Source organism: Sceloporus occidentalis, unplaced genomic scaffold (assembly GCF_023333645.1).
Source record: "Sceloporus occidentalis isolate IW3139 unplaced genomic scaffold, rSceOcc1.0.p SCAF_302, whole genome shotgun sequence".
Lineage (NCBI taxonomy): Eukaryota > Metazoa > Chordata > Lepidosauria > Squamata > Phrynosomatidae > Sceloporus > Sceloporus occidentalis.
The window spans coordinates 289,407-433,585 of record NW_028317282.1 but is presented as its reverse complement, the minus strand read 5'-3'; the positions used below and the strand labels follow the sequence as shown (position 1 = coordinate 433,585).

Here is a 144,179-nt window from a genome sequence, read left to right as displayed (position 1 = left end):
TAACAAATGGAACAAATAGAATCCAATATCCTACAGGTGCCGTTATGAGTTTCTTAGTCTTTTGAGTTCTCTGTTGCCCTCTTGGAGCATTTATTATTTAGACCAGAGAGATCCCAGCTGTGTCTCCCCTTTAGATATCTGCAGCTTTTCAGCTATGATATAATGTCCTCGAGGTGTTATAAGGCCCAACCAGTTTATCAGAAGAATGGATAATGTTTTTGTCCTGTCCGCAGTCCCAGAGACAACCTGCCCTCCTGGAGCCAAATGGTCGACCTGCTCCGGCTGTGGGTCGTATTGCCCTGTGAAGGATATGTCTTGTTTGACCGTGTGCAGAGAGGGCTGCGTGTGCGAAGAACCCGGATTTGTGATACACGAAGGAGCTTGTATCCCGATCAGCAAGTGCCCGAACACTGAGATAAAAGGTACGTTGGTTCTAATAAAGATATAAAATTATATCAGCTCATTGAATCCAATATCCGATGACAGGTGCCACTATGGGTTGTCTAGTCTTGTTGGCTTTCTAATATCCTCTTCGAGAGTCTATTACTTAGACCAGAGAGATTTCCGCACGGAAAATGTCTGCCCTTACACATCTACGTCTTCTGAGTTTATTAAAAAGCCCAACAAGTTTATCAGGAATATAGTAAACATAGGAAGCACTGTCAACGTCAAACCGAGTGCAGCACATATGATGTTTTTGTCCTGTCCGCAGCCCCGGAAACAACCTGCCCTCCTGGAGCCAAATGGTCGACCTGCTCCGGCTGTGGGTCATATTGTCCTGTGAAAGATAAGTTTTGTTTAGCCGTCTGCAAAGAGGGCTGCGCGTGTGAAGAACCCGGATTTGTGATACACGAAGGAGCTTGTATTCCGATCAGCAAGTGCCCGGCCTTTAAGAGGCAAGGTAAGGAGTTTCGATGGAAAGATATGAATTATAACAGTTCATTGAAACAAAAGGAATCCGAATTCCGGTCACAAACACCAATATGACTGCCAGACAAAAACCAAAGTCAACTACAAAGTACTAGTCTGAAAGCGTACCGTGAAACCATGGTGTTATCAGGTGTTGCCCATTCTGAGTCAAGCTAGTTTCATTTATTACTCTCTTTGAGTGTCTCTTACTCAGAACATAGAGGTTTCATTAGTGGAAATGCCTCCTCTTAGACACCTGACATCTACCAGTGATGATATAATGTTCTCAGGGGGATTCTAAAGCCCGACCAGTTTATCAGCAGCACAATAAATATATATAAAGCATTGGAACACCAGAGTGCAGGACATATGATGTTTTTGTCCTGTCTGCAGCCCCGGAAACAACCTGCCCTCCTGGAGCCAAATGGTCGTCCTGCTCTGGCTGTGGGTCCTATTGTCCCGTGAAAGATAAGTTTTGTGCGGCCGTGTGCAGAGAGGGCTGCGTGTGTGAAGAACCCGGATTTGTGATACACGAAGGAGCTTGTATCCCGATCAGCAAGTGCCCGGAAACACAATTAAATGGTATAATGCCTCTTAAACTGATGTTCAGACAATGAGACCTCCGACTCCAGATGTTGCTGGGGGCTCTGGAATGCCTACAAAAGAACATGAGTTTTAAGATATCATATAAAGTTCATATCGATTAAGATTTGATTTAAGAAGACCTACGAATGTCCATTGAATAACACAACAAAGGACACAAGAAATACGACACATAGTGTCCATGCAACTTCTATTTTAGAACCGTATATAGAAATAACATTTAATAACGTAGTTCTTATCATCTAATGTTCTACAATAGCTTTTTCTGACTGTAGGAGATGAGAGCTAAGACTAAAAATTAGAGGTGAATCATTAGCTTCTCAGTAGGGGCCCCAGAGGCTACATTTGCCAAATACCACCAAAAAGAGGTTCCGCGCCTCCACCTCTTCGAGACATCTGCGGAGGGAAACAAATCTTTTGATTTCCTACTAAGTACCAAGAACAAAATACACCCTTTCCCAGCCTCTCTCATAGCAAAGATCTGCCCCGAAACACCATGCCACAATTTCGGAAACACTGACCCCTAGTGGAAACTGTTGTAATTTACAGCTTCCTTTACAGCAACACAAGATATATATTTTGTTGTTTTTTTTTAACTATTTCTTGGTGTTCTGGTTCTTTGTGGCATTACAAGGGTAGTAGAAGAATTATAATTCTGTCGATTACAGTTATAATTTTTGATATTATGTATCCAATGCTCACAGAATCGTCCTGCCCCCCTGGCGCCAGGATGTCCGATTGCGCAGGATGTTGGTCGCGTTGTCCCACGCAGGACATGAACTGTTCCACCGAGTGTGCAAAAGGCTGCGTGTGCAAAGCTAAAGGACAAGTCATCTCCAACGGTGTTTGTATACCGGCCAGCATGTGCCCTGTGGTCCCTGAAAAAGGTACGTGATCTATGAAATCTCACATTTCCAGCGGAGATAACATGGATAATGTAAATTATATTAATTAGTTAATCACATTAAAATAATAATAAATCACAATAACATGGATAATATTAATTATATAAATGGTTATTTTATCTTTATAATTAAATAGCCTTGACCTGTCCTCCCGGAGCACGGCCGTATGATTGTGCAGGCTGCTGGTCGTTCTGTCCCATTAAAGATGCCGTCTGTCCTGTTGTATGCCAGAAAGGCTGCGCGTGCACACAGAAAGGATACGTTATCCATGAAAATGCTTGCATTCCGGCCAACGAGTGCCCAATTATTCCAAAACCAGGTAAATCATATAGAGGAACATTCCAACACACAATACATGCAACAAACATATTCAAGACAAAACATGAAGCAAGGTAATGGACACTCAATTCCTTCTTTATTATTATCAGGCAGTGTTAATCTCAGAAATCTTCATTCATTTCTAGATGTCCAATTTATCATGGATTGTTTTACATCTTACAGGAAAGACGTGTCCCTTCCGCACACAATGGGTGCACTGTTCCAGTTGCCATGATTATTGTCCTGTTGTCGGACGTCAGTGTGACCAAGTCTGTAGAATAGGCTGTGTCTGCAAGAAGAAAGCACATGTCCTGTATAAGGGGCAATGTATACCAAGCAGGATGTGCCCTCAAAGTTTTGAAGATGGTGAGACAAGTTTTCCAAACTACATGCCCTGAGGCAGCTTTATGGCTCGTAGCCTGACACTGAGCACAAATTCAATGGCGATAATAGCCCAAGCTAGTCATTAGTATAAATGCAAATACTGAAAAATGTGTTAAAGTATGATCCGGACATAAGTGTTTAGAGAATGGGTATACCAAAAAGAGGCTACAAGATAACATGACATGTGGAGCTCCACCCTCAGCGTGTTAAAGTCCACAAAGTCCTCAAAAATAAGGATTAGCTCTATCAGAAAACCCCTAGGTAAAAACACACTAACCCACATGCTATGTAATGTCTTCTTCTCCACAGTACCGGCTTGTCCTCAGCATGCCATATGGAGCCCTTGTCCTAGATGTAATTCATACTGTTTCCCCAAAAATGACTGCAAGACTGTCTGCAGAGGAGGCTGTGTCTGCAGGAAGAAAAGATACGTGTTCCATGAAGGCAACTGTATTCGTCCCAATGAGTGTCCTCATGTCTAAGCGATGCATGCATGAGTTCCCAAGTCTTGGACCATGATTTCCAAATGAGATAACATGACTTAACATTTCTGTATAATAAAAGAGTGATGTGAAAATACAGCCATGACACCTCCATTGGTTTGTGCCTAGATGGAAATTTAGCAAGTGTGTGTTCCTTTTTTTCTTATTTGTGATCTTTCATTGAAAAAAATGTGATATGGAAAAAATGATAAAATAGAATTATTAACATTTTTGGAAAATACAGAAAAGGTAGAATTTTGTGAAGACCGGTTGGCGGTTTTATTGTTTATTTATAAAGTAGTAACAAGTTAGAAACATATCACTTGCCGGCGGTGCCCATTCAAAATAAAACAGTTGCTAGAGGGTCTGTACAGAGTACTGCAGTCAACCTTGTAAGTCAATGGAGCCAAGCTCACTAATCACTATGTGATCAGTGAAATGTAAAAATATAATAAATGTAATAAATACAAAATAAATGTAAAAATACAAAAAAACAAATGTGAGAAAATGTAAAAATAAAAAAGACCCCAGTGATATCACAATGCCATCAGAAGGGCAATCATCCAGTTCAAATTTGAAATACCCTAGGGTGTCTAGTTTTTAAAAAGGTAAAGGTAAATTGAATTGGCTGGGTTCAAAGATGTCACAAATAGGGCATAGGCACAAACTGACCAGAATATTTTTTAAAAAAATCAGTCATCTGAAAAAAGGTGAAACAGGCAGAGTGTGAGCAAAAAAAAAAAACTTCCTCTGGCAGCACAGTCGAAGAGACCATTTCCTGAATTCAGTTGAAAGCAAGCATTTTTATCACGACAATAGGGGCGGTTGCACAGCTATTTGGGGTAAGTTTCTAAACTGTATTCTGTGTTATACTATTTTGGGGGAGATTGTTGAGAGCTTGTCTGTCTCTTTATTATCAATCAGGTATTTTTTTAATGATCTCTCTATATGTATAATACACTGATAATGTGATTTCCTTTTTTATTGAGTTAATTTGTAGTGACATATATCACTGAACAGCATACCTGGGAACTGCCCCTGATTTGTCCTAATGTTTTTTGCCCTGATCTCAGGGTGAAGTGGCAGATTCTCAGGGTGACACAGTCAGCAGCTGATTCTTTCCTATTCTACACTTCTGTGCACCGATTGGTGCCTTTGCTGCCAGTATGTTGTAGCTGATATCCCTGCTTGAATGCAGTTGTCTAAATTAAGTATATCTTTAAATAACTACAAGTTAAGGTTTTTATGACGGCCAGTACCAGAGTCACTTAGGTAACACATGTGGCAAGCCGCCGCATAGACGCGTCATGGGCTATTAAAGGGTTAATATTTCAAGAGTCTCAGGATCAGCTCATTTAGAAAGTTCCCATTTATGTTTGTGAGTGGAAAATTTTATTGTGTAACTACCCTTTTTTAACATATTATGATATTTCTAGACAAAATGTTGTTCCAGAACGTTGGTCATGGTGGATTCTGCCAGGTTGTCCATAGGCTCCTTCCATCTCTTCAAACATTTTCTCAGTGCTTTTTTTATAGTTTAGATTAATAAAACATTAATCTTTCATTGTAACAAAAACTTTGAGATTCCACCATTTATCTCAAAAGTATACCCTTAATTTTTTAGGGTCATCAGACACATATTTTGGCCTAGGCCTAGAGGCCACCATTGTTGTCAGTCATGTGATATTTTGAGTGACTTTTCCTGCTCAAACACCACACTGAGCTGATGCTTTATGGCAATGGTTTCATAATTAAAGTTTCATAATTAGAGAGTCCAGTTGGGTGATTAAGACTGAGCCATTCTATTCCTTCCCCCAGGAAGTATGATAAGGAGTCAGGGTGTTTGTCTAGTAGATTGGAGGCCCTGTATGTTGGTGCCCCGTACGATCGCTTCTAGGAGGGGTCGTATTCACCATAATGATAGGCTATATGCCTTTCAATGATGGTGGCCCTCGGGGTTAAAAAAAAAGCTCCTAAGCTCAGCCAGTCTCTGTATACAGACATTCGGTAACGCAAAAAAAAAAAAAATATGCAGGGGCCCCCGTTTGATCGCTCCAAGGAGCATTTCCGACTGCCACCTGATAGAGACATGCTGCCTCTAACAAGATGGTGGCGCCCATTCAAGATAAAAGAGTTCCCAGAGGGTCTCTTCAGACACTCCTGAGAACATTGAACTCCCCCTGTAGGTTGACTACTGTACTGCATTCAACCATGAAGGTCAATGGAGCAATATGCTACTTGTACTTTTCTCCCTATAACGTGCAAAAAGAAAAAGCCAAAAAGAACCTTAAAAACATTAAATGTTTCTAAACTCAGGACAAATAGTGGAATCTATTTAGCAGGTTTTTACTTTAGCTTTTGTTGAGTAAAAGATTTTTCAAAGGAAAAAGTGCTTTATTTAAAATTTTCACCATATTTTATGAAAAAAATTTATAGTAAACTAAATGATACGAAAAAAATAATGGCATCTAAAGAAAGCCCTTCTTGTCCTGAAAAAAACCCCAATATATATAATTTGTGTGGGTTCAGTAAATGAGAAAAAAGAAAATTACAGATAAACACGAGCACCGCAGAATCGTTACAACTATTGTCACAAAGGGTACAAAAAATAAATAACAGCACTGTCCTAAAAAGGTTAAAAAACAATATTTTTGAGAACCACTTCAACTGATACCAGTTCCAGTAGTTTCCGCACAGGAAATTTAGCATGATTTATGCGTAAGGTGTCAAAAAAAAACCCCCACCACAACCAAACCGTGGGCTTTACAATATACATTTCAAATAAAATGTAGGTCAACACAAAGCAACGAAAGGCAGAGTACGTGATAGATTCCGGTCACTAAAATGTAAAAAATTAGTATCTTTTCTCATAATCTAGTATCTAGTCTGCCCATTTTTTTCCTAATCTCCTATCACTCTTTGGTCAGGTCCCACATCTAAACCTCTGACCCTCAAGTTTTAGACCACGACCTCTTGTTCTAACATTGTTCCTCCTTCCAAACAGGCCTCTTGTACTTTGTTAACTCTCAAGCCGGACATATTAAGATCCTTCAACCCTTACTGACGATTTCTGTCCCGCATTTTTGTATCTCTCCTCTGAACTCAACCTTCTGGGGTCTCCAGAACTGTACGCACTACTCTAGGTGAGGCCTAACCAGAGATCTGGAAAGCGGCCGAACCCCCTCATGTTTGTGAAAATTTAGAAGATTGTATTTATTTATTTATTTATTTATTTATAGGATTAAAATATTATAGCATTTGTACTATTTGGGGAATTCCAACTATCTAACCAGCACTTGCTTTTTTTTTATCAGATATTGTATTTTAAGGTATTCCCCTAAAAAAAAAACAAAAAAAAAAACATTTCTATTTTCAGAAGAAACATTTTATTGAGAAAACTTTCCATGATGGCCATTTCCGTATTAGAAGTCATCTTCTTCCTTTTGAATGTTGGTAAGAAATAACCACAAATTATTATTATTATTATTATTATTATTATTATTATTATTACAAAAAGCCTTACTTGATTTTGGAACATTAGAGTCTTTTATTTGAATTAAACAAAGTAAAAAACAATAATTACCTGATTTCCATAATTTAAGGAATCCGCCGCAGGGATGGAACAGTTAGAATGTATTTCCGTGACACTTTAACGTCATTATTATTCATCGTTGTTGTATATACACATATAAAATAACCCTTTGCAGGCCAATACATTTTCACTAAGTGGGCCAAGCAGGTCCAATTGAATTTTTGGGAAACAACCCATACTTTAATTTTTTTTTACAAAACAGTAATAAATACTATTCTAAAACCATATATTATGTTAGCCTTAATATTTTCCCATTGTATGAATTTTTTTTCCATAATCATCTTCATCACTAAAATCACATTCAGAATATAATATATGTTGGCTAATTCTTCCTTGTAATAGCGACATCTAGTGGTCAACTAGTAAATCTGACATAGGACCAGAAAGGGTTAATATACAGTAACTATTTTATCCTCGTTACTTGAACCACTCTTAATCTGGAATTAATTCAATTGCTTTCAAGATTCTTGTTTATTGGGTCTCCATAATTATAGTTACAATGTAATCTACCTTTCAACACAGTGCAACTTCCTTAGTCCATGTTTAACGAGTCCTTGCTTTATGAGCTCGTTTCTATGAATTATGGATGCACATTATTTTTTCTGTGATTAACTCACATCCCGACGATAAGTACAGTAAAGCCTTAACTAGGGTCAAAGGTCCTATCCCATGCTGGTGTCATCATTGGCTTCTGCAAGGAGATGCCCACGGGAGGCTTAAGCATGCCCCTCACCTTGTGTTGCCTGGTGAAGTTGCCCCTCTTTCTCCATTCAAGTTATGATTCTGGCATAAACTAACGACAAGACGCGTAATTACATTTTCTTTTAAGAGTTTTGTTGAGTAACCTTCTATATGATGTCCTCAGCTGGCACGTTTTCCAAATACACAGTCCGTCAAGACCATTTCGTTTCGGGTTTGGTGGGTTCCACCGTCGACTTCCATTGTGATTTGATTTTTGACGAGGAAACCCTCATCCGTCTAAACCCATACTGGAAAAAGAAACAATCCGACGTATACATATATCCTTCTGAAATTTCCAAGGAGAAGGACCGCGTAAAGGAGATCAACAAAAGTGTTCTGACCGACTTTTCCATTTCCTTTTCTAACCTGAAACTCAATGATGCTGAGACCTACTTGTGTTATGTCTCGATGGTGATTGGAGGAAATTCTGAACCTAGAAACATACTTTCCTACGGAAATGGAACGCTGCTGTTTGTGCATGGTAAGTGAGAAAATAATAATAATAATAATAATAATAATAAATAATAATAATAATGCTTATTTTCAGATCAGGTCAGAAAGTGGGGCAGGAGGACAATACCCCTAATAGCTTCTCCAACTTAAAGATTATGTGCCACTGCCTAAAGCCTTTTTGTTTTTAGCATTTACTTGCAATTTCACATATAGTCGTTGACTTTATCAGCCTTTGACCTCCAACTGGGTCTTTTCTCTGATTATGGGAGGGGGGTGCAGAATTGGGAAACATTAGTTGAGTAGGACCAAATCGTCCATTGGGAGTGTATTGTGTTTCATACAGGCCAGATGGCTGGACTTGCCCCCCCCCCGGGTGAATGTTACCAGCCCTTATGTGATTTGTTGTTTTTCTCCCTTTGGCCTCCATTAACCTCCATTAAAATAATTCTAGGACCAATGCAAATGGAATCTAACAATTCTGAAATAATGTGTAAAATTCAAGTACAAACCATAGAAAATGTGAACTTGAATTTGGAGTCGGGAAACCAGCAACTGGTGTTCACAAATGAAAGCTACAGCCACGTGTTAAATCCCGATGGGTCCTACTGGATCATTCAGAATTTCACTGTCCCCTTGGAAAAATGCATCGGAAACACAACCTTCAAATGCTTGCTCCAGCACAATTCTGGATACAATATTACAAATGAGACCATCATGGTCCCCTGCGCAGGTAATTGCATCATTGCAAGTCTTGTGAAATATAGAATTTTACAAAATTGTGCTAATTTTTCTTTTTTATATACTCGGGGCAGGCGATTAAAACTGGAATAAAGGATTAAATTATTCTTTTTTTTGTTGTTTTAATTAAAATGTTATTTTAAAGGAACTTGTAAGACCAACACAATTAGAATTATGCAAATAAAGTTGATTGAAAGGGTCAATTAAATCTAAATAAGAAATTATTTATTATTAATTTTGTAATAAATAATGGCTAAAAAATCTTAAATTATATCGTATTACTTACTCTTGGAAATTGAAAAAAAAAAGTTTAAAAAATAGTCCTAAGTTTTTTAATGTCAGTTTGACTGCATTTATATTTATATATCATATACCCAACCACGAGAGTATAGTAGTGGGCTGCATTCTATAAACATATTGATAATGTATTGTTTATTACATTAATGCAAGCATTCCATTTAGTTCATTAATTAATTTTATGTTTTATCTTTTTTAATAGTATTATTTGTATGCCAGTGATAAGTTGTAACAATGTTATCTTTCCCATTTGTTTATATATTAAATATTTTATAGGTGGTTCCAAAGGATTACCTTCAAAAAGTAAGAATCAACTTCCGGATAATGTCAACCTAATAATCAATAGACCAATACCTCAAAATATGACGGAATGATACTTCGAAACACAATGGAAGGAAATGGTTAAATCTTTAAAAAAATCTCCTGTTTAATCAATCACTTTTCAATTCTTTGCAGGAACATCTAAAATCCGTCATCCAATCCTTCTATATTCTTTACTGTTGGGAACGACCTTCTTTATATTACTTGTGGTGCTCCTTATCTACTGGAAGAGTAGACGTCTGGTGATTACAACCAGGAGACCCAAAATTAATATGGCCAGATATAAATTTCCATAAAACTCAGACCTTCATCGAGACAAAGAAGGAAGAGGAAACTTAGTGCCGGGAAATGGTTAAAATACCAGCATTTGAATTACCCTGGGGTGTCTAGTTCTCAAAAATATATAGTTTTATGTGGGTAAGTTGAATTGGCCAGGTTCAAAGATGTCCCAAATAGGACATGGGCACAGGATCACCAACTGTCAAAGTTCAACATTAAAAATGCGCACCACCCAAAATGACTACCACAAAGTTTGACACAGGCTGGTGGCAGAATTAGTGCATAGAAAGAGTTAAAATATTAGCATTTGAAATACCCTGGTGTGTCTAGTTTTCAAAAATATATGGTTTGAGGTGGGTTTTGAAATTAATACTTTAATTCCCCAATTATTTTAGTAGAGATGTTCTTCATCATGTGTTATTTTTTTAATTCACTTAATTAAGCATAATTTTTTTTAATACATTCAAAATAGATACAAAATTAAAGTTATGTTTTAAGAATTGAACTGGTTTACTTTTCTTTGTTTGTTTACTATTGGAAAAAGGGGAGGAACCAAAAGTTGCCCGTAGGTGACGGGCAGTCGGGCGATGAGCAGCCATCCAGAGTTAGAGCTAAGTCAAGTGCTGAGTATTCATAATAGACAAGCCATCCAGGAAGAGACATGTGTATAACAAGCTGAGGGTTTGGAATGATAGATTTCAGTGCCATTGAAGTCCCTGAAGTCAAAGAGCATGCACACAGGCGGGTTTCCTGGATAGGGCCATTGGGTACTAGACTTGTGCATTCGGCTCCTGTACGAATTCTAATTTTAGCAAAATTTGTCAATTTTATTTATTTCTACGAGTATCTGAAAATGAGGAACAAATCAAACGTAAACGAAGGAGAAAGCTCCTAATTGTTGATTACATTTTGCGTGATTTGTTTTCTCACAATCTCTCTCTCACGCTTTCACACACTCTCTCTCTAAATGTCGCCCTACCTTCAGTGTCTCCGCTTCTTGCTCTTCTCCGCTTCTTCCAAAGGACTATTTTGTCATTTTTGTCAAAAACATCCTAACTTCATCCAAACCGAAAAGGGTAGGAAATAAAGTTTGTTGTCCGAAAACAAATGGACCAAAAAAACAAAACATGAGTCAGAATAGTTTCTGGGGGTTAGAAAACAACAAAAGAGAAAGGTCGTTGAGGATAAAACCCAGGAGTGACCCAGACCACGGAAGCCAAGACAATGCATAACCTAAGAGCGAAGGGCAATGTCCACCATGTCTAATGTGGCTTATGGATCAAGATGGATGAGAAGACAGAAATGCCCATTAGATTTTCATGCATGGAGATCATTTATTTATGTAAAGGAAGATTCTATTGAGAAAGTGGGGCAAAGAACAGATTGCATTGGGTCCAAGAGATTGTTACACGGGTCAAAGGTGGCAAAGTCCACCCCAACATGCCCCATTTGAGACGAGACACCTGCTAACACTATTTGTCCATAAACTGCGTGCACGTTCTGGAACTTACTAAACAAATAACATACTTGGGATACCTAAGAAACCACCACTCCCTTAAATCTAACACCCGTCAAGAGGCTCGACCACTCATTCAGAAGAAACCTTCCACAATCACTTCATTCTGAGATGCGAGAAGGTCTATTCTGTTACCATCGCTCGACGACCAACAGGTAAATTATCAGATACAGTGTAACTTTATTAATTCTATCCTTTTTAACGTACCCTTGCTTGTTGATTCCAAGAAGGCAAAAAAAATATATATTTTCCCGCTCGAAGGGGTAAAAGGGAGGACAGTCTACATACACAAGGTCTCTTTTCTGGCTGATATTATAGGGCTCGATTCTCTAGGAATAGGAACATTTATTGACAAAAAAAAGTAATTAAAACTAGTATAGTGATGGTGATCTGATGTTTTTTCCATTAAGGAAGGTTGATTGTCGATTTTAATTAATTTATTTCAAAGAAAACCAAATAACATTTCTTGATTTTATAAATCCTAACATCTTCTACATGGGGTTTGAATTTCCAACGAAAGGATATAGTGTGAGTTATATATGAATATCTTTGACTCGAAGACTTGAGGTTGACTCTTCATCGATGAGCTGAAATGGTCAACTCGGCCACAAATCCCACAAAGTTAACAAATTTGTCAATTCACCTTATCTAACCCATCGTTTTTCAAACCATTGTGGGGGGGGTTTGTCTTTTTTTTCTGGATCAACAAAGAGGTAAATTACATTCTTTCTGGATTTTGACAGAGCCAACACATTTTCAAAAATAGGTCGATAGTCGGCTTCTAGAAAAAGACATCGAACATTCGACAAGTTAGAAGAAAGAAAATACCAGACCACATAGACCAATAGTTTCTAAATTTAAGCAGTTTGGGGTAAAACCGATCGGTTTCAACAGTCTTAGAGCTAAACCTGTCACAGGTTACATTTTCCATGTTATTTCTCTTAGTTACGGGTTGTTTACCATAGTTACATTTGTCACGTTGTGTGATTCATTCTTTGAATTATTGTTGCGTGTTTTTTTTTCACTTCTGCTTAAACAGGTTCATTTTAGAATTTAGACACCGAACTTGTCAATCATCCCGAGACCCGGTTGTCTTGTTTTCTGGGCATTACGCCAATTTAGAACATTCACGATATTTATGTAGATTAAAGTGTTTGTGAGTTACTGAGTATTTTGCATTTCTTCTATTCTTTAGGTGCTTTTGATGCCCTAAGCGTCCAACATGGATCTCTGCCACTTACTGGTGCTGCTTCAGCTTGGTGAGTCGTCGTTTGCTTGTTATTTTATTAGCAGAGACGATCATTAATTGTGTTAAAGAATAACTTCAAATATTATTAGTATCAGATTAAAAATAAGTTTTAAAAAATATTTATCGGTTTTCTTTTTTACCCCAGTTGTAGTTTTTGCCCCCATAATATAATGTCATCAGGCAGCAGCATAGCAGCCATTTGTATCGCTGACCCCCAATCTACTAAACACCTTGAGTCCTTATCATACTGCCTGTGGGGAACCAATAGAACGGCTCAGTCTTAATCAGCCAGCCAGACACATTGATTAATGAAAGTCTATGGAGGGACGGACTTCATTAGCATTGCCATAAAGCATCAGCTCAGTGTGGTGTTTGAGCGGGGAAATTCACCCAAAATATCACATGACTGACAGCAACGGCGGCTCCAGGTCTGCAGATAAAGGGAGTTTATTGGAACAAAATGAGATAAAACCAGATTTTTATCAACATTGACATTACTGTATACAGCACTAGGGTTATTACTGTATACAGTGCTGGGGGGGTTATATTACTGTATACAGCGCTGGGGGTTATATTACTGTATACAGTGCTGGGGGTTATATTACTGTATACAGCGCTGGGGGGTTATATTACTGTATACAGCACTAGGGTTATTACTGTATACAGTGCTGGGGGGGTTATATTACTGTATACAATGCTGGGGGGGTTATATTACTGTATACAGCGCTGAGGGGTTATATTACTGTATACAGCACTGGGGGTTATATTACTGTATACAGCGCTGGGGTTATATTACTGTATACAGTGCTGGGGGTTATATTACTGTATACAGCACTGGGGGGTTATATTACTGTATACAGTGCTGGGGTTATATTACTGTATACAGTGCTGGGGGTTATATTACTGTATACAGTGCTGGGGGGTTATATTACTGTATACAGTGCTGGGGGTTATATTACTGTATACAGTGCTGGGGGGTTATATTACTGTATACAGCGCTGGGGGTTATATTACTGTATACAGCGCTGGGGGTTATATTACTGTATACAGTGCTGGGGGTTATATTACTGTATACAGCGCTGGGGGGTTATATTACTGTATACAGCACTAGGGTTATTACTGTATACAGTGCTGGGGGGGTTATATTACTGTATACAATGCTGGGGGGGTTATATTACTGTATACAGCGCTGAGGGGTTATATTACTGTATACAGCACTGGGGGTTATATTACTGTATACAGCGCTGGGGTTATATTACTGTATACAGTGCTGGGGGTTATATTACTGTATACAGCACTGGGGGGTTATATTACTGTATACAGTGCTGGGGTTATATTACTGTATACAGTGCTGGGGGTTATATTACTGTATACAGTGCTGGGGGGTTATATTACTGTATACAGTGCTGGGGGTTATATTACTGTATACAGTGCTGGGGGGTTATATTACTGTATACAGCGCTGGGGGTTATATTACTGTATACAGCGCTGGGGGTTATATTACTGTATACAGTGCTGGGGGGGTTATATTACTGTATACAGTGCTGGGGGTTATGAGAAAAAGGAGAATTATTTTCTCATGTAGAAAAAATGACCCGTCCCTCACCAAGACTGAATTTCCTCCTCTGACAGAAGGTCTCGTTTGTCTCTAATAAACAAAATTATTTTAGACAAAGATTCGCTGTCACTAAAGAAACCTGACGGGTTTATAGAGCAAGAAAAACTCAATCTGCTTCTGATCTGATTCATTCTCTAATCTTTTTTACAGTTGCCATAACTACTACCACCTCTCCCCCACCAACTACTACCACCCCTGCCACCACTCCTCTACCAACATCTACTACCACACTCCCAACAACTACCACCATCCCTGCCACCACTGCTCTACCAACTACCACCACCACTTTACCATCAACTACCACTGTCTTTGTCACCACATTCCCAACAACTACCACCATCCCTACCACCACTGCTCTACCAACTACCACCACCACTTTACCATCAACTACCACTGTCTTTGTCACCACACTCCCAACTACCACCATCCCTACCACCATCGCTACCAGCACTCTCCCACCAACTACCGCTGCCCCTACCACGTTCATAACCTCTGAAGAGACTACAACTTCCACTGGATTTAAAGGTATAACTTTTCAAGCAATTTATCTTTACTCGTGCTGAACATATAACACGTCTGGTATTTAGTTACATGCCATGATAATCGGATACAATGTTTCGGAGAGGTCCCTGTGTGATACATGTTATGCATCCCATTCATTATATCACAGATGGGTTTTGAAGTGTCATAAAAACTTGATATCAATAATTTTGGCTGGTGTTTTACTAATATTTGATCAAAAACATTTTTAGATTAAAAAGAAAAAATTTAATAAATTCATCTTAAATGAAGAGTAGTTAAGGCTGGTCTGATAACATCTTGTCCGTTGGTATTTTTATTGTAGTAGTGGTTTATTTTATAATAATTAGCAAGAATTGAAGTCAAAAAGTTATAATTGCAAGAGAAAATGTACTCAACGTCTAAACATTTCACGCTTGGACACCCCAACAAACACTCGTTCGGATTTCTGCAGACCCACCGCTAAAACATTCTACCATGTAAACCTACCTGACTATATTTCATCAACTTTTGAAGCATTAAGAAAAAATACTTACTTTTTGTCTTTTTTGATTAAAAAAAAAAATTGTGTTGAAAATATGAACGTTTGCGGGTTTTAGGTTCCATAAAAATGTTGAGCAAAGAAGAACGAAAGTAATAAAAAGTATTTTATATTTAGATTTTTTTCTATACTTTAAAGTATTTAAGTAACAACAGATATCCCATATAAGGTAAGTAATCAGCAAATATTTTGTGATTTGCTAAGATATCTATGAAATATTTTAAGTTTAGCTTTTCAATAAAAGGAGAATTGATTAAGTAATGAGCAAATATTCACATAAAAGGTAAAACGTACGCAAATATTTCCATATAAGGTAAGACATGAGCGAATATTTCCATATATGGTAAGACATGAGCAAATATTTCCATATAAGGTAAGGCATTAACAAAGATTTCCATAAATGGTAAGACATGAGCAAATATTTCCATATAAGGTAAGACATTAACAAATATTTCCATATAAAGTAAGACATGAGCAAAAATTTCCATATAAGGTAAGACATTAACAAAAATTTCCATATAAGGTAAGACACGATATCAGATTTTGTTCTTTGCACTGCATTTCTTGAATTTTCTTTGTACCGCATTGCCTTTTGATTGAGGTATTGGCAACAAATAGATTTTTTTACTACAATTCTTGGGTAAGTAGATAATTATCTCTTATCATATTCTTGCACCGTCAGAACATTCTACTGTTTGCTTTGTGTCGTGTTTCGGTGTTTTATTTAACTTAGCAAGTTCCATATTTCCTGATACTTGTTGGGTCAACGTCCAAGAATCGACGGGCCCTACTCGAGGGGAGTGCTCTTCTATTCTCTCAATGGCACGGCATCATTTGGACCAAATATGAGTTTTAAAGCTCATTGGATTACTGGTGTGAAGGTCAACTCATTACAAGAAGGGTCTCAAAGGTAAATCTTCGAATGGTTAAAACAGTCCTGGAATAGGACTCAGACCCAAACTCCACCAATATCTTTTGGCACACATAGGAAAGACTTTTAAATGTGTTCTACATCTTAATATTCCTAAAAGTATCACAAATAAGCAATGAAGCCTGTGACAGATCAGCTTCAGGAACTCATAAACCAAAACCGTAACTTGATATTACAGGGAAAAACTTATTATACATTTATGTTACGAATAACGAATCAAAAGACACTTAGTATCCATAATAACTTAACTTTAGGTTCCATAATAAAACATTTTGTTCTGGTGGATGCCTTCCACTAAAGCATCAATTTTAATGTTTCATGTTTGGGTGTTTTGTCTATCAATATCCAGCAGGCGGCGCTAGTGGTTAAGAGGAGAAAGCTGATAGAATTTGTATCTCTTTTATTTGTTTTTCTCATTTTAGTATAGCTTTTAACTAAATAGACTTTATTTACACTGGGATAAGGCGAGCAGACTTAGCTTACTATAACGCTAAATAATAAAAAAAATTACAATAGGGTTTTCCCCACAAATGTGAACAAAATGTAATTTACATAAAAACAACTTGATATTAATAACAAAACTATTTTAAATGAATTAGTTCTAACATCTTTAATGCGAGGGAGAAATGTTAGAATAAGAGGCCAGAAACTAAAACTAGAGGGTCATAGACTTAGAATATAAAGAAGTTTTACTTTACTAAGAAGGTGGTAGGTAAGTAGAACAGCCTCCCAGCAGAAGTGGTAGAGGGTAATACAGTGAGGGTATTAAACATGCATGGGATAGACATACGGCTCCTGAATCCAAAATGAGACCAGCGACTGATTAAGGTTTGAATCATTACAGCAGGAGAAACGGGTGACTCGACCGGGGCCGAATGGAGCCGATCTGCAGGCAGATTCGAGGTTCCTCTGTATTCTTAAGTCTGTGTTTACTGAGGCAGGGGGCAAACTTTTCATTTCTTTTTCACAGAAGTGTGTTTAACTGCACTTAAGATGATCTCGGGTTTCAAGGTTTGTTGGGATTCCGGAAAATTGTCCTAGAAAGCTTCACACACCTGAATTTCGAGTTTGATGACCTCTTGTCATGTTAGTGAAAGGAAGGAGGTCCATGAAATTGGCGAAGGGTAGAAAAGCCTTTGCTGTGTCGACCAGCCACTCTTTCTTGTACTGTCAACTTGAAGCCTACAATACAACCTCCCAGGGACAGAGATTTAATCCACAGCAGGTAAGTCGACCAAAATGGGTCACTCTTTAATGAAAGAAGCAAATTGGGGACTTCCAAATATCCCATTTTATGTATCCATAAATGATGCATTGGGCACCAATATTCTTTTATATAAACAAACGACTGATAAAAAGATAAAAATTTTATGGGAAAAAAAAAAGAAAATGACAATTATTAAAAATCAGTTAAATAACCTATAAAGAAAAGTTTGCCGATTTTACTTAAATTTCCCTTTCTTCGAAATATCGCATCTGCAAAAGTGCCAGATCGACCTGTAAAAATTATTTTATTGAAATTTTAACCTTAAAATTTAATTTTACCGTAAATTTCCCTTTCTTCCAAATATCGCATCTGTAAAAGTGCCAGATCGACCTGTAAAAATTATTTTATTGAAATTTTTAACTTAAAATTCTCTTTCATACGATCAAAGTCCTCAAAAAGGATCTGCAGGATTCGAATGTGTATTGATAAATCATTCTGTGCAGTAGATGTTCTGTAGCGGAATTCTGTATCAATTGTTTTTAATATAATTCTGTAACAAAATCTATTTTATACTTTCTCGCTGGACTACAAGCCGTCAGCTTGCCCATGGCTTCTGTTTCACACTCATAACTCAAGTTACTGAGAAATAGGCAGAAAAATATCATCTATTTTTTTTTTTTGTATTTTTTTATTTTTCTGGGTCGAATTCAATGAAATTGTGTTGCATCCATAAATATTGATAATTTTTCACGTGTTGATTTTTTTTTGTAGAATGAGACGGAAATAATTTAGATTTATATTTTTTTAAAAAATTTGTTTTTTACATTTTATAGGTGAAAATAGAACGGCTGGAAATGTAAAGATGGCCCTACAGATAAAAATGTTTTATCTAAATATTGTCATTTGTGCCTTATTCATCTTCCTTCTTCTTGGTAAGTATTTAAAATATCTTATTTTGGCATTTTTGATATTCAAGTATATTACTTATATCTACATTTTTTTTTAATTGAAGTTCTTGAATTCGAGTTCCTAATTTTTAAAAGAATGTTTCTTTCCTAAAGTAATTGTTTTAATATATTTAAGTTTGTATTTTTGTATTTTTTTGTGTATACTGGAGCTTTTAATTTTTATGCATAGAATTGTTAGAATTTATTTCTACTTAATAAGACACCTTTGCAAGACTTATAATAATTTTAGAAGAGCATTCCCAATTTTACTGAAATTTTTAAATATTACTATAAAAAAAACCTGAAAAATAGGCTAACTAGTCACTTGAGATCATTTGTACATATAATAAATATGTATAAAATATAAATAATTTATAAGTATATTCTTCACATCATGTAAAAAAAAAATAATATATATATATATATATGTTAACCAATAAAAGGGAATAGATGCTGCTTATCTTATTGTAATCTAAGAAAAAATTTTATTCAAATTAATTCAAATATATATATTTTTTGATGTCTTAACGTGAAAAGACTACATGAATAAGTATAAAAGTCATTCTTGTTATGTGTGTGGGTCAGATTTTGATTAATTTGAAAATGCAGGCGGTAACAATTGGATATTGTATGTATTTATTAGTTGTTTTTATTATTTATGGAAAAGATATAATTCCATTTTCTCATACTATAAATAAAATTGCAAAAACCTGATCTCAAATGATATATATTTTTGCCAACAATTCCTCAGAATATTCACTTGGAAATTAGCAACTGAATAATATAAATTTTCCATCTCTTTAACTTTGACTTTTTGGACTTATTTTAATAGATACTTCTGTGAGTTCTATGGACTATACCTCAGTTGCTACAACATACACCCAGGATACACCAGAAAGCACCATGTTTCCAGAATCATCAAATTTGACCCAACCAACAGTCGTGGCGTCAACCGACGAAACAGAAAACATCTCTGAAACAAGTGTGTCGGAGCAAAACAAGACAACTGTTACACAATCCACAACAGACTCAGGCCTCCTGGATACAGCCTCTGCTAGTACTCTGTACAATCCAGAACATGAAGTCACCAATCGAGAGATGACAGATTATTCCAAAATGGAATCCACAAGTGTTTTTTCTGGATCTGTTAATGAAGCTCCAACGTCCATGGATACAGGACAAGATACAATAATGTCAAAGGAAACAGACAGCCCACAGATATATTCTGAACCAACAACCATGTCTGCAGTTGACATATCTGAGATGGTTTCTGAAGCAAGTTCTTCTGCAGGAGAAACATCAGAAGTTCCAGTGGAGCCAAACCGGTCAACCATTCAACAACCCACAACAAGCGCTGGCCTGCTGGAAACAGCATCTTCTGGTACTTCATACAATCCATATTATCAAGTAATTTATAGGGAGACCACATACTATTTAACATCAGCATATCCAGACGCTTCCTCTGTACCTGTTAATGAAGTATCGACAACCGTGGACTTAGACCAAGAAACAACGGCTTCAGTAGGAACATTCACTCCATCTTCTGAACTGATGACAATGTCTGTAACTCATGTACCGGAGATGACCTCTGGAACAAGTGAGTCTGTAGAAGGAAGGACAGAGATTTCAGCAGAACCAAACCATACAACATTTAAAGAACCCACAACAGACCCAGACCAACTGGAAACAGCTTCTACTAGTACTCTGTACAATCCAGAACATGAAGCCACTACTCAAGAGATGACAGATTATGCAACATCAGAATATCAAAACACTTCCTCTGGATTTGTTTATGAAGTATCAACACAAGAAACAACAACAATATTAAAAGATACAGACAGTCCACAGACATATTCCGAACCCACCACCACATCTGTAACTGGCACATCTGAGATGGTTTCTGAAGCAAGTTCTTCTGCAGGAGAAACATCAGACGTTCCAGTGAAGCCAAACCAGTCAACCCTTCAACAACCCACAACAAACGCTGGCCTGCTGGAAACAGCATCTTCTGGTACTTCATACTATCCATATTATCAAGTAACTTATAGGCAGACCACAGACTATTCAACATCAGCATATCCAGACGCTTCCTCTGTACCTGTTAATGAAGTATCGACAACCATGGACTTAGACCAAGAAACAACGGCTTCAGTAAGAACAGTCACTCCATCTTCTGAACTAATGACAATGTCTGTAACTCATGTACCAGAGATGGCCTCTGAAACAAGTGAGTCTGTAGAAGGAAGGACGGAGATTTCAACAGAACCAAACCTTACAACCTTTAATCAACTCACAACAGACGCAGACAAACTGGAAACAGCTTCTACAAGTACTCTGTACAATCCAGATCATGAAACCACTACTCAAGAGATGACAGATTATGCAACATCAGAATATCAAAACACTTCCTCTGGATTTTTTTATGAAGTATCAACACAAGAAACAACAACAATGATAAAAGATACAGACAGTCCACAGACATATTCCGAACCCACCACCACATCTGTAACTGGCACATCTGAGATGGTCTCTGAAGCAAGTTCTTCTGCAGGAGAAACATCAGAAGTTCCAGTGGAACCAAACCAGTCAACCCTTCAACAACCCACAACAAATGCTAGCCTGCTGGAAACAGCATCTTCTGGTACTTCAAACAATCCATATTATCCAGTAACTTATATGGAGACCACAGACTATTCAACATCAGCATATCCAGACGCTTCCTCTGTACCTGTTAATGAAGTGGCGACAACCATGGACCAAGTGACAACAACTACAAGCTCTTCCACAAAAAATCCAAAAGGTATATATTTTTTTTTTAATTCACAAGGTTTGATGTTATTTGCGTACGGAATGATTAGCAGTTATTGTAACATTATTTCTAAAAACAAATTATAATTAAATGTTATACCTTTTACCTTCTTTTCCAGATTTATTGATGCTGACAACTACAGCTATAACTACAACTACAACCACATCAGATTCTGTACCAAGTGCAACTATTGAAACAAATATATTAACAACAACAACAACAACCAAAACCACAATGTCGGTACTTGTCACACAAATATACGAATCAGGTAAATTAACATAAGTTTCTCCTGAGTTGGTTTGGTGGGTAGACTTTTTTATGACAGTTCTACATTAAGATGGATTTAATTAGTATGGGATCATTTTCTGTTCTCAGACCTTCTCTACCCATACGGATTGGCGCTCGATACCCCCAATCCAAGAGGCGATGACAGCTCATCACCAAACATAATACTTTCCACCCAGATACCACTGTTTGGCCAAACATACTCTCTTTTGTATGTAAGTAGAATAGAGCTCTTTTAATTAAGAAAATGTCCCGGATACATCGCATCCACACAGAATATATTGTTAATAAAAGCATAATATGGTGTTTTATGTAATTCTTCGAATATATACAACGTTTCGAACTGCGTATATCTAGGAAAGTTCAGTTCTTGGTTCATCCTACACGCGGTGTCCACTTATGGCTCCATCGCGTCCTACTATCAGAATTTCTGTAGAATTTACAAACGTTACGTCACTTTTTTTCCCTTTTGGCTCTCCCTTGTAAATATATAGAAGAAATAAAACTAGGTGAAAACTCAAACTGAAGTATCTAGAGTTCAGTCGATCTTTAGGAAATTACAATGAAATTAATTTGTTTAGTTTTTTCCTGGAAGAAATATATAATTACTTGTGATTATTGATGGGTTTTTTTTGGCATAGCCAACACAGTATCCTGTTTTTCTTGTTTCACTCGTATTTTACGATTATTGATGTTTCTCTGCCCCAACAGGTGAATAATAATGGTTTGCTGTCGTTCAGCGCACCCATTAACCAATTTACACCCAGCAATATTCCCTTTAATTCTACAAATCCAATCATAGCACCTTTCTGGGCTGACGTGAACGCAGCCATAGCGGGAGAAGTCTACTACCGTCAAACCACAAATGGGAGCCTCTTGGCACGTGCAAATTCTGACGTCAGAACCTACTTCAACAACACAAGCTTTGCAGCTGAATGGCTATTTGTGGCAACGTGGCATGAAGTGGCGTATTATGGATCTGTATCTGGCAGGGTATAACCTCTACTTAATGACATATATGTATAGATATCTCATAAATAGCTGGAGAGCTGCTGTTCACTCACTGTTGCCTTTTCTTCCACAAAAGACAAACACCTTCCAAGTTGTCTTGATCACCGGAGGGTCTGCCACGTATGTTCTGTTCAATTATGGGACCATCAACTGGACAACAGGCACAGCCAGCGGGGGTATAAATGGACTTGGCGGGACACCGGCATTGGTAAGCACACATTTTTGTGGATAATTACCTGAATTTAGAAGATTCGAAACTTCTTTGCAGACTCAAGGGCATTGAGAGACCTTAGGAGCTTCATCAACCTCTCACCATAGACTTGTTTCTCTATTCAACTCCTTGTCTCCTTCTAATTTTTAAATAAACATCCATAAGCACACCGGGAAGCACTTCCCGGCTGACAATAGGGTTTTTAAACATTGTTTACTGAGGGATCCTGGGAAATGGAGGCCATTTTTACATAAAATGACATGGTGGATTCTATAATCAGAAAATCGTAGTTTCAGAACCCAAAGGTGATATCACAAGTCGTAAGATGTATGTCTGCGTTCTATCGACATTTTTCTGTTTCCGCAGGCTGGGATAAACACTGGAACAGGATTCGATTACTATAAAATCCCAGGGTCTCTGACCTCGGCCATCATTAACGTCTCATCGACAAGTAACGTCAACGTCCCCGGGCGGTGGGCTTTTAAAGTGGACAAGACGTATATAGAAACTCCAAAAACGGGTAGGTTTTCTTCTGCCAGTAAGTATCATATTTATATAAATTCTGTAAAAATGGTTCTAGATTGTTTGTTTTAACTGTCATACCTTACAATATGGAAATCTATCACAAAAGGAGGTGTTTATTCTGTAGAAAAGAATTTTGGCTGGTGTTTAAAGTACCATTTTATGGAAATGTTTGCTCTTTGAAGCATCAAATGTAAGTCGGGGGAAAGGACCGAACCAAGAGTTGGTTTTGCTCAAAATATTATTATTACCTTTCACTATTTTTATGTTTAATTGTATTTTTATTTATTGTTATGACATCATAAAGCATTATGGTATCAAGCTGTGCTCATATCTGCTTTAACTCATTATTATTGTCAATATGGAATGTTCAAGAATGCGGTTTCAAAATGCATGAAAAGATATTTTGTGACATCTGTGGTTTTGGGGGGGGGGTTTAACGCGCCCAAAAAAAATTTACATGATGGTAAAAAATTCTCCACAACTTTAGCCTCACTTAAATTCTCCAGCAGCTACAATTAAAAGACGAACAAAAATGTCAATAAAACGGTTATTTACTAAAAGCATTAGTAATTTAACTATAATATCATGACGTGCTTTAAGTGGGCCTATTGCTCATGAGAAGTCTTTTACTCGATGGTGTTTCTGTGTTTTAATGATTGGAATTGGCTGAAATATTATTCAACGTACTCGGTGAGTTTCCTTTCTATTTTTTGAGCATTTGGTTGATTTAAAAAAAAAAAAATAGTTTTATTAAGCGTGTTCCATCACCACCAAAAGCCAACATTGGCGGGACCATTTGGGAAGTGACCGTTTGTAAGACATGGACAATTTCTTCAGTTACGTCCTTATTCTACGATCGCCGCTCCATTAAAATTGTGTCACAAACGTCTCTGGACCATCTCGTACCAGGAAAACAGCGGTGAGTACTTGTTTTACACTTTATATTCTTTTAGTATTTGAGTGGTTTGTGTTACATTGCTCCATTCCAGGATGGGTACCGTTGAGAGTAAACCGTACCCGTGTTAGAACTGTCCTAGATTAGGACAAGGAGTCCAACTCCACCAATATTTTTCAACAGACATAGGAAGGACCTTGCCGTGGTTCTGTTGCTCACAATCTGTGGATATCACTGCAACTGTATCTAAAGTTCATGAATATCTCTCCCCGAAACAAAAGCTCTCAAGAACGCAGCACTTATGTTCACACCAGATTATCTTTAGGTTCCCTTTGGAGTCTCTTGAGATAATCAAAGTACTCGATTGTTTTCGAAGGTAACAATGTATCAAACGAGAAATACTTTTGATAATACGACTCACTGGGCCTCATGATAGATTTTGGTAGAAGGGAAACCAAGGCTGGAATGGAATAGGGATTCAAGTCAATGATCATTATAGTAAATATATAATTTGAAAGAAATGATCTTATCTGTTAATCTTGGGCTTCAAAGTCATGTGCCTGTGAGTATAAAAAAACATAAGTTTGTACCATCGAGGAAGCTTTAGTCGAGTGCGTTGATGCATGCCAGATATGCTCTAAAAATACGCTCTCTGTCTAACTATAGGCATATCATCATTTTTCTAATCACTCTACTAATTAGTAATAAGTATCCCAGGGGTTATAGTTGCAGTGTCACCCACATATTGTGCTAACGCTTCCTACACAGCAGATGAATGTAAGCATATAGTGTAAAGATATGATTGTAGATGACAATTATGGGTTTTATCAGTAGATTTTCTTAATCTAAACTCTACAATATTTCTTTCTTTGGAAGTGGTGCCATCATTCATGGTGTAGAATCCGGGTCTTCTCTGGAAGTGTTTCCATCATTCATGGTGTAGAAGTCAAGTCTTCTCCGGAAGTGGTGCCATCATTCATGATGTAGAATCCGGGTCTTCTCTGGAAGTGGTGCCATCATTCATGGTGTAGAAGTCAGGTCTTCTCCAGAGGTGGTGCCATCATTTGTGGTGTAGATGAACGGGGTCTATCAGACGTCACTTTATTATCATCTACTGGTGGGACCTCTTTCTACAGGCTCTATCACAGGGAGATCCTGTGGTTTTGTAATTTGGGTATCAGGGGGAACATTTAAAGAGCTATATTTGGATATTAGACAGACTATGTTTTTTAGAGGCTACAGGCATGATTATTTTCAAGTTGTTCCTAATTTCTTCATGTTTAAAACTTTGGAGCACGATGCACGTCTTGTCCATGACCACAAGACCTGAAATAAATGTTCACATTATAGTTTTAGCTCCCAGTGGGAGCCCAGCACATCATGCAAAGGGTTAATATGTCTAACGTAAATAAAAACCTTACATGATATGGCTAACTTCCGTTGAGGATTGTAGACCTATTGTTAAGCCTAATGCTCATACACCCTACAGAAAGGGCACCTGGTAGACTTTAATAAAAGGCTGAGACATCTTTGTGCAGCTTATTCTCAGCCATTGAAACAGTCGGAGTCAAGACTTCAGTTCCATTCTCTTTGAATGTAGAAAATTCCACATGAATCCCAGGTAGGATACATCGATGATACATAACAAATGCATATTTGTCAATGTTCTGCAGCCGTATATGAGAAAAGAGCATCAGCATTTACTTGAAACCCAAGCTTTTGATGGATACTGGGCTATGTCGATGAGGGGCATATAATTATTATTTAGGATGTATTAGATACATTGTTGCCAAGGTATGCCATCAAGGTTCCGTGATCTGGAAGGTGTAGAACTCCAATCAATGCTCCTTTAGGGTTAAGCCTACAAACTATACATATAGGAAATATATTTTTACAAAGACAGCAGAGAGTAACATCACTAGTGCTGATTGTAGTGTTTTTATAACATTAAAATGTGTTTTTCTCGCCCGAGGCAGTTATTTCTGAGAAATATGTTATCTGTATGTGTGACCGACTTCATTCCGCTCCCGAACCAAAAATGCTCATACCTGGAATTACTGAATCATCGGAACCTTAAACATTTCCGTAAAGTGATTTTATTTTGATGAAATGTCAGATGAGACAAACAGGTCTTTCCTCCTACCGACCTTCATGTGTGATTTAGATGAATAATTGTGTCTCTCTTACCCTGAATACTCCAAAGAACCTTGTGAATTAGTCGATTTCCTTTTCCTAAGTCTTGTACGTCTTACACTGGCGAGTATTCTGTACAGCGGCTATAAAAAGGTATCTAGATTTCTCATCATGTCTAAAATAGTCACACATTGTGCCTAGACATTGAGCATTAAAGAATTCATGTATTATTGTATCAGCGTAGAGTATCGGAGAGTAAACCTCTGCGAGAGTGGCGTTACAAGGGGCCAAGTTAAACCAGAATACCCGGTATTTGTGCCTCGGAAAAAAACAAGGGCACGTATGGAATGTTACAGTAGATTGTATCGCGAGTGAGGATCATATTCCAAGCCCACTGTCGCCACCTTGTGGCAATGCTTTGTCATAGCATTGATCCAGAACATGACGAAGTACAAGGTCTCAGGGGCTGAGTTGTCCTCAGTAAGTCCAAGATGCTGCATAAACTCACTCAGGCTCAACTTTGCCCGTTCACCTCTTTGGTCGTAGAGGACTCCATTGATGATCTGACCAAAGCCCAGTTTCTTTTAAATGAAGACTCTTCTCAAAACACCTTGAGCATGTCATGAGGTTTTTTTGGGGGGGTTTATTTTTAGATAATTTAGAATCTAAGATCATTTAGATAATAATGATGATTCTGACATGATTTCTTGCATCAGTACGGCCATAATGTTCTACAGTAAAGTATTCAGCGGTAGATATTAACTCCTGCTCTCTCTCGCCTGTTAAATAAATCACTTTATAGGTTTCCAAAGTGAAAAGCTCGATGAGCAGACAGATACTGTTGGTCAAGCATGGACACTGGCTCCGTCTTATTTGTTCTCGTATTGGGTGAGTTTGCAGAACAGAAGTCACCCTAGTGACCTAATGAGACATCTCTGTACTAATGATACTTAGTAACAGAAAATTCCTCTCTTAACTGCCCCGTCCTACTAAATCATGACACGTAATACTCTACCCTACTGACGTATCCCGCCCGGTCAAAGCAAGAAAAACTTCAAGTCTATAACTTTTTTATGGTTCAGATAATTAACCAACACAATGTATAGATTTAATTTAACTTATCATTAGACCCTGGAAGTGAAGTTCTTTACAATGTCTCTTCTTTGCTATATATATGTATAAGATATTGTGTTTCTCAAATTGGCCCACGAAGGTCACCAACCATCAAGGCTCTAGGGATTCGGAATACTCAAAACATTTTTAAAAACATACACTTTTTGTGCCTCAAAATTAGTTTTAACAAACATATTCTTTTCTTTTTCAGTTTGTTCCAGGGTCCAGCATATAGATGCTTCATCAGGTACATTATCCCTGTATATAGGCATCTTTATATACAGTTTCTAAGACGGAATATAGAATAAAGGCACAAATATATGCAATTCCTATATAAATTATTTGCGATTCTTCATTTAGTGGTGCCTTCTGTGGCCTCAGACAAAAATCTGGCCCTGGGTATGGGACATGAGATAGAATTTCAAAGACCATTTTATCCCTCTGCCACTTATCCATCTCATTTGTTTCTAAAACAAGGGACTTTAGGCAAATGCCCAAATCCTCATGAAAATTACAATCCATTTCCTAGAACTTGTTCTACCCCAAATGACACCTTCTCTTTCTATCCTTAGCTCTCCTCTACCCGTATGGGCCGACAACTAATGACCAATTCTTGCCATTTATTGATGATTTCATAGCAACGTTGCAATTAACCGTCAATATTCCTGTTTTTGGACGTGTTTTCTCTACTTTATATGTAAGTACGTGGTTTAGCTCTCATAAAGGTGTCTTTAGTAATCATCATGTTGGAAGAACCATAAGCTCATCTCTACTGGTGGTCCTCCCAAATAGTTTCTTAAGCCACCTCGACTCCAGTTTCAACATGTCTCCCCTCTTAGTACAAAGATCTTTCTTCTCCATGACTTTCATCTCAGACCTGTTCCTCTTCTAGTCCAGCCATCTAAGTCTTTCCTTCCACCTACTCACTCTTCTGTTCGTTGAGAGGTTGATTATCGTTATGCATCAACGGATTAGAGGCCTCATAATGGCCTTACCCAAACATCTTTTAGTAATAGAGAGAGGAAGAGAACAGAGAATCATTTGCATCTGATGCAGCTTCTTGTTTTCCAGATAAACAGCAATGGTCTACTGCAGTTAAATTATGATGCATCACTTCAAAAGCCGAGGAATCTCCCTTTGACCAGCGGTGAGGCCTTCATAGCACCATTTTGGGCTGACATGGACATTTTCAAAGCAGGTGTAATGTACTACCGGCAAGATACGAATGTAGAACTTCTGGAACGGGCAACGTCGGACATCACATCATACTTCTCCAACACAACCTTCTCGGCTCAGTGGGTGCTCGTGGCGACATGGGACAAGGTCGCATCCTATTATTACGACGCTAGCCAGGTATCCTCTCTGAGTGGATTTTAGGGTTGGTTGCAAAAAAAGGCCATTGACTTGACTGGAAGTATGCAGAAATTTACAGAAACACATATAAATGAATTTGTTTAAATGATCTCCTTTTTTTTCTTGAATTTGTCAAACAGAGAACATTTCTTTTTTCCCCCGACAGTGGAACACATTTCAGGTCGTCCTGACCACAGACGGGAATTTCACTTTTGTTCTCTTTAACTACATTGACATAAATTGGCCCCAAAACGCAACGTCTAAAGAGCAGTCGGCCCTGGTAAGTTTGTCAATACTTGGAATAAAGTGAGGTGTATTCGGGGGGAATATGCTACAGGATAAAAAAAGGAAAAGAAATATGAGGCTATTAAAAGGAATCTTCAAGAATGAAGATGCTTAGATACAACAAAAGGACAGATCATTAAGTAATTGATACAATAACCAGGGATTAACTACCAACAAACTCTATTTGTAATAAAATAACAAAGATGATAAGATAATATTTAAGAACAATGATAAATGGAACAAAAAAGAAAGAGAGAAAAGGAAAAACGAGAAGAAGGGAGGAAGGAATTGTAAAGAAAGAGAGAAAGAGAAAAAGAGAGAAAGAGAAAGAAAGAAAGAAAGAACGGAAAAAAATAAAAGCGGAAGGTAGGGAGAAAGAAAGGAAGGAAGCATAAAGAAAGAGAAAAAGAAAGAGAAAGAAAGAAAAAGAAAGAAAAAAAGAAAAGAAAGAAAAAGAAAAGAAAGAAAGAAAGGAAAGAACAGAAGGAATATTGCCTTTTGTCTCTTTAATTAACTTCTCTGATGCTTCACAGGCTGGTTTAAACAGTGGCAGCAGCAGAGGTTTCTACGAATTACTCCAGTCACTGACCTCAGACATCCTGAATTTGCCCCAGACAAGTAATGTTAATGTTCCGGGACGATGGGTCTTCAAGATCGACAAACTGATTCCTGAAGACGTCAGCGGGGTTATTGGTAGGTGAAACGATTATTTATTGCAAACTGCCAATATAAATTAAACGCATTTACCAAAAAAATATTTTTACTTAATACCTGCGCAGGAATATTAACCATTACTTATCTTGCTTCAATGACTGTATAAAAAGTTTTATTTAATAACTGGTGGATGTCTTCACGTGGTTTTGGCTGGTGAATTCAGAGTTCTGAATTAGTTAGAGTTTTATCTAAAGGAAAGATAAAAAGGGAAAACTGTGAGAATTAACGGATCATTGCGTCTGGATGAGAAGGGAATTATTGGAAAATATGTCCAAAATAGGCCTGCTGTTTATACCCAAATCTAAAGTATTTTTACCATTTCATGTTGCTTCTTGGTATCTACAAAGTATGTTTGTCGGTTTGATAACTTGATCAAAATGAAAAAAGAAATCTTCCAAAAACGTCAGTTTAAGTGATTTGTTTGGTAAGTATATATTTTCCAATAAAGTAGGTTTAAGACATTTCCATTTTTTTCGTGGGACAACTGATGTTATAAGATTTCACGTGTATGCAGAATGTGAAGAATTGTTTTTTATTACTATTATTTTTTATTATTTTATTTATTTTTCAACTAAATTGACCTAAAAAATAACTGATATCTATAAATAGTACATACTATGTGTGATATATAAAGTTAAAAAAGTTCTTATTTTTAAAAACTTCTACAAATAACAAGGTTTCTTAAAAAATAGAATCTGTTTCAAGGTAAGTTAATTATTGTGTTTAATTGTTGATCGTCACTGTTACGTTATACTTCCGTGTTTCCCCATTTTCTAAAAAAGTCCTCCTTAGCTCAACATGAATCACCCTTATCCAAGACCATCTAATCGGCCAACGAGAAGAATTGGCCATTTTGATGGAAATTCCTTGGTTTCTTCAGGTCACTCGCCCCAAAGTCTTGTTTGATATTCAGACGAATCTTCTTGACACTTTCTCTGTTTAGCTTTATGACGGTAAGTAGGTCTTCAACTGGTTAGAACGGACCTGAAAGAGGACAGGGAGCCGAGCTCCACCAATATTTTTCAACAGACAAGGGAAGGACCTTGCCGTGGTTCTGTTGCTCACAGTCTGAGGAGGTCTCTGCAGCCAGGAGAAGAGGTCATAGGTGCAAACATAACAAAAGATAAGAGACTTACAATATATATATATGGTATATATATATATAATTCTAGTGAGAAAGACATTAGCGTACAAGCTGGTGTCTAGGTAATGTGGTCAATGTGGGCCAGGATGCAGTTTCATCCCCCGACTGTGCTAACGCTTCCCAAACACAATGAATACAAAAGCCCATAAGACACCAAAAAGCAAAAAAATATAAGAGTTCTTTCTGGAAATACTGGGACACAGGTGTGATTGGGTATTGGATGCTTTTTTAAAGCCTAAATATCCCAAAAATGTGTTATAGTGAAATTGCTAGTGATTGGTCATTGTTGATGCATTGGAATTTTATTTAAGTACATTTCTTTTAAATTGTTTTGAGCATCTTGTCCTCGTCCAGAATACACCGGCTCGATCCGTCGTTCAGATACAGTCTCCGCTTGCCATTGTGTCTTGGATCCAGTTCAGATATTTGCAGACTTTGGTGTAGATTCCTGGTTTATTTGCTTCCCCACACGGGACATTCCCCCAGGAAGTGATGCCATGGAGTTTACCATCGCAGACCAAGGGTCCCCCCGAGTCTCCCTGCATTAAAACAGAATGTGGGGTGAACATTCCTTACGGAAGAGATACAAATTAGCAGCGTTCATCGATGTTCTATCCCCCATCGCCCACCCAATGTTTCCATGCTTCACCCACTTCCTGTCTGTGATGGTGGATTTATGGCTTCTGGCCTCCTACTAGATCATTGAACCCTCATCAACTCTATGGCTCGGACATTCATTTTTCTGCCCTTTCTCTGGGATATGATGTCATACAGACAGCCCACTGGAACCCCTTCAGTTACACCACAGAATTATACTACAACTGCGTTGGGCTCCATAAACCTGGCCTGGCTTCAATCAAGTAAACCACCCAATGCATCGACCATTTAGATGCGTAGAGATGCTATGGCTCTGACCTGGCAGGAATCCTTCCCTCCTTCCATGACCCCGGCACACAACATGTTGTCATTAATCTCATCAGAGGGATACGCTTGCTGGCAGACGGATGTAGAAAAGGTATTGACGTTCACACAATGCAACGCATCAGGAAAGGTTGCTGGGGAAGTGAAAAAACATTGAATGCATTGAGTTTTGAGTAATTCTTATATTTTTCCTAAACAGAAACTTGGTAGCAAAACCAATGTTTTTTCTATTTTATTTATTTAGGGTGCTTTTCCCATTTTCCCTCAAAGGTTTAGAGAAACCTTACGTATCAACCCAGTAGAAATCATTTTAATGGTTGAACCCAGTGATGGACATGTTCATATAGACATGATTTTTTAACCGAACCAAGAAATGGAAACCTGAGTCTATAAACATGTGCTAATAGCGTTAATGTATGCGCAGGAAGTGTCCGATGATGTCATGATGTTACCTGTAGGACTGGTCAAGGTTCCCCAGCCTGACACAAGGCAGCTGGCTCCTTCGGCTACCTCGGGACAGCCAAGCGGGATTGTTTGAACGTATGCGTTGAGGCTAACCGGAGATGCAAGTTTTAATAGCATGATGTCATTAGTGTAGGTATAAGGGTTAAATTCTTTATGAGGACATATCTTTTCAGCATAGTTGAACTGTTCCTTGCCTTCGTAAACCAATAAGTTATGATCCCCGAGTCGGACCTGTAGACTCCTAGATAATAAAAAATAAAAAACTAGAGATAAGAACCAAGATCTGGTTATGTCAGCTCCACCATAGACTTTCATTAGTCATAGAGTCTGCCTGACTGATTAAGACTGAGCCATTCTATTATTCCATAATGTCTGCTACACTATAACATTCCACTGGTTTTTCATGGTGATTTAAACTTTCCACATTTAAACTTTCCCACGGGCAGTATGATAAGGAGTCGGGGGGGTTAGTAGATCGGGGCTCAAATAACAGAGCAAGAATCATACAAATGGCTGATATGCAGCTGCCAGAATTATGGGGTAAAAACTACGACTGGTTTAATAAAGGAAACTGCAAAATATCTCTGGCATAATCTGAGCCCAAAATGATTTATTCCGGGATATTTTGTGTAATTACTCACGGTAGGTTGCAGTGAGCAGCCGTCAGTACCCAGTTTTCATCGATCAGGACCCCACCGCAAACATGTTCATCAAAGTAATAAAGAGCGCTTTGCCAGGGCTGAGAGTTAGGGGCGCATTCCGTGCCCCCAATAATCCGGTTAAGAACCTGACCGCGAACTAGAAAAAAACCCAACATACTATGGATGAACAGAAAGATACACGTCGGAAGTGGGGAGGTAAAACGCGCCTCATCGGCCAATCACGTCTGCTACAATGTAACATTCCATTGGTTTTCGTGAAAATTGCTCCACTTTTAGAATTTAGCCCCCAAAACTGATATTTTTTTGTCTTTATTCCTCAAACATAACTTCAGAAACACTAAGAGAAAAAAAATGACCCTGTATGCGAGCGAGTCTCCCCCTCCGCATTGTTTCAATAACTAATTGTGACCGTATCATTTAGTAATTATAAGCTACCAGCTGTGCATAATTCCATGAAACCAAACCAAATCAGGGATAAAAAAACAACCTGTAATTAACCAAATTAACCAAATGGAAGCCTAAAACATCAGACCGCTGAGGTTTTGTAGGATAAAACCAGAAATTTTACTTATTTTCCATAAAAAAACGTACTCACCCGCAGGTCCTAGCAGAGCTGCTATAACCAGAACATACATTTTGGAAATAAAGCATGCGGGGAAACCTTTCAGCGTCGCTAAGACCTGCTTTTCGGCTCATAATTAAGATAAGAGAGTAAATTATTAACGAAGGAAATACATGATCTCTCCAAAAAAATCCTAAAATTGTACATTTTCTCCATGTCTGGATAATAATGAATTATAACTATTAATCAGGCATGACTGTCTTACCATAACAAACATTTAATATTCTTAATTTCCTTCTTACAAGTATGGAAATCCCAATATTAAAATAAGTTCGATTTCTTAAATATTATAAAATGCCCATTTTGTAAAAGCTGTGAGAATTTTATGTATAAATTTAAAATCCTCGGAATATTCACATTTTCTAGTATTTTATTTTCATTCATTTTTTTTCTAGCTAAGGAAGCAAATTTCTTCCACACTTTCGGCTCAATGTAGACTTTTTTATACGTAGAATGTTCTCTTCAGAATAATTCCAAATAGAATTTTTGGGGGGTTTTAGAAAAACAAAAAACACTTTTGATCTCTTAAAATTTTTACTGTAAACTGTCTCACGTTTTCCTTTCAATTACTTATATTTGAAACGGTTTAATTTAAGATATCATTTTAATAATTAAAATCTCACCCTTGCCAAAAGTGGCAAATTTGTAAAGCTAAATAAATAATAAAATAAAATATTTATTTATTTATTTAAAATACATTTATTTTTTTTAAAAAAAGAGTGTTTGGTCATCAAGGTAAAATGTATCCTCTAAATGGTTAAACGTATTCCAAGATACACGTTCCCTCGGCACCTGCTCATTTCTCAGCTTGTTCGGAGCACACAACTGTGCGATTTTCCACGATACGCGGGAAAAACAGTTGGCAAGAAAGCAAAAGGAAAGAACGTAGAACGTACGAGCGTAGAGAAAGTTTATCAAAAGGGGTACAAATTCTAGTGCGTCTTCCAATAAACAGACGAAAGTTGCAATGCCGAGTTCCTCTTGTTATGTCCTTGATGTAGTAGAGAAAGTCGTAGAGAAAGCCTGCCTTGACCGATCGTCATCAACAAGTACGTTGACTTAGGTTTGTCTGAAGATAAAGACTTAAAGGGGGTTTTAGAATTTGGGCCTCACAATGTTGCGAATCGTGTTGGTTCTACACGCACGACCAACGCATTCCACCTGCCTTTAAGATATTTGTAAACCCTTTACATTGTACTGTTATCTATATGCCCCAAGGATGTTTTGGACATATTGATCCTTTTACTGGACAGAAAACAGCATATTTAAGATAAAAATATGTGTATCTGAAACGAGTCAATATCTGCCATTACTGACCTCACATTCCTTGTCATGGTGTTGAGTAATGTGGGATAAAATGTCTTCGTCCCCAAAGAAAACCCCATCATTTTTATTCAAATATCTTGATATATAATTTGTAACTATATAAAATTATTCTTCGCCATTGGTTTGTGAGTTTGCTACTCTTTCAATGAATGGTTGAACTCTAAAATATCCTTTTTTAGTTTGAAAAGCATGACTTAACTTCACAATTTAATGCCAAAGAATAATATTTCTTGGACAAATAAGATTGGCCAGAAGTTGTTATAGATTAAATTACAGAGGTCTTTCTGCGGGGTTCCTCCACTTTCTAGGTCTTATAAATATATTTCATAGGACATGGTGGGTCTTCTGGTACTTTAATGAATTGAATCAAACGCTCTTGGAGTCAACTTGTCTTCAGATGGACTTACATAAGCCTGCTTAGTCTTGGAGGAGGTTTAGTTGATACCAGGTTTAATATTTATACAATCTACACACTGGTCTAGTTTCCTGAGGAATAAACACCAACGTATTATGATCTGATTTAATTTTAGATGGATACATTGAAGTATTCATGGAATCAAGTCCAAAAACGTGTGGTTGGTTGTGGTTCAGCTGCTCTAAGCGATCATCTTGTACCAATTTAAGACTCTTGTGATGCTTCGAAACCATTTAACAAAAATACAAAACAAACTTTAATTTGCATTAAAAGTAAAATGTAAAAAAATAAACAAGTGTCTTAGGACACAGACCATGAGTTATGGTTGAATATCCTAATGCACACTATGATTTCCCTACCCAGAGGCCAACAAGAGATCACTAGTGGCTCCTTAACGTTATAGTAATTCATTTTAGCTCTTGGTGAATAATTGGTACTTAGACGATGAACAGATTTAAAGTAGAGAGTCACATAGGAGATTATTCTAGATCAGACTGTGGGTTTTATTGGAAGTCACGTTCTGACATTGAGATGGAGTTTCTCTCTCCATGATGTCATTAATCCAGTTGATATAATTGAAGACTTTGGTATATATCCCTGGTTTGTTTGGCTCCCCGCAAGGTCTCTCTCCCCAAGACGTTATTCCTTGAAGCACAGAGTCATAAACTAAGGGTCCTCCAGAGTCACCCTACAGATAACAAGAAACGTGTTAGATGATAAAACACGACGCTGAAGTCAACAGAACCATAAAACTATACAAAAAAAAAAAAACAATAACCTTTTCTTCATTCTCTAATATTGTTTGTTACCCGTAATCAATACACTTTTCAAAGATTCGAAAAGCTTTAACGAGTGAGCAAGCCTAAAGCTACCGTTACCTATGGAAAGGAATTAAGTGGTGGGACCACTGCATAGACAGTGGAAGGTATTAGAATTATGCTGGGTCAATCAAACTCTGGAGTGTATTTCCCAAGATACGAGCTCAAATTTGATATGACCCCTGTGCAATTTAGGGAATTTAAGCTTTTGTTGACTTCAAAGAGGTCTCGTCTCAGCAGAAAGTGGGTTGGAGGGGTTATTGGTCACAGGTCCATTGGAAATTGGACATTTCTCCAGTGCCCCTGGAGTTTATATGGTGGATATTGTGCGATCTCACCTGGCATGAGTCCTTCCCTCCTTCCACGACTCCTGCACAGAGCATATTGTCAGTAATCACATCATTTGGATAGCGTTCTTGGCAGACAGACATGGACACCACTGTGATGTTGACACACTGTAGCACATCTGGGTATCTCTCTGATGGACACAGAAGTACGATGGTTACAACACAATCAGAAACACAACAACAGGCATCATACACTTTCTTATCTATTGTTTAATGATACTTTGATGCATTCAAGCTTCACGTTCATTCATAAAGTACATTTTAGTCATAAAGGACAAGACTTCATTGGTCCTGTTTTTGTATATCCACCAATACTGTATTGGCTACAATGCTGTGATAATTGATATCTCCAAGAAGGTTACTCCAGCCCAACATCTTTGTGACCTTCAGATATGATAATATATTACAGGACAAGTGTCAAATACAATCCTAAAAGGGTGGTTTTAACCCATTGGGTTTAAACTAATTTAGTATGTTTCCAATGCCTGGAGTGGAGATTGAGATCTGAGTAGAAGACTTCTTTCATCATTTGTTCCCTCATGTTGATTAGAATGATAATTCCTAAACTTGGATTGTATTTTGGATGTGCTATGTTTTTGTTGACCGCTACACATGTTATCACCTCCAGATACGCATAATGTACACTCTGTTACCATCAGGGCTAGTGGTGGTCCCCCATCCTGACGTAAGACAGTTTGTTCCTTCTTCTGCCACCTGCCAAGGCAATGGGATAGTTTGTATGTTTTGGTTAAGTGTTGCCGGTGATGCTAGTTTGAGAAGCATGATGTCACTGTCATATGTCACAGTGTTGAAGTCACTGTGGCAAAACTGTTTCTCAGCATATGTGAGCTGCTCAAAGTCTTCAACCATCTTGAGGTTGTGGGCTCCAAGTCGAACTTGGATGTTCCTGTATAGACAATACACATATGAAAGCATACATATACTCAGAACTGCCTACAAGAAGTCACTCCATCAAAAGGGGCACTAGCTATCCGGGGCCACATTTCTAATAGGGTACATTAAGCAGTCAAGTAGACATTTATACATTTGATTACAATGAAAGAGGACATCTCTAACTAATGGGAAAGGTAATCAGGTGACTCATTAAACAAGTCAATGGGAAATATTTGCATATGTTTCTGAGAATGTTACAAAACTTTTATACACAAGAAGCTCACATTCTGGTAAACACTTTCCATCGGTGACATTGCATTAGTCACCGGGAAACAAGTAGGTTTAGAATACAATACCATCATCCCTAGGTATTTTGCAATGCTGTAGTTGGTAAAAAACAGATCTAAACACCTACGACATGTAGCAATGAGCTGCTGTCAGCACCCAGGATTCATGTATCAGGACTCCGCCGCAGATAAACACATCAAAGTAGTATAAGGCCACCTGCCACGGCTGTGAATGGGAGTCACATTCTTCACCTCCGATAATACGATTGACGGTATGAGCCTTAGCTAGAAATAAAACAGACCGGGCTGAGTCAGGAGCTCCATACCAACAACCACACACATTGCTACTTTGTTTCAACATCCATTTCTCTTTAACTCGTTTCTTCTTCATCTTCCATAATGGATCTCCTTTGATAATTCAAAATGGTGGTCTTCAAGGAGAATGGTCTTTTCTACTTAAAAGAAGCACTGACAGAGGGGACATTCTCCAAATCTTAGCACCTCACCTTAATGCCACCTTCCTTCAGATATCATACCTAGAAGACCAACTGCGGACATCCTAACAAATCTACATATATGTGATGGGTAGCTTTGTCTGGAATCTTGGAGTTCCATTAAAAAGCCAAGACTGTTGAAATCAAGAACGTTCCGGGCAATCATTTTGGTACATTGTATCATTTGGAAAACGTATAATTCGTTTATGTTCTAGGTTCGTCTTACCTGCTGGTCCCAGCAGAGCCGCTATGAACAGTAAAAGCATCTTGGAATCGAGGCATGAGAAAATCAACGTACTGTTTCCCTTTTTAATCTGTTTTTTTTTTTTTCGATTACAAAGTAAATGATTAATGATATAAAACAAACACTTTCCTTTCAGCCCGGTCGAGACAGTTGAGGACGTTCAAGTGGAAACGTGTAGTGCATGAACCTGTACAGTGTATTCACCAAAACCATTCTCCAAAATATGTTTTTCAGTTACTTTTACCAGGTTTCTCTGCTTGACCTCCACAAACAAAATCCAAAACGGACCAGCTGCCGGATTGGTTGCTCATTTTTAACTCTTTCTAAGACCCGTTCCGAAAAGAACTGTTGGATTAATTAAATTTGCCAATAATATAATTAGTTCTATGCCGGGTGGAAACACATAAAATAAACATATTTTTACGTACATGGAAGGCTAAATATTAAATATATAAAATGAGTTTCTCCTTTAAGATCAATGGCACCAACCGAGACCCAAAGTTCCCCTCATCTGCCCGTTTCCCAGGTAATTCTTGGCATCATTGGGGCGATTTCCAAGGCCATGGTTGGAATAATTCCTTTAGGAAGCGATTAGAAGGTTTGATTCCTGTAGTTAACCGTTGGATACATTTCCCTACACACATGTTATTACACAGTCTTGTACGCGTGAGGTTTTTGGGCCGTCTGGTTCCATCAGTAATATCTTATCGAAATAAAGAGGGCTGATATGACACCACGTGATGATGTCACACTATAGTGAAGTCATAATGGAAATCGTTGACCATGACTCAATCTCAAGGCGTTCAGTATCTCTGTTTGAGAACATTTCTGAGGTCCTTCACAAGGTTCCTCCTGTCTTGGATCCCGTTTTGGCTAGTGGGGTAAAAGCACCTCCTTTTGCCTGCCACCCATTCATGGAGGATCTGTGCCTTGGGATAGGAATATGGCTCCTGAATCTAAGACAAGACCAACGAATGATGGTCAGGTGACTAGACGGGGGCCGAATGGGGTTTCTATGTTCTTTTTCATCGAGTTAATATATAAATGGGGGATCTTTAAAAATTCAAGGTTGGGGTTCCACTGATAAACCTGACAAATTGTATGATGTCACCCACTTTATTGATGGATCCATCCAGGTTATTGACTCTCTGGGCAGAGAGGTCGGGAGGAATGCATGAGAGAAAAGTTGAAATGTTTAATCCAAACACGAGACGCTCCACAAAGACGCAATATTTGGCGTTAGTGCTTGTGGCCATGAGAAGAGAGCTTTAGAGAAGATACATGTTTACCATCACACCTAAGGGAATTATCCGCTCTCCGCGTCTTATTTACAGAAGAATAAACTATTTGCTAAACCAAGAGCTTTAAAGAACAAACAACAATTAAGACCATTAAAAAAAATAAAGTCCCCTTCCTCTTCCTGCTGAGACTCAGAAAAGGAACGTGTTAGAGTTCAAGCGTCGGGCATCGTTTAATTATTATTATTATTTATTCTTTTATATAGAGCCATCATATTCCGCGGCAATGTTACAAAATTATGAACCAGAATGTTTTCCACCCAAAAAAACATTTTTTCAAAATTACCTTTTATAGGAGGCATAAAGATTTAGATTTTAGAGCTTTTTATGTTTCAAAATATTGATTTATGATTACAAAAAAAACAAATATTAATTATTAAACCACCTGGGGATATATATATATATATATAAAATGCATCAACTTATGTATTGAGATGAAACACTGAGGTTTTCCACGTATATGTAACAAGCCAGACAAGGAATGTTGGTAGCCCACCCAATAATATATGTATACATTACTAAGAGGGTGGTAGATGAGTGCAACAGCCTCCCAGCAGAGGTGGTAGAGGGTAATACAGTGAGGTTATTAAACACGCATGAGATAGACATACGGCTCCTGAATCTAAGACGAGACCAACGACTGATTAAGGTTTCAGTCTTTACAGCAGGAGAAACGGGCGACTAGGTGGGGGCCGATGGGGGCCGATCTGCTGGCCGCTTCTGGGTTTCTGTGTTTAAAAGCTCCTCGAACGCTTTTGGTTATTAACGAACAGATTTATGATGTAGCGTGGCGGTGAAACCGAGAATGGATTAAGAGCTGGGCTCTTGTGTGGTTTTTGGCCGCAGAGACTGTTGGTTTTCGCCGTAAGCTGACGGAATTCTCACCGATTCCAACAGAAACGAATAAATAGAAATGAATTCTGCGATAAGCCCCGGGCCTGGAAAAGAAAACACTCAGAAAAATGGCAGCGATCCAACGCAAACAAGACGATATTCACCATAAAGTAACAGGAGCATGTATCGACATACCTCCCAAGTGTCCCTGCTTAGTTCTGCCAGTCCCTCTTTCCTCCCCCGATGCCCCTCTTTTCCACAAGCTCAGAATGTTTGCTGGGTATGAGGGTATCACGGAGTTCTACAGCCCTAAAAGCCCCAATAATGTGTATAATATAGAACCTGCCTGCAGATCGGCCCTATTCGGCCCCCATCTAGTTGCCCGTTTCACCTGCCGTAAAGACTCAGACCTTAATCAGTCGTTGGCCTCATCTTAGATTCAGGAGCCGTATGTCTATCCCATGCATGTTTAATCCCCTCACTGTATTACCCTCTACCACCTCTGCTGGGAGGCTGTTCCACTAATCTACCCTCTAGTGCTTTTAACTTTTAACGCAACAATGAGACCTCTTGAGGCCCATTGAGTAGAAGGACTGTTCAAATAGGTGTGAAAAGGAAAGCATAACGTGCAAACATACCCTAATGCTACAATAAGTGCTCGTTAAACATACCTCTCCCTCGCACCTAACCACAGAACAGTCAGGGGTGGTTCGGCTAGAATTACCCCTTCACCCTGCCCCGCTTCCCCGTGATATAAACCATGTCCAGAACTCCGTTCCAGAGTCGACGGTTCGTCTCACACAACAAACAGGTAAAAAAAATCTCTAATTTCATCAGCAAATTGTATCAAATGTATTACAAAATAGTGCGTTGTTATTTAATTGTCAAAATGTATCAATTTCCTCTACAATACAGTTTTTATATTCGGGTATTTTTTATATTTATCTGGTTAATTATACAATATTTTACTTGTATTTTTTTTTACCAAATTTGTTTTTCTTATATATATATATTGTGTAACATTTGAAGATAAATATTTAAAATATATCTCCAAAATGTTAATATCAACTATTCGCATAGGGTAAAAAAAATAAAAACATTTTTAAAAAATATTCAATTAAATGGTTTTTTTTTAGCATAACAATTAGAATTAAAAAAAGTATTTGGAGACGTTTGTGCAAATAAGATTAAAGAGACTAAATGTAGCCCCGGTCATGCATCTCTGTATGGATTATTGAGCTTTCTGTATGTTTTTTATAGGTATATTTCTCATCCGGCAGTCGGGTAAAGATGGCGTCTACCAGGAAAAGCTTTCCTCTCCTGGTATTTGGTGAGTATTCGGCACTTCAAGAGAAATACGGATCTTGTCAGCGAAAGGCTTTAACAACCCGTCTCTCTCTCTCTCCCCCCCTCTCTCTCTCTCTCCCCCTCTCTCTCTCTCCCTTTCTCTATTCCGCTCTCTCTCTACAGTTCTGATCTCATCTCTCGGCCAAGGATTTTGCCAATCAAGTAAGGGATACCGCGGTTTGGAATTAAAAAGAGAGGATTGTAACCTTTCTAAACGAAATACGAGAACCTTCACGTCCAGGAACTACCACCACAATTTATTTTCTTTTTTTTGTTTGTTCTTTTTGTTTTGAGAAAACTTTCTGGAAAATCAGAATTTTGAGATTAATGGAAATTTAGATTTGTGAAGTTGTATGTCAGAAATCAACTGATAGCCAATGCTGTTTCCTTTTGTTCCCATTTTAGACATTGTTATTGGATAGATAAATAGATAGATAGATAGATAGATAGATAGATAGATAATAGATAGATAATAGATAGATAGATAGATAGATAGATAGATAGATAGATAGATAATAGAATAATAGTCTTTTTTTCTAGATAAAGACATAGAAAACTGTTCATCTCAATTGTCTCCACTTTTTAGAAACTCTGCTTTATCCATATGGACCGTCTCAAGGCGACAAAACTACTCCGGTGGAAGACGACGGGACTTCCGGTGAAGTTTCCATTTCGGAAGAATTTAAATTCTTCAGTAACGCATACAGATCACTTTACGTAAGCGAAATATATTGCATATTTTTAGCCCTTATGCATTTTGACAGGAAATTGATCTCAGGTAGAATCACTAGACTCTAAATTCTGATGGAAATCGAGTGGTTCTGCCCTAAAATGGTTTGTGGACCTCCAGCATGGGTCAGATCTTGGTGGACCACAAGAAGACTTGGCGCCCAATGGTTCTGGGATTGTAACTATATTACTGAACCATATTGTAACATATAACTTGTCTATATGGTCCAAAGTCATCAAAATTTAACATGAATGGTGATGATCAGATTTGTATCGGTGATTTGTTATTTTTAGGTTAATAACAATGGGGTGATTTCCTTCAAAACCGCCGTCTCCCAATACACCCCCGATGCTTTCCCGCTGACTGAAGGAGAAACGTTTGTCACCCCATTCTGGGGAGACGTGGACAATGATCTCGCCGGAATGGTTTACTACAGGGAGAGCAAAGACGCCGATCTGTTGAATACGATCACCAAGGACATGGAGAAGCACTTACCAGACCTGCATTATGCCGCCACCTGGGCGTTCGTAGCCACATGGGAAAAGGTTGCTTATTACGGAGCAGCATCTAAAAAGGTTCGTCTTTTATGGGGGAAAAACCAGCTACTTGCTTTAGAAGTTTCCCCCTGTTCATCAAAAGGTTGGTCACGTTCCGTCCCAACCTTGGGGTTCTTACTGATTCCTCACAACTGAATCTACTATTTCAAATATTTTCTAACCTAACGTAGACCAACACATTCCAAGCCGTGCTGACGACCGACGGGTACAGGTACTTTGCGATCTTGAATTACGAGAACATCCAGTGGACGACGGGAACCGCAAGCGGTGGAGATCCTGAAACTGGATTGGGAGGAACACCAGCACAGGTATTTTAGTTTTGAATCCATGAAGATGTATCCACCAGATTGTCCCCCTGGGACATCTTCTGCCAGATAAGACGCTGGTTGACTCAACATTTTCTATCCTTTTTTTGTAATAAATTAGTTTTTATTAACACAATAATATTATCTTTATGAATCCGACAGGCTGGATTTAACAGCGGAGATGATACTCATTATTTCAATATCCCCGGATCCCGAACTCCCGAAGTTTTGAACATCAAGTCTACTTCTAACGTTAACTATCCAGGACGCTGGATCTTCAGAGTGGACGATTTTGAGGTCCCCGGTGGATGTGTCTTCCAAGGTGAATACAAGTAGGGGGAAGGGTTAAGCTAAATGTTATCTGCGTTGGTGATATTCATTGGTTAGTTTGGTGGTGGTGGCAAAGATCTCCTAATCCTCTCTGCTAGACCACCAATGGTGGAAACCCTCTTGGTTAAAAATGGTATTGATTGGAGAGATGTTTCATAAATTGCTCAGGTAAGGAAGAGGTGGTAATATTTTTGCCTAAGGCAGAAATATTCCTTCTCCTGACCATGAACGTAGGCTGATGGCCTAAATCCTCGGTATGGACCTCCACGCTGCTTTAAAACATATGAAGTCCGTCTGAATCTTGATACATTGTTTCCTCGATCGTTTTTAAATCGTGCTTATTAACCTTCTCACGTGAACACATCTTCCATGCAGCCAATTTTGCCAAGGAAGGAGAAGAGTTTTGGAAGGACTCTACTTGTACCACCAAGTGCAATTGCAATAGCAGTGGCAACGTCGCCTGCGTTGATGAGGCCTGTCCTCAGGGCACCACCTGCGAGCCATCTGGATCGTTCTTCAAATGTCAAGAGAAAGAGCAAGAGAAAGAACAAGAGCAAGAGCAAGATAAAGAACAAGAGAAAGATCAAGAGCAAGAACAAGAGCAAGATAAAGAACAAGAGAAAGAGCAAGAGAAAGAACAAGATCAAGAGGAAATTTGCCTCTAAAATCCTGACATTGCTGAATTATTATGAAATTTAAAGGGATGTTATTCACCTTCCTAGGTATTTCTGCCTGTAACTCAATATGTAATTTGAATAAAATCTGAGAAGGTCAAAGATACATTTTTAGGGTTAATGATGGTGTCCCTTATTAAAGTGAGAAGTCCAGATGCCTTCTTAAGTAGGTTCTCCTAGGGTTTTCAAGTAGTAGCTCTCATTGTGTCACATCCTTGCCTCTCGGCTAAGGCTCCCAAGAATAATTAAGAAAATCCAGGTGGAGGTTCAGGGGCATCATTTGGTGGGGTGAGATATTTTTGCCATTTGCTGAATACACTTACTTTTTCCTGATACAATAATTTACAAGGCAGAAATCCAGGAAGGAATTTAATGTCCCTTTTAATCATCGGACATAGACCCTTTTTAGTAGTCAACCATTTAGTAGTGAAGCTTCTTTAATTCACTCATTAGCGTAGAATTATGTTAAAATATACATTCTTCAAACATTCCATATGCCCCAACCCAAACTTCAACATTCTTCTTAAATGTAAACGTAGATGAAATAAAATATGGATTATCATATTTGGTGCAGAATGTTTTTTTCGTTCCTTTTCCATGAACTGTAGGATCCAAAGGTAATTAATAATAGTCAATAATTAATAATCAAGATATTAAATAGCTGGGGAAACTACCGAGGTTCTCTCCTCCTTCTATTCAATGGCATGAAATATCTAAACTGGATTGCAATGGGAAGGCCTGGAAAATTGATCACCCCCTCTTCTAGTTTCTGAAGACCATGGGACTGAGGTAGCGAGGGACTTCCGTTAGAGTTGAGGGCAATTATTGGTGAAAGATGGAGGAGATAGGTTTAGAATCGGGTGTTGAGCCTTGACATCTCTTTAACAAAGTTCTATGGATGGGATAAGGACCATGGGGACCTAGTTACCCCAGTTTGGGTTAACCAATTTGAATGACTCCATGGTTTGTGTGAAAACAGTACTCTGGAGTAGTGGAATGTAGGGTCCCATACCTGTTGGAGAATAACTCATATCGCTCACAGACATCGAAAGTATATAAAAGGGATTTAAACCCATTTAAACCTCTAGGCCACCACCAGTTCATCCCCCATCCTAACGTTAAAGCCATGCTCAACAATAAAGATGGAAAAACCTTCATCTAGGGATTTGTAAGCAATTGTTTTTATTATATAATTCCTGCCAGCTGCCGTTTAACATCCAGCCTTTACCCGGAACGTGGAATCAGACTTAGTTTTTCTGTAAAGTGGTCAGTCTGTCTTCATCAGGTGGGAATTTCTTTTCCATGGTGACTGACTTTCAAAAACAGCTCCCGAGACTGATCTGACAGGTGAAGTGCCAAGCGGACGGCTGGCAGACCAAAGACACAGGACAGAACTCCTCGGTACACGCAACTTCTCCGTCTGTGTTACAAACACATTTAGTCTCACAGGTATCGTCCTTCCAGAAGGTGTCGTTGTATCGGGCAAAGTTGGCTGGAGATGCGAAAAAAAGTTGAAAATCATATATCGAGACATGGACTTTTTTTTCTAGTCTACTCTTATTTTATCTGTGTAAACAGGTTTTAGCTAAGGAAATAACTGAATTAAAGAACAACAGTGAACATCAACTCGAGTTTGAATGTACCTTCAAAAACACAGCCACCAGGAGCCTTGAATGCATCCACTTGGAAGACCCAACGTCCAGGCACGTTGACGTTGGACGTATGCCCGATGTTAAGGATCTCATCCGTTCTAGAGCCAGGAATATTGAAATAATGAGTCTTGTCCCCACTGTTAAAGCCAGCCTGTGGGGTGTAAAAAAAACACACAATGCATCTTTACTGGAACTGCCACTTCCATGACATTGATCTACAAGGTTGTCCAACAGGCAGTCAATGGGTTTAGAGGGCCAGAAAAAAACCTCTTTGACTCTCAGCCAGCCCTACAACTTTATAGGTTTTAGTATATTAAGGTAAATTAAGGTAAACCTTATGGGAATAAGTAAGTTCTCCATTTTTGCACATCTCCAAAATAGTTTTGGAACTTTTGTAGTTTTTTTTAACATGGTGGTAAAAATATATATATCCTCAAAAGAAATTAGGGTGATCAGATGTCACTTTAATTTAAAGCCCTGTGGCCAATTTTATTTGTAGTCTTGTCCTGTTTTATGTGAATGTCTATAAGTTCACAAAACCACGTTAGATACAAATCCACAGGATCATGATCACTCGTTTCTGAACACCGATTTAGTCGTGAGCCTATAGTGCCAACAAGTGGTAACATTTAGTATTGCAGATTCTTTGTAAAAAAAACAAAAAAACTATCTTTTAAAGTATTTTTAAAGTACTTCTGTTTTGGTAAGCGGGTGGATCTCTATAACAATACTTTACATGTGTTTATAAAAATTATTAATCATTTATATAGCAACATTACAGTGATATATTTTACAAAACTGTACAATGGGCTACACATCATTCACCCTTCATGTATGGAATGGGGGTAATTTATTTGTTTTTTTATTAACAAATGTAAGATTCTAGAGTAGAACACAATAGTCAGACAACATCTACTAATTCCCTTTTACTAATAAAATTAATTGTAATAGATTGATCTTCATCATTGAATCCAATCCAGATATAATTTATCTGAGTTGAGTTTATCAATTAATCTTTCCCGATATATCTGTTTTTTTTATCTCAAGATAGATTAATCTCTGGAATTAAATCAGGAGATAAAAAGGATTCATGTACCTGGGCAGGGGTGCCTCCTAAGCCCGTTACTCGATCACCGCCACTTGCTGCTCCGGTGGTCCATGTAACATCCCCATAATTCAGTATAATAAATGATCTTTTACCATCGGTGGACAGGACAGCCTGAAACGTGTTGGTCTAGAAAATCCAAAACACAACGTTAATATCTCAAATATTACATCAAATACATCGGCAAATGTCTAATGGCAGCCATTTTGATAAATGTGGGCCAATTGGCAAGAAAGATTGGTTTCCATGGTGACTGCTCTGCGTTGAGAACCTCAAACCAGAATGGTCCTTCTTAAATATATCGATGACTCCATGCAGAACGTGACAACATGAAATACATAATATTTTCAGATTATGTAGGTAACGAAATAGACATTGCAGAGAGAGACTTGAACATTAAACAGCATCTTGATATAATATGTTGACTCTCACGCTAGCCACGTGACATCATTTGCCTATTTTTATGAACGTTTTGGCAGGTTTCCGATCTTTTTGCATATCCTGTTTATTTTCCTGGCACAATTAACCATTTAATATCTAAACCATGACATTTTTTAGCTAAAAAGGACCATAGTATTTGTGCTCTGTTAGTTGTTTAGGAACCATTTCTATTTTAAATAAAAAAAATATATAATTGACACAAATTATAAATTAATATAACATATTATATATATTTGTTTAATTTTTTTTTATTAATATTTTTCTGCTGGGTTTTTTTGGTGATTTTTTTTTTTTTTTGCTTTCTTGTATTTTTGCCAAGACTAAATTTGGGAAACAAACAAACCTTTTTGGATAATGAGGAAAAGTAGGCCACCTTGTCCCACGTTGCCACAAAGACCCATTTTGCCTTGAAATGGAGGTTGGGGAAATACTTGTTGATGTCATGAGTTATCCTCTGTAATGTAGGCGGGTCGGTGGTCTCACGATAATACACCTTTCCTCCTAATCGGTTGTCCACATCTGCCCAAAAGGGTGCCACAAAGGGGCTCCCATCTGCTAGCGGGAATCCATCAGGGGTATACTTGGAAACAGAGACTCCAAAAGAAACCACGCCATTATTATTGACCTACAAACGGAAAACAGAGATTTCCCATCGTTATTTACACGTATTATTTTATTTTTATATTTATAATATTCATATATATATTTAAGCAGCTAAATGTAACATTTTTGTAACTAATCACAGCATTAAAAGGTCATTTGTAGGATTCTTAAAAGCTCAAACCTTCCCCAAAATTAATTATTTTAAAAATTTGCGTCATTTATATATTTTTTTTAACTGTAATAATTGTCACATGACACAGGGGCAGATCCTGATTGGTTATTGCCATAGAAGGTGAAAAAACGCCTGAAAAGTTTCTGTTTTGTTATGTAATTAAACCTTCCAAGGAAATAATAAAATTGCAGATCTGTTGAGGTTAATTTATGTAACAATCTAGAAAAAAAAATGCAATTAACCTTCTGCGTAAGAGAAAAGTACCTTCAATAATTCATTCCAAAATAGTTATTCATCTTATTATTATAATTAACCAAATCTCCAGGTTTTAGGCTCTAACAGAAACAATCATGGAAACATGAGGGACACGTACGTAAAGAGATTTGTGCGTCCTTCCAAAAAAAGTGAAGGGTACGGAGATGGGAATTGCACTGGTTGCGCCATCGTCCGCTACTGGAGTTGTTTTATCGCCTACCGATGGCCCATAGGGATAGAGCGTCGATTCTACAGGTGGAAAAAATACAATAAATAGTAAAGTTTACGTAAAGTAAACAGCAGTATGACCTCATAAGTTCATCGTCGACAATGTCTATGGAAAGCTCTCTTTGGGTATTCACAAAAGGTTTTGAAGGACCTACTTGGATCTTCTCCAGGTTGACCTTCCACCAGAACATCTAATGAAGCACCCACTAGTTATGGCACAAACCAAGTGAAATGGTGTATGTCTCCCAAAGTTTGCTCACCTCCATCGGCAGAGATTCCTCCAAGCCACAATGTCACAGCTGTAACGGAACCACGAGTATTTAGTTGACAATTGGATATTTTTTTATGATATGTAGAAAAAAATTAAACTTCAAATTTGGATGAAATCTTAAACCTACCAAAAATAAGTAACGGGAGACTCTTCATATTGACGGAATTATCTGATTATCTTCTAAGGAAAAAATAGAAATTATGAGATTTTGGAATGCTCGGTCTTAATCAACCGAAAGTGTGCCGAGTGCCAGCAGATTGTTCTCTTTAAAGAGGAGACGTCATCGATAGGATGATGATTAGAGCATAAAAAGGTAATTTATATGTTAACATTTTTAAAAACTCTCATCTGTATGTAAGAAATTTTAAATCATATATTACCATTTAAATGAAAAAAATATATACCAATTGCATATCCCAGCATGCACCTGGCATCACTTTCCTAACAGAATATGTTATATATTTTAAAATATTTGTAGATTGAAGTAATGCCGGAATCAGGAGAGCGATGTCTGTATGCAGGATTAAAATCACCTACAAATCACTTACAACATTGTTTATAAAAATATAATTTAATTTATTTTACTTTTTTTTTTTTTACAAATCACTTACTAAATTATTTATTAAAATATAATTAAAAAAATATATATATATTTTTTTTTTTATTTACAGTTGTTAAATATTGTTTAAATTCCACACACTAGAATGCAAATATTTCTCTACGAACAATAAAAAAACAAGAAAAAACAAGAAAAAAAACCAAGAAAAAATGGAATGGTAATTTCTCAGTGAGCAATGGAGTGTTTCTGCATTTAATTTCTAAATAATAAACAGTGAAGGTTCCCTAGATAATAACCATTTAGTTTATGACTATTAGAATGATGTGTTAGCGTGCGTGGCGGCTCTGAAAAATATATTATTAATAATTTGTTATTTTAAAAAAACTAAAACTCACCCGTCTTCTTTTGCTCATAAATCTCCAACCGCTACTGCGAGAACCTCTACTCCGTCTCCACTTAATGAAATTACTCTAAAAGGTTGTCTGCCTCAGAGCTTTATGTCTTCCGGTTAAATTTAGTGAGAAAAAAAAAAGCTCTTTAGGCTGTTATTAGAGTTTGTTTGAGTATATTAATTTTTAAGGCTGTTTATTTTCACATGGTTTCAGAGACGGTGGGGGGGGTTATGTATAAAGAAAAAATATTTACTATGTTAAAAATCTACAGGTTAGAATTTTTTAATAAAGCGTTGAGACAGGTTCGCTGGGGCGAGGCGTCAATCACTTCCATAATTTACTTAATTTACTTAATTGGTGCGGAATGTTGCATCATTCCATTATATGGAGGCCAATAGAATGTCCTGGTTCTTCAAGGACACTTCAGATATGGCGTCTAAAAAAACTATAAAGAATACCTTAACAACTAAAAAAAGCTAGATACATTTGTTTAAGGTTTCCTTTGGGAAGTTGACTTGGAAAATTGTTATCTTGGAGACTCAACGTCTGGAACATATTCTGTTGACAGATAAATTGACCCATTGAATGTCACATTAATTGGCTTTTGTTGTCGCAGTAGACTTGGAAGAGGACAAATCTGGCAGTGGTACATACACAATGGCATATGTTGGCCACCTGGAACCTGAAACGTTTGGCCTGGGCTAAACCTCTGGGTTAGGATTACACAGTGGGGTTGACCAATCAGGTATACATTCACATGGAGTGGTATGGTCCATCACAATAATAAATAGACATTTAATATGCATGAACTGCATTAAGAGAATGAAAGGGTTTTTATTTTATATCTAAAACAGACATGATATAAATCACAAATAAAATCTTTATTTCAAGGAGCAAACAAGAATATTCCTGGGTAAAAAATAAAATCTGTAATAATAATGATAACAGGAATGTATGAAACACACCAGTTATTGCCATCGTAGTCCCTGAATCTAAGACAAGACCAAGAAATGATTAAGGCCTGAGTCCTTTTATCAGGAAAATTGGACAGGTCAAAGGGTTCCGATCTCCCATGTAATTTTATGATTCTATGATTCCTTCGGTGCTAGAGCACTTAGCACAAAAAGGGTAAGAAAGGTTTAAGGGAATTAGGTTGCATTATCCGATGATTCAGGAACTCAAATGACAAGTGATGGACTCGCTGAGTAATCGTTTGATAAACCAGATGTTGGTGGCCTCCAAAACCAGAGGATGTGCAATGGTGGAACTTGGTGGTGAGGCCTTCAAAGACGGTGCCAGAAACAACACACTTTGTATTAGGAAGGGACTACCACTAAAGACAATTTGTGAGTTCGTTCTGGATTATGTGAACTCCAATAGAATTCTATCATTACGCTGAATCCGGTCATCCCAATTCCCATTTAGCCAACTGCGTTATCCCACCAACCAAAATGTTTTTGAAGACAATATCGCACTCAACTTTAATGTGATAACACCATTATTCAAATACAGGGAGTGGGAAATGTGATTTTATTGTAGCTCCCGCCTACTTTACATGTGCACAAGTGATGACATCATGAGCCGCTTCTGCTGAGCAAACAATTTACACATCGGGCCAGAAAGAACCCTCTCAAAAAAGAAACAGTTAAACTCCTCCCCCAAAGGTCCGTACATTTGCTTGCAATTCCCGATGACTCAATGCTATCAACATAACGTCAAGTGAAAGGAGGATGTGAAACTTGGAAACAGTTGGGTCAGTTTCATTAATTAACCTTACCCTATGTGGAAAAACGAGCGACGTATGAGAAAGGACAGACATCTTGAAGGAAAGTACTGTCGACTCGGTTGATGGAAAAGAAATTCAAGACATAAAAAATCAAATAGGAAAACAGGTCAACAGCCATACTTTAAAGTCTTATGGGCCAAGAACGTAAGGTCTAGAACCCTTGTGTTGGGGATCAAGAACGATGTTGATAAACCAAGAAAAGAGTGGTTATCTACTGAGTTGTAGAGCATATTTTGAACCAAATATTTATTTTTCTTGATTGCCAAATGAAATATAAAGAATTTATTGCTGTATGTGTTGAGGAAAGAAGCCTGTTGGGTGTAGTGAGATACATGAGTTGATGATATATGTTTATGGACTAATCCAATAGTTTGTCACTGATGGACTACAGCGTTTTTTAGCACCTAATCCCTCCATTTTTTTATGTCTCAAAAATTCTAGAATTCTTCTAAAGCCCCGTAGTCCAAGTGGAGGTTTAGATACTTTGGCCAAAATGCATCATCAATGACAAACGACGTATTCATTTGCAAAACAGAATTTTAGATTTTTATGCCCAACTATGAAACAAAGACAGAAGTAACCCTGCTGGATCATTTTATCTTCTCGACTTAGACCAACTAGGATAGCAGAAGCTGACAGGCTGAAGGAAAAGAAGGCAAGCAAGCAGTGTGAGTTTGCAGCTCGAGCGATATCGATCTTGTTGGAAAAGCTGTGATCTAACAGTCTTCTTCGTCGATCTGGCACATGAAGTGACGGCCGGCGGGAACACACACAAGTCCTTCGGCGCACGGTAAGGGATCACAGTCCATCTTTCCGTCGTGTCTGCAGGTACACTTGCTTTTGCATTCTTCGTCTTTCCAAACAGATTGCCCAAACTGCATGAAACTGGCTGAAATTGGAAACAACCATGGAATATTAAACTGATAAACTGCTTTATTTTCTTTTAAAGGACAAGGCAGGCCAACCAATCAGACTCCTTTATACAGTATGTTTATCTTTATGTAGCTACTCATTTCCATATAACTTAGCTTCAAAAAAGTTGATTTATCTAGTTCACAAACCCTTATCAACCCTTAACTTATCTGTAATAAGTATGCATGCTGCTACACCCCCACCCCCACCGCCCAGTTGTCTACCCAATAACTTCAAATTCTTCTAAAAATCCTACTATACCGGTTTCTATATGTTTCCCTGGACATCAGTTACCTTCAAACACGCAGCCACCGGGAACTTTAAAATCATCCACCTGGAAAATCCATCGACCTGGTGTCCCCACGTTACTAGAAGATTTGATGTTCACCACGTGATCAGTCCTGGAACTTGGAATACTGAAGTGATGATCAATGCTATTAAATCCAGCCTGTTTAAAGTTAAAACAAATCATGAGTTGAGACTGAGATACTCTACTATAAGATGCTCTATTGACAAGCCCATTCAATATGTAGCTGGAAAATAATCCCGCTGGATATTTTAATTAGTGCCATTTTGCAGTGAATTAACCTGAGCAGGTGTTCCTCCGAGACCTGATTTAGGATCCCCACCACTCGCTGTCCCTGTTGTCCACTGGATGTCACCATAGTTGAATATAACGATAGACCTGTGATTGTCCGTGGTAAGGACAGCTTGAAAAGTGTTGACCTGTTAGATGGGGAAGGAGAAAATGCCTTTATTTATTTTTTTTCTTATATCCCAATAAGGTTCATTAAATGTATAGATCAAGAGAAAAAAAGATAACACAATTTCCAATGATTTTTTTTTTCTTGTCTTGTTTTATAAAAATTTACCACCAACGTAGTTGGTTGATATGAAGAAAAAAAAACTGTTCCCGTGAAGACAACTCATCTGCATGCAGCGCGGTATGTGACATCACAAAGAGGGAGGAGCATACACACCCTATTTATTTCAGTTATTCTATAAAATTGCCTCTAATTCTGTTAGATGAAAGATTCAGTTTGGCTTCGGAGACAACATACCACGTGCTTGTTATGCCTTAAATCTCTCCAAATGGTTCGTATCCTGAATTTAATCAGAATATCCTGTTTGTGAACTGTCATATGCAATGTTTGCTTGTGACACGGGGGCAGGAGTTTGCCAAATTATATGCAGCAGAAAAAGATAAGCTGGTAACGTTGTATCAAGAGTAACTTAAAAGAGGAAAAAACGTGTAAAAAAAGGTCGATATACCTGCAGCAATTCTCATTGGCCACAAGAACCACAAGGCTGGAATACTGCAATTAAGGAGGAATAAATTGTTTTGTCTGGGATATTATTATTATTATTAATATTTTGGGGCTTTAGATTTTTATTTTCAAAACCTAGTAAAATTATTTTGGCATTCATTATGACTCTTAAGCATTTGGAACAGCATGAGAACGAACTATAGGTAGAGGACAATCGACCATCATGTAAAACTGCCTAAAAGTAATTGAGTTTGTTTCATATACATTTAGCCAATTTTGGTCAAATTAAGTATCTAAAAAACTTGTAGCTTTTTTGGGGCAGAATTTCCTCCTGTGCAGAATCTCTTCAAAAATCCATCTAATGGAGGACATTTACTTGTTTTTTTCTTTCTTTCTATAGCCTATGATTGGATACTGCCTAAGCCAATCAGGAAAGCAGACATATTTTTTTCCAATACCTTATCAGATTCTGATCCATAAAAAGCCACTTTATCCCATGTAACAATAAAACTCCACACTGCTTTGAAATGGAGATCTGGGAAATATCTCTTCATATCATCAGTTATTTTATCCAGAGTGAAGTCATCCACTCGTTCGCTGTAGTAAACCCATCCTCCTAATTCGTTGTCCACGTCTGCCCAATATGGGGCAATAATACTTATTCCGGGAATAGGGAAGGCGTCAGGGGTATACTGAGTGACTGGTTCATTAAAGGAAATCCCCCCGTTGTTATTCACCTGGAAACACAAGACAAGATGAAATCACTAACTGACCTCCAAACAGGCAGACATTTTATTTTATTCTTGAAGAATTTATGTAATTTAGCCTCCCTGCGCTCATGACCTCCATTCCCCCCAACTTACATAAAGATATCTGTGGTTTACACCGAAATATTTAAACGTATTCCTGATGTGAATTTTGTCTGTTCCGCCATCATCTTCAACAGTAGTTGTTTGGTCTTTATGAGCAAGGCCGTAGGGATAGAGGATGGATTCTGAGGATACAGAGGAGCGGAGACAAATAAGGATTGGAGCTTGACATATTTCCTGCAATTTAAAATGATGGAAAAGGAGGGATTGATGGCCTTGTAGGAGAGATTTTGCCAGGTTGGAAGATGAGATATTTGATGTCACCGGATGTCTGACCAACCAGAAACTCACAGTTTCCCCAAGTATCTGATTTATAAAATAAGGAATCAATATCATGCCTAGGGGCTTTCTAAATGACCTAATGGTGGCAACTAAGTGAATGAAGTCACCTGTATTGAAGCAGGGACTCAAGCTGTGAGAAAAGTATGTATCTGGATACTCAGATATCATTAAATCAGAAAAAAATATGAAGGTGTCGGTGATCCCAAAAATCTGCCCCTTCGACCCGAGACTAGGGTAAAAAGCCTCAGAATCGGCCCATTAACCTTGAGACTGGGGTAAAATCCTGACAATCGGCCCGTTCACCTCGAGAGCCGGAAATTGGGGTAAAAACCATGAGGTTCAGGATCAAGCTCTGAAACGTCCCAGGTTGGTTTAAGATTTTAGCATCACCAAAACCCATCAAGACGAACCTCCCCTCCCTCCTTCCCCAACATACCGACAACTAATTTCTCAGAAGAAGCTGGAAAAAAAAGGAAAAGAGAAATCAGAAGGTATTTCCTGTGTTAGCAGTTCAAAAAACATCATTAGCCAAGTCAGGTTTTAAATGTTCCTCATCTGTGCCAGTTTAGATCCAAGCGAAATATCTGGGATTTGGTTAAAAACCCTGGGGTTCCAGAACAAGCCCTTAAACCAAAACGTACCAACAACTAAATTCTCAGAAGAAGAGGATGTAGAAGCTGAAAAACAAATGGAAAAGATAAATCAGAGGGTAATTCCTGTGTTAACAGCTCCAGAAAACGTAATTAGCAAAGTCATTTTTTAACTCGGAGTACTTCGTAATGTTCGGTGTGAGTTAACATCAGCGCCTTCCACAAAAGATCTGAAATCGGGTTAAAAAACCCTGAAGAACATCCCAAATTTGTGTAACATTCTAGCATCTAAGCTTATGGTCAATAAATAGCTAATTAAATAAATAAGTCTGATCTAGGATGATCTAGAACATTAGATAAAAATAAAGACAAAATGTAACAGTTCCTCTTTATCGTAAAAGTGAAGGCGTTGGCCATGAATGGAGATCTAGAAAGATTTCCTGTTGTCGACTTTTCTTCCGTAGACGTTTATGACTCAACGACCAAGCTCTCACCTCATTACCAGCAATAACCCATTTACTGGCCTTCACTGCCTAATTCTAACTAGCCAAATCTTTTATTTAAAAAAACATACAAAAGAAACATTTCTTGAGCTTAAATTCATGCGCTCGACTTCCACGTCAGCATGAACCAGAATCAAACATAAGCCTAAGCAACACTGAGTGATGACCCAACAGGAGCTGACGTGGAACCATATGATTTAGGAGTCACCCCTTCCACCGACCGCGCGCAGCATTCATGATATTAACCTCACCTTCATACGAAACCTCACATCGAATTGTTGATGGTAGGGCTGCAACGACAAGAGAAGAAGCCTTGAGTCTTGGACTCCAGACGTGGTCTATCTGGTGGGAAGTCTCATCAGATATTAAAGTTAGAATTTCAAAACTTGTTTTAACTCAATTTGTCTTAACTACATCAATTTAAAGCATTCTATTTCATGATAATGCTTGTTATGACATCTTGGGTTCCGGATCCTATCTGTCCAAGTTTTTTGTGACTATTGGCTTTGTATTCACCTTGAGTCCCACCACTCACCCAGAAGCAAAAGGATAAGTCCGTTCCAGCGTCCCATGTCTGCTAAATCGATTCCACCCCTGGAAATAGAAGATACACATTCCATAAGGTGAACAGATGTCTTTTATTGAGTCATGCTGTCGAAATAAAGCAACAAAGTGGATCCATCGATGAGTTGGGCACCTAGGTAGAGCACTCCATCGTCATTAAGTTGCTCTTTAGCAAATAAATTGAAAAGTGGTCTATCTCGGGATGGGAGGTCAAGGTCACTATTATCTTAGCAAATTATTTCTTAATAATATAGTAAGAATAAAAGTGTTGCTACATTGTATTCTACAGGATATACTGCTGTTAAAAAAGGCATTAAGGGGGACATGTCTTGAACACGTCTTCAGAAACTTGACGGCTTCTGGGTTGCTCTGACTTTTCTATGGTTACAAAGTTTCATCTTGTTTGTAAAGCTATGTCCTTCGATAGATATGAGCGAGACCTTCACTCTTTTTTGTTTTATAGAGGCTGCTATAGCGTGTATCGCTCTGCAATAGGATAATGATTTATGAGCATATTAACTAATGAGAATCCAGATTGAACTCAAGGCCGATGAAGTCCTTGGACTTAAAATAAACTGTGACTTCTAAAGAAGTCTTTTGGAGTCTTCCATCACAAATGGTGCCTTGTTGACAGACTTAAGGATAGAACAAACTTTTTTATTTTCTTAAGGGATAAAAGAGTTTAGAGTTGTTCTGCAGGGTTAATTATCGGCTCTACCCATTTTTTTTTTCTTTTTAATTCTAGGGAAACTATTAGAAGCTTGAAAAAAAAAAAAGCATGAAAAAACTTATAGCCGTAAGACAACCTGAATTCCAATTCCAAAAATTCACTTTAAAATAACGCACATTAATTATTGGAGCGTAAAGTCCATAATATCATAATATATGGATTTTTTTATTTTTTTTTACCAAAACTGTTTCTTATGTAACAGTCCCTTTAACAAATAAGGCAAGATATAAACTTGGCACTTATTATAACAAAAATGGAATTAGATCATAAACTCTAAGGGGTCGCATTTTCTGGAAGTTACATTTTTAACAAAAGAAAATAATCCTAAATTCTGAAAAAACAGAAGATATCCCCCCCCCCCCGCCTGGGATAATAAGAAATATTTTAGAATTAATGGGATTATTCATAGAAAAAGAGATTCTTGCTCCCAATTCCGCTCCTACCTCTTCTGCTTCTCCTCTGTTACAAATTCACTGAAGGGCAGCACCTCTCTCCGTCACACACCTTATAACGGAGGCACAGGGGGAGTTACTGAGCCGCGTCCGTTCGTGATGTGTACGCGGTGATAGGTAAAATCCAGAGGACGAGGCACTGTTTATTTTCCCATTAACCATTTGGCCCCAGCTCTGATGTGGATACATGTATATATACCTGGCCCAATGGAAGAATCCTGTCTCGCAGAGGGTTATGGACGGGGCAGCCTTTGTAACAATGTTACACAGTGAATAATAACCTTTATACGGGGTGTCTAACTGTTTGTTACATTGTCTTAAATAAATAATCCCACTTCGCACTTGGACTATGATGAAAGCTTTTCTTTAAGTTGTATTTCCAAGTCTATAGGTGGTCGGTAATCATGTTTTCATGTCTTATTCTTACATTCTATTTTTTATATGTTCTATTGAAATCAAGAAATTCTATAGAGAAGAGTCTCAAAAGACATATTTTTGTGGTCAGCTAGCTACACAGATGTCTTTTCTTATCATTAAGTCCTCTCCACGTGGACTCCAAACTACTCCATTATCAATGGTCCTTTTCTCCTTGGTTCTTCTTCTCAACGAGACTTTTCCCAGAGCTCATTCGGATTTCTGGAGAATATTTCCAGAGACACGTCCATCTTTCTTCATCCTTCTCAATTTTCAACTAACACACCATCTAATGTCATCTTTTTCCCGACCATCTAGTTGACCCTAAACCCAATGTTCTCCAATGGTTTTTTCATCCAACCCAACTCTATATCCCACCTACACCCCCACCTGATTTTCAGTTTGTTTCTTTTCAAATTGATTTCTGTAACACATTACATGGAAATTATTGTCTTCAAATAAATAATATTTAATTAATTTAATGGTTTTATCAATGTTACTTAAGCTGGTTCTATCCCAGAGTCTTCAGAACACATCTGGAATCTTTTCAGCTCCACTGACGTGTAACACGCTCCATGCCTGGGTTGCACAGAATTTATTTAATATCTTTTTTACCTTTTTTCATTATTTAATGCTTCCTTATGGGATTTTATCTAACACAGGACTTGCCATTGAACCAATAGAATAGGTAATTGGGGCACAAATTAAACACTAACCCCTCTTTTTTATATAAACGTTTCTCTTCTGCTGTTACTTTGTATTTTGTGAACTTTTGAGAACCACCTCCTAAAATCCTGGAGACCATTGTCTGAGAATGACTACTTCGAGCAAAATGTAGCAAAACAATCTCAACGGACTAAACTATATTTGATGTTTATAGATCTTTCAAGATTTTATATTCCAACTTTTCTTTCCTAGCGACAGAACAGCGTCCTTGGCCCAAAGTACATTGTCCACCTTCTGATGGTGGACACATCTCAACCTGAGAAGATCCAAAGAATCTTGTGTTTACTTGCACAAACTTTCCACCGAGTATTATTTTTTTGAGTGCGTCACACGATAATTACGCTCACCTGATCTGGATTATTATTGTAGATACTACCATCCTCTCGTCTTTGTAGTCATCTTTGGCCAAAAAACCCTTCCTGAACTCACACACATAGACCATGGGTGTCTTAACAGAAAAGGAAGGCATTTAGGCTTCTGTTGCGAAGTCCATATTCTTCTTCAACTGAGAGGGTGGTAGATGAGTGGAACAGCCTCCCATCATAAGTCTTAAAGACTAATATAGGCAGGCACATAGTTTGGGTACATGGCTCCTGAATCTACAACGAGACCAACGACTGATTAAGGTCTAAGTCTTTCCAGCATGAAAAACGGGTGACTCGGTTGGCCAAATGGGTCCAATCTGCCGGCAGATTCTATGTTTCTATCTGGATTATTATGTATATATATCTATATATTTCTGCCCTCTCGTTGTGGTTATCACCAATATCTCACCATGTAGACCATGTAAGTCCTATCAGAAAAGGACAGAAGTTGGCCGCTCTACATATGTTGCTAGAAAATACAATGAAGACAAGACGGAGGTTGGAGGGACATCAATGAAATTAGACAGAATAATAGGGTCGGATCCTAAAACTAATCTCAAACAAACCACTGTAGAGTCTTATTTAAAGTATTCTTTTTACTTGATTTTAGTATCAAATCCATGATATGGGGTTTGAGGGACAACGTGACTAGACAAAAAAAATTAACAAGATAAAAGAGAATAACAGCTCCTTTTCTTTTTTGGAGGAGCGAAGCCAGGGACATAGTTCACGAGAATCCATTTAATCTGCTCTGTGTGTACCTAAAGGATTTGCAAAGGTTAAACCAATTACCTGCCTCGATATGACCTACGAGGCCGCTGGTAGATGTCCCGTTGGTTACTTACAATCATCAGGTTTTCACGGCCCTGATAACCGTGCACTCCGGACGTTCCGCGAACCGCGGATCTGTTTGCTTTGTAATCTATCACGGGAGGTTCTAAGGAAAATATTTGCAGAGATTTCTCTCTGGTTTACAGGGAGGCAAATGGACCGGAACCTTAAAACAAGATACTGTTCATTAAACAGAATGTTTACAAATCAAACTTCCAATGCAGCTCTATTCTTTTTGTTAGTTGAGGATCACGTGTCCCAAGTTATATTGAGATGATCTCAGGGGGGTTCTTGGGACTCTAAACCTCAACGTTCTATCATAAATTTAATAACTGCCCATAATTACAGTTTTGTCCATCATCCATCGGGGGGGGGCCTCCTGTGATGATTTAATTACCAATGTAACATTTCAAGGTGAAACAAAACGTACACAATGGAAGGAGTCTGTCTCATTATGTCAGTGTTCCGAAATAGAATACAAGAAATTAGCCAATAGGAGATAATTAGGACATAGATTGAGATCGAGTTTCCAAGCTTCTCTGGAATAGGGTACTTATCCCCAGTCGGTTCCAATGCTGATTCAATGAACATTAATGGCAAGTGTCCCCCTGTGTGCATGTTCATAAAGCCATCCCATTGATTTCAATGGGAGGGCTTTCCTGATGCCCGATTGGCTACCTCAAGTAGCCTCTCGCTGGCAAGAATTGTCGGATCACCTCGGGCAAGTAAGAGAGAGTTAGGGTTACCCACAGAGTACTTTAGTATCTGTTCTTCGTTAGTCGTGATGCAAGGGCATTAATCTGTCCCTCTAAAACACCCATGTTTTGGGGTATCGAGATACCTCTCCATGTTCTTCCGGCCGCGTGCGGCCTTTGGACGTGGACAATATTCTGTTTGCTTTTGTTCCAATCACTTTCTATTCAGTAACAACGCCTGACAGCGCTGCCCGGATCTAAAGCCGAATATGGACCGTGGCACAGGACCCCCCCCCCCACCCCACCCTCAGTTGGCTCGGTCACCCTCGGGTTTAATTCTCTACAGAGCATATCGGATGCTGTAATATGCTTTACGGAGCGTGCCCGAAGATGTCAAAAAGCCAAACTCTGCATCAACACAAAAACATTCCTTCCACGTACCCTACCTGCTCAATAAACCCCATCATGCTTAACCTCTTCCTCACCCAACAAAAATAAAACTTACTTTTTTTTTTTTACTAACATTTGCAAGCCGGCTAGAAAGATATTAAAAAGAAACGCTACTTTTTCCCACTTGCTTTGTGTCTATGATGTGATTGCCCACCGTGAAGCAAAAAAAAAACTTTAAAAAAAATCTGGGTTCTGTTGCCTTTATTAATATGCAAGTTATTTATATTAAAAAATATAAAATGTGCAAAGTTTGCTAACCTAAGATATTTCCTTTGGATATGCAAACGTGGATAATATTCTGCTAGGACTCCAGTTTTAGGGGGAGTTTAACATATTTTTCCCATAATCAAGACCCATGAATTTAATTTTCATGTTACACAATGTAACATTTTCGAATCACCGTCCTGCAAAATCTTACAAGCTAACTAAAAATACAGACGTTGCTAAAAGAGATAATATGTTTATTAACAGAGATCTTACTTGAAAAATAAAACCCGGAATACGATGCGCTTAAAATGTCTCGGCCAATCAGGATAGGCAGACAAAGTTCTATCAAAAATACGGATTAACATTTTTTTTAAATAAATATATGTGAATTTTGTCCGGATTGAAAAGTTCCAACGTTTGCAGAAAAAGAAAAAGGTTGAAATGTTTGATGATCTGGACATTTGATAGAGAAAATTTGCCTTTTCCGGCAAACAATAGTCATTTGCAACACTAACCCCGTCTGCGCTGGATTTCCGATCCATTTCATGTTATGTTAATGGACAAAATCTGCTTTTCTTTAAATAAAAGGAAATTTCTAAGTGTAACTTTACTAACAAAAAAAAATATATAACAATAAGATTAATGCATTCCTAAAAACGTGAGGACAGCTTCCCGTACATGCAGGAGAACCTGGGATCATCTTTGTTGCAATGTTTAAATGTCTATTGTCCCATCAATGCTCATCAGAAATCGTCCGGCTTCAGCTTCCGCGTCTCCCGGTCGCTCAGCGGTTCATCAGCCAGAAGTTTATGGTGAAGCTTATGGTGTTTCCCGATGCCCAGTTTCGGTAACCCGCGGTTCAGACCCTCGAGAAGGACGCACGCCTTGCAGAGCGCCTGGCTAGAGATGTACCCACATCGAGAGCAGGTTCCTTGCACGGGCATTCTCACGTCATCCCTCACCGACAAATTCTCCCCGGAGTGGATGATGTCCATAATGGCGCTGGGTCTCAACGCTTCCAAGTCCTTCAGGAAGGCGCGAGCGTGCCCTCTGTAAGCGTTCGGGGAATAGATACACTCCGTGGAAAAGTAGTCCAGCTTCTTGAAGTAAGCGTACAGCACGATCTCCTTCTCGTAGGCGTATTTCAGCGGCTTGCATCGCGGGATAGCGCCTTCGCTGCCGGTCGTGATAGCCGTGCAGCGCCTCAGCCGCGCTATGTCTCCGCGCAGGAAATTCATCAGCACCGTCTCTGCGATGTCATCGGCGTTATGGCCTGCGAACGCGAACAGATATGACAGTTCAGGAGAACCCATGATGTATAAAATGTTACTGTTAACCCTTTTATTTCATACAGCTGTTTATATATAATCTGTGGTGGGTGGTAACAAGGGGCTATTGAGTTACAGATCCCATGTACTATCATTCAGCCTCTCCTGACTCTCTCTCCTTCAGCCTCTCCTGACCACCGTTTTGCCCTGATACTTATACCCACTACGCAGAAATCCTGTCTTATTGACCTGTACAGATCTTGTTGACTCCCAGCATCATCGCGCCGCGGTCCAGAGCTTGTCTCCTGAACACCCCGCAGAAGGTGCAGTTGTTCTTCAGGCCAACCTGCTTCACGATCTGATCCATGGTCCAGCCGTAAAGCTCCTGGTAGGAGACGATCTTTAAGGGCAGCTCGTACTGCTGCTGGTTCCTCTTCACCGTCTCCAAGGAGTCGTCTCGATAACCCGAGATGCCTTCATCCACAGACACCAGGATGAGGTCGAGCCCGTAGGAGTAACGCTCGTTTAGGACCTTCAAGACATGGGCGAGCACCGTGGAGTCCTTGCCTCCCGAAGCGCCGATGCCAACCTTCTCTCCCGGCTGGAAGAGCCGGGCAGACACGATCGTATGGTGTATCTCCTCCTCAAAGGCGTTGAAGAAGCACTCCTTACACAAAGAGTGGCCCGTCTTGGGTCTCCGCAGGACGGCGCGCTGCTTCTCGCAACTACTACAACTCACAGGCATGGCTACGACCCTGAAATACTACAAAAAGGCAACGAATAAGCATTACGACGAGAGGACGGGTCAAAGAAAAAGCATAATTTCTGACGTTTCCCTTAAAAATACAACTGAAGAATCGTATATTTGAAGCCAAAAAGGAATTAAACGTAATTCCCGGTCCTGTCCGATATACACCACGCAAAACACGCGTAGAAGCGCACGTTGTATGACATTATAGCGTGTACCATGATGTAAGGACCTCTTGAGAACATGTATATAAAATGTGCATAAATGGATCCAAAGAATGTGATATTTTAATGGTTAACATGCTCAGATCTTAAATCTTAATATTAACATTATTTTTCCCAATAAACCCACTCTATTACTAGGTCAATAAACTGGGCCCATGGGATAAATGGGGTGCAGTAAGACAGCAGGGTCTCCTCCGTGCTCTGACTCGTTTTTTGATAGATCTCACGAGTTTGCTTCGCCTCACCTCGCTCTCAGCTGCTTTCTGACTGCTCCATGTGCCTCCCAGACTTACTTCCTGCTTCTAACGCCGCTTAAACTACAGCTCCCGGCATGCACTGTGGGCCGTTCCAGTCAGTCAGGCGCTTGTCTGCCGCGGATGGCATGCTGGGAGATGTAGTTCGTTGCCCTTACTCTGCGTGCCGAGCCTCGCTTTGAGCTGCCTGGCAATGCGGAATGTGAGTGAGGCGATGTGTGGCCGCACTTCCTGTGGTAATAATGGCTCCGTGGTTAGTGACGAAGTTCCTGAGCTTTGTTTTTAAAGGGTTAAGGAGCTGTCACTGACGGGCAATACTCACTAAATGCCAGGCTGCTATAGGTATACCTCCCAGGTGTCCTATTTCGGGTCCACAGTCCCTGTAGTTCATAATTATTCTACATCCCTAAAAACGTCATATATTATTTATTATAAAAATAAGAAAATAATTCATAAATTAAGGCAACCTTCTGGTAAATGCCTCGCCCGGTTCCATAAATAAATCAATGGGTCACAACGTCCCGTAAAAGGTGTTGGTAAAGTGCCCCCCCACCACTCCTCAACCAAAATTGCCCCTCTAGTCATGATTATGTGTTTGCCACCTACCCCAGTCCTTCCTTATATTAAAAGCCCCTTCTCTCGCCTTTAATTAAAAGACTCGTTAGCATTTGTCATCATACCCGCAAACTCTCAGGATTTGCCCCGGAGTCTCAGGTTTTTTACCCCAACCTCAGGGTGAAGGGGCAGATTCTCAGGGCCACGCAGTCCAGAGTCGACTCCTTCCTATCCCCCCACCCCCTGCTGCGATCGTATTTAACACTCCCAAGTGCTCCCAGTGTGTTGTGTTTGGTACCACTGCTTGAAAGCAGGTGACCAAGATAATTATCTTTAAACAAGTCAAGGTTTCCATGACGACCCGTATTAACACATTTTGGCGAGACTCTACGCAGAATCTTCACGATGGGCTATTAAAGGGTTAATATCTAAGAGTCTCAGCCCATTCAGAAGTTCCCAGGTATGGTCCAATCTCCCCCATTAACTCCCTGCATTCCTCTTCCTTGTTTAATTAAGGGGTAGACCTTTGAGCTCTTCTGTTTTCGGGTGAATCCGCTCGTTTTCTATAATTCCCCGACGATATCGCGGCGGCAGCGATGCGTGGATTGCGATGTCCTGCGGTTGCGCGTCGAAACACTAGAGGGCGACCTCGTATAACATCATCGCTCGTGCAAAGAATTTTTCCCCGATTGGGGCATTACGCTAATGAGCTGTTTCACCCCAAAACCTGGAGCTGTCCCGGAGACCTGTCCCACTTATACACTGAAGCAGGAGGTACAGATTTATTCCGGGACCCTTGAAAAGAAGGCAAATTCCATAGCGCTGTTACAAGTGGTGCAAATAAATATCATTGGATGTACATTAGAACCACACCAGAGCGCTCCTTCATGGAGTTAGCTCACAGGTGGTGGGGTAGAGACCAGGGGTGGTTTTGGAGAGGGAGCCTCCGATGGATCTACAGTCGCTGTGACTTCCAGGAGAGCGGGGGTCAGCCGGTGCGGTTATAGAACACACGGCCGGCTATACCGCGGTCCGTTCCGTGGAAACTTTAAACTGCTACCGCGGTTCCCGTGTCGCTTTTTGGACAGAATATTCTAAGGACCCCGAGCTATCCATTGGTATCACCACCACTCCCTCGGGATCACCCCGAAAACAGCGGTTTGGGGGTTATACGGACATTGCGGGGCTTGGTGGCCTGAGTATGGCGCCGGGCTGTCTGGGCAGAGCGGGGATAGGTTACTGTGATTTATGGCCCTTTCATTGTTGAACTGTATATAAGGCCGTGTGTCTCCCCAGTAAACCGTTAGTCTCATCTAATGCTTCAGGGACCCGCTATATCACTCATTGTTCTTTTCAGGACAATTACAGCGCCGTATTTGGCTACCTCTCGACGGGCTACGGTGCTAATCCATCGAGGACACCGAGCCAGATCCTGATCCAGACACACACCCTAACATACCCAAACACACACACACTAACATACCCAAACACACAAACACTAACATACCCAGACACACAAACACTAACATACCCAAACACACAAACACTAACATACCCAGACACAAACACTAACATATCCAAACACACACACACTAACATACCCAAACACACAAACACTAACATACCCAGACATTCACACTAGCATACCCAGACACACACCCTAACATACCCAAACACACAAACACTAACATACCCAGACACACAAACACTAACATACACAAACACTAACATACCCAGGCACACACACTAACACACCCAGACACACGCACTAACATACCCAGACACACACACACTAACATACCCAGACACACACACTAACATACCCAAACACACAAACACTAACATACCCAAACACACAAACACTAACATACCCAGACACACGCACTAACATACCCAGACACACACACACTAACATACCCAGACACACACACTAACATACCCAGACACACGCACTAACATACCCAGACACACGCACTAATGTACCCAGACACACACACTAACATACCCAGACACACACACACTAACATACCCAGACACATAAACACTAAGACACACACACGCACTACTCACTTACCCCCTCAAAGAGGTAAGTCCAGGACGTCTTTATCCCTACGCCCGGAGCATGATGCCGTATTTCCTGTTACTATTCCCCCTCCCCAGATCAGCAGCCACTCAATGTTAAGCATCTGTCTTGGCATCGTTTAAATGCCTAAAAATGTTAAGCTTTTTATTTTATATATTTTTATGTAAACGCAGCCATAAGAACTTCCTAAGGAAATTTACATATGAGGGATTTCATGCGTAAACAAGAATAGTTAAAAACGAGGAAGGGTGTAGCATGTCCCGAAACAAGATGTACCAGAAACAGCCACATTCATTGCAATCTCGAAGTTACACAATTTTCTTGGCTCATGTAATTAATGCGAGGATAGCAATCACCCACATATAGGGACACTCCGGCCATTACATACACCTTCATGCCACGGGGTTTACATTTTACAAAAAGGGGTATCTTAATATGCATCTAAAAAAGCATTCTTCTTTACATTAATCGTGCTGCATGTTGCCTCCGTCGCATTTTTGCCGGGAACACTTATAATGTGATACAAAAGCAGTCACTGATAGGTTGTTACCATAGAAACTGAAAAAAACTCTTCTATATTTTTATAAAATAAAATTTAAGATGGAAGAATAGGAAACAGGTCTTCTAAAGTGGAACAATCACCTCTGAGTAAGGTCATCTTATGGATTCTTATCATTTCAATGCTGGGCGTGTCGGGGATTTAGACTCAAAAATTATTCATCAAATGGTGAGATTGAAGCTGAAACCAAATTTAGTTGCATACAATAGGTTCATTTTGCACAATACCTGATATGCAACTTCATTTGTTTATTTAAACCGTGGAATTTTACGCAGCAGCCTCTGAATAATGCCATATGAACAATGACCTCACAGTCCCCTGGCAAGAGTATTTAAACAATGACATCATCCTGTTTGTCAACTTTCTAATTTTAATTTAAAGGAAACAATGGATTTAAGGTCTATGAGGAAGAAATGCGGAAGGTGAGAGGGAGCGGTAGAGAGTAAGAGGGAGCTGTAGGCAGGATAGAGAGAAGGGCAAACTGGAGAAGGGAAGAGAAGAGTCTTGGGATAAAGGCGGTGAACACATCCCCAAATTCACTAGACAAGTGTTGGGGTCTCTTAATTAATTAAATTAGATATTTACGTAGAACCTGCCGGCAGATCGGCCCCATTCAGCCCCCGTCTAGTCTCCCGTTTCTCCTGCTGTAAAGACTCAAACCTTAATCAGTCGTTGGTCTCGTCTCAGATTCAAGAGCCGTATGTCTATCCCATGCATGTTTAATACCCTCACTGTATTACCCTCTACCACTTCTGCTGGGAAGATGTTCCACTAATCTACCAACCTCTCAGTAAAGTAAAAGGTCTTTACATTACAATTTTCCCAAATAAATGCGCACCTGTAGAAGCAGAAAACACTAACATTAAATACTTTTACTGGCACTTTGGCCCTCATGGATCGGAGCTAATACCCGTATCGTTACCCCACCTAGAACTCTGTGGTGTACTACGTAACCTATGGTGACAACGCAATAATGACCTTTTAGGTCACAAAGCTGTTATTTGCATTGAAAGTATTCAAATTAGACCATTCCAATTTTCACGACAAACTCCACAAGGCCATCTGGTTCCCCTGAAGCTTTGTTCCAAAACCCTGGGCCTGCGCAGCATCTGTTTCCTGTTTTTCAGATTCTCTTTTAAATTTGGTTTCCTTTCCCTCATTTAATAAAAAAAATCCCGGATTTTTGCTCTGATTAAAAAAAAAAAAGAGCCTTCTTCTTAGATATAACCATTAAACCGGCCGACGAACACATCTCCTGCCCGGCAGCTGTGGGGGGGGCAAATGGGGGGGGGGTGTCTGCAGAATGCCCCCATGCTTTGGCAACTGGGGAACACAGACAAAAACTAAAGCTATTATCCCCTTTAATAAATGTTTACCATGAAATATTACGCCTTACGGAATTCGGAAGTCCACGTATATAAAGGCAAACAGGATTGTGATCCCTTTAGCTGTCGGAAAATAAAGATGATCGATGTCAGGTGGAGTAATAGGTAAGGTTTTACCGAATGTCGTGATGCTCGCCCCGTGCCGGATGTGTCAGTGATTCAACCAGGATATGGGTACGACGATGGATCACGGCGCATGTATGTAGGTAGTGTGTATCGTGCATTGTAAACCCAATACCAGTTTAACCCACCAAATACACGGAGACTGAGATTGGATAAAGCAGGCCACAGCACAATTTTATTATAAAACCATAAAACACTGTGTTGGCCCAAAACACCATAAACCAATAAGAATAATATACAATAACCGATAAATAATAAATACAAATATACATAACACATTACCGTAACATATTCAAAACATAACCAACACAGGAACCGAATTAACCCCGTCCTTGCCGGCCTCTCATACTGCACAATCCAGACCACAGGTACTCACCTCCCCCCTCGTCCAAACAAAATTGACAGCTACCTTTCGCTGTCCCACCACCAATGCTAACCACCAGCCGTCCAACAAGCTCGGTGGGCACGTCCAATAAACACCAGAGGTCAGGGGAGGATTGAGCCTTCCATTACACCAGCATCCAAACTCCATCACTTACCAAAACCAGACCGGCAAGGACACACAAACCGCCAGCTGTGACAAAAGAAAGAAAGTCAGTACACAAGAAATAGGGAGGGAGGGTGGGAAGCAGGTAAGACTGTTGGCCGTGTCTGTAAAAAAGGACAGTGACCGGGGTCACCCAGAGGGCACCTTATATCACCTAGGGTCTCCCACCCCTCAATTAACATACCCCAATCAAAACACGGACATGCCCTGAGCATGCACTCACCCACACACATACATGCTCCCTGTCCATTTAGCTACGCTGATTCCCAGGGGCCTTCTCTTGTGGTTAAAGTGTATTCGCTCTAACAAGTCTGGGCTACAATTGGTTAAATAGCTATATTGTTACTGGCTGGTGTCTTTTAAGCTGGGAAACATAAATATTTGATGCTCTAAGCAGACGGCAAACAAGGAAACCGAGATGAAGGAGATAGAATAAATAGTGAGCTTGAATGAACTTCGTGCGAGCTCCGCATACATAGATTTTTAAATGACTGCGCATCGATTCATTTTTATATAAAAAAAATAAATAATGAAATTTATTGTAAAAAATAAAAGTTTCGTTTTCTGAAACAATGTTACAGTTTTGAAGAAATTAGAATTAGTATTTGGTGAAGTTATTGGTAAGTTTTTAATGTCTCTCCTGCCCTGAGCTGACCTTTTTTAATTCTAACACCTAATTACTAAGCTTCCTGGGTTGCAAAAAATAAGCAACAAAAACATAATGATGCAATTTTAAAAAAACGGTGAATGATGTCAGCGTGTGTTAGTATATGGTGTTAGGATGTGTGAGTGTATGCTGTTAGCATGTTTGTGTATGGCAGTGTATGGTGTTAGAGTGTGTGTCAGCGTATTGTGTTAGCATGTGTGTTAATTTCAAAGGTGTATGTTAATGTATCGTGTTAGAGTGTGTGTACGTTAGAGTTTGGTGTTAGCATGTGTGAGTGTAAATATATCTAACCTAGGCTTAGTGGTGCGAGGGAGAGGAGGGAGGCACATGAGTGTGTGTGTGTGTGTAGTGTTAGAACGAGTTTGCATGTTAGGATGTTCATGGTTTTGGTACTGGGGGGTGTAACGGGTTCACCAAGAGAGCTGTAGTAACTCCCAGAGATCACCCACATGTATCCTCCTGTTGTCCCCAGAATCACTTCCAGCACCAGCCAGCATGCGCACCTTGAAACCCTGCTATGTGTACCCAATAAGTAGACACAACTACCTTGAACTGAGTACAGCAGGAATGAACAGTTTATTGATGTAAAACATAGACTCATATATCCACAGAACTTCATTAACATTGATAAATAGGTGCATGTAGACAAACCAGCCTTTAATCCCCTGGCAGCAATCCTATTGATGGGATTAATTAAACAATGGAGTTCCTACCTGTGCTATCTTTGTTTGACAGCCAGGCTGGAGCCATCTCTGACTACCTTGGGGCCTTGTATGACAGCTCATTCTGTCACATATCTCCCCTTTTAAAAAGAAGACAGAACTGGGGCCAGACCCCAACCGGAGAGCACAGCTCCGCCGCTCCTAGAGGTGCACCTGTCCCACTAACCAGTACTGGGGTGCTCTTAGAGACTGGGGAGTTCGGTCCCAGACGAGGACAACAGTCCCACTCGCCAGGGCAGGGAGACAGGGTCCATAAATTGTAGGTAGCAGGCTTGCTTTCAGTCCTCTCCAGGGGCCCCAGTGATGGACAGTCCCGTCACACACTGCATCACAGGGGGCACTGAAGATATACTGCACCCAGGTGCCACGAACACTACGCTCACCCCTGCTCCGATGTGACGTCCGAGGACAGAACGCGGGATGCATTACTATGAGAATCTCAAACTAATTGTTACAATGTTTCCTCGGAAGCCACGTACCTTCACTTTCTGTGGCTTTTCGCGTTCATAATTACCGGTAATTATAAATTCCTTTTTTGTTCCTTTTTTAGGATGGATGCTTTGGTAACCGGGTCCAGCAGACACCTGGTGACTTTAATGCCCTGTGAATAAATCACTTATCGGTTTTAGTTCTAGTTCTTCGAATTGTTATATTTTCTGCGCCACATCTGCCTGGTTCAACAGGTTTCCAAATATCCGTAGAAATACAATCTAAACACAGCTTGTGTATTGCGAGGGAGGACCAGCTCTTTAGAATTCTATTCAGCTCTAGGGCTCTTTAGAAACCTTTGTTTGCTTACCGTCGCCTGCTTTACCCCCCCCCCCCCACACGAGCTGCAGCTTCATTGCAGGGCGTGGGGTGTCATCCCATGATTAATGTCCAAAACAAAGCATTTTAACTGGTCGTCCCATCTGTCCGTGGCTTTGTGACGATACATGCAGCTTGGAGCAGGGCCAGCGATCACAAGTCGGCCCTGGCGCTACAAGTCCAGCGGCCACCTGATGCGGCCGGGCATATCCAAGCAACTGGAGCGGCAGATCGGGCAAGTATGGGGCAGTGATGGCCAGCGGCCCACCAGGCATTTGCCAGATTTACCGTTATTTTAGGTCCGATAGTTAACACATTAAAGGAAATACAAATTTAGGTCTCGTTGGTAGATCTGTTAACCCCCCAAGTGCTGATGCGGTAAGCAGTCTCCCCTCTGTGGCATTTGTTCCCTGATGTCTCATTTGCTACACTGCTATGGCCCCTAACATTAGTTTACTTCTGCCCTTTTAAAATGATATAAATATATAAATGCCTGGTTTTGCAAAATTATCCACAATAATTAAAGACGCTATTTTCGGAAAGCTCCGTCATATTCCGCAGCGCTGTACAATCGAGCGAGGTGCGTCCCAAGGTTCGTGGGGGTCGGACTGGCAGCTGCTGGGGCCAATACACAACCAGTCCCAGGGGGCCCTCCTTGTACATATTCAACACTTAGAAAGTATCTGCCTCTTGAGATTCTTTATCTTAACATAACTTAAGTGTTCAAACATATAGACATTTATTCACTAACGCAGGAGTTTGCATTGTGCATTCATTACAAAGGGCCAACACCAATGAGCTTCTGCTGTAGAAATGGCCAAGCTGGCTCTGTATGCTGTATGGTTAAATATGGGAGATTTCTGGAAAGCCACCTAATTTACTAACCTTATGGCAGTCATTGTCCGGTGTAAAGGCAACTCCCTTATAATGAGGGAAAATATCCTCTATGACTTTGTAATTAACAGTTAGGTGTAATAACTTAATTAGTGCGACACTAATTGCTTTACAAAAGAGCCCTTGTAGTCCAGGAGATTTTTGTATAGTCCATTACTGGGGCAGTCTATTGTCCCAAACTGCCCCAGTAATAAAGAATACAGATTAAACGCATTTTAACATGCATTCTTTAACCTATATGTGAAATAAATAAATACAGTTTCTTTAGGAGAAGCTGCAGCTCAAGAGATGATGTGTACTGTCCTCCCCCCAGGTTCTTTCTTCCCAGCAGCAGGAAAAGTGCTCCCTTTGACATCAATGGGGGCACTTTCTGCATGGAGGATCTTGTTAGTCCCCCCGGAATCCTGGCTGGCAATGCGCTATGCCAACCAGGAGACAGTGTTCAGCCAACCGCGCTTCCTGCGAGCCATGGACCAGGGGGCAGGGAAAAAGGGGTAAATACAGAGGGTATTCCCACAGGAGAGGAAACTGCAATTTAAAGGGAACAATCAGCTATTGCGTCCGTTCCTGGGAACTTTGTAAATGAGCGGACCCTGAGACCCCTGAAAGATTAACCCTTCAATAGCCCATTGAGAAGCTTCAGCAAACATGTTAGCTTAATGGCTCTGATACCGGCCCCCATGGAAACCTTGACTCGAGTAACCTGCATCATACCTGTTAACTCTCTGGGTTTGGCCCGGAGTACTCCAGGAAAAACGAAGGTTCTCCGGGTCATCGTGAGGTACCGACATGCCCGTCCCACGCCGTTTCCCCTTTAAAAGGGGGTGTTTCCCGCGATCTCAGGGTAGGCGCCGGGTAGCCGGAGCTCAAGAGTTCCCAGGTATGACCTGCATTCAAGCAGGGACATCAGCCATGACATACTGGGAGCCAATGCACCCACTGGGAGACTTATATATGATGACAACGGGGGGGTAGAATAGGAAGGAGTCACCTCCAGACTGTGTGACCCATGAGCAATCTGCCCCTTAACCCTGAGACTGGGGCAAAAACCCAGGGACTCAGAAGCAAATCCTGAGCATTAGGATCTATGCATTAAAGTTCATATGATGGCTAGAGTGTTCCTTTAAGTGCAAATCGAGGAGAAAAACAGTGAAAAGGAGAAAAAACTGCAAAACATTTAAACAAAACAAGACATAAGAATTTTGAACAACAAAAAACTAAAGGCGAAGAAGCCCCAATCATCATCAGGAAGTTGAGCGTCTTTTGGTTACTGTAGCCTTCACTCCTTAGGTCACCGGCCCGAGGCTACGATGTCATACTTTCTTTCTAGTCTAAAAGAAATAAATACAATGATATCAAATAAATGCAGTTAGGAGCCGCTGCGAGTGATCTGGCTGTGTTTCCAATTTAAAGGAAATGAGGGGGAAGATAAGAAAACATCAGGTTTATGAGTTCAGATAAATGACTTTATGGTCTGTTGATGTTTAGCTTGCTCGTAAAAAGGGCTCAGTGCATTGGTTTGGGGCGAGGTGTCCCTGCGACTACCGGATTTCAAATCAGAAAACAAAAGTCGAGATTAGAGGAAAGAGGGTACAGAGGAGGTAAGATGGGCACAGAGGGCTCCAAAGAGGGACTGCCCCTCCTAAACAGGGCAGTTGTCAACATACATAATAGAGGAAGCTGATGCTTTTTGTTGGGCCAGCATTTTAAAGGATTAGCGGATGGGACTGCTGAGGTTTTGTCCATCTGTAGAAGAGACTTCTGAGGTCCCGTGATCTCATATGACTACATACAGTTATATATTGACCCAATAAAAGGTCTCTACCGGATAAATAATATCCACGGCCCTCGCGTTCTAAAATAATCGACTATTTAATGGGGTTCCATTGTTACTAATGCCCCCTTGGTACTAATGCCCTGTGAGGGGTTACAGGGGCTGACAGTTCCCAGACATTTTTACAGACCACCCATTTCCCTTTAATTTCGTTGCCACAGCAACCTCTGGATGCTGTCTTAGACTGAGCATGTGCGACGAGGGAGCGCGCTCCTGGCCAATCAGGTGACGAGCGCGAGCCCACCCGAGAGAGAGAGAGAGAGAGAGAGAGAGAGAGAGAGAGAGAGAGACAGACGGTGAGATGTCACGTGCTCAGCTAGGGAGGGCGCGTGCCTGTGCGGTCCGCCCCTGAGCACGTGATCCAGGACCCCCCCCTCATTCCCTCACCCGCTGTCTAATCCGCCCATCAGAGACCACTGACCCTGCTCACGTGACCCCCTCCGTCCAATCCCTCCTCCCCGCTCTGGGACGGCCCGGGAGCTGGGGTGCTGGACAGGTCCGAGGGAACGGAAACACCCTGACATAACGGACCGCACACAATGTAAGTGTATCCAGGGAAGGGGGTGGTGTCAGCTGCCCCCTGTCTGGGTCTGTGGGAGGGTCGGTGCTGCCCCCTGTCTGGGTCTGTGAGGGGGAGTCAGTGTGTTGCCCCCCCTGTTTGGGTCTGTGAGGGGGGAGTCATTGTGTTGCCCCCCTGTTTGGGTCTGTGAGGGGGGAGTCAGTGTGTTGCCCCCCTGCCTGGGTCTGTGAGGGGGGGGTCTGTGTGTTGCCCCCTGTCTGTTTTCCCCAGTTTGGGGGGGGTCTGCTGCGCCCCGTGTTGGTTGGGGGGGGGGTATCTACACACTTTCTGAGAAGGCACATGTTTTAAGGATTTTATGGCAGATCTGAGCCGTCCGACGCGTTTTCCCGTCCCCGCCGTCCTTCAGCCCTGTCTGACATGTCGTTCGGGTGTTTAATCTTCACAATTAAATCCACACATTTTGGGCTGAAATCTACGATTAAGACGATCTAAGAAACTACTAAATAATTACCATGTGAAGGCGAGAACACCCCGGGGGGAATTTTCCATCTCTCATTATTTTGCGTATTTACCGTCCTACGGGTCGGGGTAATTATTAACCCCGTGTTCGGTGCCAAGTCATTATTTGTTTGTGGTTTGACCCTTTTTGTTCCAAGCCTGTCACGTTCCTTCTTCCTCTAATAATCAGTCTGTCGGCTGTCATCTTAAAGGGACAGTCCCCGACGGCCCCGCTAAACGCATGCCTATTAGAGTACCCTTCAACAACAACTAAAGGCGGGGGGGGGCACTTAGCTGAGGTAGAAGCTAAAGCTCTGCAGCTTCAGCTTCCCTGCTTAAAGCAATGGGGAAGGGGGGGGGCTCACTTAAATTTAAAGAGACCGCTCAGCTATTATATACATTAAAGATCATTGGGTGGCCGGAGCGTCTCTTAAGGACATCTCCGCAGTAAAGATGCGCCTGAGTTCTCGCTCTTCGCTTGAGTGAGCGCGTTGTAAACCGTGACCGTTACTTCAGAGAGCCTGTCGGTCATCGAGCCGCAATGTCTCAAAAAACACGCAACACTGAGTTAACGGTTCTGCCTGCTGCCCCGACCGTGAGACTTTTAAGAGGCGTTCGTAAAAATGGAGTGCGGCCAAGAGAAGCCGGAACTTTGCCAACTGCACTTCTTTGATCTAGGAAAACAAAGTGATGGGGGGGGGGCAGTTGTTAAATAACTCAAAAAAAAATATAATATAATAAGACGAGGCGTTATTTCGTTGTTAAAATGTCAGAGAATAGAGAAAATTCTTGATGATCGGACGTGTTTGACTTTCATTCTTCTCAAAATAAAAGAGTGTTTGGCGATCGCTTTTCTTGGCGCCGCGCCCTCCCCGGCGTTATAAGAGGACTTTTTTTCGGAAGAATTCTGAAGAAAAAAGGTGTGAAGAGGGAGAGGAATGCGAAGAAAAGTCAATGAAACGCCTCAAAGTCAAATAGCGAGCGCCGGTGATTGTCACGTTTTGCACGCAGGAGACGCGGTTCTAAACTAGAGCGCCGGCAGCAGCAGCCGTTCCCGGCGCCGCGTCCCCCCGTAGAGTTTCCGTGGCTACGGTTGGACTCCACGCTTTGCATGCAGATACGGCTTCCGGTACATCAGCTCTCCTCGATTGTACTTTACGAACGGCCAACTCAGCGGGGGGTGAAGTCTCTGGGATTCCGACGTTCTAAACAAGCCTCACGGACGCTCCCAGAAAATACTAGGCGAGCGTTCTACCGTAGCGGAGTCTTTAAAGGTCACGAGGACGTTCTCCGCGCGCCACACCGGTTTTACCTAAATACAGGCCGGTAAGGAGCCTGATCCGCGACGGCAGTCAGCAGCGTTGCGTATTTTGTGTCCAGATCGTTCTTTTACGGTAGCATCCGAAGCGCGTGTGCTTATCAAACCTGATGGGATTGGCTGTGATTGACAGTCTGTAGATTGTGACCGGCGTGTCGATTGATTTCCTATCGAGCGCTTGTCGTCTGCCTTCCCCTCGGGGACCCGGCCAGGTTTCCAGTGTAACCGATGAACTCAGAGACACTTCTGGATAACATCTCGATTGGCTGTCCCGATTTCAGTTCGTCTTTCCGAATCTATACGTTGACCCCCCCCCCCCCCCCCGTGACACGATATGCGGATCATGGGCCCACCAACAAGCACGACCCGAATGCCCTAACCGTGCGATCTCGGTTATAACGTCCCTCGACGGACAGGGACGCGAGCTTAAGAAAACAACCTTATTAAAAGCATGGTCCGATCAGGCGGAACCGTCATTTGGTTGCTATGGCGATCACTATGTATCATTACTTGCGATACATCGTATCATCAGCCTATACGTTAATCCGGGAAATCTTTCTGAAATATACGCAGCCGAGTGCCGAGTCTTAACGCCTCTGGATTAAACTGATCCCGGGACTTATTAAACCGCACGTTAGAGCGCGTGCCGGCGCATGCACAAGGCTTCACGTAAAATAATGTAAATGTTTACAGCGTTCAGCGGTGCGCAGAGAAACCCGAGTTTCAGAATAATAAGGAACTTGAATTTTTTATTTATTAGAATATATAATATATACGTAATAAATATATATATATATCACACCCGCGCACGCACACACGCTAACCCCTGCTTTTATCGTCAGTAAGGCACGCCTGTAAGAAAAGGTTTTATTATCGCGTGACCGTTTATTTGCTTATTTATCGCTCTATTGTGCTTCTCGGCTGCGTTATCTCTGTGTCCGGGGTGTTAATGTTTCCCTTGTGTAGCTTTTTTGCACAAATCTAATGCCACCGAAGACGTCGAGGCGCGAGATAAAACGTCTCTTTATACCTTTTTAAGCGGCCGTATCGCCCCAAAGGCTACCGAGCTGCCCGAAAGGTCCTTTACAGCTCGCCCCGCCGCCGTACAAGGGGGAAGCCCGAGCCGAGACAACGTTCGCAAGAAGGACTCCGCGATCAGAAACCAAATCGGTGGACTTCTTAGTGAATCAGCGTATCAAAGTGACGCTTTTTTTGCAGCAGTCAGCGGGTTTTGAGTCTCTGGCCGGGCAGCCGATGCCAAGCTTTGAGGAAAAGTCCCTAATTCTAATATGAGTTTCTCGTACTCCTGCGTGTAATCTCATTACTTGGCTTCAGACGGAGAACATGGTCCCTAAAGGCATGTATGTTGTGTTAGGAAGGCAAACATTTGTTCCTTGGCCCAGATGTTTATTGACTTCTCATTGACATGAACCTCCTTCCTCGTATGACGTCATTCTTCCGCGGTTTGTGGTTCACGGTGATCGGAAGCCTCGCATTTGGTGGAATTAACCTTATCTTCCATTTACCACCACAAATGACGATTAAAAATGTTAAGTTATACGAGCTTCCTGGCCTGTGGGCATCAATAAGAATTTATTACATCAGCTGGTGAGAGGAGACCTCGGACTACCCCACAAAGACCATCCGTGTTAATATATACAGTGTACAGCAGACAATGCTTAGGGTCCGGCTCTGGAAAGGTGCTTTGGCGTTTTGGGTGGTCCTGGCGCAGCTCTTTGGGAAGACTCGGGTGTCTCTTCTTTGCTCCGGTGAAGAAAGCTTTGAGTTATTTGGAGATTCGGATTCCAGCAGCTCTCTTATTTCGCCGGCTCTCGGGAACGGGTATCATTAACAGATCAACAGATTTAACAGAAGGTGGAGGATCTGATAAGAAGGAGCCTTAGAAGGCTTTTGCGTTGGGGTGGGATCGGGTGTATCCGCTCTGCTCCTGAATCCGGCCACCTGGCTTTTAAGTTCGAGGCGCAAGACCCGCAAGAGACAACCCCGGACCTGTATGAACTAAACACTCCTCGGCCGTCATATCCGTATCATGCAAACTCTTTAAATCCATCGCCGGCCGTGCCTCGTACCCCTAATCCGTCCGAGATCTCTGTAATCTCGCTGAAGATGAAAGTTGACTCTGCAGCATCTGTCTCAGGATCTCCAGATGTCCCGCCTGGGGGCCAACCCTATAAAAATAACACGCCGGCTCCTAGACGTGTTCCCGTGTCAGGGTCATCTGGGGTCACGATAGGGCTTTTAAATCGATGGAAATCAGTCGGTTGAGACCTCGGGGATCTTGGCACGAGGGCTCCTGATCTCACCTGCAGCTTCCCCCGGCTTCGAGCTCGATGTGCTGCATTGCAACAGGCTGGGGGATTTTCTTTTGACCCATAAGGAAAAAAAATTAACCCCATCCCCTCCAGCCGATTTTTCTGGTTGGACCTGAGGATGGTCTTGAGACCGTTGATTGCTCCGCTGTCGGGCCGTTCCACCTGCATCCATACAATGCAACGTGTGGCCGAGACAAGAGGACCTGTTTCACAGAAACATAGAGTCTGCCGGCTGTAAAGACCTTAAAGGTAATCAGTCGTTGGCCCCGTCTTAGATTCAGGAGCCGTATGTCTATCCCACGCATGTTTAATACCCTCACTGTATTACCCCCTACCACTTCTGCTGGGAGGCTGTTCCACTTATCTACCGCCCTCCCGGTGCAGGTGTGAAAACCTTTCCCATTTTTCATGTGTGATTAATAATGAATAGTTGTTGATGTGACCTTTCTGATGATATCCGTGTTCCTTACTGTAAACATCCCAGAGACAAAGTGATGTCTTTTCTCCGCGAGGTTATTACATATCGTATAAGTATCTGCCCCCCCCCCCCCCCCCAAAACTAATCCTCACACCTGAGTTGCGTAAGGAGCCGGATTGCGCTGCTTTGGCAACAGAGGTGTAATTAGAACCGGGCAACGATAAGAAAGAAACGGAGCAACCCCTTCTTTTCCAGCAGCCGAGGTTAATAGCGAAGAACCGAAGGTTTTTACGCCACAGAGCGGCCTCCCGCCTGCCGCCGCGTTTCATTAACGCAAATTCACGCGCAGCCTTTTTAAACAAATGCAGCACTTAACACCCCCTCCGCAAGACCCCCCCCCCCCCCCGAACCTCTACTGTCAGCGGCCATCTTCTTAGAAAGGGTTAACATCTTGCATTTAAAGCCGCACGCTGGCTCGCGAGGTATCGGTATACGGCGGTCAGCGCTCGGTAATGACCGGATGAGGAAGGGACCCCATGCTGGCGCAGATAGCGGGCCGCGAATCGCGGCGCCGGATGATGCTTTTTAATGTACATCTCTGACGTCGGGGAGGACTCTCCTCGCAGCGCAAGAGCTGCCGAGTCGTTACCCCCAGGGCCGAAGCGAACGTGCAAGCAAATCCCCCCCCCCATCACTTGTCAACGCCACTCAAGCCTACAAGTCTCTTGTTTAGATGTAAAAGCATCTAGTGCCGGTTATTATGTTCTATGTATTGATCCATCCGATCTGTGTATTTCCTCCCCTGACTCCACGGGGGGGGGGGGGGGGAAGGACTTACCCATGCTTTTAGTAAATATGGGGTGGGGTGAGCGTGTAGGGAGGCGGGGGTTTCTCGCGCATTCCTCTGAAGGTTTAGGTGAGATTTACTGACAGGGAACCTGTTACTCAAACAAAGACTTCCCCGGAGACGGACGAGAGCGCAAGAGCTGCCGCTCCGAGTCACGGGACGAGCCGGTAAGTACCCGGGGACTCTCTACACCGGCCGGACCCTCCATGATTAACCCTTTCATAGCCTGCTGTGAGAACTCTATGCAGCTACTCGCCATTATTGAAAGAAACGCTCGGGTCACCTGCGTTCAAGCAGGGACATCACTGGGAGAAAAAGCACCGATTGGGGAGTCTTTTGAATCTGACTCCTTCCATCCTCCCCCCCCCCCGCTGTGATCATATACAGACTGTGGGACCCCGAGAATCTGCCCCTTCAACCCGAGATTGGGACAAAAAACATAAGAATCCGGGTAAAAATGCAAACGTTCCTTTACGTCGCTTGTGGTTCTGATTGACATGGGAGATAATTAGCTGGAGAACCAGAAAACTACGAACTTTACATTTTTCCTGTTTTTCTTCTTTTTTTTTTTTTGTTCCTTTTTGGAGATTATCTTTTCTTCGGAATAATAGTGAACTTTTCTTGTGGAGATACCCGGGGGGGGGGGGATATTCACTCCACGTAATCCTTCTGTCATTTTACCTTTTCGCTGGTAATTAACGTATTTTAGGAATTTGCAAACAATTACCGTGGATTTCCACTATTTTGATTATTAATGAGATTATTCTTAGTTTGTTTTTATTCACATATTGGAATTTATTTCAAACATGGCTAATTTGCTAGCGTGCTCTGCATCTTTTTATTTGCCCCCCGTTTTCACTACATTAGCCGATCACTTGCACCAAAAATATTTAAAAAAAATATATATATATTTTTTATAATTTATTTTTTTTGGTTAATTATTAATTTCAGACCGAAAATGTTGATAAGTGTTGAAACGCATGAATAGCAGGAATAACCTGTAAATTGTCAGCTCTGCCTAACCTGGTTTGATTGATTGCGAAAGAGGGGAGCGAAGGTCACTTTAATGTCGTTTAAATGGGGGTGGTGGGGGGGGCGATCCGGGGAAAACTTTAGCAAGAAGAGTAAAACTTGACATGAAAGCGTCGTAGGCTTCCCCGCACCTAGAATAGGTAACACGTGGCAGTCAAAGAGTTAATATTTAAATTAAATTTTTTTAAAAAATCAGCCCAACTACTGTTTGTTTATCTTTGGGGTTTTTTGTTTTTTTTTAGAACCATAAAAAAATTTAGTTTTTTTTTTTTTTCTGGATTGTAACTCATTTTGATTCCCCTTCACCTATTATTTATTTATTTATTATTGGGGTTTTTTTTTTAATTATTTTTTATTTATTAAGCGCCAACAAATTCCTCAGCGCCGTACAGTTTAAACGGGGCGGTTAACCCACATAAATATCTGTTAACAAACACAGACCAGTCGGGAGAACCCGGCTTGTGAGCTGCCAGCTAGCCTCACGGCACTTTTACACAAACTTCCCGGCAGGTGGGCTGAAGAGCTTACAATCTAAGGATATGCGTAAAGTGTATATCTTTACACACATATATATATATATTCCCGTTGGAGAGCGTGCGGCGATTGCTATCTTGCATCGTAGCCCTGCGCGGAGTCTGCCGGGCGTGACAGCTGGCATCGGATCAGAGTGATGTCATAAATCCTCACTGAATCTGCTTCTTCTCGTTCAGTTGCAGGCAGAGGACCTGCGGCTCGTAGCCACTTCACCCGCGACTCGAGCTCCTCCCGGGAACAGCCGACAGAGGAGCCCCGGAACCAGTGGGCGAGTACCGCATGTGCCTTACCCAGCGCTGCCTCTCCTCCTCCTCCCAACTCCGGCTCTCGGAATGCGGCAGCCGATGCTAAGGAACCATCGAGAAAGAAGCTAGAATGATGTAAACTTTTTTTTTTTTGACCGATTTTTATTTTAAACCATCTCTAATTTGGTGATTTTTGGCACCTCTCCCCCAAAAAAAAAAAAAAAATGGCCATCGCCAAGGGTCGCTACCTGCTCCTCTTCCTGTGCGTCCAGCTGGTGGTCATGGCGTTGCTGTACCGCGAGGGATACCGAAAGCGCATGGCCTACTTCTTTGGTATTTTTTACAAACCCAACTCGGTGGTGGTTTTTCCTCCCCACAATAACTCGTTTCCCGGAGATGTCTACGCCAACCTGAGTCTGATAGCCAAGCCGGCCGGGCCGGCGGAGGATTTGCCGTACTGCCCGGAGACGTCCCCTTTCATTGGTAAATATGATTTCTTTGCTAATGCCGGAAGCTTCTGTGCTGCCCTGCGCTGTTCTGTCTCCCGTCTTTCTCTGCGTGTCTAAACATGTAACGTACATGTAGGTCACGTCTGATGCGTGTTTCTCCTGCTGTAAAGACTCAAACCTTAATCAGTCGCGTCTTAGATTCAGGAGCCGTATGCCTATCCCATGCATGTTTAATACCCTCCCTGTATTACCCTCTACCACTTCTGCTGGGGAGCTGTTCCACTTATCTACCTCCCTTATAGAAACAGGAGCGACATAGAATCAGTTTTCGCTTGTGTAATACATTAACGCTTCCTGCGTCCTAAACAATTGCATACAGTTCTCCAACCTGGCAACAAATTGCCGTTTAATCTGCCATCCGTCGGAGAAACTACAACCGAGCCTTTGTCTCATTGCGACAGTCCCTGAACCTCGGAAATGTTAAAGGTAAAAGGGAGGTGAAAACATGAGTTGGGAGACGTAGCAAGACCCGCCATTTAGAAGCCCTGGCCCACCATCACCCGACCCACTCCCCGCTCCATATTTATGTAGTTTGGTCTTTTGGTCAATACTTTTAATCCTTTTTTTAATACAATTAAGAGCAGAATATTTTTGGTCATCGATTGCGTAATAAATGTCTTGATACCAAACTTCGCCTCCTAGCAGCGCAGGTGAGTTGGGCTTTACTGAGTGTGAGCGTCGCTTTCTAACCATCAATGAGCCGGGAATCCAAGTCTTCTGCGGGCCGTATACCACAACCCACCCCTGCTGATCAAACCGATATCTACGGCCCACAGAAGACCTGGGGGCCGGCGTGATGGGCTGCTGGTCCCGTAGCTTAGTGGCGCGCGCCTTCAGCATCGGGTGTCATGTAGGTCACGGCGAGCACAGCGAGGTCGTTAAATGCGCGTCCAAATACGAAGCCACAACGGGGGAATTCTGCAGTTAAAAAGGATAATTTCTGGTAACAGTGAGGGTATTAAACATGCATGGGATCGGCAAACGGCTCCCGAATCTAAGACGAGACCGACGACTGATTAAGGTTTGTCAGGGACAGACACGCTGAGTGGGTCGCTGTTTGGAGGTTGACCCGCTTTGTGTTCTGCTTCCTGTAATTCCCCGCAGATCTCCAATCTAATGACGAACCGCCGGCGTCTTGGGCTTTTGTTTCTATGAGCTCGTTGCTAATTCTGATTAATGTTTTAGTTATTATGTTATTTTTGTTCTGTGATCCGATTATGTGATGGAGAGCAGATAATTAGAGCCCACGGGGCCGCCTCTAAACATTACGCTTCACTTCCCGATCAATGCTCCGGAAATATTAAAAAGAAAACGTTTCGCTGGAATAAGCAGAGGAAATTAAATTCAGACAGTGCTTACGTCCAGTCACCCGTCTCTCCCGCTGTAAAGACCTCAGCGTTTAATCAGTCGTTGGTCTCGTCTTAGATTCAGGAGCCGTATGTCTATATCATGCATGTTTAAATCCCCCCACTGTATTACCCCCTACCACTTCTGCTGGGAGGCCATTCCATTTATTTTCTGCAGAAAAATATTGCTAGCTCTTTACAAGTAGAAACATAACAGCTCCTGCCTTATTTCTTAACCTTCAAGCCCAGAAAAGGAGGAGTGAATTACTGAAGTCGCTTGGTGAAAAGAGAAAGGAGGCCTAGCAGCCTCGATCAATGGTCTGACTAGAAAGTTCAGATTCAGGCTGTTGTCTCAGCGTATAGAATGGGGTTCAGGTATAGCGTTATATACATTATATACCCGCCGACCCACCGTCAGTCTGCCGCAGGACACGTAGTCCCCGAAACTGTGGGTTTGTCAGTGTGCCATGAGGTGGGTGTGTGTATGTCTAGTGCCTTGAATAAGGTCGTGGAAAAGGAAGGAGAAGGAAGAGAGTTTTAAGATCTTATCTTACGGAGGGGGGGTGAACTTTAAACGCGGGCGTGAGATCGATCCATTCCTTAATCTTGTTTGAGTCCAGGGGAAGGTGTAATTAACGACATTCTGGGTGGGATACGCAGAGTTTGTTATTCCTCCTATACTGCGGCAGAACTTCCCCGGGACCCCCATTCCCAAGACAGCAACCATAATCTCGGCATGCTTTCTGCGTTGTATATTCAGATAAGATTTAGCAGGCGGACTCCTTACGTGTCGTTGACCATTAGATCAGAACGATATCTTTGTATGATTGCTGCGGAATGTGATGACGCTGTACGAACCAATAATAATATAGCACCAACAGGTTCCACGGAGCTGTACAGTGAGCTTACAATCTAAAGGGAGTTAAGGGTCCTGTCCCACGTAGACAGCGTTAGTTGATCAAATCCCCCACGGCAGATGTGTCCACAAAGCCCTTAAAGGAACTTTCCAGATTGAATTTGTTCCCTTGGTGACGCTCCGTTCTTTGATGTTTTTAGGAGGACCCATCCGGGTCAACCTGCCGGAGAACTTGGCGCTGGAGGACGTTATTCACAAAAATCCCTTCGTGACCAAGGGCGGCCGTTACAGGCCCCCGGACTGCGAGTCCAACCACAAAACCGCGGTCATCATACCTCACCGAAACCGCGAGCAGCACCTTAAGTACCTGTTATACTACCTGCACCCGTTCCTGCAGCGGCAGCAACTCAACTACGGGATCTACATAATCCACCAGGTAAAGATGAGGTGTCGGGCGAGTGCCGGAATCGCTCGGCCTGCTCTGTCACGGATCAGCTGCTTCGCGCTAGGTAGAAAGTCATTGGTGCAAGTTTTTTGGAATTTAGTAAAAAAAAAAAAATTATATATATTTTTTTTAAATTAATTTATTTTTGAGACTCAAACCCATAGGTGACATTTACTCTACGCTTCGTCCAGACGCAGCCGTGGATGGGCTCTGAGTTAATGATCTGGGTATATCGCGTACGTCTCCGTATAACAGCACTGACTGAAATGAAAATATAGTTTAATGTATGTATAATATAGAAAGGAGAAGTTTTTACCTTATTTTGGGCCTCCGGTCACCTGGGCTTTTAATGGCTGACCAGACCTGGCGTTACGTTCTCTTCTCAGGCCGGTAATAGCACGTTTAACCGCGCAAAACTACTAAACGTGGGCTTCAAAGAAGCCATGAAGGACGAGGACTGGGACTGCATGTTCTTCCACGACGTGGACCTTATTCCTGAGGATGATCATAACCTCTATACCTGCGACAAGCACCCCAAACACGCCTCGATCGCCATGGACAAGTTCGGATACAAGTACGTGACAGAAACGGCTCGTGACCTTTTACTCTGAACGACCTCACTCGCATTACCTCGCCCTTAACATGTAAACCTCTTCATGTACACTTGAGTAGAGCGCGCGTGGAAGCCGACTGAAACCTTTTGCGATTGCTGTTGCAGGTTGCCTTACAAGTCCTATTTCGGTGGCGTCTCTGCCCTCACCCCCGAGCAGTACATGAAGATCAACGGATTTCCCAATAACTACTGGGGCTGGGGGGGAGAAGATGACGACATCGCAATCAGGTAATAACACGGCCACACCTCGTCTCCTAATTACACATCCGTCGATGGCTAATGAGTTTGTAACACGACATAGCGTGCGGCGTTCTGATGCCACCGCGCACTCACAAGGTTCCTCAGATCTGTGAAGTCTGCGGCAGCCTCGTACAGATATTTGGAGTATTTGTGTGTTTTCAGGGCGTTTTTTTTCCCCCCAGCGATTAAATCATTCTGTATCGTTCCGTATTCAATGAAACGTATCTCTGTTGAGTTGGATCCCTGACCGGGGTAAGAGTTCGGGGCGCTCTGTACACCGGTCCGGTGTCTGCGGTCTCTCGCTAGGCTTTAACACCCATGTTCTCCTCCCACAGAGTCTCGCTCAGCGGCATGTTAATATCCCGGCCTTCGGTGCGATACGGGCGATATAAAATGATTAAACACGGACTGGACAAGGGGAACGAGCAGAACCCCAGACGGTGAGAAGAACTTTTTTTGTTCTGTTACAAAATGTCCAAACCTGTGCATCGACGTTCCAGATCTAATGCGGCTGTTTCCCGATCACGTGTACAGCTGTCTGTCTGTCAGTGAAACTGTGAATGGTCCCACTGGGCACCTGTAATTCCCAAAGGGGTGTGGCTTTCCATTTCATTCTTTTCCTTAAAATTTCATAACTTCCGCACTAAGGTGACATTGCCCAACATTCCTTAAGATCCCTTATTGCACAGTGGCATAAGGGGATCTATACGAGGAAGTGACCCGGTTTAGATGGTTATGATGTGACGTGTTCGGTAGTGGCGGGATTAACCCTTTTGGCACCGTGGAGGGCTATTGAAGCACCACTTGCACTTGGCAGATGCTTCTGCACCCGCGGCTCGGCAAACAGCACCCTTTTTCTCCAGCCCTGTCGCTCCTCCCGTAGTTTTTACTGCCATCTGGATTGTGTTGCGGCACAAAGTGTCAGGCGGTCTAGGACAGGAACAATAACGGTGACATCCAGCAAGCCCTGCCAAAATGTCTCTAGAGCGACAATAAATCGCACATTAAGCTTTGTTCCTCAACGTCACTCTTTTCTTTCCGTTTTCAACACGTTCTTTGCCAGCGTCTTACAAGCTCCTCGCCCCGCGCTTCCAAGAAATCTCACAGTCAAGTCTTAAGACCTTTAGAAACAGGTTTTTGTAGCCCAAAGCAAAATGCCGAAAGCGGAGCGTTTCCCCGCAACACGGAAGCGTGGTAAAAAAATACCCAGCGCGTAAAGCAAATGTATAGATCAAGATAAAAGAACACGTTTAGTGCTTCGCAGTTTTAAGCGAAAAGAAGGAAAATGAGAGATTTTGCTGTAGCAACCCAACTACAGACTTGTCGGGCATACGGTCTATGGGCCGTGACGTCGATATAATTTGGGGTCTTTACGGGGATTGGGGGCTTCGTGTTACTTTTCTTCTGGCCTGGGCAGCTCACGCCTGCTTCTCGCTTCTTCTAAACCCCCCTGGCAGGGTCACCCGACATTCCAACACGTATTAACTGCGTCCCCCTCCAAAATGCCGTCCGCTCGCAGGCTTTTATTCTACTCCGGGAAAAATGCTGTATTTAGGATTATGAGTTTTACCGTGTGTTTCCAGTTTGTCATAAAATTCCCAACCGCCCCCCCGGGCGCTTTTTTCCGTTAAGGTGGAAAGTCATTTGTCACGTCGCCTGCCAGATATACCTTGTCCAAACCGGATTTTTTTGTCCGCCCAAGTGCTTGTTTAAAGAGAATTTTCTTATTTTTTTTGGATATTTTTTCTGTTTTCAAAAGGTTTTTTTTTGTTTTTTTAGTTTTTTTGCACAATACAATGTTTCTCGACAGCTGCACATTCTATGTATGTAGGTGGTTTGGTCTACTAATGAAGGTCTGGCGGAAAAACATTCACCGTTACTCTCTATAAAATAGCAATCAAGTGGCCGTCCTTTGTGGCGGCCATCGAAGAGTTAATAGCAAAAAATTCTAGAACAAAATGAAAGATTAAGCTCGTTATACTTATTACAGCTCATAATCTCCGTTCCTCAAACACGGGGACCCTTGTTGGAAGCTTTCATACAGTAGCCCGTCTGTTTTTAGTGCCAAGTTATGCCTGTTTTAAGTCGTTGGGTTTTTTTTTTTTTTCCTTTAGGTTTAATCTTTTGGCAAAGACCCGACGGACGTGGAAACAAGACGGCATGAACTCCCTCCAGTATACGCTCGTGTCCAAAGACCTTCACCCCTTGTACACCAACATCACGGCGGACGTGGGCTCAGAGAAAAGCACAAGATTCCGCACGTGAGGTCCAGCTCTCTTCCGGGCCGCCGGCGCCCCCCGCTTCCCGGAAGTCCCGTCTCTTCGATACGAGGAGCAACGGCTCGAGGAACTCGGCAGAAAGCCCCGAAGGTCGTTCCCTGAACTTGCTCCAAAAAAAACAAAGCATTTTCTGTTTCTCTCAACTTTTTTTTTTTTTGTGTGTCGTTGAAAACTGGAAAAACCAAAGATTTCGCACTCGTCACGCTGGGGATTCCACCGCCGATGGGGTTTTTTTTTGTTTTGTTCTTCATCTGTTGTGCCATCAAAAATCTCCTGGTAGCATCTCCCACCCCGGCGCAGAGACTGGATCTTCTCCCTGCGCTGAAGGATTAGAAATGTATTTACCCCACCAACAATAAAAAGACTAGGATTTTTTTTCCTGGGTCTCGAGGGTGCTGTTAATTTTTCAGTGTTTTTTTTTTTTTTCACCTCAAATCCATTGAAGATCCATTATTAGTTTTTATTTTAAGTGCAATTTTTAAAAAATATTTTATCTATGGGGTTTTTACTCTGAAATAAAGTAGTTTTGTGTGTGTGGGGGGGGGGGTTCTTTGGCTTAGGCTGTTTCTTCCAGAAATCCTTGGAATGGACACAGTGGGCTTCAGGTGGACTGAACTCCTCAGACTTGGAGTCTTACTGCGCTAGAAATTATTTCGATGATCTACGTCGTCTTTTTCGAGTTAGCCAATTTTTTTTTTTATTATTTTTTTGTGTCTTCGATCTCCTAGGCAACATCATTTTTCAGATTTTTTTTTTTTCTTTTTTTTTTTCCTGTTAATTATCATATCAAATGAGAAGAATTGCACAGTTTCTTTTTTTGTGGGGGAGGGGGGGGGGAACTGTTAACTGAATGCAAAAGGACAAAAAAAAAAACAGTATTAACATTTCATCCGAAGTGCCTTTTAATGCCAACGTGATGCATGGGACGCTAGGATTCTTAAACTGCCGTCGCTGGTCACCGATTGTGAAGATCGCATATTCTGAATGATATTCCTCCTTATATTCAGCTGTGTCGATCCTTTACTTTTTCTCAAATAAAAAATCCTCTTATAAATGAATGTATCAGGAGTGCAAGTTTCTCTTATCTCTGTAGTGGGATAGTCTGTAAATAATTGCTTTAATTATACAAAAATAATAAAAAATAAGAGAAAATTGGTGGATATATGCCATTGCTTCCATTATGTGTAAAAAAAAAAAAAAAAAATTAAAAATAAGAGAAAAAATGGCGGATATATTCCATTAGTTCCAATATTTAAAAAAAAAAAAAAAAAAAAACCCCTTGTCCTGCCTGTGCGAAGCCAGATCACATTTTCATGTTTTTGATACAATTAATATATTAATATATATATACAAATAATACACAAAAAAAGCTATTTCTTAATATCCCATAATTATTAAATCATCGATAGGTGCAAAATATTCAGCATGAAAAGTTTTTTTTTTTTTTTTAAATAGTCAAACTAGCAACGGATATTTTTTCTTGCATGAAAGTTTGGCACTCTTGCCGCCGCGGTCTAATCTAGAGAGCCTGACGCGTTTTACGCCCACAGGGCGATATGCACTACTAGTATAATAGATGCCGACTTCCCCAAAGTAGACTGACACAGAGCAATCGCGAGTGACATTCTTACTTGGGGATATGAGAGCCGGGTAAGCTGGGCTCGGCTTTCCAGGAAGGAAGAAGCGAGGAGCCACCTATAGTTGCCTCCCCCTTCACTGCCCCATGTACCTAAGAACCCTGGTATTCAAAAGTCTGGCTGGGCTCGTCAAGCTTGCCCGTGGTCCGCCTCGGCCGCAGCTCTTGATACCAGACCCTAGATCTACAACCGGCTCTTGGACCTCTAATGCCTAGGGGTCTAACGTGTCCACGGTGGGACCCATGAGTTCGTCATCGGAGTTATAACAACATGGAAAGGATGCAGCTATTCCTGTCATTCCTTCCAAACCGTTCCAGAACGGATCTTAACTCTGAGTGACGGGTTAATTACGAGGGCAGGTGTAGCCGACCTTTTTGGCACCCAAAAAAGGGTTAATTAGCACCAGTCTACCCAGAAACAATCTGATTGATTGAGGGTTGGCTTGTAACTGTAACTGGTTTGTCGCGTTCCATGTGCAGTTGACCCAGAACGTCCTTCACCTACAAGTATACGGCTTGGAATCCGTCCAAAATAAATCCACAAATTTTGGGTAAAATAAATGCCAAATCGGATTTATTTATTCATTTATTTATTTAAAAGTTTAGGCAGAGGATTTCATTAATGAAAAGGATAGTAAAGCCAGTCATTTGTTGTCCCATACACAATGAAACTATTCCGTCGGGATGGGGTGTGGGAGGGGCTAAGCTGTTTATTTTATTTTTTAATTTTTTTTAACGGTGCCTGTGAGGTTCAAACTTGTACGTATTTCACACAAACTGTATCGCAGTCCGCCTTTGTTGGTTGCGATGTTTTGTGTTAAATTGGAAAGCGTAGTTAGTTTGTTTCAGCTTTTTTGGAAAGCTGGTTGAGGGTCCGTTTAATTAACCCATGGCTGGAAAACAAAAAAGGCCTGCGACCCTTATTAATCATAAGAGGGGCACTGGGTGGGGGAGGAGCGGTGCTGACCCCTTGTGGGCTCAGAGAGCTTTACGTGGCCCAGTGAGAAGAATGGAGTAAGTATGTCCTAAAAGTGACACCGTAGCGCCGGTGCAGCCAGGCTATGCCTTTAATAATTCTTCCACGTGGTTATCACGCGTTTGAGATGCAAACATTTTAAACCTCTTATAACATTTATGATGTGATTTTTTTTTTTTTTTCTCCCCGTGTTTTTGAAATATATGACGTAGGATACCGGCAGATGACGATTTCGAACTCCCTGCACCCTGTGTTATTTATTATCCTGCTCCCCGGGGGGGACATGTGTCTCCCAGCAAACATTAATTAGCAATATCCACCCGCCCTGTTAACGAGCCGCAATTACAGGCTGCACGTAATAATTATATTCCGTAATTTGTTACAGACTAATGATTATGATATGAAGAGCCCCGCCGGCCATCGCGAAACGCGTCTGCCCAGCGAATAAACCTTAGTAGCAAATCCAAAATAATACATTGGAAAACATTGTTTTTTGGCTGCTTTATTCGCTGCCCTGTTGAACAAACATATACATGGTGGGCAGATCGGCCCCCATCTAGCCGCTGCTTTAACAAGGGTAGCGAGAGTTTATTCCTCCTCCTCTTTAGAGTGGTTGGAAGGGCCGCCGCGGGCCGAGATTCTGTTTCCAACGCAGCCATCACTTAGTGTCTTACAACTCATTCCTGATCTGTCCCCCCGACGCGGAGAACAGCTGCCCGTTGTCTGAAGGCTTTTCCGTCCATATTGTTTAAAGTGTATAAATAACGCGATTCCCCTTTCGGAGTTTTCATTGAGCTTCGGACGCCGGCGGGATCCGCGGAAACTGACAGGAGTCATTTATCTTTTGCTCCAACTCCCAGTATACAGAGTAGATTAAGAGATTGTTCCCCAACCTTCCCAACTGCATCTATACCAAGGGCCGGAAAGTCTAAGTTTTGCATGAATTTTACTTTACTGGGGGGAGGTAGATAAGTGGAACAGTCTCCCAACAGAAGTGGTAGAGGGTAACACAGTGAGGGTATTAAACATGCATGGGATAGACATACGGCTCCTGAATCTAAGACGAGACCAACGACTTATTAAGGTTTGAGTCTTTACAGCAGGGGAAACCGGAGACTAGACGGGGGCCGGATGAGGGCCGATCTGCTTTTTCATCACGCATTTTACTTCCTGCTGCACCTTACAGCGACTTCCTGCTCACAGAGCTCTCTCGCTATATAAAAAAGAATTATAACAATTAAAAATGGAAAATAGAACTCGAGACACAAGAGTGACTTTCGGTGTCTTTTTGCACTGTGATACATGACCGCACCACTAGGTGGCGATAAAGTGCTTCTAGATTTCTAATAGAATTTATATATTGCCTTTTTTCCCCCCAGAATTATATTAAAATAATCATACCTGGGAGTCTCAGGGTTTTTGCCCCAACCTAAAGATTCAGGGGCAGATTCTCAGGGTCACACCGTCGAACAACCCAACCCAAGAACAAAATGATTCTTTTAAACTCAGAATTTAAAGGAAAAGGTTTGGTTCGGTGAAGAAGATTCCTCCTGCTGTTTTTATTAAAATTCTTCAACTCTTAAGTGTCCCTGTTTTTAGGGGACAGTCCCTCTCTCCTCCCCTGATGCCCCTCTTTACTCCCTTAATGCCCCTCTTTCTCCCCCCTGATACCCCTCTTTTCTAGGAGGTCTGAATGTTTGCTGAGTATGAGGGTATCACAGGGTTCTACAGCCCTTAAAACCCTGATAATGTGTATAACAATAATAATAAACATTAAAATAACAGCAACAAAATAATAAAGATGTTTTTAACTTTTCCGAAGGCACAGGTTGCGTATGAAGAAGAAGAGGTTTTGACGGCTCCTGAATTGTAACCTGTAATTATAAACAGCCGCCGTCGCCTGATTATTAATGAGGAGCTAATAGCGGCGCCTGCACTTCCCGTATTTCCTGTTCCTCGGCACCTGTTCTCCGCCGCTATCCGCAGGGGGTGACAGCGGAGGGGCTGTTTGATGCCGAAGGCGGCGGGGGTAATAAAAACGAATCAACCCTCTAAAGCGTAGATTCTATCGAATAAATAAATCGTAGTATTTCAAATGGCCAAAGAGGGGCATTTTTGTTATAGGGGTGTGGTTGGAGGCGGAGTTGGGGCGGGGCTGAGTATGTAACTGGGAGAGAGTGATACATTGTGTCAAAAAGATAAGATTAATTATAATCTATTAATGATAAGATCGACCTCCTAACCCTGCCATGGTCATGTCCACCATATTGGATTCGGCCAAAGTATTGTTGGGGGCAAAGGTGACAAAGATCTTGAGATAAAAACTAATAATAAAAAAAAAAAATATATAGTTTTTTAAAAAAAAATATATATATGTTGGAATTTTTTACAGAATATTGTTGAATCATTTTTGAAATTTTCCTAGAAAAAAAAAAAGGCTTTGGAGCTCCTCGCGGCCCGGCACATTCCTTTAATATCAGGGTTAAAAGATCCCTTTTAGGCTTTTCATGAATACTTTAGTTTTTTTGCCTCTCGTAGAAGAGAAAAATGTTATTTCCGCCCAATTTTCATGCGCTTCGAAGCTGAATACATATAAATGAAACTTTATGCAAATACCAGACTTTTCTAATCAAATAGAAGCGGGGTCCCGGTGTCTGCGGGAACGCGGATGACTTTTATCGCCTCCAAATCCGTATATTTCATCTGGATGAATGCACGCTAATAATGTTATCCGTCGTGAAGTTAATCGAGAGTCTGAGAAGGACTTCTCATATCAGCAGCGAGACAGCATCTGCCTTGGAGACATAATTACAGTCCCCGGCGCAATAAAAGACTGGGGGGCACACGGGGGTCTTAACGACGCGGGTTCTGCGTAATGCCGCGACATTCTATAGAGTGTTGGTTATCAGCTTCCAATGCCATAGGAATCCTCAAAGTGTATCACGTATAATAAAGGGTTAAAAACTAAAAAAAATTGGGGAGGGGGTATTTTTTTTTTTTTGGATTATTTTTTTTTTGAATTTTTCTGTAATACTAATTGAAATTTGTTCATTAGTTTTGGAAAATGAATTTAAAAAAAATTGTAAAAAAAAAATTTTGTAATGGATTTTTCTCTTGCACTACTCTGTTTTTGGTTTTCCACTTTTTTTTGTGAACGGAATATATAACTTAGCAGGTACCTGCGGACCAAGAGCTTACGATCTAGTAAGCGACGAGAGCGAATCCAGTAGATTGTTAGTTGGTCATTGGCTGAAGAGGCCGACAGACCTGCCGAAGTTCCAAGAGGTCCTCTCGGTGCCTTCTTCAGGATGAAGACCAGAAGATGGGACTCGGAGGTGGGAAATGTTATATTCTATGTGACTTTTCACAAACTTTTAAAATCTTTTTATTTGGTATAAATAAAAACTGTTTATATATATGTATATAATGAAGTGTTTCTTGAAACATTTATAAGTCTTGGAGTTATAGGCAAAGGTTTAGATGTTTATTTCAAAGACCCTGCCTGACTCGAGGAACCCTTCCACCTCCTGACAAGAAATATCAGAAGCTTGAGTGTTTGCTTTAGAGGAAAAACTTTAACGGATCAGACGCCCGAAACCCATTTCCCGTAAAAAGGCCGGCTTGGTCTTGACAGTCAAACGTAGGCTTTGGAAAGAATCCTTGAGGAGGACGTTTCTATGGAAACCAATTCTACTGGAAGGGTGCCACCGGTTCGGAACATCTTTGTCGAGGAGCTGGAAGCTTTGATTTTAGCTTTTTCGTTTGCACTTAAGGTCCGGAATTTTTTTTTCCCAGGTGTTCTCATTCATATTCATGAGAACTGGCGGAAAATAGATGAATCAAACGCAGAGCACCCTGGGCACGTTCTTCAGCTTCCTTCAGAAGGAAATCCTAATGAGCGTATTTCACATTTATTCCAACTTTTCTTATAGTGCTCGGGCGCCAAAGGCCCTTTTTCCCATTTACCATGGAACGCCCGGCTTTCATTTTTAATTTATTACGTACTAAATGAAAAGTGAACGGGCATCTTCTGGAGGTGATGACCACAAATGATCATCTCTATTCCACTGGCCGAGAATCATCTATTTTGGTCTTATATAAAAGCCAAACATTGTGTTTGTTATCAAACAGGCAATAGTATAGAAACGTAGACTCTGCTGGCAGATCGGCCCCATTCGGCCCCCGTCTAGTCGCCCGTTTCTCCTGCTTTAAAGACTCAAACCTTAATCAGTCGTTGGTCTCGTCTTAGATTCAGGAGCCGTATCTCTATCCCATGCGTGTTTAATTTGAGTTTAAATGAGGAATGAAATATTCTGTTTTTGGATACATTTTATTTTTCATACGTTCTCAAAAGAAAATCTTTATCAAACCCCCCCAGCTGCTCAGAGAAAGAAGAAATTTAGTTTGATTTCTCTTGTGATTTTTAGGAACATAACAAAAGAGATGATTCCTGCATGAAAAGCGAATATACAAATAAATAAGAGAAGATAACGATAAGTTATTTCTACATCTGTTGGAGTCTTGGAAACACCCGTACGGCGTCCTTCATCAATCTTCACCAACGCATGAATTGTCCAAAGGAGTGAGAGCAGAGAATGGATTTTTACTCCAAACTTAGCTCCTTCTTTCATTCCCGCTCTCGTCGATCCTTGGCTCCATGTGGTTAGCTGTGTGCCTCCTATACGTACAGTGTGAAGGAGACAGCATGCAAGAGAAGGTCCATGAGAAACACAAGAAGATGGCCAAAGGGCAATTCTTTTGGAGCTATACTGGCCTACCAAATTAATATATTTTTTCCTTAAAAAAACCCACAAAAGTAGATATTCAGGTAAGTGTCTGCCCAGTTAATTGGAATTCCGACCTCCGTGAGTGTCACCAACCTAAACCTAGGAGAAGGAAGATTATCATCCGAATATTTCTATGTTGTTCTTCAGATATCTCCTACATTCTAAAATAACCATAAAAAAAGATATAAAGTTACAGAAACTTTTGGGGACCTCAAAGGATCCATTCCAATCCGAAGAAGAGACCTCTGATGTCCCAAAAGTTTACATCTTCTCTGCTGACCCAATAACTAAAGACTCCATATTCTAGAATTACCCAGTGAGGTCATTGTATTTGCATCCAACTATTGTTTTGGGGGTTTTTTTTATTGAGTTTTTGCCAGTTAGTTAAGTTAGTTACAGACTGATGGGGTTAATCCAGAAAAAGTAATTCAAAGGTATTTTTCTTAACCCCTTAATGACAAAACCCATACATGTACGGGCTCAAAATGCATTGTTTTCAATGGGTTTAGGGACCGCCCATTGTCCTTAAGGGGTTAACATCACTTCGCTAATTAGGATCTCTGTTCCTGTTATCTTCTCTTCGACGAGAGCACCAGAAATGAACGAGGATGCCTGGATTCTTCTGTGTGAAAAGAGAAACGATTGTCCCATTTATGTCATCTTTACGAACGTCTTCACTAACAATGCTTCCTTCTTGCTCATGGAATGTAGTGATAGCAGATGATATTGGGGGCATTTAAGCACAAAGCAGACCCCTGTAAGGGTAAAACAGAAGGACAAGCTGTTTCTTCATGTATATGTAAAAGGAAACATCAAGTGGCTGATCCATTTTAAGAAATATAATCCCTTTTCCCTTATCTTTTACGAGAATTCTAAACTTGAATGTCATAACTTATGATAAAAAAAGATAAGAAATATAACAAAATTGCATTTATCTAATAAACCAAAAAGAAATTGAACCTTTTGAGGGGTACATAAAATAATAGCACCCACTGATTGCACTTCCTAAGTCCAACCACTAGAGGGAGCTAAGTGGTTGCCGTCCAAACCTTGCTTGTTTTACGTCAACGTGTTCCAGGCTACCATGGCTTTAGACGTTCTTAACGAACTTCCGAAAACATAAACATGAACGCTATGAACAAGACCCTCCCTGAGAACACCTGACACCCTTTAATTTATTCACAGCGAAATGTTCTGGCTGAACGTTACAGAGGACCGCATGTCGTAAACGGACAAAATAACTGGTGTTTAATTGGCAATTAGCCGTGGCGAACAGACGTGGTCGATGACAGATCTCGATATTATGTTAGAGGTTAGAACGAAGAGTAAAGAGGGGCGACGGAGCTTCGGTTGCTCTTAGTTACAGAATGCTACCTGAGGTACCAAGTTGCTGGTTGGACTGAAGAAGGGCAAAGAGATGGCTCCAGTTGGGACCGCAGCTTTGAAGTCATCCAAGTAGTCTATATTTTTGGGTCTTTGAGGAATCTGACCAACGTTGACTTTGTAATCCATTGCTGCGTTCTCCAGACAAACCCTCGACGAGTCCCGGTCACATTGGCCACTTACTAAGCTGTCCTGACCGTGTACAGAACCGAGTATATTAATCCAATGTTTGAGTATTGTTTCACGTACGCTCGGTTGGTGGCATCATCTCATCCCATCATGATGCCAACTGGTATGTAAATAGAAGATCACCCTCTGGCTGGGGTAGATTACTCCAGATATTGTAAATGAATTGGGGGTTAGGGTCAAAGGGCAATGGGGGGGCTTCAGTAATTGTTCTGTATGCCTTTCACGTAGTAGGAGTGCGTGTCGGAAGCCCCCTCAATGTTCTCTGGTATCTTCTACATCTGGTAATACATTTTATCAGTCGAATAATATGTATAAGAAATGGGTTAAAATTTTTTAAAACTTAATGAATTGTTACAGGAATCCTTAAGTAGCTTTATCTAGCGATTAAAAACATGTTTTTCTATAGAAAGTCTAAATAGTAGCGAATGCGCTCAATCGCCGGATAGGCAGATCAGCCTCGGACAGAAGGAAGACAGTGTGAAGCCTAAAAAAATAAGAATATTAAAAAAAAAAAAAATCAAAACTGGGATTCGAGCCCAAAATATGTTCTTTGATTGTTTTGGGGATTTTTTCGGTCTGTTCTTTTTTTTTGTTTGACTTTCATTTTTTTTCTGTTTGAGCCGACAGAGACTCTCGCGCGCTTTAGGCTTTATCTTTGTGGTTTTATCCTCTGAGTCCGTCTCCTGATTTACACAAATTATTCCCCCCCCCCACACCTCCTGTCTCGCTACGTCCCTTTCCAATTTTCGCCCTCTCTCCGGTAAACACCAGCGGTCAGCGGTGTAAACTGTAATAGCTAAAATACGTTTTAAAAAAAAATAATAATTCTGTTTCTCCCCCTGGAATATAATGGGGAGGAAAAATTACCTTTTATATTATGCAACCTGCCTGTGGCTACGCATCATTTTTAGTTCTTAGGCAACGAGAGGGTAATTTTCCCCATAATCTGAGCCGTAATCGGCGCTATGATCCGGATTTATTTCAAATGGTGATCATTTTTTTGTTTAGTATTAACGTGTGATTACCAAGAGAAAAGTCTAGAATTTAATGGTGACCTCATAGGATGCGCGACAGAGAGACGTCTGTGGCTTCAGGGAACCCCCGTAAGGTTTCAGGGATGAGATAGAAAGAAAATTTAAAACACGAGGCAGGAAAGGTAAAAAAAAAATAATGAAAAAATGGATAAAGTAAATGGAAATATCAGAAAATTCTACAATAATTTATTCTGAACAAGAACAAATTTTTCTAAATTCATTAATTCGTGCAAATGCCCGAAAACGAGAAGGGGGGCCACAATGAAATAAATGAAAAACAAAGAAGAAAGAAAAAGGAGCTGCAGAGAAGGAGAAGCGGAGCTGCGGAGAAGGAGAAGCGGAGCTGCGGAGAAGCGGAGCTGCGGAGAACGAGAAGCGGAGCTGTCGGAGAAGGAGAAGCGGGGCTGCGGAGAAGGAGAAGCGGAGCTGTCGGAGAAGGAGAAGCAGAGCTGCGGAGAAGGAGAAGCGGAGCTGCGGAGAAGCGGGGCTGTGGAGAACGAGAAGCGGAGCTGTCGGAGAAGGAGAAGAGGGGCTGCGGAGAAGGAGAAGCGGAGCTGCGGAGAAGAAGAAGCGGGGCTGCGGAGAAGAAGAAGCGGAGCTGCGGAAAAGGAGAAGCGGAGCTGCGGAGAAGGAGAAGCGGGGCTGCGGAGAAGAAGAAGCGGAGCTGCGGAAAAGGAGAAGCGGGGCTGCTGAGAAGGAGAAGCAGAGCTGCGGAGAAGGAGAAGCGGAGCTGCAGAGAAGGAGAAATGGCAGGGAGATCTTAGAGGCTTTCGTTGCAGAGGAAAATGGCGGAACTTGGCCAACACCAACAATACTCAATACAATATCTTAATAAATAAACTTTAAATTGACCTGAAAATGTTTTTTTTATATAGTAGGTAGAATAATAAAACATTGTTTTGGCTAATTTGTTATATTTCTGTATAATTGTTAACTTTACTCTCTGTCGTGTTGGGGAAAATCTCTCTTTGTTATAAATTCTTGTTTTTTAAGACTGAAAGAAGAGACTGAGAAGCGCCGCGTTCCGGAATGGTTTCTCCTGAAGGGTAATTTAATCCTCCGTCAGGTTCTTGTGCAGTAACACAGGAGCTCGGCTCGGACGCCGGATAAGGCGCCTGGAGATCCAAGGTCGTCATAACTTGGCCAGCTTCCAGATGGAGTCACTTCGGTTTCTGTTGAGTGCAACAGACTTTGGCTTAACCGAATTGTTGGAGGACAAAGTGAAAGTCTTCTCCTACGCAAAAGATTCGATGGAAAAATTCTTATTAAAAAAAAAGCTAATTTAATTTCATCAAAGACGCATGGAAACAGATCAATACTTTCCTGACATTTCTCCTATACGCGATGGTACGCAGTTCGAGTCTGCAGAAGGTGTTTGATCGCAGAGGATAGAGTATCGGTTTTATGTTAATGGGAAGATCTACCACATGTCTTGGCCCAAAATTGGGGGAATCTGTATATTTTTTCCCCAGAAAATCCTCCTTACTTGGAAGTTCTTCTTAAAAGATGTTTGTCTTTATTTCTACCTACGTTACAATGTTACTATGTATGGCCACCATCAGAAATCTTGGGGTACAAAGCTTAAGACCATGCTGCTTTCAATGCCCACCTCATGCTGGAAATGGGACCACCAGGTCCTAAAGCTCTTAGGGGGCCACCTTAATGATATACCCGACATGATTTTGTATCATTAACTACAATAGGGCAAACATATTTAACGTGATAGCCCTGCTCCAATACTGAACTTGCCCCAAGCTTGTCTGAAGTCAGTGATGAGCTCATAACCTTTTATTTTTAAAAATATGCATTTTCAATAATTCCACTTTTTCCCGTGTATCATCCCTTAGACATTCTGTCCTTCCAAACCTCCTGTAACATTCAGATTATAGAAACATTGGGATAACTAATTTTTTTAACCCCGGGTTCCCAATCAAATTTAGGCAGAAACTCTTTTGATAAGACTCAAGTATGAACTCACCGGCAGTTGCGTTGTTTTCGGGATTTGTTACTTTGTTGACAGTTGAGGATCTTTGGGTTTCTCGAGAGTGGTGGGAAGTCGCTGTCGAGATGATTAACACGTAAAATGGGGCATTGAGTTGCAGTTGGTGAATACCCAACCAGTGTCTTTTCATTCAACCCAAAAGGGTTGAACTCCAGGAAGGACCTTCACTTGTCCATCACCCTTACCCACCTTGACTTCTTGTCAATCGAAGATATCGTGGACCACTGCTTGCCACGTAGACTTCAGATGTGCCATGGTCTGTGGAATGTTGGCTAATACTTAAGACTTGGTGGTGAAAGTTGCCCCGGAGTTGTGTCCAGTAGGGTAGATTTCACCCAACAATTGGTTCCTGATGAAGTTTCTTCTTTCAGAAAATTGTTCATAAGTTTCTCTGCATCTTAGGTGCAGCTCCTTCCTTAATGGACAGGCGGGACCAGAGTCCTCTTCCACTAATGCACTATAAATCATCCATGAAATCTAATTTTTTAGGATTAATTAAGCAATTATTCATGTTTTCATCCATCACTGGACATTTGTGGCCGCGCATGGTAAAAGAAGGAGCAAATTAATAGACTTTATACCTAAGACGCATTAAATATTAAAATATTCCTAATAAAATTATATCAGCGTAACAGCGAGAAAAAGAGAAAGTCTATTTGTCTTTGTCTGAACGCCACTAGAGTTTCTGTTTTTTGCCTCTAACTCAACGCTTAGTGTCGCTTAATGAGTTATTAAAACGCTTCAACGGATCGGACCCACATGACCCCCCCCCAAAATAAAATAAATTAACTTAATTAACATACATAGGTGAGCGGGTAATACTACTTGCTCTTTAGACTTCAATGCTCGACCAGTTTTGATCAATCAGGGATCTCTGTGGGGGAAATGGGTGATGTAGAGGTGTGCTACTTGTGTTTTATTTGTGGCCCTTGTGGCCCTTTTTACTTGGTGGTTTTGCATATTCCGTGAACTATGGTGGGTCATATGTATAGCCGAAAGGCATCGAACCTGGCGATACCTGAGCCTTCTTGGGATATGGAGGAATCCAGCTGATGGAACGGTCTGGGCCTTCTGCTCTATCTCATTGAACGTAGGATGGACCATACCACTTACGGGGGAACATACGGTTTAGGCTGCTTGATCTGCTCTTTAGGAGGGTTATCCTTCTCTTGGGGATCAGCCCTCTGTCAGTTTGTTCTGCTGTGTGATCTGGATGCATTTCCCCTGTGTTGATGAGTACACAGATGCCAGTAATTGTTAATTAATTCAATGATTACCGTCTCTCTTCCTCCCAGTGCTGAAGGTCTCTGGAGAGGTTCTGCTGGGCCGTTCGCTTCTTTCACGAGTACAGTCTCTGAGCTGGAGTTAACCTCTTCCTTCTCGGCCCGCGGTCTCTTGCGTATTATATGGATTTCGCCGGAGCGTTTGTGAATTGATGTGCATGAAAAGAAACAGGAAAAATAATCATGTAATTGTTGCTTGTCGGAAGTAGTCACTGGTGGCCAAGTGAGAAATTAAATCGCTAATGGATGGCCCATGTGAAATGTCACGCATTCCAGCTTCTCCTGGAGATTTAAGAAACAATGAATCCAAATGTTTGGTGAAGACGTCAATGTAGTTAACAAAACTGTTGGGACAGTTGAACCATGTGTATAGGGAGCTGTCCGTTCCACTATTGTTAGCCTTCGATATGTACAGGGTCCGTTGTCCCAACATTGAACACACAGGACAATGTTTTTTTTCCACTAGGTACAACAGGCTGTATCCCCAAGGGTAGTACCTTCAGGCCAAAGAGTGCTGGTAAAGCCAAGTGGCCCCATTGGCCCCCCAGTAACACACATACACACTGGCACAGATACACTCTTACACTTACACAAACTTACACACTCATGCTAACACACATTATCATACTGTCAGGAACCAATATTTCGCTGCCTGAACCATGGCTTTTTTAATACCTGTGGTGTTTACATCTGCAACCACTAGTGGCCACCCTCCACCCTCTGGAGCACTCAGAACTCAGGTGTGCCTTGTTACCTGGGTTGAGCACTAGTCTACATCCAGCTGGGCCTTATTACCTGGATTACCCTGCCTTTATGAACCTGCCCTGCCCTTTTTAACACTGGTAACAGGCTTGTTGGATTTCTCAGGTGATGTAGCAGGTGTAGGTGAATGGTCTTCATGAGAGTGATTGGAGTTGGAGTCCCAGATTTGCATTAATGATTTGCACAGTTCAAGCAAGCATTCTCCTATCATTTTGATGACTGAAAGTAACCCCGCTGACTCCTTGTAATGGCCTTTGTATTCTGTCAGGACTCGGGTGATCAGGTCGGGTAGGAGCCCATGCGCAGGGGATACTTGGGGTTCAGTATGTAACCCACGGTGCATGATTATGCAAACAAAGACACCACAAACAGAAATCCAGGTAATGCAGTGTATTTCATGTATATAACAGGGCCAGCAAATAAGGGTAATATAGTCTAAGCAAGTAACCGGACGTATGGCAAAATAAAATACAGGTAATAAGTCTTTTGGCAGGGAGCCCGCTTGGAAGGGCGCAACAGACAGAGAGCCCGCTTGGAAGGGCGCAACAGACAGAGAGCCCGCTTGGAAGGGCACGAAAGGCACACAGCCCGCTTGGAAGGGCACGACAGACAGAGAGCCCGCTTGGAAGGGCACGACAGACAGAGAGCCCGCTTGGAAGGGCACGAAAGGCACACAGCCCGCTTGGAAGGGTACGAAAGGCACACAGCCCGCTTGGAAGGGTACGAAAGGCACACAGCCCGCTTGGAAGGGTACGAAAGGCACACAGCCCGCTTGGAAGGGTACGAAAGGCACACAGCCCGCTTGGAAGGACACAAAGCAGGGAGTCCACTTGGAAGGACACAATAGCAGGGAGTCCACTTGGAAGGACACAATAGCAGGGAGTCCACTTGGAAGGACACAATAGCAGGGAGTCCACTTGGAAGGACACAATAGCAGGGAGTCCACTTGGAAGGACACAATAGCAGGGACCCAGGAACAGTACAGGCGCAGAGCCACAGCAGGAAGGTCCATAGACTTCAATACAAAGGCCCTGACTAAAGGGCAGGGCAGGTTCATAAAGGCAGGGTAATCCAGGTAATAAGGCCCAGCTGGATGTAGACTAGTGCTCAACCCAGGTAACAAGGCACACCTGAGTTCTGAGTGCTCCAGAGGGTGGAGGGTGGCCACTAGTGGTTGCAGATGTAAACACCACAGGTATTAAAAAAGCCATGGTTCAGGCAGCGAAATATTGGTTCCTGACACATACACTCATGCTGACACACTCTCTCTTGCACATTTACACATACATATTCATGCTAATGCACACACTTATGCAGACACGCTCTTACACTTATACACATGTTCACACACATACTTACACATACACAGTCTTGCTCACACACACACTAACACATACATGCTCCCACACTTCTACATACACACACATGCTTACACACACTTATACATACACTACCCTTCTAACATACATACATACATAGTTAATCCTCCTAGCTGTCAAATTGTGCCCATGGGGTGTAGATTCTACTGCCCAGTTTGAATTTACCCACCAGTTTGGGTCACAACACTTTGTGGGGGTAAATCCAGCTCTCATGTTGGCCTGACCCGTGTTCCTGTCAATAAGTTCCAGTCCTGAGAAACGTCACCCATCTCTTGTGTCGATGCTGGAGAACCCGGGATTAAAGTAATATTTTCATTGTTATACGAGACACAAACTCACCAAATCCCAAATCTGATTAGTTTTTCTAAACTATTTCTAAGAATGCAGCGACCTTAATCCTCCCATATAATATGTCTTCTCTTCATTATGATAACCAAATGATTATCAACATTTCACATGTCTGGCGCATCTTAACGGGTTTTAATGAACATTGGCGTATAAAAACGCAAGGTTCAAAAAAACGTTTATTCTGTACCAAAAACACTTTTTTTTTTTATAGAAGAAAACAGAAAGAGGGATCTGTTTTCTTTTTTTTTTGCACATAAAAATAAATATTTCTCAAACATATAGTAATTTATTTAGATTTTTAAATAATTTTATTTATTATTTTATATACGATGTGGATTGGAATTTAAATGAGGGTTTAACTAATCAAGAATAATTAACATGGATGACATGCTTCTCATTAGAACAATGTACGTGGCCCATTTGTAAGAGGCTGCATGGATAGCATATAAAGACCAGGAGTAAATTTACTTTACTGAGGAGGTGGTAGATACGTGGAATGGCCTCCCAGCAGTAATGCCAGAGGCTAATACAGCTAGGGAATTTAAACATGCATGGGATAGCTATACGGCTCCTGAATCTAAGATGAGACCAACGACCGTGTTCCGTTCCTGGAATGCGTGTTCTGGTATTACGTGCACGCCCCCCCCCTCTCTCCTGCTGGTATAATGTCAGATTCCCTGTGATAGTCCGTAGAACAAGGATCCGCCGTGAGCTCCCCCCGAGCACCCTCATGTTTTATTCCTCCTGACAACGGTAAGAAGGGGAAAAAAAATCTCTTTGATGCTTCTTAGAATTCAACATCTCGGCAGAAACAGAACAAAAGAAAACAGAAGACGTGCGAGCCGATGGTTTTATTTACTTCGGTTTACAAAAGAGGGTTAATTCCATTCAGTAAAATGTCATTTCTGATTTCAAAAGCTAAAACGTTTTAGATGTACCTTAAAGCGATAGATAGATAGATAGATAGATAGATAGATAGATAGATAGATAGATAGATAGATAGATAGATAGATATTCAACACACACACTTTCACATACACATTCATGCTCACATACAGTTATACATACATACTTTCTCAGACACTTTCACATACACATTCATGCTCACATACAGTTATACATACATACTTACTCAGACACTTTCATATACACATTCATGCTCAAACACACTCTTACACATACATCCTCACACTTTCACATATACATACATTCTCACACACACTTATACATACATACCCACACATTTTCACAAACACATTCATGCTCACACACACACTTATACAAATACATTCATGCTCACACACACACTTACACGTTTATGCTTACATGCACATGCTTGCACATACATGCTCATACACATACATTCATGCTCAAACACATTCACATTCATGCTCACCCACACTTATCTGTAGATAGACAGATACATAGATAGATAGAGAGACGAATACAACGTGTCTTAAAGAGGAACTCACACCAATAGGTCTCCTTTTCACAAGCCATTTTGTTATTGCTAACCAAGAGATCATTCCACGCACACACCCCCCCCCCCCGTGCCATGCGTCTCGTCTCTTTTCTTACAAAGGTTTCATTAAACAATATTCATTTATTCCGCAACACGGAGACACGGGAAATGCTCCGAAAGATGGCTTTGGTTGCTAAGCAACCAGTCCTACAAAGGACCAACCATATTATTACCATCGGGTTCTGGACACCTCTCAGAGTCACTTAGCTGGCCGCGCAGGCTCTCCACTTTGACTGCACTTTAGGCTTTTACATCTCGGCTGTCATCCGTGGTCTTAATTTCAACCGATTGAGACAGGGCTCGGGGAAGAAATTATCTCGTGCGTTCTTCGACACGTCTGTCCGCCCTGACAGAGCGGAATATTCCCCTTTCAGTATTCTAAATTCTAAAATTAAAATGTTTAAAAAAATGAAATAATTGTTTTTGTCCATTAGGAGTATTAAGACGTTGTCCCTCTAGATCTTAGAAGCTATGGAATCCATATCTTATTTTCTCGAGATTAAAATGGTAAAGAAGCAAATATTTATTGTACTTGATCCTCGGAGGAGACAGGATCAACAATATCCACAATATAGCGGATTTTATATATTAGGGAATAAACTGTAACAAAAAACTTTGTGAAGCCCCAGGAAGCCAAGAGAGATGCCTTCAAGACCGGCTGGTGTTTTCCCCTTTTGGAATCAAGTAGTTTTTATCTTCACTGGGTGGAATTAACATGTACTTATCATGATAATGTAAATGGAATTGTCTCCCAGCAGAGGTGGTAGAGGGTAATACAGTGAGGGTATTAAACATGCGTGGGATGGACATACGGCTCCTGAATCTAAGACGAGACCAACGACTGATTAAGGTTTGAGTCTTTACAGCAGGAGAAACGGGCGACTAGACGGGGGCCGGATGGGTCTTATCTGATGGCAGATTCTATGTTTAGACCACTTCTGCTTGGAACCTGTTCCACTTATCTACTACCCTCTCAAAAATGTTGATAATTTGACGATACATCTGGTAAAGGAATCAGAAATAATAAGATAATCAGGTTCCCATTTCTGTTCTAGACCGCCGCGGTCTCAGAAGGCCTTAGAGAGACGCTCTCTGCATGATCTTCACTTGGAACGTCTCGAGATAATTCAGCCAATGTATTCGCAGCCGCGTATTCCGGGGCGAGGAGGCGGCTGCCACCGACCTCCCGATTGCTTTGCCGTCGGCCAATTCAGACAATTCAGACAGGCTGTCGGCCGTTCCGTGTTTTCATTTCGTAATCATTTGTGGACGATGAATAGGGAGCCGCCGAGATGAGAGTCCTTGAGTCGGGGAAACGGAGAACTGCAATCAGAACGTCTATTATCGCAGGTTGTTAGGGTAGCGTTAATATTTTGTAGGAGTGCAACTCCTATGAGGCTCAGCCGGTTATTGTTTTGGTGGCTGAGTGTCATGCGGTGACCTCCTGGAGATCTCCAGTTTATTCTGTTTATTGGGTTTTTACTGTGTTTTTTGGAAAACGTGCAGTTCCACAAATTGCCACTGGGGGCATCTCAATCATCAGTTTATGCATGAAGACTGGATCATTTCTGTGTTCCCTTTATGTTTTAATTTAGAGGGTGGTAGATAAGTGGAACAGCCTCCCAATCTAAGACGAGACCAAGGACCGGTTAGGCAGGTAAAACGGGCCGAATGGGGCCGATCTGACGGCACGTTCTATGCTTCTAGATACTTTGGGTAAATATTTGGTGTTATTCAGTAGTTTCGGCCACGGCTGGGAGGCGGATTTGGAGCCATTGCTGTATATCTTTGCTTCTCTGTCCCTGGACCAAGTGACGCTCGCTACCGCTCCATCTCAGCCAACGGACTCGTTGCCCAATCCTCGGTTCGCGTCACGCAAACTTCTCCGTTACCTTTGAGAGTCAAATAATGGCTATCAATCATTAGCAGCCGCTGTCCCCAGCCGCGCAGGCACTCTGTGCAAATCACAAAAGGCCCATCAATCATTAGCAATTAGCGCACCGGGGTTTTCCGACAGAGAACAAGAAGATCCAGCAATCCTTCCTGCCTCGGAGTGATTAGTTTGCTGCAAAATTCACGTGATGGGGGTGGGCGGGGGGGGCGTGCTCGATTTGGGCAGAATTGGGGATTTTCCATTTAAATCAGCGTTCCTATGAAAAATAAACCACAAATTCAAAAAAAATTAAAATCCAGATGGCTTAGCATGATGTGAATTGGAGTGCATGGAAGCAAACCAGCATTAACCCTTCACAGTGAGGAATAGGAGTGAGGAATACGGTGCCTTTGTGCTAAAAATCAAAGAAATTATAACTTTTTCTATGATGCCTGGTTATCGTATGAATATCAATTAACCCATTCAGTGCCAGATGACTGGACACAGCCCTGCGCAGCCCCCCTGACGCTTGTCTATGTCTATCCCATGCATGCTTAAATCCCCTCCCTGTATTACCCTCTACCACTTCTGCTGGGTGGCCGTTCCCCTTATTTACTACCCCTCAGTTAAAGTTATACATCGTCACATTCCATCTAACCCTCTACTTTTACATTTGGTCCTGGTTTTAGTATCCAGCAAGGATTGGAATTGCCTGTAGCTAATGAAATGAATGAAAAGAAAACCCCGTTAGGACGCTCATGATGGATTTAACCCTTTGCGCCCCGCCTCCGTCTCTTTAAACAGTTACGGCTGTTACCGGACGCGGCATGCGGGATTTCCCAACTGAACGTCCTGCGTCTCCAGCGTCCGTTTCTGATCCTCGTGGGTTCAGATGCTGAGACCCGCGGAGATTTCGATGTGGGCTGGAGTGCGGTTACAGGGGGCGAGAACCACAAGTACCCCCAGCAAGGGTATTGAAACTGCCCTGACCAGAGCAGGACCATTTAAAGCAAGCTCAATTTGGTCTACAGAGACCAACAGCTCCGTACTGCGGCCAAGACATGGCTGACAACAAAGAAATCCCCCCCTCTGCCCCGTATCCTCCCCCGCCGTACACCTTTTTACCTCCTTCTACCCCAGGTGAGATTTCCATGCCTGCGGAGAACAGGACCCCCCAACCGGCAATGATGCCCCCGAACCACGTTGGCTTGGAAAACTACATGAAGTATGTGGCGCTGTCCATTTTCACAACCTGCTGCTGCTGTCCTCTGCTCGGTGTGGCGGCCTTCCTCTTCTCCACCAAGGTAAAAAAAAAAAAAAAAAGGGGGAAATCACCATAGCAACCCGTGCAACGTCCCTACCGCTTTGATACCCAGTTGCCCTTTTACACATAACCCTATTCCTTGGGTCCTCTAATGAGATAAACTCCATGGTTATCATTAAATTTTGGATAAGGTGGCGTTTATGTATCGCCCCCTGGGCCGACTGTCCCTTTTTGCCCCCATAGCCTTGTATAAAAGTGGGGTATCTGCTGTACAGGATGGTAAATGAGACCCTGTCTTTCTCCGACAGGCCCATCATTTCGCTCGTTGCGGAGACGTGGATTCGGCCTATAGGAATTCCCAGAAAGCCTGGATACTGAACGTGGCGGCCGTCTCCATGGGCCTTTCCTTCTACGTCGGTTTTCTTGTATTTCGGAGTCTCCAGAAAATTCACATCTTCCACTTGGCAGGTGGCGATAATAAGACGGAAGACGTCGGCGCTGCATGGTAACCCTCCCAACGTTCATCCACCGACGGCAAAATATGTCAAATGACCAGGTCTATGGATAGCTGCTCCTGAACATATTAAAATATCATCTTTTCCCCCAATCAACAATGGATCCATTTTATTTTCACACTGGTGTTCAAAAATATGATTTTTCGCTGCCTGTGAGTATTTATATTTACCCCGCGGTAGGTGTTAAAATCTTCTCTCTTAAAAGTATTGGTTCCACCTGGCTACCTATACTGGTAAAACTGGGACTATTTTCCCACATTAGAAGCAGTGTTTTCATTAAAGCCATTGAGTCTTTAGTTGAAGTCGACTTTCTTTATGGAGTCAGCATAGAGACAGATGAAAAGGTGACATCGGCTTTCAGAACCTTAGAATCTTCTTTAGGTGGATTCCATTTGAAGAAGAAGACCTCTGGGTCCCAAAGGCTACAAGCTACCCTTTGTTGGATCGTCTTCTACTAAAGACTCCATCTTTTCTTGGCTATATTCACTTCCCTCGATAAAATGAGAACGGAACCCTCTAATAACAGTGGAATCTTGTCCAACGTTGACGCTTCGCTGGGTTATCGACGGGGGGAATGTAATAACCGGAAGGTGGATGTTCTCCTAAGTCTGTCTCGTGTGTACAGTAGATTGGACATCAGAAACACATCACTTTAAGCGTTCTCTTCTGGTGGATATTGAGTCAGGAGGAGTGAATTGTCCTGCGTAAATCTTCGCCGGCTTTTCCATTACCCCCCGAGGAACTAGTCATTAGCCTTCTTATATTAAGGTGCTTGGTGGAGAGAAGGCTTGATAAATGAGACTTCGGGTTATTAAAATACATGGCCTGGGAGCAGCGAAGTAATAAAAGACGGAAATTAGAATCCAGCCTGAGATGTCTTATTAAATCACGCTTGTTCCAGCTGTTTGTTTTGCTGGGCGGCTGGGTTTAAGGCAATGCCCTCTGGGTTAATCCGTTTCTGTAAATATCCTACAGATGTACGTTGGCAGGTAGTATACCAGACGCAGGCCCAAAGCTTCACCCAGAAGGGTCGTAGAGCCAGTTAAAGTCCGAGAGGAACCAACAGGGTGTAGATCAAGTCTTGGGTCTAATGCAAGGTAGACAAGGCAAGAATAAGAGCGTCCAGAAGAACAACTTCCCATGAGAGCCAATAAAAGAGAGCAACGGAATATGGACTTTACTCCCCGTTGCAGACGTCAACAGCACTGATGAGGTGTTATATCACACATCTTACATTTAGTATTAGAAAGCTCACTTAGAACCCATCGGGGTACTCATCTAAAAAGACATAAAGGCCCTTTGACATGGGCCCTTCTGTGGGTCATTAATAATACAAAAGGGTGTAAAAAGCACACCAGAAAATAATTTTACAATCATAGCCTACAAACCTTGAAGGAAAGGTAAGATCTTTAATGGATTTTCTTGAAGGACACTTCAAGAGTTGAGTGGACTGGATAGATGTCTACTTTGATGTTGCCCCACTTTCCTGCCTCAGCCATAGAGAAAACTTCTCTAGGAGACCTTAGCTCACCTCTAGGCTCTAGAACTTGGGTATAAGGGTCAATGGGACATCATTTGCCCTGGTAATCCGTGGTATTAGACCACAATTTTCTTTCTAATGGAGTCCATAATAACCCCAACAGATTGGGAAATAATTATATTTACATTTCTGGCTCTCTTGACCATCTTATAAAACGCACCAAGAAGACGTTAAAATATTGGCATGAAGGCATTTATAAACTTCATAGAAGAAGCAGCAATGAATGGGGGAGAGTAAGATGAAGATGGGATGATATGGGAGAAGTGATGGAACCCCTAACGTTCTTAACGAATTGGTGTAGACCCTCAGCTACTTTATTTATTGGGAGATTTATGGGTCTATGGACAATCTTATGACTCCCAGGGGCGCCAGGTCCATGGAGTAAGGAACCTCCAACCAACTACCATTCAACCATGGTCATCCATGCGTGTTTGACACCATAGGGATCACATAAATCCAACGTTTCGTAAGGGATAACAAAATCCGTTCCCCTCTGCTGTCACGTTCATTGTTAATCTGTGTTTTTTTTAGATAAGGTAGGAATTGCTATTTGTACGACGAGTCTGCATGAAATTGTAGATAATGAAAGCAAGCAATTCCATCCCGCTCTCCGGCACCTTGGCAGACAGACACGTCAACGTCCCAACACACCGGGTAATTACCCCGCAAATTCTCGGCGTTCAATAATTTACAATTATCTATTTACATATTGAGGTCAGCGATGCCGGCTCGGAAAAAAACCCCAAGGTGAAGGATTGCGATTCATTCTGAGGAGTCGGAGAAGCCTTCACAACGCACCGGCGACGAGGAGACAACGGACATGAAGGCAGAAGGTCTAATTTAGGTTAACTGAGATATTGTCACTCGCGGCCATATGTTTTTCTTCAACAAGGAATGGGGGGGTTTAGTATTAAAACACAAACCGTGGTCTCCATAATCCGATATTTATGGTATGAAGCTTGTAGGACAGACAAGAAGCGTCTCCTCGTTACACTTGTTCTTTAATGTTTGACAAACGCTCTGGAAGAGTCGTTAATGTCAAAAGAATCTTGCAGGATAATTTTCTTTTACGTTCTTTTCTGTTGTCTTTCACCGTAGAACCTGACAAGGTAATTTCAGAAAATCGTCGGATAATCTGTAAAGCCGATATAATGTATCTTTAGATGTTTAAACGTCTCGAGAGGGGAATTACTGATGGAGACGTATCTAAGATGCTTCCAATTCTTTTTTTGTGCTGGCTCCCCTATTTTTTTATCCTTAAGTGGGTAACCAGGGATAGTCTTCTTCTGGCCATCAAGAGTGACGGACAAAAATCGAGGGACCTGGTGGCTCTTGTTTTGGAAAACACCCAACTATGAAATACTTTTAATAAGTTCAGCTGACATTTCGAAAACTTTCCTTTTGTTTTGTTTTTAAATCCTGCTTGTTGGATTAATCCCGGTGTAGACAAAAAAAAAACAACCCAGGACCTACTAATTGGAGCCTGCAGCTTAACTCAGCGCCGAGAACATACGCAGACGTCACAGAGCCCAGCCGTATTCCGGAATAGAACCCGGCGATACATTAAAGGATATGTTTCATGTTTATGATCCAGAACGGTACTGCTGGGAATTCTGTTTGCGAGGCGGAGAGCATGCTGTTGGCCTGCGTGGGAGATGAATTAGGATCCTTTCGGTCCGGCTGCGAGCTACGGAGTCAAGGTCCTTGATCATTTTATTCCCAATATTAGGAGGTCGATACACAAGACTTGCTGAGGACTTAGGAGCCCACGGCAGGATCTCTGCTCTACGTCTGATTCAATTAAAAGAGGAGCTCTTACGATTGATTTTCTTACTAGTTTTACATTAAAAGTTTTCCAAAATATTCCTGTTTTCTTTTTTTTTGCCCCCATAACATAATGTTTTCAGGCAGCTGCATTTCAGCCATTTGTATGATCTCTCGCTCTGTTATGCGGGTTGGGGTCTGTTCAGACAGAAAGTGCTCTCACTGATTTCTATGGGAGTGATTTCCTGCCACTGATTGGCTGCTTCAAGTAGCCAATCAGTGGCAAAAACCATTAGAGCATGGAAGAGGATGAGGGCAGCTGCAGCAGCAGGGATGCCTCCTCTGTGCCAGCATAAGTGAGGGGGGTCTATGAAGAATGCATATTAAAGTCCTACAGGGTACATTTTCCTTTAGAGGGGCCGTTGGGGGCATTACACTGTCCCTTTAATATTGTATCATTACTTACATTTATAAATAACCCCTAAAAGCGTCATATAGAACTCGTTTGTGTCTCCGTAACGCATTCGTTCATCACAGCCCAGAGCGTGGAACTCAAGGCAGCCTTCAACCAGGAGAGACAAATCGACTTGTTTTCCTTTAATAGTTTAATTTAATGAAGGCTTAATGAAAAATTCTATAGATTTCCGGAGACACTAATCAGAGCCGGCCAGGTCGCCGAGGCTTTGTTTATCCCGAGCGGACGGGGCAGAGACGACGCGATACGAGGGACGTTCTTCAAGTTAATGAGAAAGGACTCTGATATCTACCTGAGAAAGAACCCGCAGCCAAGAAGGTGATTAAAGACCATTTCTCCCCCGCAGCGGTGATTTATTTACAGACATATCCTCGGTGAATTGAGAATGTTCATTATGTAAACTGACCCGACTGGGGCAAAAGCATCTATGTGTTCATTCGGTGTGATTATGGAGCCTTAAGGAACATCCTTCTCGTCTATAAGAGCCACAAAGATATTTGAAGTCTACATAAAGTAGTCCTCCCAGAAGGAGGAGAAAACATGTAAGAAGAAGAGAATATAATCTAAAACTAGATGAATGGATGTAATGTAAGGAAGATTTACTTCACTGAGAGGGTGGTAGATAAGTGGAACAGCCTCCCAGCAGAAGTGGTAGAGGGTAATACAGTGAGGGAATTTCAATGCAACGGTATTGCGAGTGATTAGGCAACACTACAACTTCTGATGGAAATCAATGTCCTCCTTTTAAGTTGGAGAAATATGGCTGTTAAGAAGCATCAGGCCAGCAATTCTGCTTAATTAACTGTCTGCAAGAAGATTAAAATTTTGGAGTCTTGACGACAGGAAGAGTGGAGAGGCTGATGAGTATTGAGTAATTATGTAGAATTTAAGATGTATCCTTAACTGATCACACAGAGAGAGTACAAAGAGACAAGAGACACATCCTTTAACAGAGACAGAAGATTAGACAATGACAGCTTGAAAGATGATGGTACATTCCCATGGTGACATCTACACAAGATCCTTTCTACCACTGGCACGGGGGAAGCATTTTATCTGCGCACCATCCCCCTGAGCACTTTCTGAGCCTGGATGCTTGTAAAGCACAACAGGAAGCGATCTGTGCGAAGGCAAATGGAATCCCCCCGGCTTGTGGAAAAGCACATGCAACATCAGAAATGTTCCATCGAAGGGTTAAAGGATCGCCACTTGGATGTAAATGTGAATATAATGTTGTGATGTGAGATTTCTCCTTTAAAACCTGAACACACGATAATGTCACACTCTGTTGCCTCACGTCTGCATCAGCGCATGTAATCCTCGCGGCGTGTTATAAATCAGCACAGGTGCAGAGGCCGGGGGGTTGTTTGGAGCCGGGGGGGAGGTAGATGGCGGGGTCCCTAGTTGTTTAAGCAGAAGAGGAGAAACAGCTGAGCTCCTACCCGCCCGAGACGCAGGGGAAAAAAAACATATAATGGAATTCTATACATGCTCTGGAACACGTGTGTTCCACGCTACAGGCTTCCCAGATGCATAGAGGCCAGACTTAAATTGGGTTCCTGAGCCAAGGCAGTGGCCCCAGCATGCCGCTCCCATGACCCGGGGCCTGGAGGAGAAACCCGGAGAGTTCCCAAGTATGCCGGTTGATCTGCCCCCGCTTTTGTGACCCATGGACTGCTGCCCCCCAGACCTGCCTCCATAAGCCCGCGTTTCCATCACATTCCGTCACATTCCCATCAAACCCTTCTATTGGCGCACGCTTGGACTATCTGGTACCGTATCTAGAACGCACCCGGCTCCGAACTCTCGACGTGGAACCAAGATTATAAAAAACATTCTTTTAAGTGATTTTTTAAAACTTTTTATCAGAAAATGAAAATCAAATCACAATTTTTTTTCACAATTCCTTCGATTTACAGAAATTGGAAGTTTTAGACTTTTTTGCAGGACCCGGGGTTACCGAGCTGTCTATCCTGTAAATATTCACGTGTTGGAGCGGATCCCGCAACGTGTTCTGCGTGGTTATGAATTATACAGAGTCCTTCGAACTGGTAAATAATATTTATAAATCATGAGTCTTCATTTATGAGGAACGATTTTGGATCCAGAAGGGAGACGTTTTACTTGCCCAAACACAGACATGCATCTTAAATGAACCATTTATTTTTGTTAAGTCTCCGAAGCCGCTGCGCTCTTTCATATTTTATATTAACGAATATTTAAAAAAATAAATAAACTATAAATCCAAGTCTTTTCGCTCTATTTCTACTTAATAAATAAATAAATAAATAAATGTTTTTGTCCTTCTATAAAAAAAGATCAATTCAAATTAGGAAAAAAACTTGAATGGAGTCAGCAGACTTAAAAATGATGAATAATACTGACATATTGGTAAACGCTGAACAATGGGCCCCACCTGTGGCGTTGGTGGTCCACCATATTGGATTTGGTGCAATCCATTTGCCATTGGTTTTTAGCCTCGCTTTTTGGCATATTTACTGCATTTTTTACAGCATTTATTCTTACTTAACTAAGAAGTTGGTAGGTAAGTGGAACAGCCTCCCAGCAGAGGTGGTAGAGGGTAATACAGTGAGGGTATTAAACATGCATGGGATAGACATACGGCTCCAGAATCTAAGACGAGACCAACGACTGATTAAGATTTGAGTCTTTACAGCAGGAGAAACGGGCACGTGTCCGTGTAATTCACGATAACATTCTCCGGTTTTTATTTAGCTATCCAATTTCTTGGCCTTTTCTTGGCCGGCGTGTCGGCTTCAAACTATTCCCGCGTGTGCATGGAATTTGAAATAATTACTGCTACATTTCAGCCTTTTCAGCCGTATCGTGAACGCCGCGGCTTCCAGCTCGTCCCTAATAAAAAAAAAAAAAACTTCTGACAATTTCCCGTCGTAAATGAAATCAAAGGACATTTCTCTACATGCTTTCTTTTATTATTTTTTTATTACTATTTTTATTAATATTATTATTATTAAAAAATCATACAGACACAAGACGAAATAATAATAATAATAATAATAATATTATTATTATTATTATTATTATTATATCATACGGACAGAACAAGACAAAATAATACTAATAATAATAATAATCATAATATTATTATTATTATTATTATATCATCCGGACAGAACAAGACAAAATAGTCCCTTTGTGTCTTTTTCCTCCCCTACGGCATCACCAAAAGACTATCGTCTTATATATATAATTATTATATTATTATATATAATTCCATGTGTTACTGTGCCACAGAAAAGATGCGCAACATGGACCGTGTTTATTGAGAGTCATTGAGTCATTTGGGGCCAAATTAGTCATTTTAAAGCAATCAGCCATTATTCTTTTTGGTAGGGGAGCCCCATGGACCCCGCACGTCCCCGTTGTCCCTTCCTGGGATCCAAATGTATCGGAGGCATTGCGGAATCCCATTATAAATCGGATTGACGGGGGCCGGTACCGGATGTGACAGCTTCTATATGCCTGGGTCAGTCCTTTAGGAGAATAATAATCAGGGTTGATACGAAACCTTAGCTTCAGCCTGCCCTGGGTGGTGGAATTGCCCTAGTTTATTTTAACCATATAAGTGCCAGGGTTCTGAAATTCCATACAAATTCAGCATGCCCAGGGAGCCCAAGGGGTTAAAAGCAGGCGATGCTGCACTTTTCACCGACGGGGAAGAGCCGACGAAAGGCATCAGACAAAAATATGTATTTTTCATGCGCTTCAGTAAAAAAATGTATTCATGGCTGAGGATAACAATAAATAATTTCGTTGATATTTGGACGGTTGGATTGCAGGCGGCCGGCGGTTCGAAAGGAAATCAATGTTTTTAGATTTGGGCTCCTGCGAAAATCTATCAGCTATCGAGCAAGATTCCGCCAGGAGATATCTCAGAGTTTCTTCATAAAATTGTAGCGAACGGCGATATGTAGCGTGTTAACGTCTCTGCCGATTGCTACATGACCACTTTGACCCAGTTGAGGTGGCCCTTCGTAGAGACGTCTGTTAAGATCCTCTTTCCATAAACATGGGGGGCTTCCCCCTTTAATACATTTCCGCTCACTCACACCTTCAAAGAAGAACTTTCAAACCCAGCTCTATGTTGCCGCGACGACAGCGTTTAGACATTCCAAAATTACTTTTCTCGGCCAACGATATTATTGCCAAACGCTTTGTCCTCTGGGCTCGGAGAATTATCACTTCGCCGACGAGGTCTTTTGTATAGCGCAGAAAAATCAATATGACTGAAAATAATATACTCTTAATAAAGGCTGTTTGGACGACGGAGGAGAGAGAGAAGAAGGCTCGAGAGGAGAGAACATGAAAAGTATGGGGGGAGGAAAAAGTCTGTAGAGGAAGAGATTTAGGAAAAACAATTCTGGGGTTGGTGAAGGGAAACCGGGAATCAGGAAGGAGATGGTAGATGTTATTTCTTTGCCATACCCCTTGACAATGTCTAGACCTAAACATCTATGGCCCTCTACGGTAACAAGTATGGTAGGTCGTCTTTGGAGGCTGGTGTACAGCATAGACGTTCTAGATTAGGCTGACATAGACTGTCGAGTTGGGCTGTCACCACCGGCTTCGCACATAGTTTTGTTTTTGGACCCTGAGATTTCGAGTCTTCCGGTTTTACACCATTGGATATAAGCCGGACCTCTAGCTGTTGGTGGCCTACAGACCTCTCAGTGGCCAGCCATTGACTTGGTTTGCGGAGCATCATGGAATTCATTGTTGACCAACATCTAGAAGATTACATCTAGATAACTGCGCCCTCTCTGGAACAGAGTTAAGACTGAGGAGAGGGAGAAATTATCATAAAATACGGAAATGACTTCAGCGTTTTCTAATTCAAAGAATCCCGGCCGTTGAGATGGAAAAAGCAATATTGAACCGCTTGTTCTGTGTAAACAGAATCCAGAGTCCCGGAGATGACCTTTTCCGAGAGGGTGACGGCTGACCTTTTAACAGTTTTTTCCTGTGGCTAAACACATAAAATGATGTAAATTGTTTATGTTAATCATGTCACAAAACAAGTGCACATCAAAAAGTCAAAGGGGATTAATTTTCGATGTTGGAGGGGTGCCCATTATTTTGATTTGGGAAAAAAAAAAGAAGGTTTATGAGGTAAGAAGAGTGGAAATAAGCTCACGTGCTTCCCTAGAGTCCCCGCCATCATCATCATCGGTCTATACACGTACGTAAGGGTGGCTTTGGATTATGGGGACCCAGTTCTTCAGTGACTTCAGAATCAACCCAAGAAGATGTAATGTAAGTAAGGTTTATTTTACCGAGTGGTTGGTGGATAAGTGGAACAGCGTCCCTGCAGAAGTGGTAGCGGGTAATACAGTGAGGGGATTAAACATTCATGGGATAGACATACGGCTCCTGAATCTAAGACGAGACCAACGACTGATTAAGGTTTGAGTCTTTATAGCAGGAGAAATGGGCGAATAGACGGGGGCCGGATGGGGCCGATCGGCCGGCAAATTTAAGGTTTCTGTGTTTAAGATCTTTTTAATGCTGGGTTCTGATTAAGCATTAAATGAACCTAACTGGACGGTGTTGTTCTAACATTCCTCTGTAAGTTTGTGCTAAAATATTCAGCGGGATTGGAGTATGATGCGCCTGCCAGACGCCGCGCCAACTTCTCCTATAATTAAAATACATTAAATGTGTTTTGGTTTCATACGTTCTGGGCCTTGGGTTCCCCCCATTCTATTTTGGGGGAAAGATGGCACCAGGTGTAAAATTAACATGAATGACGACATTCTTATCTACATGAAGTCCACTTTCCAGAAAAGGTTGTGGACTCCTTAGTTGCTCTTTCTTGAGGAGAACTCGGAGCCAATGAGCGAAGAACCACTCGCTTTTGGTCATGCTGTCAAACACCATGTCCCAAAGACACCAACAGTTCCATCAGAACCCTTTTAATCTTTCCTGTCCGTGCGTACATTTACCAACCCAAGTGAATTTTTCTGTCTCGGCGTGATTTGATTGCTGCAAGCACAGACTGGAAAAGCTTCCTGAAAGGTCTAACATGTTGCAGGCAGACAGTCGTCTCCGGGGGCCTAAAGTTATATGCGATTTCTATTTGATACATGGTTCTGTTGATTTTTTTAAAATCCAAGACAAGCATACTAATCGAAACACCGAGACTAAAACATATTCTGACCGCGTTAGGATGATTATTCCATGTGCGCTTGGCTCGTCCAACTCGGAATGCTCTTGGGACTCCTCTTCATGCTCAACTCTGGCAGTCGACATTAGCTCTCAGAAATCAAGAATAAAAAGCCAGGTTTACTTTAAATTCTACTGGTTTGTCTATAAAAAAACCAAAAACAATTTATTTGGTTTCCAGGTCATAGGATTGAAGACTCCAGTTTTTGACAGATGGAGTTTTAGCTCCCGATTCTCCTCCCTTGTGATACAACGTATCTTCGGCTAACGTGCTGAATATTTGAAGGTAAATGTCAAATCTGGACATGAACAAAACAAATGTAAGGTTTACAACTTTTGTATAGTTTAAGTCTTGTACAATTTTGCTTATTATATAGGAAACATATCATATGGGTTGGTGTAATTAGAATTGAGAAGAGAAGACCCTTGGTCATCTTGGTCATCCCATGGTCTACTATCCATTCTTGTAGCATTCTGATCATCACCTTGTTCCTTAATGCCAGTGTTTCTTGGAAACATTTCCTCACAAAGAGCCCCTTCTTGATGCCTCCTACTTTGAAGCTTTAGTCTGCCCAGCTGGAACCATGTCTTCCTAGCCTCCTACCATCCTTCTGCTTGTGGCATCTCCATCACAAGGTCATTAGCATCATGAATGAACACAGTCATCTTGCTAATTATATGTAATTATTAATCGTATTCAATTTGAAACGGCTCTTGGAAAACGAAGAATGTATTTATTTTTCCGGCCGTGATTTGTGAATGAATTGGTGTCTTCGAAATTTTAACCGTTTGGAAGGTTCTTTCAACAAATTGTACATATCATGCAATGATTTGCTTCTTCTGACATAGAGACTATAAGCATGGTCTGTATCTCTTGTTCTATGCACAGAAATCCATGCTTCTAGCTTGTGTACGATCACACAGAGCAGTAGAGTCTCGGCCAACTGTCTCGGGTTTGGCCGAGCTGGCGTGCAACATCACGCCTCGTTTGGCATCTTTCCATGCATGAAGACCCAGCTCGCAGTGAAAGCTACACATGTAATTGGGGAGATACAGAAAACCTTCACAAGGAGATGTTTCTGAACGTTTCAGTAACCGTAAAATGGCCGGGATTCGTACATCTAACAATACCCAGTAGACATGGATAATATAACGATCCACTTTCATGGCCAACTGGCTGTAAAGTTCTCAAGTGTTTCAGTTCTAATAGGGTCCTGGAGAAACGTCTCACGATGGCCCGATATATATAAAATTCCATAGTTTCCATAGCGATTCCTCTACTTTTAGAACTTTGTCCCACAACTAATCGTTATACAGAACCCCCGCCCCATTATTCCTTGTTTTCTCCACCTAGCCCTGCCATATTGGTGGGGTCCTGGTGGTTAGATGTCCCTCTTCTTTGAAAATACCTGTATTGATGTATTTGTCAGAATTTTGTTAGCCCACCTTATTACATCTGACACGCGTTGGCTAAGCTTGTCTTACAGGGTTAGTGCCACGTGTGGACCTGTAACCCCCTCTGTGTCTTCGGATGAGCCTCAGAACCAGATTCAGATCACAAACAGTCTAAAAAAAAATCCATCAAACCGGATTGACTCCTCCGCAAATTCAGTTATTACTCTATAAGCAAGCGGCTTAATTTTAATTACTTGCCCGTAGGAAAAAAACTGAACAGAGATCTCACATAAAATATTTAATTTAGCAATTAGGCAGCAGATTTCGATAAAACGAGGATCTTGTTGCCGTGCTGTAATGTAACTATACAGCTTTATTATACAGAAGAGCTTTGCTACAGAAGAATAGAATAGAAAGTCTTTGTCTATATCACACCGCTGATGGCTTCCATCATTGGAAGCTCCTCTTTTCCATGTCTTCTTGTGGCCAACAGCATGAGAAGGGAGCGAAGGTTCGGCTTCTTTTTTGGGAGGTCCCCTAAAGCTCATCTTTTGCCCACGTATCTGAGGTTTGGTTTTAAGGGGTCTCTCAAGCCCCACTCCCAACCATCCATGGACTTAGTGCCTCTTTGAATCTCTACCAACGTGTAGATCAGCCAGGAGAAGGGGAAGCTATAATGATGAAGTCACTGGGGTTCCAGTTGACGTTCCCAAAGCAGTTAAAGAGGGGGTGGTAAGGAGCATTGGTGGCAAGAAGGCAGGTCATCCCGACAATTAGTTACCCTCATAAAGGGCAGATCAGACACTGATACCCGGCAAATCTTACGGCATAAACGCCTCCATTTTTATTTTTTTTATAAAAAATATCTTTTAAAATGGGGTAAAATGTTGACCTACAACGTATTTTGTCATTTCCTTTGATTTAAAATGCTAAAAGATGGCCCTCGGTTGGCCAATTTCTGCAGCGGGTCCTCTGGAACTGATCTCTGTGTATTTAATATCTGAGTCAACAGACCATGTTCTTCTTAATGGGCCTTTAATAATGCTTAATGATCACTTTCTGATTCCTGCCAGTAAAAAAAAAAATACAATGATATACCATTAATTTAACCGTTAATATGTCAGCACAAACAGCTATCATACATTAACAAACAACGGTGCATTCAGTTACATTGTATTTCATGCTCTATCCCAGAATTCCATAATGGAACAGGTTGAAAAAGACATTTATGATTCAAAACTGTAACCGTGGTCGTTAAAAGGACATCTCGGTAACCGGTAGAGAAATGTGTGAAGGTAGAAATACATCATTACTATGGCTGGGAAATTAAAATGTAAGCTCTGGGGGCTAGTGATACTTTCTCTAGAGCTAGTTTGATCTCGCACATGAATGTATGGTCTGCTGACAATATTCTTCTTACATCTCCTAAGGCCCCCCCGCTGATTCATTATGTGCGAGAGAATGGGACAACGAAATGTCTTCTCCTGACCCTCCAGAGCCATAATAACATATTTGATGTTCCTCCAGCAATCAGCGGCTCATGACTTTCTGTATAATAAGACCTCTCATGACTGTATGAATAACGATCAAGGGGCCCTCAACCATTTCAGGCACGAACGTCAGTAAAAGTTATGTAAAGAGCCGCGGAAGTCGCCTCTCATATTAGGTCACTATGCAAAGCGGTTAAAGCTGGGTTCTGATTTCAGAATCTTATTATTCTAAAAATAAGCCTTGAGTTGTTATATCGAGTGTAATTCTAGCCAATGGTTCTTGAGAACTTCCATAAAAAAATATGACAATGTTTTTCGGGGGTTAACCCGTGTGCTGCTCTTTTCATGCAAACTTGGCCAACATGGAAGCCATACTCAAGGTCAAGTCTTGATGAGTTGAGGTCAAATGGCCACCAAGTGAAAGGAAACATTTCAGGAGTGGCCATTCCCACCAGCTGAATCAGTTTATGTGTTTTGTTTTTTTACAAATTTGCATTTTCTTAATGTTCCATAAAAATTAAAATATCTTCCCTGGCTTCTTGACGAATTCTCTAATTCTTTAACGGGGGGTGATTATGGAAGTTCTCGAGACCCCATCGCCAGAAGGATATTTATTTTTTTGAGAGAATTCAGAGTAAGAAGACTCAGATAGTGAAGGGTTTGCGAGATAAAAATGATCAAGGAAGACTGAGGGGTCTCAATATGTCCGGCTTGAAGGAGAGACGAGAGAGAGGGGATGGGACAGAGAGAGAGAGAGAGATGGAGAGAGAGCGAGAGAGAGAGAGAAAAGAGAGGGGATGGGAGAGAGAGGGAGAGAAGAGAGAGGGGATGAGAGAGGGAGAAAAAAAGAGCGGATGGGAGAGGGAGAGAGAGAGAGAGAGAGAGAGAGAGAGAGAGAGGGAGACAGGGGATGGGAAAGAGAGGGAGAGAAAAGAGAGAGGGGATGGGAGAGAGAAAGAGAGAGAGGGAGAAGAGAGGGAATGGGAGATCAAGAGAGAGAGCGAGAGAAGAGATAGAAACATTTAAATACATAAAGGGATTTAACAAAGACAGGAGGGAAGTTTATTTATTAAGGAGGAGAAAAGTTACAAGAAGAGGAAAAAAGGTTAATCATTTTAATAACACTTTTCTGTGCTCTAAAAATATATTTTATAATATTATATGACATCGAGGACCACAGGTGTAAACGTTAATTCACGTGTCTAACGGGATTAATTAGTAATGTTGGATAAATAAAGGATTAAGTAGAACCCACAGCTGTGTTCACAAATGAAATTAACAGAAACGGCTCGTTCCGTATCGGTGCTAATTACACGTTATTATGGCTCTACAGATATTCTACCTTATAGAAATCATTATTTATTATATCTTAGATAATGAAAAAATTGGAAAGTGGCAGACATGTGATTGGAAAAAAAGCTAAATCGGGCTATATTTTTTTGAGAAAGTACCTAAAAACCTCACTTTGACTTAATGTATTTGGTTTCTTTTGTTTTTAATGGTATTTGCCAAATATAAATTTTAAAATAACTGTGCAAAGATAAAATGAAAATAAAATAAAATAGAAAATAATATATTAAGGCAGCTGTGGGTTGGATATTTTATTTCGATTAACAATAATTAATTTGTGATATTTAAGCTCTTTATTTTCAAGCTTTTTCCAGTGTGTGGCAGTGGTAGAAAAATGACATAAAAAAAAAAAAAACATATGTTGGGGGTTAATAATTTAAAAAAAAGATTAGTAAGGTGTGTAATTCTTTCATTTTTTTTAATAAAAATAATGTTTTATTTAAATGTGTTTTAAAAACCACATTTTGAGTCTTCTGTGTTATTTTCCACCACTTTCTCCTAAAATATTGCTTTAATATTTTCCGTTCCCTTGAACGTGCTTTTTTGGAATGAAGAAGAATCCAGCGGCATTCTCATAAGGTATTTTTGGCTCGTGGTACAGGAAAATGCGTAGCCGCTGTTGGCACTCCAGGCTGTGGGTGATCTAGTTCCTAGTGGAGTGTAATCAGATGTACTTTCTCGTTTATCATCGGGAAGTGCCCGAGGCTCGAGTAGTACACGGTAGGTGATAGAGCTCCGTACACCTCGGTCTCTTTACTGATTGATTCCCTTCGCGTTTCGCTTCGGAAATAAATAGTCTTGTCGTGTGAGAAATAAATCTTACTTACAACTCAAATATGTGTCGGGTGTTTTTACTACTATTATTGATTAGTAACAATGCAGCCATTTTTTAAGAACAGAAAATAAATATATAGTCGAAACTAAATCATATTCTCAAAATTGTAAAAAAATTATATTTTTTTAGAACATTTTTTTAAGGCAAATTAAAGCATATTTTTGTTTATATTCACCATTATATGAATATTTATTTTAGGAATTTTAGGAATAATTATAATAATAATAATTTTTTTTTGCTTTTTTGATTACATTTTCAAAATTTTTTTTTGAATATTTTGGTAAATGTATGTTTTATTATTTTAATATCTAATGGATTTCTGGATATTATGCTCATAAAAGACCGAAGGGAGACAAACTCATTTATAATGCAAGCAATTTTAAATGGGAAAAACATAAAATAAAGAAAAGTAGGGCTTGTCCACCATTGGCCCTGGTGCCACGTATAGTAAAAATGTATCATATAACATATCCCCCCCCCTGCTTCGCAACACACAAAGATGGAATTTATACAAAATAAATAAAATGTGGGGGGGGTTTATTATTATTATCAATAATTATTTTTTTTGAAATTATTTTTTATTTTTTGACTAATTAAAATAAATAAAAGAAAACAAATCTACAGATCTGAGACAAAAAATATAACTATAAATCATACTAAAACATTATTGAAAATAGATATTATAAGGAGATAAGGAGATAAATCTCACATCATATTTTCCCATTAGTTCCCCCGCGACTAGGACCAGATGGCCAGTATTTGAGCGATGGTGTATCAGATATCATCAAGGTCTTGTGTGTTAAAAAATAATGCAAATTCGTTCCGTTATAAATCAATTTTAATTTCCAGTAAGATGACGGCAATGTTTTTTTGAGGATCGTGAGCCTCCTTTTGATAAAATTTTTATTCTGTTGTATAAAGAGCTATTTTAGTGTCTCTGCGCTGTGCAGGCAAGCCCTGGTCGCGAAACTAATTTACACGTTCCCTACAGTGTGCCACAAATCACCGTTTTTCCCCCCCCTGTGTAGACTCACCTCCTCGAGAGCTCGAGACTCTGGCCTTATTTCCAATTTCTCTAGAACTCCTTAGTGAGAGACTCGAGACACCAATTAGTTGTCTACAAAAAAAAGACTAACGTGCTAATGAAACCCTGGACAATTTATCCTGAAATATGAAATTTCTATTACTGTTAATCCAGGCAGATCCGAGCACGGACACCTCGGGCCTTGTCGTTGAAAATGTTTAACCTTGAGGGTGTTGGGATTTGTCATCTATCGTTCCTGTAGGAAAAGTAGGTTTTCTAAAACTTGTCCAAGAAAATAATGAGTAAACAAAATATTGCACCAGGGACGCTGTGTCCACTTGGCACAGCCAGCATCTGCTCACAGCCCAGAGCTATCAGAAACATCTGTTACCGTGCGTCGAGCGACCATAAACTGGAATTCATCGGAATATCATTGTTTCCAACTTTTTCCTTCAATTTGAAGAGCTTTGTACCATATAAAGGCACTAACTGGTGCCACAGATGCAATCCAACACAGTTGGCCAACAGATGTCCACTTGGACAAGAAGGGTTTTAAGAAAATGAGGTATAACTACTTGAGTCAGATGAGTGACTTTAGCCAAGCTAGAACCGCGTCTAATCCAAAGCACACCATCTTCTTGCAGGAGCGAGTCTTCAGGGCATCTTCTAGATGCCTGTGTGGACGTCAGTTGGCCAAGGCACCGTCACATCAGCTCGACCAACTGGGTTTTGATCAGGTTCGAACAAATCAAAATCACATTTGGATCTCCCCCAGAATTACAAAAGGTCTAGATAAAATTATAGCCTAAAAACATCCTTTACCAAGGCCAGCCTTGACCTGTTGATGGCCCATGTCCAGAGTAGGCTAGAAATCCCACCATTGCTATTATATCCTCCATTTAACAGACACAGAATCCACAAAAGGATTACTCTTTAAAGCTAAATATACAATAACAACATTCAAAAAGCATTCCCTTCGGTATTCATTCTGATAATCAGAGTCGAGGCCGCATCGTCACTTTTTGTACGCACACCCGGTGGCCATATTTGCCACGCGCTCTTGAGTTTTCATATTGTGTCATCTGCTTGAGAGGACACCTCTTCTCACAAGCCCGTAGCCAACCCCATTAACCATTGGGACATGGTTTTAGCATTTTGAGAAGCCTCTCAGAAGACGACCGACGCGTTCATGGACCATTCTGTAGGCCGGTCCTCGGCTACGCAAAAAGATAAGAGACGGATAGTTGTCGCTAAATGGAGGATGGTAAAATATGCATGGGACGATTTATTTTTAGCATTCCTGTCCACTTAAAATCGAATATCTAATTTTATGAAACAAGACAAAGCATTCAAGCCCCCGGTGCGATGTGCCGCGGAGCCTGTACATTAACTTTAACCCCTTAAGGACAATGGGCGGTCCCAAAACCCATCGAAAACAATGCATTTTGAGCCCGTACATGTACGGGCTTTGTCATTAAGGGGTTAATACTACATCATTCATTCGCTGTGCAATTAACGTAACACGCCACAGTCAATACGCACTCCGCGCATTATGCGAGATGTTCAGCATCAAAAGAGTATTACAGCAATTCCATTATTTTATATTATTATAGAGAGAGCTGCGAGTACGTTAAATATCACCTTGTGAATAATTACTTCAGCCGAACACAGAAAAAAAGAATTATAGATATAAAGAGCTTTATAAATGGACCCTGATTGATTGTTATTTACTAAAAAAAATAAAATAACTTTTGTTAAAAAAAAATAGAAAAAAATGTAATTAAGATCCATTGACGCGTTGAAAATACTGTATGTACAAAAAAGCGATTTCTCTCAAAATAGCAAAAGCTGTATTTATTTATTAAAATAATTGTATTTAATTTTTCAATTTTTTTCAAAATATGTTTTTATTGTGTTTTAAATAATTGTTCTTTTTTAATAGCTGCTACCCTCTCATGCATAATTAAATTATAGCTATTAACTCCAAAAAAATTCAATGTCCCCATTTATTATTAATTCTGTTCTTTTTTGAATGCACTTAAACATAAAAAAGCTAACTTTCGAGGAGCTATTCAACCGGAAAAAAATTTAAAAAAAAAATGTAGGTTTCCAGAAAATAATGCTTTGTTCATTTTTTTTCGTATTCCGTATCTTTGCATCCTTCACCGCTTCTGTATAGATATATATTTTTATGCATATGCATTTTAGTATTTGTTTTTATATTATTTTATTATATCTTTTTATGGAATGTTGAAGCGTTTGGTGGGAATTCCTTCTAAATAGATACTGAGCTAGAGTTTTCTTTTGGGGATTTCAAGAGAAATATTTGTAATGATATTCCAGCCGTCGGCTGCCAACTAAATGCTGGTCGAGGGTAAGACGTTCATTCATTTGGACTCTTTTCAGTTCCGAGCTGTGATCACGTAACACGCTCAATAAACTCGGAGCTCAGACGCTATGGATGGCTATCACACCGCCAGCATTTATGGAATCATCAGGTAAGGATAGGACCCAATGGTAGAAAATAGAGAGGGTTCTAAATAGGGTTTATATCAATGGGGGACCAGAATGCACCCCAGAAGCCCTAGACACAAAGGCTGCCCCTCAAGCCATGGGAGTCAAGTCAGATCCAGCTCAATGAACCGAATGGACATGTCAAAGGCTGCCCGTCGTTCTGGTTTCTCACTCGCTTTTATTTTTTTTGCCAAGCTGAACCAGGCTACTTCAATCCAAACCAACCTGCAGATAAGTGGAACAGCCTCCCAGATGAAGTGCTAGAGGCTAATACAGAGAGGGAATTTAGACATGCATGGGATAGACATACGGCTCCTGAATCTAAGACGAGACCAACGACTGATTAAGGTTTGAGTCTTTACAGCAGGAAAAACGAGCAACTAGATGGGCCAGATGGGGCCGATCTGCCGGTGGGTTCTTGGTTTCAATGAAGTGTACAAAAAAGAGAAGATCAAGGATAGGAATTAGTGGGGGTTTCACTCATCTGCCTCATGGAGAAATATAAATTAAATAATTAATCCCAGGGGGGGAAAGAATTACATTGAGTTTCAGGCGGATGATTTCCCTCTGGGTATGTTAGAGAGTCGGGCTCCCCATGGAGACCAGTCGGTCCAAGTTTTTCTATTCTTTAGGACAAAATTTGATATTTATCATGGTATTTAACTTTCCGAGTTGGGGGTTTCTAGGGGTGACCCTCTACTCTTTATTTGGGGAAGGGTCAGCACCAGACAGGATGACCCCTGCAATCTCTCTGTTCAGCTTGAGAACCTGAGATTTTGCCCATTCTCCCTGAGAACCTGCCAAGATCCTGAGTGCAACTGAATGTACCCCTTTAACATGGGAACGTCCCCCATTTACGGGGCTAACTTTGCTCCTAGGTTCCAGGTAGAAATCTGCCCCATGCACCCTGAGAATGCATCCAATAACTTTGAGAGTTTGACATAGTTGAAGTAACGATGCCTTCGCCCAGTCTATTTGGTAAGCGTTCCTAGTAATTTCATTCTGCTGGGGCATCGGGGGAGGAAAAAGGGGTTTGGGGCCCAAAATGGGACTGTCCCTCTTAAACAGGGACACTTGGGTTTATGCCTAAACATATCCAAATTGCACATATCCTATCAGGCTGTGGCCAGCCACTAACACCAGAAACCCATGCGGATTGTGTCATGATGTATTACGGTATCATGTAAAATGTAAATAGCTTTATACCCCCTGCCCACCATGGATTTGGGGGTTCCTTGGCCCCCCAGTTGTTTTCTCCATTTATTGGAACCCATAAAAGATATTTTATTTTAAAATTCACAATTTTTCAAAATTCTGTTTACAGTGTGTTTTGAATAAATTGCCACCGGACTTTTAATAACTCTCTAATTAGAGTAAATCAGCTTCTGACCCCTGACCCTACTTCTTTTTAAAATTCCCGTAATAAGGCTTTTAAATCATTTCTCCCATGAATCATTTCTCCGCACTGACAATGTTCTATTGTATATTAATTATTATATTTATATATATATATATATATATCTTAAAGAATAATAATAAACCATTAATAATAATAATAGTAATAAAAAAAACATTAATAATAATAATAATAATAATATTTTTTTTTTGGTTTTTATTTATTTTATTTATTTACTTTAATGCACGCCAGCGATCCATTATTATATTAAAATGTTTCAATAAATTCAGTTTGAATTATTATGTGTTTTCGATAACATTTATATCAGCCCCCTGATACGCGGTGTCGTTGTTCAGTTATTGAGACCTATTACTGGTGGGAATTAAAGCTTTTTAAGTATTTTAACTAAATTTGGTACTTTTTAACCCAGAAATCGATATAGCGATCAAGCAGTAAGGGACACTACCAGTTGCAGTAACCGGTTAATAAAATGCATACGTCTCTGAGCAGAAAGAGCTGAAGTTAACCCTTTATTCTAGTTCTTCTGGAGCAAATCTGCAAATATATATATTTACAGTCCTGATTTATGCAGGACTTTGGGCAGTAGTTATTTCACTACGATAATTAGGCTTTAACCATTTGTGTGCTGGTATTGGAGTTGGCAACTTGCTGATCTTTTATCACAAGCTTCGTGTGTTGAGTGCTGGGGGTTAATGACGCCAATAGGCATTTATAGGAATACAGACAACATTTGATATGATAGAGACATATTTATTAGGAATATTAGGTATAAAACAACTGTTTTTTGTAAACATTTAAGCATAAGAAGTCCTTATAGCTCCAAAAACACCATCTGGTGTCACTAAAAGGCATCACTACCTACCAGTCAGTCTTCAGAACCATAACCTCTGCATGGAAAAAAGGAACAGTAGAAAGCACTGGGAGCCAAAGGGTTAAAGCATACATCATGTAAAATGCTTTTCTATGATATGTGCAGACAGGTTAACATGTGATCATGATGATGATGGTGGGGGGGGGGTTGTTGTGGCCATGGAGGATCCCTGTGTTTCTAACACATTAATGTGTGATGGTGAGATGAGGCTTACAGGAGAAAGGGAATGGAGAGAGGAGGAGGAGAAAGGAGAAATAATTAGTGACATTAGATAATGGGCAGAGATGTTGGGGGAGAGAGAGTGATTGAGGGGTGGGGGAGTAAAAGTGAGTAGGAGAGAAGGGGAGAGATGCTTCAAGGCCATCAGGGGAGATATTGTCATGAGAAGAGACAGAGAAAAGTGCGGGAAGTGAGGCTGGGAGGCAGAGAGGGCTCATGGAGTCCAGTCTGTAGAGTCCTGATCATCCATCCTGCGTGCCCCTGGACCCAAATCTGCCCCAGGTGCCACAATACAAATTGCTGTGAACTTCAAACTTGGTGCCACCTCAGCCCACCAGGGTCCTGGAAGCCACCCCTGTCTGCAGCTCCTGGAGCATCTTTAAGACCAAGTGTCCTAACCTTCAGTGAAAGGCTACCTACAGCCCAGCTCCTTCTTCCAAAAATTATTAAAATAAAAACAAGCACACCTCCCATTCCAAAATAACCCCCCCCCATACCCCCATCTACAGGCTTCACAAAACTTCCACATAGTCTAGGACAACCATGGGGATCTCAACCTGCCTGTCCACCCCTCTCTCACTCTCATCCAGCCTCTGCCACCTCCAGCCTTTGATCCAACCTCCACTACAATCCCTATCATCCAGCCTACACCACAGTCATGCTGACCTCTGCCACCACCAGACCAGCCCTGACCACCTTCAGCCTCCTGTTGCTCTCCTGGCCTCCTTACCAATCCAGTGAGCGTCCCAGTGTGTCTGCTCCTTACTGTCCTCTCTCCTCTGCTTCAGCTCTGATCACAGGAACACCTTCTGGCTCTCTCTTCCTCGCCCTCTCCTCCCTCTCTCTCCCTCTCACATCTTCTCATCACTCCCCTCTGCCCCTCTCTCATTCTCTCTTCCTATCTTCTCCCCTCTGGAATCTCCTCTCTGTGCCCCTCCTCCATCTTTAAAACCCCTTTGTGTGATACCCTCCCAATCCACCCTACTCTGCCCAGCCAGAAGCAGAGATCTGCCTCCCTCCAGCTCCCTGTCACTTGCATCTCCTGCTTGCAGGCAGAGAAGACTCACTCACTCCCAGGCACTGAGAGACACTCACCCTCAGAGGCAGCACCACCACTCACCCTGGACTTACCCCTTCTGGGCATCAGCACCCAGCCTCCCACCATGCCAGCCTTGCCCTGAGTCCTACAAAAGCACACGAGGTAAGCAGGACCTGAGCAGCAATTGGGAACCAGGTTAACCCTTTAGGAAACGGATTCAGACCAGGAGTGATACAATTTAACCATTTCAGTACCACAATGGAGTCATTTATCTACAGTGTCACCTCTGGGGATTCCCCTTATCTGTATTGTGAGTCATTTGTTACATTGTATCACCTCCTTTCATGTTTTGTTTTGTCGTAACTTTTTTGATACATTGTTTCCCCCAAAATGTTACATTGTGATGTCACAGTACTGAAAAAAAGATACAATGAAGTTCTGTATAATCATTTAATGATACATTTACTGCGATTTATGTCTGTTCTGGGTCAGTGCTTTGCAATATAACTGATAGCAATATATATATATATATATATATATATATATATATATATATATATATATATATATATATATATATAATCTTGTATTGTCTCCAACATATACCATAGTGATGTACACTGGGTAAGGGATTTATAAATGTGCTGATTAGAACTGTGTGTGGATGAATATGTTTTGATACCCTACATGAAGAATCATATAATTAATACCCGTAATATCAGCATATCTTCCATATGTAAGATTAACTATTTATGTGCCAGGGGAGCCAATCCTGCATAAGTTATTGATTTGATTGGTTAAAAGTGAGCTACACTCAGTAAGGGACCAAGGTGCTTATCTCAATCTCAAGTGCATGGGAGCCTTCTACTAGTGCTTGGCTACTAGAAGGCTTTGAATGGCTACCTGCAAGCAAGTGCAAATGATGATGGGGGATGCTAGTGTTAATTCTAGCATCACCCGCTGTGCAAAATGATTCCTCATGCGATGCTTTAAATCCCAGCCGGACGTGAAAATTAATTGAAAGACAAAAAGTTTGTTTCCTACGGTAAGGGCAGTAAAGATATGGAATGCGTACTATCAGGGTAGCACTTGATGGACGTTGCCCCGTTAGGAGCCAATGACATTCTATGCCAGCACAGGGCTAGCAGGAGTCTCCGATGGAGGAAAATTAGAATGTTCAAAATCACCATACGGTCTATAAGGCACATTTCTTGACTGTAATTGGTCCCTAAGGGGTTAATCACAGCAGGATATACAGGGTTTATTAACCCATGGCGCAGTGTTTTGAGGCAGAGGCTCCAGGTCTGGAAGAGTTAACGAAAGATGCTTTATTTTTGTTATTAAACATATTTTGTGCGGCTGCATCTGGATCGCGCTCCTCCTCCACCTGCGCAGCATCACTTCCAGACAGAGAGACGTTATACAGATCAGGGCCAGGAGAACACATCTCTACCAGCTGCCGCGGGACTACTGCCTCCCATCACTCTCAGGCATCCAATGGGCAAGAGGGACACAGTTGTAAAGGTGTAACATAAAAGATGAAATCACTGACCCACTCAGAAATATAGAATACCACCGCCATTTGTATTACTAAAAAAACAGTATTTGCCCCATAATATAATGAGTTCTCGCTCTGTTATTCGGCCCCCAACCTACTAGACGAGCCCCCCGACTCCTTATCATACTGCCTGTGGGGGACAATAGAATGACTCAGTCTTAATCACCCAGTCAGACACACTGGTTAATGAAAGTCTATGGAGGAACGGACTTCATTAGCATCGCCATAAAGCATCAGCTCGGTGTGGTGATTGGGTTTGGAAATTCACCCAAAAATATCACATGACCGACAGCGACGGCGGCTCCAGGTCTGGGGGGTTATATTACTGTAAACAGCACAGGGGGTTATTAGTGTATACAGTGCTGGGGGTTATTAGTATATACAGTGCTGGGGGTTATTAGTATATACAGCCCTGGGGGGCTATTATTGTATACTAGACTTGAGCAATTCAGGTAATTCGAGCTCTTAATTTCCATTTGTTTCACTCAATGTCTCCCTACCTTCTCCGCCATCCACTTCCGTGTCCCCGTCTCGTTTCCCGCAGCTCCGCTTCTTCTCTTGACTCTTGTTGTTCTTCTGTCTTCTTTCTTATTCACGTAACGCAAAGGGGTGGGGCCTCCCTGTGGCCCCGCCCGTTTTGCAGAATGCGCTGTGAAAGAGCCAGAACATCGCAGTCGTAATTGACGATAAAAGAGAGTTGCAGAAACGCTTTTCTTTCTTCGCTCTTTCTTCGTTATCCTGGACTCCAGGTGCACTTCTGCAAAAGGTTATTGGAGGAGCGGAGGAGAGGGTGTGTCCTGAGGCTCCGCCCTTTTTGCGGAAGTGCACCGGGAGTCCAGAATACTAAAGACAGATTTGCTTGGTGCTGATTGGTCCAGGCAAACTTTTAAGGGGGAGGGAGGAGAACAGAAAGAAATGTAGGACGGGAAATTGATTAAATAATGCTGGCTCTGCCACAGGCTGCCACTGATCTCAGCAACAACAAAAAAACACTAAGTTAATAGTAATCTTAATAAAAAAAAATAAAAAAAAATGTTATTTCTTAATTATTATTTTTCAGCCGGATTAAAATTTCTGATTATCCCTATTATCCTACGTATGAAGTCATTTTCTACAGACAGTGTGGTGGATGCATGGAACTGCTTCCCAGCGTAAATGGTAGCATTCTATACTGATCTAGAAATAACAATTTATGTAAGAAGTAAGAGGATGAACCGATAGGTCATTGTCTACTGCTTAATTATATGATTGTTTTTTTCACGCAGAATGGTCGCATTTAAATTAAAAAAAATCTAAAATTCCAGGAAAATTATGCCACCTTCATGAAAACTGCATATATATTTTTTTGTACGTGTTATCCGTTTATACGATGTAACAATTAATTAACGCTGAATCGTGTTACCTCCTCAACGGAGAAAGCAGAAATTCTGAATCATGGCAGAGCCCGCGAATAGCGGCGTTAGCCAGAAACAAAAATGATATGATAAACAGGGAAATTAGTCAGCGAGGCTCTGCGCTCCACGGGGATCATCTATTTATTAAAGGAAAAACTTCATTTTACTGCAAATTTGGTAAAATTGATTAAAAATGGGTATTTTCTGTAACCAAACACCATGAGACAGATGGCAGAACTGAGTACGGACGGGGAAAAGGGACTGAGGGCACAGAAATGTCATTTCCTAGATGTTGAAAGTGGAATGGAAAAGGAAAAGTATATGTTTTTTAATTTAATTTTCAGGGGGGGATGTGGTTTATTTACACAAGTAAAGTTTGTGTGGATGCAGCGTAACCGGATTCTCTGCTCGTGCCTTATGTGCATCTGATCGTTCTATTAGACGGCCTCCGTGTTGTGTTGCGAAGGTCAAAAGATTCCATTAGATGTCATTGGTGGGACATTCGGGTGTGATAGTCAATCCACCCGATGTGGCCGGTTTGGACCCCTTTATGGAGTTAGCCATACACACACACACTCATGCTAACACAGTCCCTCTTACACATACATACTCATGCTGACACACTCCCTCTCACACACACACTCATGCTAACACAGTCCCTCTTACACATACATACTCATGCTGACACACTCCCTCTCACACACACACTCATGCTAACACAGTCCCTCTTACACATACACACTCATGCTAACACAGTCCCTTTTACACATACATACTCATGCTGACACACTCCCTCTTACACACACACTCATGCTAACACACTCCCTCTTGCACATACACACTCATGCTAACACAGTCCCTTTTACACATACACACTCATGCTGACACACTCCCTCTTACACATACACACTCATGCTGACACACACTCCCTCTTACACACACACACTCATGCTGACACACTCCCTCTTACACACACACTCATGCTAACACAGTCCCTCTTACACACACACACTCATGCTGACACACACTACCCCCCCATACAGCATTGATCACACACAGTAACACAGCAGGGAATTAGTGTAATTAATCACCTGTCCGGATTCATTGGTTTGCTACAGAACCAACTTAACCCCTGGGCTTGAGGATTGATTTTTTTAGTGACACATCAAATAAAGTCATCATTAAACAATAAAAATACTTCTCACTTCTATTCATTTATAGTCCCTTTACATTTTTAAAAACATTCTGAAAATCACCTCAAAGAGGCCGGTCTACTTCTTTTTTCCTGACAAACTGGAGCAAATACGGTTTTGCCCAATTTTGCATTTTTTTTTTTTATTAAGCTCGGCCAGACTGGTGATGGCGGTGCTGGCACTTTAAGGCCAGCGGCCGACTAGAGACATATCACACTTTTATGTTTAAGTAGCGCACCGCCGGGCATGTCCAGCCGGTGGCCGCACACTAAGTGGGTGCCACTGTCGGCCAGCCGCCCAATGGGCACTTGCCCTGTGTGCCATATTTTTGACACCCCCCCTCTGTCTGGTGGTCTATTAGGGAAGCCCCCTATTCAATCCACAAAGAGGCAAAAGAGAGCTGTTATTATGTCATAGCTTGGTTCCATTATACCATGTATGGATCTATGATGGAACAGAACAAATAAATGATGAGCCGTCAAAGGACCCAGTCTCCCTGTTACCCCCAATACCCCCAGATCTGGCCAAGCTTTCAACCGTGCAGCAAGGTAAATACTGGTGAGGCCACAAAATATCGTTACACAGGGCTCCTGGTTTTGCCCTGGCAGGTCTGGAAGAGTTATTTTAAGTTTTTTTTATTTCTTATTTTGCACCGTAGGCCCCGAGCCTTGATGTCAGGGTCTGGAGAATAATGAAATCAATCATTTTCTAGGACATTTGGTTCAAACATCTTGGACTCTCAAGCTTGGGTGAGAATGAGCAAAAATAAGCAAATCAACAGCTTGAGCCTCTGAATTTTCTCAAAAAAAATAAAAATACTTATTTCAACACAAAATCAATGTTGTTGAATGATCGGTGCAATTTCCAGACGTCAGCCCGGCAGAACAGTTTGAACTCACGAGTAGCTGAGGAATAAAAGTCTAGAAAAACTAAGGAACCAGAGGATTTCTTTAGAGAACAAATGTGCCTAGGGGGTGACCAACAATCTCACCCAATACCGAAGGCTGGAGGAAGCCGTTGGTGGCTTCGCTGAATTTCTCTTTAAAACATAATAACATAACATTATTTTCCCAAAAAAGAGAGAAAAGTGTAGGCGTTTATTGGAGCTTTCTAACCCAGAACTGTTCAAATGTTAACTCTTTAATAGCCCATAACATTCTATTGTGGTGATGAGCTGAATCTGACCATCTGTGACTCCTTGCACGACCGAGTCGTCGGAAAATATTGAAAAAAGAAGAAAAGTAACGATCAAAGGGCGCCGTCGTCCTCTTCTTATATCACTCGACTTTCATGTTCCTCTGAGTCTCGTATGGGTCCTCTAGAGATTCGCGTCGGTGATAATCATGCAATATTAAGAGGCGCTCTGTGAGAGCGTCTATACTCCCGCCGGAAGTCCGCATCTCCAGGTGGGGAAAAAATCGACGATATAAAATATGTAAAAGACAAATATAGATTAGAGTTTAATCATGGAAGAGAATATATTTTGCAGAAGACCTGGTAAGAACACAGTTGCTTTGACCAGGGGAGGGCTGGCACCTTCTGGCCCCGGGGGGGCGGGCATGTAAAGCCATGTGCCCCCCCCCGCATACACACTGGCACTCTTACGTAAACAAACAAGTACACTAACACACATACACACGCTTACACATACACTAAAATACACTTACTAACACACACTTACACACCAAGGCTAACACTCCCTCTCACACATACTCTCTCATGCTAACACTCTCTCTCTCACAAACATTTACACACACACATTCATGCTAACACACATACCCATTCATGCTAACACACAAACACATCACACATACATTCTCATTCTTACGTAGATACATAGATACTGTACATTCATACCCTTACCCTTCCTCCATCCATCATCTCCTTACCTCACCTGCAGCTTTCTGACACTATGGCAGTCTTTGTGAAAATTTCGGACCGGACTGGGGGGGGCAAGCCCACCTCTGGGCTTCGACAGACATAAAATCGCAGGTATGCGTATGCTACATAGTAAACACGGTACCATTTTTCCTTGGAATAACAGTACATGTGTCCTTAAATACTTAAACTCCGAATATAATGACTTATGTGAACGATTACAACGTATCTCTGATAGTCTATCCACTCTCTCCTTACTGAAACCAGCGACTTGCTTTAAGATGAATTAACATTATCGAGGGATCCCATTATCTCCCGGCTACTTCCAGACCCCCCTCCCCTCGCAAGAGAGATAACAGAAGGAAAGTAATTGAAACATAACATTGTAATAAATTAAGCGGCACCAGAATCAATAAGAGACGTTTAACGTCTTTAACTCTGGGGGTCCTTGTGCTTCTGGGAATTTCCATTCGGGGGTCCCCGGAGGATAAACATGTAAAGAAGATCGTCTGATCCATCGTAGGAATAGGAAAGGAATATCGGGTCGAAGGTGTTTCTCCATTAGGTTTCCTCCAGGCAGAATAATAGGACTTTACAGGGGAATTGGAGACCTGGGTTGGATCAGGACCAAAAGCCACGGGATTTGGAAGAGGCGTTTAAACACAAATCGAGATGGGACTATTGGCAAACAAAGAGCTGGAATCCAATCTTCACCGAGAATCCAGACATTATCCTCATTACAAAGTATCCCCAGTGATGGAGGAGCGTAAGAGCTGGCGGTGTTTATCCCTGATGAACGTCCGGCCAAGTGGTCAAGTAACCAAGAAGCAAAGATGGCGCCTTCTACGGGACCAACATAGATAAAAACATGGGGTCGCAGGGCTCTTCCTCAAGTAGAACATCTCAATCTTAATTATTTTAATTATCTTGAAAGGTTGCATCTACTGAATAATATCCCACATGAAATTTATTGGGTTTTCCATTGACAAATTGGTCCAATTATAAAAATACATACAAAAGCCGATCCATAAAGTGTGTTTAATCTATAGCATTTATTTTTTGATGGTGTCTCTTTAAATTTAATTTAAAGGCACAGTTGTAGAGATTAGAACGTTAGACCACCAAGGTGAACGCAGGTATCGGGTCACACAGGTACCTGTGAGGGGCAAACATGTTCGGGTTTTTCATAGATTTGACAGATTTGTTGCTCCTCTAGTCTGAGTAGTCACTGAATAGTTACTTTTAATACAGTGAGCACTTGAAATGATTTTGTTCGCGATAATATTCCCTTACCTATTTTACCGTTTCATTTCAGGAAGAGGGTTGATGTAACAGGAGCTGTGTGACATCATGACGATGGTTGCCGCCTGCATCAGGAGGTGAAGACAGACGGACATATATGGATTTCCGAGAAAGTAAGAAGGAAAACGCAAACAAAAATCACAATTTAATATTAATATGTTAGGGGTGGGATTAGAGGTATGGCGGGGGCGGGGCTTCACCCAGATTTTTTATGTACTTTGTGCCCTATTGCTGGGTATTTGTGTAACCGAGTTGGGGTGTTTCTATACACATTATCGGGGCTTTTAGGGCTGTAGGACCCTGAGATCCCCTCATACCCAGCAAACATTCTGACCTCCTAGAAAAGAGGGGCATCAGGGGAGGAAAGAGGAGGCATCGGGGGGGGGGAGGGGCATCGAAGGGAGGAAAGAGGGGAACAGGGGAAGAGAGATGGGTACTGGAGAAGAGAGAAGGGTATTAGGGGAGCAAAAATGGGCATCAGCGGAGGAGAGGGGCACAGAGAAGAAAAGGGTCACTGTCCCTTTAATTGCTCGGAACGTTAAACTTCCCAGTTATTGCACACATTATCGAGTGTTATTTTACACAAGTGTCGGCGTCTGAACCTCGAAGAAATGATTGTTCCGTTTTATGTGTGTATTGAAGGATCCTGAGTCTGCGGGGAGACTTTACATTCGCTATTCTGCGAGCTCCCCCCATACATCCTATATATTGATTCTCTGCCACAGCAGCCGCTTTCACACAAGAAAGGGTTCGGACGCAACACGGAGAGACTTTGCCGGCAAAAGTGTAAATTATTAACGTTAGCCGTAGCAATAGCAGGTAATCAGGGTTCTGCCACCAGTAAAAAAGGATATAAATTAATTCTACTGGCTCGGAAAATCAATGTTTTAGAAAGAAAGTAATTGCCCCATACAGTTTTGGCGTTTTCCCCGGGTGCGTTTTCATTCCGAAATTCTTTAAGCAAAAATAAAACATGGTGTTTACCGTGTATTCAAAGGGAATCTATGATCCAGAACAGACAGGGTTCATTTAAACAGATAATAAATAATACATTATATAGAGAATAAATAACAAATAATAAATACTAAATAATATAGATAATAAATAACAGATAATAAATAATAAATAATATAGATAATAAATAACAGATAATAAATAATAAATAATATAGATAATAAATAACAGATAATAAATAATAAATAATATAGATAATAAATAACAGATAATAAATAATAAATAACAGATAATAAATAATAAATAATATAGATAATAAATAACAGATAATAAATACTAAGTAATATACAATTAGTATACTAGTATAAGTATATCAGTGTATGTGTAAGTGTGTTATGTTACTGTGTGTATATATATATTAGTGTATGTGTAAGTATGTTATGTTACTGTATGTGTGTAGAAGTATATCAGTGTATGTGTTAGTATGTTATTTTACTGTATGTATATTAGTGTATATCAGTGTATGTGTTAGTATGTTATGTTACTGTGTGTATATATATATATTAGTGTATGTGTTAGTATGTTATGTTACTGTGTGTATATATATATTAGTGTATATGTAAGTATGTTATGTTACTGTATGTGTGTAGAAGTATATCAGTGTATGTGTTAGTATGTTATGTTACTGTGTGTATATATATATTAGTGTATATGTAAGTATGTTATGTTACTGTATGTGTGTAGAAGTATATCAGTGTATGTGTAAGTGTGTTATGTTACTGTGTGTATATATATATTAGTGTATGTGTAAGTATGTTATGTTACTGTATGTGTGTAGAAGTATATCAGTGTATGTGTTAGTATGTTATTATGTTACTGTGTGTATATATATATTAGTGTATATGTAAGTATGTTATGTTACTGTATGTGTGTATATGTATATTAGTGTATGTGTTAGTATGTTATGTTACTGTGTGTATATATATATTAGTGTATATGTAAGTATGTTATGTTACTGTATGTGTGTAGAAGTATATCAGTGTATGTGTTAGTATGTTATTATGTTACTGTGTGTATATGTATATTAGTGTATGTGTTAGTATGTTATGTTACTGTGTGTATATATATATTAGTGTATGTGTTAGTATGTTATGTTACTGTGTGTATATATATATTAGTGTATGTGTAAGTATGTTATGTTATTGTATGTGTGTAGAAGTATATCAGTGTATGTGTTAGTATGTTATTCTCTGTGTATGTTGGACCTCACATTAGAGTTTTTTGTTTGTTTGTTTGTTTTAAGCTAAGATGGAGCATAAAGTCCTTCAGTTTTAATTAGGGGGTTCCATGGCTGAGTGCTTTTCCCCTTAAATTTTACTTTATTATATAATCTCCTAAAATGACATCTTTAATGCCAGGCCAGCGCCTTAGACGTCCAGATAGAAGTTGTCCATGTAAATGACAGATTGCTTTCCATGGAGTCCCAAACCCTAAAGCTGTCACGGTACATCGAGGCCGAGCGGGTTTCAGAAGAAGATCTTAATGGATAATGTTTCAGCTGCGAGGGTTCCCGGCGGACTTGGACCGCGGCTGTCGGCGGCTGTCATCTGCTCTGGATTTTAACGTTGGAGCAATCGGGCCGTGTGTTACTACGTGACGGGCATGGCTACCCCGCTGCTCACCCAGTGCTACTAATTGGAACCGACGCTTCAGAATCATCTGCTTCCCGGAGAAGATACAAAGAAGCAAAGACAAGCGACTGACTTAAAACGGATTTCCTGACGGCTCGGCTAATGTATTAAGAAGTATCTAAAGGAATCACGTTTACAATCCTACATATAAAAGAATTTACTAATAAAAACGTGCCAACGACTCCCGGAACCTGCCGACAGATCGGCCCCATTCGGCCCCCATCTAGTCACCGGTTTCTCCTGCTAGATTTAAACCTTAATCAGTCTTTGGTCTCGTCTTAGATTCAGGAGCCGTATGTCTATCCCATGCATGTCTAATACCCTCACTGTATTACCCTCTACCACCTCTGCTGGGAGGTTGATTAAGGTTTGAGTCTTTTACAGCCAGCAGACATTTTTTTTTTTTTTTTCTGAGGACCGTATCGTTTTGTGCTGATACAAACAGGCCACGTATTTTGGGACGGATAAGCCGATAATTCAAGTTGCAAGTCTAGCACGGAAACTGCAGATACAGTAACTCTGCTCTGGAAATTTAAGATGTGGGGGTTTTAAGAAATGTTACCATTTTAGTTACCGCTCGAGAGCTGAGCTCAGCAGAAAAGGGTTTAATGTCCGAACTTCAAGAGGCTTCAAAACTGCGATTTGCAAACGATCAAATGAAGTCTTCTTTTTTTGGGGCAGTTTTGGCTACAAAGTATCAACTGTGCCAAGGACATGAGACACACGATTGTTTAAAACTGAATAAATTGTAATGAAAGCTGTAGAATGTCATCAGGTTTTTGGCAGATGACACAATACATTTATTTATGATCACAGAATATTGAAACGGTATCTATATACACTACCAATCAAAAGTTTGGGGTCATTTAGCAGTTTTCTGGGAAAACAAAGAAGCATTCTGTCTGTAGCACAATTGCAAAAGGGTTTTTTAACCATCAATTATCCTTTTAAACTTAACCTTGGATCAGCGAACACAGGAGTGATGGGAGTGATAAAGGGCCATTGGAACACAGGAGTGATGGGAGTGATAAAGGGCCGTTGGAACACAGGAGTGATGGGAGTGATAAAGGGCCATTGGAACAAAGGAGTGATGGGAGTGATAAAGGGCCATTGGAACACAGGAGTGATGGGAGTGATAAAGGGCCATTAGAACACAGGAGTGATGGGAGTGATAAAGGACCATTGGAACACAGGAGTGATGGGAGTGATAAAGGGCCATTGGAACACAGGAGTGATGGGAGTGATAAAGGGCCATTGGGACACAGGAGTGATGGGAGTGATAAAGGGCCATTGGGACACAGGAGTGATGGGAGTGATAAAGGACCATTGGAACACAGGAGTGATGGGAGTGATAGAGGGCCATTGGGACACAGGAGTGATGGGAGTGATAAAGGACCATTGGAACACAGGAGTGATGGGAGTGATAAAGGGTCATTGGAACACAGGAGTGATGGGAGTGATAAAGGGTCATTGGAACACAGGAGTGATGGGAGTGATAAAGGGTCATTGGAACACAGGAGTGATGGGAGTGATAAAGGGTCATTGGAACACAGGAGTGATGGGAGTGATAAAGGGTCTCTGTACGCCTATGAAGAGATTCCAGTAAAAATCAAGCGTTTCCAGCAACATTAGTCATTTACAACATTGTGCTTTTTTCCCAAAACCAAGGAAAATAGTAAATGACCCCAAACTTTTGAATGGTAGTGCGCGCGCTATATATATATATATATGTCACAGTTAATTATGTATCTGTTTACATATCATCAAGGACAGAATGAAATTATTCAAAATATTATATTTATTTAGACAATATTAAAATGTAAAAAATTATTTATTAGAAAAAAAATAAAATTATAATTCAGAATGTAAAAGTATTGGTAACATTTTCCATGGAACATAATGTTAACCAGGACACAACTCCTAATTTGCATGTATGCTTAGAAAAATATTTCTTTAGTGAAAATCTCTAAAATCCAAAGCTTTTCATCCACAAACCTCCACTGTGTTTTTTTATGCAGAATAATTGAATCAGATCTACAATGCATACTTCCAAACGTCTTAAATGTCCTCGCTCAGAGAGAATGCCGGCAAAAAAAAAAAGCGGGATTGAGTCATTTGGTGAATTATTTAGAGTAATTAATTATTAAAATTGGTTAAATGTACAGACCCAAAATGCTTAATTCAAATGTCTTGTAAGATTAACTAAAGTGGGGTGGAAAAATGTCAAAATATTTTATTACAGCCTTAAAATAGCTCACTTAGCCTAAAATGTGACTCTTTTATATGGGCATCCAAATGTTTTAAGAATTGGATTGATTTATAGAAAAAAAAATACACCATACTACCCAAGTGGCTCCGATGGGATATAAAAAATGATAAAAATATAAAAAAATGACTTTATAAAAATATTTTTTTTCCTTAAATTGAATTCGAAGAGCTTTCTGATTTGAAGCTAATCTGTGTATTTCTTGACAGGTAGAGAGTGAGTTTGTGTCC

General features: G+C 41.0%; 7 protein-coding genes across 7 annotated transcripts; 2 read left to right on the top strand and 5 right to left on the bottom strand.

The window, feature by feature from the left end:
* Positions 1 to 31,405: 31,405 nt before the first annotated feature.
* Positions 31,406 to 33,711, bottom strand: LOC149275027 (trypsin-like). Its single transcript, XM_089504976.1, has 5 exons — positions 33,672 to 33,711; positions 33,056 to 33,212; positions 32,402 to 32,655; positions 31,944 to 32,083; positions 31,406 to 31,567 (listed from the first exon to the last, which is right to left on the bottom strand). The coding sequence occupies exons 1-5, from the start codon at positions 33,709 to 33,711 to the stop codon at positions 31,406 to 31,408; spliced, it is 753 nt and encodes a 250-aa protein (XP_089361102.1).
* A 2,212-nt stretch (positions 33,712 to 35,923) lies between these two features.
* Positions 35,924 to 38,176, bottom strand: LOC149275026 (trypsin-like). The gene is made up of 4 exons (XM_089504975.1): positions 37,914 to 38,176; positions 37,258 to 37,511; positions 36,596 to 36,735; positions 35,924 to 36,127 (listed from the first exon to the last, which is right to left on the bottom strand). The coding sequence occupies exons 1-4, from the start codon at positions 38,174 to 38,176 to the stop codon at positions 35,924 to 35,926; spliced, it is 861 nt and encodes a 286-aa protein (XP_089361101.1).
* Positions 38,177 to 38,979: 803 nt separating this feature from the next.
* LOC149275025 (alpha-tectorin-like) lies at positions 38,980 to 44,589 on the top strand. The gene is made up of 8 exons (XM_089504974.1): positions 38,980 to 39,049; positions 41,350 to 41,466; positions 41,916 to 41,978; positions 42,589 to 42,719; positions 43,026 to 43,307; positions 43,460 to 43,597; positions 43,757 to 43,916; positions 44,300 to 44,589. Exons 1-8 carry the CDS (start codon positions 38,980 to 38,982, stop codon positions 44,587 to 44,589), a joined length of 1,251 nt encoding a protein of 416 aa, XP_089361100.1.
* A 1,325-nt stretch (positions 44,590 to 45,914) lies between these two features.
* On the bottom strand, positions 45,915 to 49,480 carry LOC149275024 (alpha-tectorin-like). The gene is made up of 6 exons (XM_089504973.1): positions 49,453 to 49,480; positions 48,945 to 49,075; positions 48,140 to 48,421; positions 47,347 to 47,484; positions 46,242 to 46,401; positions 45,915 to 46,090 (listed from the first exon to the last, which is right to left on the bottom strand). The coding sequence occupies exons 1-6, from the start codon at positions 49,478 to 49,480 to the stop codon at positions 45,915 to 45,917; spliced, it is 915 nt and encodes a 304-aa protein (XP_089361099.1).
* Positions 49,481 to 52,571: 3,091 nt separating this feature from the next.
* LOC149275023 (alpha-tectorin-like) lies at positions 52,572 to 57,058 on the bottom strand. The gene is made up of 8 exons (XM_089504972.1): positions 57,022 to 57,058; positions 56,035 to 56,070; positions 55,804 to 55,853; positions 55,106 to 55,288; positions 54,701 to 54,979; positions 53,563 to 53,700; positions 53,269 to 53,422; positions 52,572 to 52,951 (listed from the first exon to the last, which is right to left on the bottom strand). Exons 1-8 carry the CDS (start codon positions 57,056 to 57,058, stop codon positions 52,779 to 52,781), a joined length of 1,050 nt encoding a protein of 349 aa, XP_089361098.1. The 3' UTR covers positions 52,572 to 52,778.
* A 5,605-nt stretch (positions 57,059 to 62,663) lies between these two features.
* On the bottom strand, positions 62,664 to 63,933 carry LOC149275022 (cytoplasmic tRNA 2-thiolation protein 1). The gene is made up of 2 exons (XM_089504992.1): positions 63,438 to 63,933; positions 62,664 to 63,193 (listed from the first exon to the last, which is right to left on the bottom strand). The coding sequence occupies exons 1-2, from the start codon at positions 63,931 to 63,933 to the stop codon at positions 62,664 to 62,666; spliced, it is 1,026 nt and encodes a 341-aa protein (XP_089361118.1).
* An 18,626-nt stretch (positions 63,934 to 82,559) lies between these two features.
* LOC149275021 (beta-1,4-galactosyltransferase 3-like) lies at positions 82,560 to 108,775 on the top strand. The gene is made up of 8 exons (XM_089504970.1): positions 82,560 to 82,818; positions 85,247 to 85,482; positions 85,878 to 86,065; positions 86,210 to 86,332; positions 86,680 to 86,784; positions 88,459 to 88,605; positions 99,695 to 99,848; positions 108,602 to 108,775. The coding sequence occupies exons 1-8, from the start codon at positions 82,560 to 82,562 to the stop codon at positions 108,773 to 108,775; spliced, it is 1,386 nt and encodes a 461-aa protein (XP_089361096.1).
* Positions 108,776 to 144,179: the final 35,404 nt, after the last annotated feature.

Bases quoted from the DNA above. Each gene is read 5' to 3' on its own strand.
- LOC149275023 (XM_089504972.1), bottom strand. From the start codon at position 57,058: ATGGGACGCTGGAACGGACTTATCCTTTTGCTTCTGG. The intron at 56,071-57,021 runs GTGAGTGGTGGG...TTTGTTTTTCAG, and splicing joins ACTTATCCTTTTGCTTCTGG to CTTCTACATCCTCTTCTTCT. The intron at 55,289-55,803 runs GTTCGTCTTGAT...TTTAAATTGCAG, and splicing joins TGGGGAAGGAGGGAGGGGAG to GAAATATGTCAAGCTCCAAT.
- LOC149275024 (XM_089504973.1), bottom strand. From the start codon at position 49,480: ATGAAGAGTCTCCCGTTACTTATTTTTG. The intron at 48,422-48,944 runs GTACGTGTCCCT...TTCCGTTTGTAG, and splicing joins GGACGCACAAATCTCTTTAC to GTCAATAATAATGGCGTGGT. The intron at 46,091-46,241 runs GTACATTCAAAC...TCGCATCTCCAG, and splicing joins TGGTGGCTGTGTTTTTGAAG to CCAACTTTGCCCGATACAAC.
- LOC149275021 (XM_089504970.1), top strand. From the start codon at position 82,560: ATGGCCATCGCCAAGGGTCGCTACCTGCTCCTCTTCCTGTGCGTCCAG. The intron at 85,483-85,877 runs GTAAAGATGAGG...TTCTCTTCTCAG, and splicing joins GGATCTACATAATCCACCAG to GCCGGTAATAGCACGTTTAA. The intron at 86,333-86,679 runs GTAATAACACGG...CTCCTCCCACAG, and splicing joins GATGACGACATCGCAATCAG to AGTCTCGCTCAGCGGCATGT.
- LOC149275025 (XM_089504974.1), top strand. From the start codon at position 38,980: ATGAGTTTCTCCTTTAAGATCAATGGCACCAACCGAGACCCAAAGTTC. The intron at 41,467-41,915 runs GTAAAAAAAATC...TGTTTTTTATAG, and splicing joins TCGTCTCACACAACAAACAG to GTATATTTCTCATCCGGCAG. The intron at 42,720-43,025 runs GTAAGCGAAATA...TGTTATTTTTAG, and splicing joins ACGCATACAGATCACTTTAC to GTTAATAACAATGGGGTGAT.
- LOC149275026 (XM_089504975.1), bottom strand. From the start codon at position 38,176: ATGAAGAAGAAACGAGTTAAAGAGAAATGGATGTTGAAACAAAGTAGC. The intron at 37,512-37,913 runs GTAGGTGTTTAG...TTGTCTATACAG, and splicing joins GCAGCTCATTGCTACATGTC to GAACATCCAAGTTCGACTTG. The intron at 36,128-36,595 runs GTGAGATCGCAC...TGTTATCTGTAG, and splicing joins GAGGGAAGGACTCATGCCAG to GGTGACTCTGGAGGACCCTT.
- LOC149275027 (XM_089504976.1), bottom strand. From the start codon at position 33,711: ATGTATGTTCTGGTTATAGCAGCTCTGCTAGGACCTGCGG. The intron at 33,213-33,671 runs GTGAGTACGTTT...GTTTTTTTCTAG, and splicing joins AGCTCTGCTAGGACCTGCGG to TTCGCGGTCAGGTTCTTAAC. The intron at 32,656-33,055 runs GTGAGTAATTAC...TTTATTATCTAG, and splicing joins GCTGCTCACTGCAACCTACC to GAGTCTACAGGTCCGACTCG.
- LOC149275022 (XM_089504992.1), bottom strand. From the start codon at position 63,933: ATGCCTGTGAGTTGTAGTAGTTGCGAGAAGCAGCGCGCCGTCCTGCGG. The intron at 63,194-63,437 runs GTCAATAAGACA...TCGCGTTCGCAG, and splicing joins AGTCAACAAGATCTGTACAG to GCCATAACGCCGATGACATC.